Below are 131996 nucleotides of genomic sequence, written 5' to 3'. Positions count from 1 at the left end.
TGTCCTCTCAATCCAGGGATGGCAAAACTACCGTGGAAGTGGCAGTTCTAGTCCACTTTACACTTGATCCACAGAGTAAAGGGTCATCCCCGAATACATATCCAGGGAATATGATGTGACTTCACATGAGATATATTGATTTAGAGGCTCATTTTTCTTGAGCTTTAGTTTGTTTCTCACTTGTTTTGCAACTCAAAATCACTTAACGCAATCTCACTTTAGGACCCTGTGCATTAAACTGACTGCATGGGCTTCAAAAAGATCACGATCAGAATTTCTTCTATATAATTGTTCATGGGTTTACGTTAAAGCAACTGTGAAAAAAATGCAAAAGAGAGTCAAAAGATAATGCGACTTTTTTAAACTTGAATTTGGCTTTTTTTTGTGTGCACTTTCCCAAGAAGTTAAGAAATGGTTCTCCTTATGCAAACTCCCCTCCTGGTAACTTGGAAGCTGGTAGCACCAGTGACCACAAAAAGCACTAAGGTTTCACATATATCCTCATACTCAGTGAAAAAGAAAATTACACCTATAGAGAGAAAAGAGCTGCTACTAATGTTCATTAGAGGAAAAACAGAATGAATAAAATGGAAACATTTCTATCCTATTTAACAGAATTGTTTGGCTGGGTTACTTACACTGGCCAGCCAGCACAGATGTAACTGAGCTAGCCATACCATAAAGGCAGCAGGTAGAATTAAAGTAGATTTAGGATATGCTGAGTGCTGGGCTATTTGGGTTTTTTTGCAAGTTGTGGTGGACATTGGAGACACTGTTAGGGATGAGGCCAATAAAGCTCTTGGAGAAGATCAGAGTTCTGCAGTGGGTGCGTTATTTGGACCTATGGCAACATGGGATTATTGCAAGTGTTCATGGCTACATCATAAATCACATAAAACCAAACTTTAATGTTAATTTTCAGTTTTTAAGACAACTTATTCTGCTCCTTAAGATTTATAACTAGCCTTTAAAAATACATTTTTAACTTAAAATTACCATAAACATTAAGTTTTGTTATTCTGGGTCTTATACGAAGAGATTACAGGAGCTTCCACCATTTTATTTTGAAATCTCATACCTTAACTGAAGTAGGAAGAAACTGTATCTTTAATAAGATAACTTTTCTCCATTGTGTGTTTTGATTGTAATACATAAGTAAGTACATATTGAGTTATAAAACAGTTTGGCTATAAATAAATTTTTATGATTGAACTATGGAATGCATCCACAGATATTTAAAATTTTAAATTAGACTCTAGTTTTTCTATCATGCTCTTTTCTTGTCTTCCATGCTCATTTCTATAGCAAAATATTTTAGAAATACCAACATTCCCCAAAAGTTACATTAAAAAGATCCATAAAAGATCATAAACTCCAGAAAATCTTCCAAATTCTTGCTACGAATATGCACCATTACATGAAAAAGCTACTGATGTTTGCCTATAAAACAATAGCTTCATGCATGGATGATGATTACTTTCCCAAACGTCCTCCATAATTACTTTAAAAGAGGTAAATAGTTGTCATTATATTTCTTAGTATTTTAGAACTTGGAAAATCTATTGCAAAATGAAATTTCCATCAATTCAAGTAAGTATACGAATAAATCAATCTCTTTCTCTCCTAATTTCTATATTAAACACAGTTGCATATAGAAGAAGGCTTTAGTACTTCATCAAGCATTTTGAATATATTTGCATACAGAATAACCAGAAAAGACCAAATTACAACATAGAACACATTTTTATAGTAGTTATAGCCTATGCCAAATGGAGAGCATCTTTTCTATGCAAACAAAAAAAAAGTCTAAAAGTAGTATGTGACTGTAGTACTGCTGTTGCTATGGATGTTCTGAATGTCCTCCTTAACATCTTTATCTCGTTAGGATACATTATTAATATACAAGGACAATATAAGGACATACAAATTCCTTAATCAAAATTTAAAAACTCCTAAATTATTTTTATAAATGTGAAGTTGTAGGCCTTTTTCTTTTTTGATCTACTTTTATGCTATTACATTATTTCTTAAAGCTTTCTCTTTGACCACTAACAACGAAACTTTATATGAGTGTGGGGTTTTCAAGAAAATCAAGATAATATAAGTCCCAGAAGTCTGACAAAAGTACCATAGCCAGATGTGATATTAATGAGCAACTTTTATTCTGCCATACAGTATTTGAATATTGGAAGCATCAGAAAAATAGGGAGAAAACCCAACAACAAAACAGCTGTAAAGTATCAAAGGGGGCAGAGTTTCTTGCACTTTCGATTCCTTAAAAAATTAAATCTGATGCTCTGCAGACCTTTGCAGGTGGCTGGCAGCACTGAGTCTCAGCTAGTCCGCGGAGATTGGCCTGTGACTTCAGAGCTGAAAAAGAGCTGAGAAGCTTCTGCAAATCTATCTTTAGATATTTCAGTTAATTATCTGGCTGCCATGCACTACAGAGCATCCCAGAGGGTTGTGAACAGGGCAGCAGGGCTGGATGTGTGCTCCTGAAGGACACAGGTGCCGCTACCAGCAGACAGCAAACACCTACACAGGCAATAGGTACCCTTTAAAATTCTTCAAGTAATTTCATGGAGCTGGGAATTCCAGGGGCTTAACAGCTGTAACATCAAAGGCTGCACATGAATGAAAGACTTGGAAACACTCCCAAAGCTGGTAAAGAAAGACGACATAAAATCAGACAGCTATGCATCTTGAACACATCTTAACGTGCATCACCCAGTTTAGGTATCAGGCAAGAAGTCCCTCAGCTGAGATAATTATACAGGGTGTCCTCAAGGTAGCTTCTCTAGTGTCTAATCATGTGTGCACTTGCACAACAACTTTTCCTTTAAGAAGAACACTGATAAGATTTCCTTATTTCTCTTGGCCATTTTCCAAGCCTTGTAGGAACATATTTATTTTTAGAACTATGGTCCTAAGTTAATTTGGTTGGAATTAAACAAAGGGCTCACCGGCATTAATGGAAAACAGAGAGGTAAAGAGGCATGTGTGCATACATTCAACACACACACGCATACATTTGAGCCCACACAGGCATTTTTGTTATCTTATAAAAAACCAATTTGAAAATACAATTTAAAACACACCCTTCAGCAGTAATCTACATGTTTTACAACAACAAATACATTAAGAACAGCTGACATTTTGTTTGGTTAGGAAAATTTCCCTATTGCTCATAAAAACCAAAATTGAACTATAGAATTAAGCTTATATAGGAAAAAAGATTATTTTTATAGTCCCAGCAAGATACTTTAACTATATGTAAGTCCCGGCATAATGAAAGATTTCCTATTTGTCAAGCAACAGCATGGTGATCTGTAATAAATACTAATATAACGTAGCAAGTCAGAGATCAAAGCCTCAGTCCTAAAAGATACAGAATAACTTATGAAATCATAATTACTGTTTTGATTTAATCCAGGCAGTTTGCTTAAAGCATTTTTAAAGACATGCAAGCATTTCAAAGAAAACAAGTGTCTAAAGGCAAAACAGGAAATAATCTGGTTCTCTGTCCTTCCTCATTTTATTTTGTGGCACACCTATTTTTGATATTATATAAAAAGCCCATATCCAACCTACTAATTCCCTCATCACAGTTTTCCTTCAGTAGTGCTGTCACCTGCACCCAATTGAAGTGGAAATAGATTTCCTCAGCACAGGTCTCCAGCTTTGTGCTTAGCATCATATAAGCTGTAACATGATTAAGATGTGCAGTCGTTTAAGATGCAAAACTCAAACTCACAGTTTTGCAGAATCAGGTCATGATTATACAGTCTGTTTAATGTGATTAAATCCTGCTGATTACATGCAAAAATGGGTGCATGTGCTCTTTAACTTGCCTGACTGTGCCTGCTCAAAAGCCTCCCTGCCTGTGGCAGCGCTAAGGAAGATGCTGGGAGTGAGCAGCTGGGCATGTGAGGAGACAGAGTCAATTGGTGTCAGGTTAATGGGAGTGTGAGCCATCACTGCAGCTTCTTATTTGCAAGCTACCAGCATAGATGTAGTTTTGCTTATTTCTATGAAGCCTCTCATACAGTTGGGGTACTTTTAAAAAGTGAATTTTCCTTGTAAATGTTGCCATTTTTAGATAATCAACTTTAAAATGTCTATTATTAAGAAAGGACATTATTAGTTATTTATTAGTTCAACCATAGGATTTTAATGTGAAAACTGTCAAATCAGTCCTAATGCCTACACACCTCAAAACTGACCTTCTGACAGTTTGTGGTCTGCATGACAAGCTTTATTTTACCTTGTTGTTGAAGAGAAGGGTATACCACCAATATTGACCACCAATATTGGTGAAGTCAGTAAAGATCTTAAACCTACTGATTCCTTAATAATCTAGAAACATACATAGTACATAAAAACTGGAAGCAAAAATAAATTTGGGGTTGTGTCATTCACAACAGTAAGTCTAGCCCTACACATTAAAACTGAGACTAGTGGAAAAAGGTGTAAGGGACCATGTATCTGTGCCTAGAACCCTGGGAGTTCCAATCAGTAATCACACTAGTTGGCACATGCACCTGAGCCAATAAAATGCTATCTTAAACACAGCTCAACTCTTAAAATTAAATGTCATTCCTAATTGGAAAACACATCACAAAATGCCACTCAAACTATTTCATTCTGTATGTTTAAAAAGATTTTTTTTGCATCTCTCTTGCAATCTTTTAATCAGCAGCTGTGTACTTTACATACATGATGAGTGTGTTAACGTCAAAGAAAAAAAAAGGAAAATGTTCCATGGAAATAAATGTAGTTTTGCTTTCTCTAGCTTGAATGCAGGACTCCAATTCACTCTAGATTCATTCCAATTCATTGTAATTCATTCCACAATTGAACTTTCTCTCTATATAACACAAAAATTTAAGAAACTGTTTACAAAGGCTCTGCAAAGTTCTGTGCAGCCAGCCTAGGCCCAGCTATGTGGACCTGGATGAATAAATGGAATTCTATTCACATCTCTCACCTAAGGTAAGGAAAGTATTTTTCCTCATCCTCACAGAAATAAATGTCCTTGTGGAACAGAGCTCCATCTCTTTACAGTTATTTTTGGATAAAGACTGCTAAAGAGGTCTTCTGTGTCCTGGAAATCTCCAAATTTTGGAGAAGAAGACTGATCACATATTTTTAAATATTAATCTGCTTGTGGAACACTGTTTGGAATACAGTTACCTCTGTCAGTAGCAGGTGGCAGAAGATGCCTAAATGTTCTTTGGTTACAGTCCTATAGACAGTTTAACATATTTGTGTTAAAGTATAAATATAAGTTCTGTGCATTGAGTGATTATAAAAGTTATTCCAGTAGTAATGTTAACACATGCAAAAGTTTTTGAAGATTTAAAGCATTATGAGTACCCAAAATGTAGGGTTTTGAATTCAGTGGTACCCCTATCACAAACTAGAAATGCATTTTTTTTCTACTTACCCAGTTTTCTAAGACTTTAGGATCCCCGTAGGCATTTCTTTTCCAAGAGGAAGGACAAAAACTTGCTTGCCTACAGCAGAATCTTTCATCATCACATGGCTCAAGCACATGTCTTCACAGATGGCAGCTTTAGGTCAAGCAACAAAAGCAACCCCAGAACCTGCTATAGTGATGAGCTCTATTTGATTTTTCCATTTAAAGCTGTTTCACATTTACTGAAAAGCTATACAGTTTAAAGTTACAGAGCAAACATATCCTTTCCCCATTAGTGAGAACATTCTATCCAGAAATGCTTTTGGTAGCTACCATCAGGCTTATCCCAGAGCACATTTCTTCTCAGAGGTAGAAGCTCTTTGGTTTGAGGGAGGGGCAGAAGACAGATGAATCCTGGCAGCTTGCTCACTCCCCTGGGACGGCACTTTGCCCAGGTGGCAAGCAAAAGACACATTCATGCTGAGCTGTGAGAAAGAGGGGCATTTCTGAAAGGAATATGGAGTTGTTGCCGCACCAGGGGCCTAGGAACTGAAAGGAAGCATATTTCCCTGTGAAAATGGAGGAATAGAATTAAGAAAGTATTACAACCAGATATTGCAGGGTGAAGAACAAAAGAAAAAATAAAAATGGCACTGAGCGAGCAGAGATGTTACAGATGGATAGACTTTGCAAGGACCACTAGACTTTGCAAGGAAGATGTTCATTTTCCATGGCTGGATGTAAATGGGATGGTAATTCTATTTTTATTTTTTTAAATCTTTTTTTTTTTAACAAGTATTTTATTCTAACTTAGTTTTGTTTCTTTCTCCTGATATACTTTCTACTGTGTGTTCATTGCACTGCTCCAGAAAGAAGCAAGAAAAGATCTAGTGCAGCTGATTTCTGTTTTGTAACTGGAAAATATTTGTTCCAGTCCTATTCTTTGTCACTTCTGTCAGATAATTTGCAACTTAAATTAGAGGTGCTGTTTCGTTTTTAACTCTGGCAACACCTGAAGGCATTACATAAGTTTTTAATTGCATCATGTATTGAGGAAGAACTTGATGCACCTAATTGTTTCTAATTGCCAAGTTTTTAATAGGTGGATAAAAATTCAAAATAACAATGTTCAGATCAGTCATGTATTAGGCTTGGACAGAACACATCTTTTCTCTTTTCTCACCTCCAAAGCACTGGTGAGTTTGGTGTAAATCAGGCTTTTTCTGGCAGTTATCTGTGTAAATCCAAAATCTTCATCACTATGATGACTAAGCAGATCTAAATTTCAGCTGAAAAATACATTGCAGACTCCTGTGCATAGTTGTTACACAGGTTTTAGCTTAGTTTTTTACTTTGCAATCTCAACTTTCACTCCAGAGTAGTCTGGGTCAATTGATGTTTATATTCAGTGTTTTCAAACAAAATCCCTGTGATTGTACTTTTGCTTGAGACTATGTTTGGACTGCAGCATCTGTACTGCTTGTAATATGGGACATAAGTAAGCCTGAAGTAGTGTATTCTCAGCCTGAAGAAAAAGTGATATCCTTTGTTAAACCCACTGACATCAAGGAGAAAGGGAAAGACTAAACATGCATTTTAAGCTTACAAATCCTCTTCAAGTTGGCATTTCCAGAGGAACTATTTTAAGAAAGAACAGGAATTATCAGGAAATTATGGGATTTATCATGGAAAATTTCACCGTCCTACTTTAGGGTATGTCTTTGCTGCAAGGATTAATACTCAGACGTGTGAGTCACTCTGCAAAATCCTATCTAAGATGACGCCCTTGCTGATCCTTTGTGACCTTAGATGTACTGCTGATGTCCTCATGTCAGCAGTAGTGGCACACATGGTTCCAATTCTTTCACAATAAACTGTGGAGAAAGGGTCTGTCTTTCTGGGAACTGGATGTTAATTATGAGAAAGGACTAGTGGCATTTAGTCCTCCTGGAAAAGTGAAGGAAGTACATACACAATCAGAGATTTTTTTTTCTCTTTTATCAAACTATAACATTAGGGAAAAAACTCCAAAACCAGAAAACCAAACTTGTAAAAAACTTAAGGAGAAAAACATATTGTCAAAATTAAAGCAAACAAACCATGGAAACAGTTAGAGGATCAAATCTTTACTCAGGGACATATCTTGTATATAAAATCCGCCCAAATTAAATTCTTTGTAATGGCCTCTGACTATGCGTGCAAAAATGAGGAAGAGGAGTGCCTGAGGAACAGGTTTTTCTGGTGAAGGAAGAACTTGGTAGTCCTTCTAATACATGAAAACCAATTTGGCATTGACATAGGAGCAGTTTTTAATGCTCCTTCAGGGGAGCAGACACAGATTTCTGTTGTAAAGTCCACAGGGGAGAGTACTGTGAGCGTCCAAGATAACCAGAGGAAATGTTGGTACTCAAACAAGCAAAAAGCAAAGACTGTTGCACTCCTCTGTGCTGCCTCTTCCTAATGCACTACAAGCAGCATATTTGTTTCAGGTGTTTGAACATACTGTAGCTGTTTCCAGTGGTTAAATCAAATCTCTACATTTTGTAGTTGCATCAGTGTTTGCTAAGAACAAAACTGCTGTAAGTGTGCAGCAAAACAAACGAGCAGAAGAATTCAGACAATCCCCAAAGTGGCTTCAAAGGTCTAAAGCTTCTGTTCTGGGAGCACATACAGCACTAATAGTCCTTCACACACAGACAAGATGCAAACATCAGTGATGCACAGTGGGAAGAAAGTATAATAAGCTCTCCAGTATTCTCACAGTTTTTGCCAAATCCTAAAAGTTTACTATAACTTAAAATATTTAGCTTCTTTCTTACAGTTTTTGGAGCCAAGTAATTTATTGCCAGAGGAAATAGACTTTTAAAAGATTTTGCAGTGTTTATGACTGCAAAGCAAGGCCTAATGAAAATATGACTTGAAAATTTCTTACAGGTTCAGGAGACAAAGAAAATGTAAACAACCTCCAGCTCCAATGTCATGATTCTTAGGGCCTGGCTAACGGCTCTGAACACCTGAGGTTGCTGATACTGCAGACACAATATTTATTTTACTCATAGCTATTAGATTCTTCTCTTTTTCTCCCTCACATCCCTCCCCTATAAGCAGACCAACTGTCCTAGAAATTTTTATTGATTATGGATTAGGCTTTTACGACTCAGAGGAAAACACTGCTTAAAAAAAAAATAAAAAGAAGTTTTAGAATAATTTCTAATGCCCCTCTGCTCAGATATTTTTTTTAAATACATTTCCTTACCAAGAACCTTTTGTACCATGTGTTAACTGCAGTACAGTAAGTCAGGCTTCTTAGATTTCTCTGGATGATATCTTCATCTGGATTTATGTAAGAGGACACAATAGACACCATTTTGTAGAATACAAATATGGTAAATGATGCTAATTTTTTTAATGCATAATGAATAACTTTGCTTCCTATTTGTCTTTTTTTTTTAATTGTTGTTAATCTTATTAAGTGGACATTTGCTCCCAAAATGTTTTAAATATAACTTATTTTGTGTTCTCTGTGCCGTTGGACATACTAATCTTGTTCTTAAGACGCTGGCAAAATTCTGCATAATTGTAACAATTACAGCACTGGTATCACTGTAATCATTACTGTAGCAATTTGTAACCTGAAAATGCATACCCAAACTCCTGCTTGGGACCTACACCTAAGGCCTGGAAGGATAATTATGATGGAATAATACAAACAAATTCTTCTTACCAGAAAAGTAAACTGAGTGCACTGTGACACCATCACCGAACAAAACTAAAATCTATGTACAAAAAGTGTTTGCAGTACATTCTAAAATTGTGCATATGCATGCTTGAGAGAATACCAAAAGTATCCTTTTGAAGGATCCTTTTGATACCTTTTATACAGTCACATAGGCTGATGTACCTGCCAGATACACTCATGGGTTCAGATCTCTGAAGAGAAACCATCCAAACCCTTTTGCAATGGGCAGTTGTTGATTCCAGGTCTAGCTTGGGCAAATAGTCTGAAGAGCAATAGAAATATCTTTAAATCACAAATATGCTTTCATGGCTCTTGAGCCACTTGAAAGAAGTGAGATCATTTACCATAACATAGAATAAAAATTCCATGTAACCGTTTAATCTACAAATTATCATGTCAGTCAGATAAAGAATTGCACTGATTGTTTCCAAAGGAATTCTAAGAATTAAGGTGACTTTTCTAAACACTTTGTTGCATTCTACCTTGCTTGCCTTTGTATCAGCAGCGTACAAATAGCATAGGAAGCCTTCTGTTTGTGTGCAAAAAAATCCCCAGCCAGAAGCTATGCAGCTGATGACTAACATCTATGTTATAATTCTGATGTGATTCTAGTTGTGATAGACTTCTGATAGACTTCTGAAAGAGACACCATAATTTTGAAAGTTCTCTTTGTATTAAAAATATAGCTTATCTTTATTCTAATACTTACTTAGACAACTAGGATTAAGACGCTAAGGCAAACAATGTCTGTCTAGTCTGTCTAGCTGCAGAAAGCTGCTTGAATACAAAATGTTCACTATAGCAAAGACGTAAGCTGGCAAAAGCTTGAAAAGAAATTTCAGCCTCCCATAAACAATTCTGAGAACATGAACATTGGGGAGATATTGTATCCTTATTGCAAAGGATGAAGCAGGAATTAAAGCTGATGCTTCTTCAGTAATTATTAATCTAATGCTCAACATCATATTGCTTCAAGTGGCCCTTTCACATACACCCTTGCATCTTCTGTCTGTGCTGCATCTCAGGTGAATGATGAAAAAGCTTAAAGTGAAGGAGATATTTAATTGGACATTATGCAGTTGTGATCCTGACCAGAAACAAAACTTCTGATCAGGCCACTCAGATCAAAGAGCTTAGAATTGGCAACATCCTGAAATAACAGAATATTCAAATTTTACACTTAAAAGATACTTTGAGTTCCCCTTTCAATCATGTTGCTATGTAGACTTTCAGGGTCATGTGACCTTATTTGAAATGGAATGGAATGCAATCACAGAGAAATGCACTTAAACAGTTAAGACTTAACACTTGAAATATTTAATGACTACAAATTCTTCAGATCTTCTCCTCCTTCTCCATCTTCTCCACCTCTTCTCCACCTTCTCCTCCAACAAAAAGAGTGAATCCCAAACTGAACAACCCTATGCAAACTAACCATACTGCCAGCCTGAGATACAAGCAACTTAAACAAGAGAACAGAAGCCAAACTTTGATTTGCATCAGTTGTTATGGACAATCAGAATTAATTACAGCATTCAGAAATAATTCTGTAAAAGATCTTTCTAGATTTTAAAAAAAGGTACAGAAGTTCAGGCTTACTGATGTTAGAAACAGTCTTGTAGCCACTTCCATAAAACTGCTTTGCAAAGCAAAATCTGTCTGTTGTTCTCTCAGTCTGTCCCTCCCCCAACCCTGCCTGTAGTTTCCCCTTTCCTTAGTCTTCGCTTGTTTTCTTGTACAGGTCATGACAACATAACCTTTTACTCTCCAAATGCAGGCTACTGCTCTTTCAGAGGTTATCATGATGGCAATTAGGTCACCAATTTAATTTTTCATAAGCTGGTGAGCTAACAGTTATTTAGGTTGTGGAACTGCCCTCCTTTCAGGGCTGGAAAATAATTTGCACTCCTTTGTGCTTTGCTGCAAGTTGGCACAGTTGCTCTTTTATTGCTAAATCCTGCTTATGCCCCTGCTTCTGTGCGTGTCATGTCCTCCCCCTCATGACTATATTTTTGTCTCTTTACTTAGTGCACTTTCCATGCTTTACTTTTCAAAATCTTTATAAACTTCTGGATGTAGAGCCTGAAGGTGCTATCTCTGTATTTCAGATTTTAATGCTGCATTCATCATCATTTCAGTAGACAGCCCCATGGCTCCCAATGTCCCCCGTGGGACTTCAAAATGTGGATCTAGAGCATCAGACCCCTCCTTTAGCTTGTAGTGAAACCTGTAATGAGTGCAAAGAACAGTGACATGTTTGGCAACAGGTCAGAGTTGTTTTATAACTATGAAGGTATTCACAGCCATCAGCTTTCAGGTACTCCTTCTAGATGAGCTAAGCATTTGTCTAGGTCTAAGAGAAAGAAACTCTGTGAGTATTTTAAGGACTGAGTGCAAACACTTTCTGCCAGGTTTGCCTTTGACTGCAGATATAAATACTTGCCCTAACACAGTACTTCACACCATGCTTGTGGGCTTGTGGAAGTGACATGAAAAATAAGGTGTGTACTGCTCTGCCTGGATGAGCGTGGTGCTAACGTGGCTGCCCTGCAGCTGGTAAAATGCTGGCTTGTTGCAGTGCCTGTCCTGAGCTGTGTGTAATAAACACAAAAGGATGACACGGATAAAACTCTCTTACTGATGACTCATCAAGTCTGTTGGGATTATTGGCACTGGAAGATGGGCTCAGGGAAACAAGTGTTCTAGTGCTTCTGGCCTACCACTGATAATTCTTTCCATCTTTGCTGAAGCCTCATTTCTAGACCTGCTCACACTAATTTAGAAACACCCTCTTTCCTAAGGAAAAAAAAGTGTACATTTTTTCAGTTTATTATAAGAATGAGAACTGCCAACAGAACTGCTTGTTTGTTTTCTCTTCCTCCCAGCAGTTTTTCAAGAATTCCCTGATATCATCCTGTTCCCAAGCTGCTGCTCCTTCTCACCTCTCCTTTATAAGGCTGCTTCTTCATCTGCCTTGAGTCTATGTGGTTCAGCCCTTCCTCACAGCCTCACTCCTTGCTGTTCCAATTACACACTGCCTTTCCCTTTTGAAGTTGAGATGTATTGACCAAAAATTAGAACAATGGATTCTAGCATTAGTAACAGTTTGGAACAGTACTAAGGTTGTGCTGATTGCTGTTAAATCAGATAACAGTTTTCAGCAGAAGTACTGGAAGGTTTATTCCAGCAGTTCAAGAACAGAAGGTGCTTCCCAGACTAAGATGCTGTTGGGTGGCCAAATTCCAAGCAGAAGTAGGGGCAAATTCAAGTACAAAGTATTAATTAGGACTTCATCTTGCTGGGAGATTTGTGTAAGATTTGCTTTTCTTCTCCATCAGTGCACTCAGGATATATACATCTTTGCAGTAAGTTTTCAAAAGGGATTATTTATTTTGAAAACCTTAACTGCTATACCTAAAAACACAAGGTAAAGAGATACAGTGCCTAGAAAGTTTGTTTGTCTAGGCTATTACCTTGGTTCAGTCACTATTATTTATATATATTCATCAATATAATGAGATTTTTTACATCCTGCTTAACCCTTACATTTTATGAAATAGGTAATTTATCTTATCAGTTTATGATACTGTGCCTTGCCCAAAGGACATATTTATTGACTCAATGACACATCAAGCAGTAGGAGCTTTACCTATTTTCATTCTATTTCCTGCTACCCAAGTATACACTGAAGTTTTTTCATAGTTACACACTACTCATCATTTACTGATCACCTTGCTATTTAATGGGTACCTTCAGGATCTCCCGTAGCACAGATGTGAGCACAGGGCATTATTTGCTTGACTTGAAGCACAGTAAAAGCCACAAATATGGATCCTAGTTGTATACGTATACATCAGCCAAATAAGCACCTACACAATTTTAGGGGACCAAAGAAATACACTGGAATTTGTATTTCACAACTCCCATTTCTCAATGGTTTTGAACAATTTCTAATTTATCAAGGTGGTGAAATACCATGTGCAAAACCTCTGCATGGTGCTGTTATTGCCAAGCCTATGGTTTAAAGAAGAGTTGTTTGTGCAGCCAGATTTGGATTTTCCCTGAGGGATCAGCTTGGGGGAAAGAGTACTGCTAACATGAAACATTCAAAATTACAGACTCTGAAGTAAAAGGCTTATTAGACACTTAGAAAACTTAGTATTTTTTATTATTTATAAAAGGCAAATAAACACTTATTAGTATCAAGAGTTTGCTCTTTTTGCTTCACATGACTAACAGATGGGTCTCTAACAGGGGAAAAACAGTTGTATGAGTAAAACTGAAACTCAGTAATACTCACAAATAAAACTAAGAAGTGGTCAACCATGAAACATTAAGTATTTAACAATACCTGGGAAAATTACAGAACTTCTGCAAAACCCATCAGCCTTAAGAACTGCTTAATGCCCTTCACATTTCTACAAGAAAACACATTCTGCTTTTATTGCGGGAGAAAAAACCCTGCAATTGAAGAAGGTTGGTTTTCTTCACATTAAAATAGTAGTGTTGTTTTTCCTCCATCTTTCCTGCAAACCATTACTACTTTGGTGTGCATGTTGTTACTGGCAATGCAGGAAAAAAATCCCACTTGCTCCTACTCTCCTAATGCACCTAAGGTTAACTGTGTAACCCAAAGTCTAGTGAAAAAGCAAAGCCCACAGAACTGTGCTTAAAGGAAGAGCAAGTTTCAGACAGGAATATTTCTGTGTATTCAAATACTACACTGATGGGGGCAAATCACCCCAGGGTTCTCTGAGCTGGGGCAGACATGGCTCTGTTTCCGAGGAGATATGTTTCTGTTCCATACTTCATATTGCCATTACTTAGCAATAGAGTAGGTAACAGGCTATATAAATTTCTTTCACAAAATCATTGAGCTTGGAAAAGACCTGAGATCGTCGAGTCCAAACGATCCATGACACTGAGTGCCACATCCAGCCTTTCCTTAAACACCTCAGGGACAGCGACTCCGCCACCTCCCTGGGCGGCCCACTCCAATGCCTAAGCGCACTTTCGTGAATAAATTCTTCCTAATATCCAACCTAAACCTCCTCTGGTGCAGCTTAAGACTGTGTCCTCCCGCCCTGCCGCTGGTTGCCTGGGAGAAGAGACCCCCGGCGGGTTACAGCCTCCTTTCAGGCACTTGTACAGAGTGATAAGGTCACCCCTGACTTTCCTTTTTTCCAGGCTAAGCAACCCCAGCTCCCTCAGCCGCTTCCCAAAGGACTTGTGCTCCAGATAGGACATGCGCTCTTCCTTAGCATCTAGAACAGGGAAAGACGCGCAGCGCCGCACACATCACTGGGGGATGAGAGATGCGCTGCTTGGTCAGAAATTTAACAAAATATTTCGATTAGCGTCCGCAGCACAGTTGCCTGACACTGAAGAGCTCTAAGACAGGTCACATAAAGGGAGAGAGGGGAAAAAAACCCGACCCGCAGTTTCGAGCTCCGTGCCTGGCGGCCGGACCCCGCCAAGGGCCGGTGCCGGTAGCACCGGGAAGGCGCAGCGCGGGCCGGGCCGGGCCGGGCCGGGCGCGGAGCGGAGCGCCGGCCCCAGCAGGGGCGGTCCCGCGGCCCCGCTGGGCGGGCGGGGCGGGGCGGTGGCGCACGTAGCCGTCCCAAGATGGCGGCCGCTCCGGACCGGGCTGCGAGGGCGGCAGCGGGGCCGGGGCCGGCGGGCGGGCGCTGAGCGGGGCGGCGGCGGGGGCTGGCGGCGCTCGCCTCGCCTCCCCTCCCCGCGGGGTGCGGGGTAGCTTTCCGCGCGGCCGCCAGGCTTCACCATGCTGCGGGGCTAGAGCCGCCGAGGCGCCGCCGCAGCGCAGCGGGGTAATAATGTTAACAGAGGTAAGAGCGCTGCCGAGGAGGTGCGGGAGCGCGGGGAGCGGCTCGCTGTCCGCCCGGGCGCTCAGCGCCGTGGCTGAGCCCTCCGACGGGGCCTCCGAGTTGTCTCGGCGGCTGGCAGTTTTCCCCTTGGCCGCGGAGGGCAGAGCCGCTGGCCGGCTCGCCCAGGGCAGCGCCGGGCCCCTCTTATCAGCCTCCGTCCTCTCCCGGCAGGGCGGGACGGGAGCGGGGCGCTCCGGCTCCGCGGCGGAGCCCGGTCCGCCGTGCCCGCTCCGTGCGGCGCCTGGGCCCGGTCCCTGTTCCGACGCGGTCCGCAGACGGCCGGGCTGCGCTGCCCGGAGAGGGCCCGTGGGGCCGCGCCCCCGCGGCGGGCCCGTGTCTGGAGGAGCGCAGCGGAGCGCACTTGGTGAGGAGGAACCCTCCTCGGCCCTGGGCCGCGCCGGGGAGGTGCCCTCGCCTGGGCCCCGCTCCGGCTTCAGCCCCTCTGGCCTCCTTCTCCGCGGTGGCTTGGTAAAGGCTCCGTGTTTGTTTTCTTGGAGGGCTTAAGCGGAGCGGTTCGGCTGTGCTTGCCGGAGTTTGTGTCAGTAGGTAATCCTTAGAAGTTGGCTTCACCTCTGCCTGGTGGAGGGTTTCTGTCCCGAAGCAGCTGGGCGGTGAGGCAGGCAGGTATTTGAGGATCAGCCTGGGCTATAAATGTCTACTGTGTCCAAAGGCATTCTAAAAGGTGGAATCTGGCAGTGCTTTCCAGTTACTGGAAATTAGACTTTACCCGTTTTCTGTTTTGTCTACAAAGAGCAATTGATTTTCTATTTTTAATGCCAGCAAGGTGTCCTGAGTGCAGATACTTCTGCAATACAATGACTGTGATACCCGTGTTTTATAATTTGTCGTATTATTCCACAGTGGAGGTTATTCATCCAAAAGTGAGTTGTCTTAAATCTTGCAGGGTAAAGGCTTACTTTCGAACACCTGAACTTTTCAGCTTTACTTTCCTGAATGGTATTAAACAGTGTCTTCCATGTTTTAATTTGCATCAGTTCAAAGTTTTGGGGTATTCTGAAAGCAGTTCAGTAGAGCCAGATATCCCCAGGTAGGTAAAATTTGCAGAATGAGTTAAACCTGTAAAAATATATGACCTATTTTTGAATTGTGAGTATTTGGTAGGTGGTCAGGTTTAATAAGCTGCATTAAAGAGTTGGTGAGTGTGATGGCTATGACTCTTAGCCATAGTAATTTAGATTATTTTAAGGGCAGCATAGAACGTTCTGGGTCGGTTCCTCCTACTGGACTGTTTGTTCCTTCTGGTGGTGGCTGTGTGTGCCCATCCAAGACATGTTATCTTGGAACTGAATTTTCTTTTTTTTTAACAGTGTTGAAATTCTGTGAATAGCAATGTGGATGACAATCCATTGGCTTTTTGAGATAAAGTTTAATGATTTCATGTGTGATGACCAGTTATGACACTTATCCCTGGTGTTAGGAGGAGAGGGTTCTGACATTCCCTTCTTCTAGTTCCTGTACATATGTTGCTTGTAGGTGCTTCAAGGTGAAGTGTTCCACTGTTGAGATGAAAGTAAATTTTAAGGGAGTCTAGCAAAAGTTCAGGCCTTGCCTGTCTGAAAAGCAGTTGTGGGGAATGCCCACCTAAGGTGGACTGGAGGAGTCCTTTCCCTGTGAGCTTTTCTGGGTGTTCCAAAGATGACTTGGTAGCTAAAACAGCCTGGGGAAGCTGTGCACAGTTGCACCCATGAACCCTTACCACTCTTTGGAGGAATATGGATATTGTTTCAAGTCTACTGATATGTGATTTCTTTTTATATGAAAATTGAGATTGACTGTATGGTGAACTGACATTAGTAGCAAAAACTGCACTGGTTTTTGGTGCTGGATATTTATGGCCTTGTCCAGTCTGTTACTGTCTAGAGTGGCCAGAATCACTGTAATTGTGTTTTTAGATTTAGATCCACTTCCCCTACTATAACTGCTAGTTTTATAACTTACTGATATAGAAAATATTTTTTCTTAAATAAGTTTAAGAATGAAAGAAGGGCAGATCAGGTTTTACACGAATCGTTATCATGCAGTAACAAAGTGTTGAGTTTTTCAAGGTCAGTTTGCTACATCCTTTGGCTGTATTGGTATATGCAGACCCCAGCAAATTTGTTTCAGTTTTGCTGAATGCAGTTAGGATTAGGATTTTGTAATCAGTAATTTCAGGGGAAGATCACACTTCCTGTCAGGAAAAAATACTCTGCCTGTTTTTTATTTGGCCCTTTCTGCCCATCTTATTTTAGTTGCATTCAAAACTCATGCTGTTGGATGCCAAGCACATACATTTATTTACCTAGCTGGCAAATGGCATTTCCAGATTTTTCACCATAAAACTTATTTCTGCAGTAATGTTGAATACATTCTGTTGGCATGTGTTTAGAGTCCTGCTGTGGTTATAATTTCCTTGGTCTGTTGTGTTGGCCATTCCGTGCCTTTTCACTTGTTCCCCTTTTCTTGTTCATCAGATGTCTCCTCTGCTTTCCAGGCCCGTGTGGCCTGTTCCCATGTGACTTACTGCCTCAGCACTTTCTCATCTGGAGAGGCCATGACAGACACAAGTTGCAATGGTCTTTCTCTTGTCTTTTTGGACAAGAAGCTTTTGGGAAGCAGTTGGTGTTTTACAGCTCTGGCTCTTGGTGGTCAGTAGTGTCTTAAATTCTGATGGACCAAACATTCGGTAGGATTTTGACTTAATTTCCAAGAAGTTTTAGATGTTTTTCAAATTGATAGTCTGTGCTGTCTGCATTGGCAGGCTGTGTTGTCTCTAAAGAGGGCACTTTATCTCAGCTGAGAAGTAGGTTCCTTTTTTGTCCTCCCCAGCTACTCATTAAAATACTTTGAGATGCTTAGGGAGGACTTCAGAATTTATCAGCAGCTAAATTTTTGACAACTTAATTCTCAGCTTAGCAAGAGTAACTTGTTGCAGTACTAGTAACAGTTGAGAAGGTTTTTGAAATTTGACTTTTTTTTCAAAGAATGAAGCCATACTTAAGAACAAGCCATACTAAATGAGCTCTGATGTGTTGGTATGTCTTGTTATTCCAACTGATTAAGATAATTCACTAACTACATGCAGTATTTCCTTTCCATTAGACAATCTACATTTTGTTTTTAAGAGAGATTTAACAACCTTTTCTTTTTTTTGGTTAAATTCTGTTAACTACTAGCCATTGAGAACTGTTTCTGAGTAAAACCAAGCAAATTAGCCTGATTTTTAAGAATAAAGGTTGACTCAGCAGCTTAACTTGCTCTAGAATAATAGTGAATTAGCCCTTCTGCAACAGTAGCACATTGAAAAGTATATTAGTACAGCTCTGAAAGAGGCAGAACACAGTTAACTGCTTGATGTACTGTAGCATTAACTTTTTCTGTTCCTTGATACATGTCAGTGGCAGATTGCTCCAGTGCTTTATGTGTCTGAGCTGTGTTCCGCTGGTAGAGCCATTTTCAAATGTGTAGACATTTACCAGGGTGCTGAAATATAAATAAGTTTTCTGTCCTTTTGTGGAACTTGTGTGCTGGGGCTTTCTTTAGTGCCAGTGTTTTGCTAGATGAGATCTAGTTGGAGAATTAGCTGCAAGCCCTTGGGAGGTGGAATGCTTCTTTCTCCTTCAGTGTTTTCTGTCAATGAGGTTTCCCCTACAGCTGGTCTGTGTTGTGTCCCTAATTGTTCCTATTTGAGCTCCTTTAATAACTCTATAATTTGTGAAGTGTCAGTTGAAAGTATGTGAGAAATGATAAAATTAAGAAAACTAACCTTTTGCAAAGAACAGTTATCATATATTCCTAAGTACTTGCTTTTAAATATTTTGCTGGCTACTAGTAAAACAGTGTCTAAACACTCAGGACTATTCTTAGAGTGTACAGTTGGGCCTAAACTGCTGAGACTGAGTGCAGAGTTCTGCAACAACTCTAAAATGTCAGTCTGGACCGTTCCCCAAAAGAGTGTGGAAGAAGAAAAGCATGAAGTTCCTTACTTCAACAAAAATAGTAATAGCTTGTTGGGTTAGATAGCTGAAGGAGCTCCAAGTGATGATTTCCTTTGTCTGGTTGCACTCTAGGGAATTATCTCTCTTTTAAATATGTTTGTGGTCTTCTCCCCACCCTGACAAAGATGACAAAGCATGTTTGCTTTGAGCTAGCATTGGGAGAATTGCTATTATTAGAGAAGAGAACTCATTGATATTATATCTAAGTTATTTGCAATGGTGGAAGGATTAATATTTAGCGGTCTCACTAGCAATTTTCCCCATTGCTTGGTTGAGAATACCAAGGCTGGAATGATAGCGAAATCAATTGCAGTTGGCACTTGCAGTTATGTGAGCAAGAAGCTTCAAGAAGTGCAAGGCATTGTAAGCTTAGGTCTGATATTCTGATTTCTGAATTAATAAAATAAGGCATTATTTTGTGATGTAAACATATTGACTAGTTTGAATAAGAACAGTCAAGCCTTGTTTACATAATTTCTGTGGGATCACACCTCAAAATGATGATGGCATGATGGTGATTTACAAGTTTGAGGTGAAATGTGTGTTTGTTTGTACTGTGAGGAAGCACAGATAGTTGGTTTGTTCAGCCAGGGGGACTCCTTTTATAACTACCATTTGTTTTGGACAAGAAGTCAATTCCTACTCTGTCACAGTTGTAGAGGATCTGTTAAAGATTATTATTGCTCTAAAACAGGAGTGGCTGTAAAATCCTGAGAGAGTAGAGATGGATTTCTGAAGAAGTTGCAATGTTGATTGACTTTGTGTTCTGTGTGGAATGAGATGTGATCTCAGTGTTGCAGTTAAAATAGTGTGAGCCAAATTTATTGCTATATTCTAACATTGACATTTTACAAATATTTAAAAAGTCCCACCAATTTTTAACTATTTTTTTTTCAAGTGGGATGTTATGAAAAATTCGTGATTTCCTAGCATGGAATATGGAATTTGGCCACAGTGGTTAGTACAGTAGTTTATTTTGAAGCTTTTTTACCAGTGACAGTGAAATCTTTTCAGTCCTGCTGTTTTGCCTATTTTCTCAGACAGTGAGCACAAGACTGATTTGATTTGAACCTCACCGGTTTGTCAGTCCACTAGTTGCCAGCAGGAGATGAAAATAAAATCATCTCTGCTGGCTTGGATCCCATTAAATCCCTTCATGCATCAGATGGCTTGTATGATGTCCTTTCTTCAAGTTCACTTGGAAGGATTTTTTGATAATTAGAAATACTAAATTTTAAGAACTTTTTCTTTATTTCAGGTGGAAATGGCACTGTGTTTGTTCATGTGAGGGCTCATATGGCCTAATTAAAAGTTCACAGATACCGCTGATGTCTGAAATGCTTAATTCAGTATCCCATTGTGGTTGGAGTTCTGAGTAGGAGGATGAGCTTTGCATGCATTTTCTTTCCAAGGGCATTCATAAGTTTGGGAACATTCTTTGAAGAGTATTAACTGCTTAAATGCAGTTTGCTTTTGTTAGAATGTTATTTTTTAATCTTTTATGTCTGTTCCTTTGCAGTTCTTCCCTTAATCTCATGCTTTTTAGAGGAAGGGGGTGATCCTGGTTCTATTTTAATCACATGTGTTTGTGTTGGAATGTTTTGATTTCAGAGCTGTCATTATTGTAAGATTCTTGTTCATCAGTATATTTTTGCAATTCTAGGGAATGCCTACTCAGCACTTCTGCTGGTGCCTCTAAGGCAGTACAGGTTAGGCTATCTCTTGTGATATGAGGGAATGAATTTGAGCAGGAAGTTTGAATTGCCACATATCCTGTAGGGCACCCTGTGTTTCCACTCTTCAATCAGCGCTCTTATACAAGGCCAAGTAGAAAATGATCTAGAATAACAAAATTCTTGCAGCAGCTGTCCAGCTAATTATTAAACAGTGCCTCAGACTTGGAATGATTTCTCACATACCTCTTAAGTGATACTAAAAGCAATGGGGAACAAATGTTCGTGGTGTTCCCAGTCACCCCTTATTCAGGATTTGGCATTCCAGTCTGCATGGATGAATTGAAAATCTGGTGATGTACATGCCTTGGGAAACAAGTGTGCAACCTGTGTTACTGCAGAAAGAGTGATTGCTTTGAAGTCTTGCTGATTGTCAGAATGGTCCTGGAGCTGCCTGACTTGGAGAGATCAGGGGGCCTTGCTTGTTGCCCTGCTGCTCTTCTAACAATGGCTGATGCAGGCTGAGATATCTCTGAGTCTTGAGTCTTTTCTCCTTTGTGAGGCCCACTTAAACCTTTACATTCCATGTCCATTATAATAAATAAAAACTTTATTGAGGTTGGGTTTCATACTGTTCTATCAGCTTACTTTTCTGAAGCCTTGTAATGATTTTTGTGATATCTTGAAAATAATGGGATCAGTAAAAAAATGTATATTCCTTATTCACTGAAGGACCTCTGTGCTTCAAATCACATTTCTGTTTATCTGTATTTGATTGCATTTTATTCTGTTTCTAAAAATCTATGCAGGTGGTTGTAGTTCTGTTCCCCTCTCCCTAGTATATCTTGGTATATTTGTTACTGATAGATAGCTTAATTTTTAATGAAACCTATTGGGGATTGAGGTATCCAACCTCTTTTAACATATCTGGAAGAAAAATACTTTTCTTTATAGTTTGTATACTCAAATTAGTATTTTTGAGTGTTAGTATTATAATACTAACAAATGGAAATTTCATTAACTTAGTAAAGCAAAATCATATACTATGGAAGCTTCAATCTTGTAATTTAATGCCTGAATTACAAATTTAATTTGATGGTACATATAATGAAATGGTAATTACTTTTTATGCTTGTTTATTTCTTCTATAAAATTAAAAAAATCTTGTGGAGAACAAATTGGTTTCCGTGAATAATTTTTATTGTTTTGATAATAAGTTATTTACTTATAACATTAGGCTAGGAGAATAATGTTTTATTTAAAATTTTCACATTTACCAAAGGTTTTCTCTTCACAGTCAGCATTTTTTTCCTGAATTTAATAGAGTGTAGTAGGTGTGTTAAAAATAATTTGTCCTTGCTTTGTGTATACAAGCACTTAATACTGGTACCTTGCTTTATGGTCTTTCAACTATGTACTTAATTTCTTCTTTAGTGCTTCATGCTTGACTTGCATGTGTGCTTAAAACTTTGAAATAAATTTTATGTTTATTTCTTGAAGTTGTTTTTAAGGTCTGGGCTTTAGATGGTACTGGTCTGTTTTTCAGTTGGCAGCTGCTCTACTGCAGCTTCTTAAAAATTCTTAAGATTGTGAATTAGCAATAGTGACACCAACAGCAAACAATGTGTCTATGAATGTTTCTAAGCTCTTACATTATTTTATTGGATATTTTCCTTTATTGAATTCTCCAATTAAAGATGATTGACTGTTGCCAAATCGCTGTTTCTTTTAATTGGACTTTATTTTACTGGCACCTTTTTTGTTTGAAATATATTTTCTCTCTTAACAATCTCAATATAACATGATGCTTGCAGTCTTCTTATTTTTCTCTCTAGATTTCTAGAGAATTGCCTAAAACTCTAATTTCCCTTATTTTCTGGTTTTTTTGATGCATTATACCAAATGGTTTTTTGTTTTCCAGTGATAAAAGTAGCTGCATTGTTTCTGTGTAGAGTTGTGTCCCTGGGCTGGTATGTGAATGCTTCCACCTTGCTGGCTGTGTCATTCTTCTTTTGTTTGTTCTTTTGTTTTTCTCATGCATTTCCCTCTTCTTTATTATTATCTTTATATATTTTTTTGTTTTCCTGCTGCTGTCACTGGGATGGCCATATATTTTCCTTTAGATGTTGTCCATGCATAAAGGTATTTAAGATGCTAGGAGTGCCATTTCATGTTTGACTTCACTGGCTCTAGTTTGGCTGCTACTAAAGTGGTTTTCTCCCCTCCACCAGACACAAGCTGGTCTGACAGCTTCTTGTTTCAGGTCTAGCAGCTAAGTAGCAACTGCATGAAGAATTCTTTTGCCTTGGTGAACCAGTCTTGTGGAAGGACATGAGGGTGGGAACACAGAATAAGTTGCCAAATCAACAGCTGCATGCTTTGGTGCTCAGGAAGTGCATAGTATCAGTCTGCATTTCCTTCTGTGTAGATCTAAAATGAGTGAATACCCAAAATAATTCCTGTTCTTTTGAAAACAGGGAATGTCACTATCCCTTCTGTGACTTCTGAGCACATCTCTGCCTCCAGAAAAATTTACAAATAGGGTTTGGTAGTTCCAGCTAGGTTTCTTTTTTTGTTCTTGGCCATGTGACAATGATTGAAGTTTTTAGATATCTTCTCTAAACTTGCCCTGGGAGCTGGATATTCAAATGACTCAATTAGTTTAATCTATAATTAGTTTTAGTCTATAATCTTGAAGTGGCAAGAGTTGATGTGCCATTTCTGTGGTTTCCTTTCCTCTCTGAATTCATTGAAATTTGTTGGAAATATTCCATGCTCTTATGTATGAGAATGAAGTATTCCAGCAAGTTCAAAAAACTGTCCCTTTATATAATGTTATTTGTAGGTATTCACACTTCCCTTCCCCTCTTCTGTGTCTTCGTGGGAGAGGAAGTTTGTGAACCTGGGAGATATCCAGGAAACAGTTGACATGCTGATTCTGGGCCCGGATTTTGCACAAGGAAGAAGATGACTACTTGAGGCTAGAAGATTCATCTAGGATACTCAACAGGCTCTTTGCTTCCACAGAGAGACCAGGTGCACAGAGATCATGGGGCAGAGTCTTGGAAGAAGTTGTAGGAGGCTTCACTCTGCTTACACTCACCTGCAGTGCTGCCAGCAGCGTTCTGTAGCACACCACTGAATAAAACCTGTGGAGTTGCTCAGGGTTGTGCAGGCAGCAAACAGCAGTGTCTCAGTAACGGTGTGAAGGGAAAGGCAAAGGTGCAGAGAGGACTGTCAAAGACATTCATGGAGTGAGCAAGCCTTCCTGAAAGGGATGGGGGGCCAAACATCTTTGGAAAGCAAGCAGGTAAAGCACAAACAATAAAGACTGGATGAGGTATTGGAAAAGGAGGATATTAAATACATGAAGGGGAAAGATTTTATTTGTTTCTGTTACATTCCTATTACATTTATCCCATTAGAAAAAGACAGTAATATTTAAACAATTTCTCCTTTGCTGATTCAAAGCAAAATCGGAGTGCTGATTTTCTGTGTTGGCACTGTCCATTCTGTGAAGAGTTAGGCATCAGCTGCTTATTAAAGAGGTTGTAGAATTTTGTATACTGTGAACTACTGGAAAACTTGCTGACACTGAACTGATCTCTTTCTCTTGCTTTACTTTGTCTAACTGTGTGATATTCTGTCCAAAAAAACAGTTGAGAAGAACAGTAAGTTTTTAGGCTTACTCTAGCTTTGTACAGGTTTGCGTCAATTTGTATAACAGCTGTTTCCATGGTTATTTTGTCTTCATCCAGCAAGCATGCTTCATACAAAATTTGGCCCTGTAGGAGTTCAGATGTACTCTCAGAGAGACCACTGGGAATTTGTAGTGAAATAGTGGTTGTATCAGAGTTTCTGTATTTTATTTATATAACTGGAGAAAACCTGTGGCACTCAGAGAACTGCATGAAATTTAAACTTTTGAAGAAAACAGTAGAGCAACATCACAATATTCAAAGGAAGGTGCTAGTATTCTGTCAGTGGTTTTAAGTTTCTTAAAAATGGACTATATTTACACCTTGGGATTTTACTTGTTATTTGTGTACTGACAACAAATTCTTTGTGGTGCATACTCTGATCTTTGGAGTTCTATTTTTAGTATCCATTTCATTTTCCAGCTTGTAGATTATGATGCTGCTTAAAAAGCACTATATAGTTTTAAGAACTGCTGTGAAACTATCAGTATATTTTTTACAAGAAATCAGTTACAGTGAAGGGGTGATCACTGCAAGCAGGAGTCCAAACTGAAACTAGTTCAGGATGCTGGCACTGACTGAGGTCTTGGAATTTAAAGAACAAAACAAATCTGTCAAAATAGTAAAATCCATGAACACAGTTGTTGGTAGCTGTTTCTTCAGAACCCAGTGTTTAGGCAGTGGATGCCCTTTATTATTTTGGTGGTAAGAGTCCAGAGACGACTTGTTTATGTTTGAAGACAAAGGTGAGCACCAGGGAGAGGAGGGAGGGGGTAATACTTTAAAAATAGTGTTAGTTCTCAGTCACATAAAAGGGGGTCAGAATGTTAATTAGGTGTACCACAAGCTTTCTAAATCTACCCTTCCCTTGGTGGCAAGTGTAGCCAGTGTGTGGCTTCATAATATATTTTATTTTAGCACAAATCCTTTGTGGTGGAATTGGATTTTGTCCATTGGTTTCCAGATGGATTTGTGTTGTAACAGGAAGACCCAAACTGGACCCAGGACTCCAGGGATGGAGATGAATGGTTCCAGATGGAGAGGAAGGTTCACTTTGCTGTCTCTGCTGGTGACACTTGTGCTGACAGAGGATAGAATGCTGTTGCCACCTTTGCTACAATGGCATGCTGCTGACTTGTGTTCACCTTACAGCCCGCCTGTCTTTGTGCAGAGCTGCTTCGCAGAGAGTGGGCCCCAGACTGTATTGTGGCCCGGGGTTAGTCCACCCCTTATGCCAACCTGTGCTCGTTCTTGTTGAACTTGATGAGGTTCCTGTCAGCCCCTTTCTCCAGCCTGTTGACACACCTCAGAACTCTCCAGTGTAGTGAGTGCTCACCCCACTAAGGGATTCTGTGCACCCTTTTACTGAGAGTTCACTGTGTCACATCACCCACGTTGCTCAGGCATCATCAGTCCCCTGTTGATCCGTGAGGGTTCCCACCTGCTCACTGGCTGCACACTGAACTCTGTACTGCTGATCATGTGTTTGCATCTGGCATTTTTCATTCACCTTTAAATGCACTCATCTGGCCTGTCCCTCACCAACTTAGTGATAAGGGAGCTGTGGGATATTGTGCTAAAGGCAAAGTGCACGTCATCTAAGGCCCCACCCTTGTCCTCAGCATCACTTGTTTGAGCAGAGACCAAGTGGTTGGTCAGGCATGATTTGCACTTGGTAGATCTTTTGGTTGTTTGCAACCTTCTTAGGGACTGAGGTGATGCTGCCTGGCATATATTTTTCCTTTTTCCTTGGCCTGGACCTTCTTTCCTGCCGATGGTCTTTGGCTGCCAGTACACTCTGAGAAGTCATTTATGGTGGCTTTCTGTTAAATTTTGGTTTTTTTTTAATACCATGATAGCAATTATAGTACTGTCTTCAGTAAATGTGACATTTTGCATTACAGGTGAGAAACTCAACATGGTTTTCCTTTATGAACACTGCATTAATACTTACAGCTTTTTTCCTCCTTTTTAGTAAATTAAAAAAACCAAACAAAAATACCCAACAAACATTTTTTAGGAGTAGTAAAAAGGATAGGAATGTTTTAACCACAATATTTCATTTCCCAAAATAATTCTGCAACGATAGGTGGTATGACTGTATTTAGAGACAACAGCCTTTATGACTAGAGACACTGGGGAAATAAATTTTCAATCTTGTTGAGTATGTTTGTTATTGGAGGATTCCTAGCAATTATGATAGATAATGTGAATTGGCTTCTTCCACTTGTATTCTTTCAGATTTATAACCTGACCTAATAAGGCAAGTAGAGTCAATCTTTATCTTTAGTACAGTCCTTGATAAAAATATTCTAAAGTTATGTTTTTAGCTTAGTATTTTTAAAGTAACTTTTTCATTTAGATGAGGAATGTTGCGTATTTGGGATGTATTAAATTGTGGTATGTACTGGCAAAGAATACTGTGACCAAAGTAGTTGCACGTTAACTTTAGTGGAATAATGCTGAAAATTTTGCTGCAAATAGCAACATAATATTACCAAATGGGTTAAAGAACTTAACAAAATTCTTTGATGACTAATTTTATAGCCTGATGAAGCCAGAGTACTAAAAGGTTGATCAGAAATTAATTACTAAATCTTTCTGCAGTCAACTTACCACAGTACTGGATTTTGTGTGTGCATATATAATATTTGTGTATATGTGAACTATGTATAAACACATATAAAATGTTTAACTCTCAGTAAAAAAAAAAAATCACACATCCTGCAGATATGTATTGAAATGTATGGTTTATCAGTCTGTTTAGAAGAAACTACTGGTTTTAAGGAATTTACTTGAAAATAATTATTTGTTTATTTCTGCTTTCAAGCAAGTCATCAAGTGATAGAAACAAAAATCTTAGTATTTTTGTCAGTATAAAATTTGAAGGTGTTGTCTGCTGTTTGCATGTGATGAGTTGTTTAGGAAAAAGCAAAACAATAAAGTTCAATGACTGCTGCTGCAATGTGCAGTTCCAGAATGTTCCAAATTTTATATAATTTGTCTTATTTTGTACCTTTATGTCCTTGACACTTCTGTATTTGCAAAAACTGTGTGCTTTTACTTAATTTCTGTTATAGTGGGATTGTTGTTTAAAGGTAGCGAGATTTTCCAAAGCAGAAACTGTATCTTTTTTGCATTTATTCTTTTTTGAGCTGATTCTATCAATTTAAGACTGCACTAACTGTTTTATACACAGCCACTGCTATGAAATTGTGTGGTATCTCTATAGAAAAAAAGAATGAATTTGTTTTAGGAGAAGTAATCATTGTTCATCAGACCTCTTATAGCCCACCTTTTCCACTTTGTTCTCCCTGTAAAGATCATAGACAATAATGCATTGCCTTTGAAAAGAAGACTCTGTGCAAAATAGTGTGCTATATAAGTAATCTTGATATAATTTTTTCAGTAATGGTATAAATTGGGCAAGTGTAACAGAGATCTAAGTTCCAGGAGTAGGCAGATGCTTATTGCTTGGTAGAAGGGATGCTGAGTTGAAATTACCACTACTATGGAAGAACAGCTTAGAACTAAAGAAATTTCTTCTCTGCCTTCCAAAAGCTTAGATCTTAAGGTATGAAGAAACCTTTTTAAAAATGTGTCCCATACAATTGTATCTGTGAGGTCTGCCTGCATGTTTTTATTAGAATCATAACGAGATAACCACTAGATCTGATTCTTGTGGAGAGAGACTCATTTAATGCATACAGATACATTTCCATACAGATAAATATTAGAAGCTGGAGTGGTAGAAATTGTTCTCAAAGCAAAGCTCATGATTTTTAAAGTTCTTTCAGTGGAATCAGGTTTCTTTAGCAGTGGAAAAAAAAGGTGAAAAGAACTTTTAGATAACTCCTTGCTGCAGGAAAGTAGAAAGCTTGAGATGCTGCTTGAGCAGCAGTCACAAATAAAATATGCAATAACATTTTCTTGATTTAGCACATGTGACCTCATTATTTTGAGCCATATAGGAGAACAGGCCTTTGTTTTATGCACCTGCTAAAGATTTTGGAGGCTTCCCCCTCTCTCCCCTTTGCCACTATTTTGCACCAGAAAAACTTGAAGTAGATACAATCTGTTTATCCAGAGGCTGGATGTAGAACAGTCTAGATTATCTCATTGGCTTGCATTCAAGATGGAGTTAGAGGGATTACTTTATTCTCTCACTTTACATCACCTTAGGCAATCCTGTCAAGCCTGGCCCTGTGTCAATCACCTAAGGGGACCCAAAATGCTTTTATCTTTTTTTCTTGCTTTCTGTCCAAATAAATAAATTAGCTTGGATACAAGTCAATATGGATTGTTACAAAGGAAAAGGATCACTTCCTTGGAATTTGTATGAAAGATGAGTTTGTCACTTTCATGTTCAAGAAAGTAGCAGAAATTGGGGCTTGCATCTCTTATTTCCCATTGCTATCCAAGATGCTCAAGTGCTTCTTTTAAATGTGACCAAAATTCCATATCCTTTAACTAGAACATGATTCAGATTGGCTTTTGATGCAAACATGTTATCAGAAAGAGTGTGTATCTGTGAAGGTAGCCTCTTTATTTTTCACAGAAAGTTAAGTACTTGGGCCGCTCAAAAAAAGGTTACATGAACAAAACTTTCTGTCCCTTGCTGATACTTCTGCTACTTAATAAAGTAACTGTTAGCACTGGAAATAAAGGGTAGTAAAATGAAGGTCAGTTCAAATTTAACATTTTGCTTCCGAATTTCATGTAATGATGAGCAATGGTGGCAAAGCCAGGCGTAAGAGAGGAGGAAAAAATAATCTTGACTTTTGACTGTTCACTTGAGAAGAAAATATGACACTGAAAATATTTATCATTTCTTATAGAACTCTAAGTGTTAAACAGAAAATTGGTCTTTTTCTTGCAAAAACCCCAGTTGTATAAAAATATGGAACATAATGTTTTTATTACAAGTTGTATAGTAATATTCTGATTATTGCAAACAGTAAAGTTTTAGTAAGGGAATTTGTTGTTCTCTGGATAAATAGTAAAATTGAAGTAATGTGCACAATAACTTTTAATCTTGCTAGTTACACACTGTAATGTTGCATATTTAACAAAAGTGTTAGCATGTATTTTCATTTAAATGTTTGCATTCCTGAAAATGAGCTTCAGCAATAACTGCAGTAATAGTGAATACAAATGAAAAATTGTCACCTATCCGGGATATTAGAGCCTAATCTGTTGGCTGCCTTGAATAGCCTCGGGGAGAGTAGGGAACCATGATCCCAAAAGCTTTGCTGTTTCATGCAGTGTGAGGAACAGCAGGAAAACCCAAACTCAGAACAGTTAGACATGATTGTGTTTGAATTAATGCAACTGTTAAGTAATTAAGCCATTTGACATCCAAAGTGTGTGTTAGGGGGAGAAGGGGAGGTGAGATAGAGAGGGGACAGATGGCCTCTTGCTTGCAGCAGAGTTTCCAGCCTCTGTAACCATGAGGGACCAGCGGGAATGCTACACTTACCTAGAAAAAACTGCTTTGGCCAAACTTCTTAACTCTTAACATTAGTTAACATTTCCTTTATTTATTTAAACTATTTTAGTGTATATTTATATGCTTTATTTTTAAAGTATATTTTAAGCTTTCTTTGGGAAAAAACCCAAAACAGTCTAAACTTAGAACAATAAAAGCAACATAGACTATGTAAAATCCTTTAAATTTTTTTTTAAATCCCAAGAGTTTCTTTGGGAGTACTGCAGTAAATTATTGTATAGATTCACCACAATTATTTTTCCATAGTATGCAGTAGGAGTGGAGTTTAGGGTGTTTTTTTCCTTTGCGATTTTGGGCTAAGGAAGGAAAAGGGCAAAAGGATAAGAAGAAGAAGGTTAAAAAAAGACCTTTAGTGCTGTTAGGAAATCATTATATGCAAAAGTCAAAACCATGTTGACATATATTTTAGATGATTGCTTTAAGTTTGGCAGATAGGAGAATGTAACTACAAAGTTGTTAATGGTTTATTTCAAAATTGTGAAATATTTCTCTGAGTGGTGTAATGTAACAATTTCATTGCACTGAAATTGGCACTCTGGTTGGTACAGCTTTCCAATTTTACCTGTCATGCTAGTGAAAGAGACAGTAATTTGAAACCTAAAATAATCTTTTTAATCACTTGACAAAAGTGACACTCACCTTAATTATAGGAAGGTTTATATGTGAACATGTTCCATTTGCACTCAAAATGGAAGTCAAATTAAAAGGCAGATGTGTGGAATTAACAAAATTAAACTTGACATCTACTGTAAATGCAATCCCTGACAATTTTTTTAATGTGAGCCCAGAAGAGTCATTAAAAAAAACAAAAACAAAACCCCGAATAATTTAAACTACTGAAACGACAAAAGATAGTTTATCAGTGTCTGTTAGAAACAGGTCAGTTACTGTAACTTTTAAAATATTAATGGAAAAATGTAATTTGATCAACAAGAGTGAAAGAATTGTGAGCAAAGAAACATGTTTTTGTTTTTGAATGTTGCTGTTCTTTCAAAGCTCACATTGTTCTGTTGTGACCATTAAATGTGAAAACAATCACAAATTATAATCTTCCAAGGTGGAATCAGTCTTTTGGATGCCAATGTAAGATTTAAATTGTCTTCTGCCTCAGCTTTAATAAGATTGACAAGCAGATGATTCCAGAGCCCTGCCTTCTTGTATGGCATTCGAACTGTGTCTCCAAACTTGAAGCCACAATTCCCATCCAATGTGTGTGGGAATTGTGAAGAGAGACAAGTGCCTGCAACAGGAGCTTCTCACTGGAGTAGGAGGGTGGTGGCACCCAGAGCTGCATGGGTGGAGATGCTTGTCCTCTGTTCAGTGGCAGAGGAGGCTAGGAAGAACCTGTCATCCGAACTTGTGGAGTAACACTTGTTTTGCCCTAAACCTAAGGTAGCACTGCCACTTGCAAGCTAAAGTTGACGGCGCTAGCTCAAATCCAGACAACAAATTTACATTACCTTGGTGAATCATTTCTAGAGAAAGATGTGTCAAGATCGAAGATCTTGCTTAAAAATGGGTGAGGGGCAAAGGTCTGAAAGATTGTCAGATGGATTAAGCAAATAAAAAACCTGTTGAAGGCACTTTTTAGTAAGACATAGTTTTGTTTGTTTCTGGAATAAATAATTTCTAGAAACTTCTGTTTGAATAGTCATGTTAAGTGATGTAATCAGTCTTAGCTCAGCACTACTAGCCATAATGGCATGCAGCTTTAACCATCAAAATATTGCCTTGATTAGGAAGCAGAAACTAAATAAAGAAAAAGAAAATATGCATAAGAAAGCAAATTCTTTATGTACTACATTAGTACTTGGCTGTATACTGTTGAAAAACCATTCAGTGTGAAAAATGAACAAAACCTAGTTAAAAAAAAACAAAACAACAAGCCGATGTCATTGAGGTGGCTGTTTTTTTAGCTGTAAAAGCTGAATCAAGCACATATGAATTTTCACCTTTTTGTGTTTTCTGATGAGCCTCTGCAGTGTACTGTTGGAGCTTACAGACACCCCTGTACTTCAACTGCAGTTTAGTTTGCTGAAGCAACTCCAACTGTGGAAAGAAAGTTACTGTGTGTGACCACAATGCTGCATTAACCCTATATATATATATATATATATATATATATATATATATATATATATATATATATATATATATGACCTTGGTAATATTGTGCAGAAGTCTTTGCAAATTCTTAAACTTGAAAGCTAGGAAGTGATGATGGTGAGACAAACATAGAGTATCTGTAGTGGTGGTAAGCAAAAGGCAAAAGTGGCTACAACTGATGAAGTTGAGCAGCTGCTGACATGGAATAAACATCCTTTACCCATGTGTATGCACACAGTATATACCCAGCCATGCCTACCACAACACTAAGGCCTGTGTATCTCTTCAGGCTTTAGGTAACTGTCCCTAATTCCTTGAAAGTCAGTGAACAGCACTGTGCCAGGTCAGCTGGGAAATTTGCCCTGCCAATATAGGGCAGGTCAGCTTCTTTTAAAGGGTCTGGATAGCTGTGACTTAAGCACCAGCAGTCACACCATTTCTTCAGAAGACTGGTTTGTTCTTTGGGTCAGGGGTGGTAAGCATTCACCCTGCAACTAACTTTAGTATGACTAACAGAGCTTCACTAAATCTGTAAATCTTCTAAAAATTAACATTATAAATAGAATTTGGAAATAAGCTGTGAGTGAGATTTGAATTTGAATACCTGAACTATTTTCATACTGACCAGCTGTAAAGTCATATCTGTGTACCATTTTATGCAAAAACAGTTGGGTTTTATGTATAAAGAACTTTTAAGTTTTCACTTTTTTTCCCTAGGAGTCTTACTGCTGAAGTCCCTTCAAGAAGTGTGGAGTCAGGGAAAGTTTTGTTTACAGTCAGCAGAAAGGGTACCATCCTGATGATTTAATCCCTTTGAATGTCTCAAAATCCTTAAGACTATAAAGCACTCATTAGAATATACAAGCATTGGGCCAGTATCTGTTGTGCTTCCTGCAGTGTACCAAGTTGTACGATTTTTAAGAAATCCTATTAACATACCAAATGAGATTTGAATCTCTGTACCCATATGCTAAATTGCAAAACTGGAGCATAGGACAAAAGGTCACTGTTTTATTTATTGGAGTTATAGAGCTTTCTTTGTTAATTATGCATTCATCCAACTCTGACTATACATCCATCTAGTTTAATTAAGTCATTTAGAGTGCTTATCCCATATTTAGAACTTAAACTTTTTTGAATGATGTGATTAAGCATAAGGGGTTTTTGAAATAATAAGACCATCATTAAATGCTATCTTCTGTGTGCATATCTTCTTTATCATGCTTGTAATGCTCTGCAGAAGTTTTAAAATGTATTTCTGAGGGTATGAATATGCTGAATCTGCTTTTTGTATTGAATGTAGATGTGCAATGGGAGCTCATCTTCTAGTTAATTCTTGCATTTGCTATGGTTTTTTGTTTCTTTTTTTCAACTAGAAAAAAGTGTGTCCTAGAATGGTTTGGGCTGAGAAGGACCTTAAAGATCATGTAGTTCCAACACCCCCTCCATGTAAGATAAATACTTTCTGCTAGATCAGGTTGCTCAAAGCCCCAAGCAGCCTGGCCTTGAACACTGTCAGGGTTGGGCATCCACAGCTTCTCTGGGCAGCCTCAGCCCAGAGTGCACTCAGCAGTGCTCACCATCGCCTTATATCTAATCTAAACTTAGTCTCTGTTTGAAGCCATTCCCCCTTGTTCTGTCACTACATGCCTTGTGAATAGTTTCTCTCTTTCTTATGGGCTCTCTTAATGAACTGGAAGCCACAATTATCTACTGCACTTACTTAATATGAATCAACAAAACAACAAAATCTACTCAGTTGTGATTTTAGTAGTATGGATTTTGTGGTTTATATTATCTATTGAAGCAATTCCTCAGCTTAAAGAGAATTTAATAACTTGCAATGCATTTTTTTAAATTGCTGCACTTTAATTACACTCATCTACATACTTGTATGTTTAATTTTTCCCAGCCTCAAACACTCAGAACAAAGCCAGTACAACTCGTATCTCCTGCTAAGAAAGTTCAGCTAGGAAGAAAATAGAATTTCATCTTAAGGTTCCATTAAACTTTCAACTAGGAAGAATGAAATAATTCTGATTATTACAGTTTAGATCTGTGAAAGTCTCCTCAGAGCTGTGCTTTTGCTTTTTGATCTTGCTCTCAAAAAGTAATCAAAGCTGCTTTATATAGGAGCCTTAATTTATATTCTTTTTTATTTTCTATAGGATTTTAAAAACTTTTTCAAAAAAAGTTGATTTTTTTTTTAATCCTACGCCTAAAATTAAAAGATGAAATCTAAATAGTTCCTTGAGAGAAATGAGTTGTAGCTCCTTCATATTAAAAGCTAAAAAAGGGCTCTCTGCAAATCTGGTGTTCAAACTCTGTTTGTTTTCTAAATGTCAAACTGCAAGACGAGTTTATTTAAATACTTTCTTAGTGTTACTTGTTGACACAGTTTTCTGAGTACCCATCAGGGTGTCATTTGATCACTGTTAGGAAAGGTGTAAATTAGACAACAGCAGCAACCAAGAAAAAAATATTGAGAACCTTAGAGCTGGAACAGTTTGGGTGGCCTATGAATACTTGTCATCGTTGTGTTTCACACTCTTGGGTCTTGGCTGAAGCATGCTTTCCATATTGAATAGAGACTAGATTGAATTAAATTTATATAAGCTTTGTTGACTGCATTGCAGTATTGTGATGGTCTAAAAACTGTTGTCACTCAGATCAGTCAGGTTTTCACTGCCTTGGATTTTTAGATGACCATGCATGTGTGTACAGGTATGTACAGGCACACATCTGTCTGTATAGATAGGTAGATCAAGTATGTGTGTATACGTGGGTATATGTAAATGCACTCACACTATAACCTGTAACTGGAATCTTGCTGCTTTTTTGTATTCCTGGTGGCTGCCAGTGCAGGTGGAGTTTTGCCTGCTGCATTTATGCCAGACATCAACCCCCAAAATCCCACCAGTCCCACATGTGCTCTGAGCTTAACTTCTTCATGAGCTTTTCAAACAACCCTTGCCTCCCTTCCACTGCCCAGGTATCAGTTGCTGAAGTTTCCCTCCCTTTGATTTATGTGGAAAAGTATACTTGTGCCAGTTATTTGGTGCACTCATTGACCCGCCTGTGGCTTGACTGGCGAAAGGGATGCCTTTTTAGTCTTGCACCTTGTTTGATCTAGGGAGGAAACAATATTGCTTGGTTGTAGAAAATAACATGTTTAGATGTATAAAACAAAGCTGTATTGTCTCTTCCTGTTCTGTCACAAAGTCTGCTTTTTCCTAGGAGATGGTGGAGAACTTTTCTCACGGTGGGGATAGGGGAAGAAGTGAGGAGGAAGGGATCTCAAGAAAAAAAATGCACTAAAGGAGAATAGAAAAAGGTGGCACCTTAAAGGATGATAGTTTTATCTGAAATAAGAGATAAGGAACAGTATTTGAAAGAAAAATGCTCTAATGTTGGCTAAGCTGGATTAGTGGCCCACAATATAATGGGGGACATATTTGATAGCAATATCCTCTTAAAAACAAGGGTAATTTTTTATTTCATTAAACAAAGCTTGTATCTGGTTAAAATGTATCAAACATTATAGAAACGACAAGTATTGCTCTGGAGGCTTAAAGTTGTATGAATATAATATTAATTATTGCTTTTCTGTATGTTCTTGTTTACAGACCAGTCTTTACACATGGGGATGGGGAAGTCTTGGCCTTGTGCTTTTTCTAGTAACTTTTGGACCCTTCGCTATATTTTACTTTGCATTTTATATCCTCTGCTTTGTGGGTGGGTAAGTATATTGCTTAGTGTTTTGTTTAATTTGCTATGAAAGTAAAATTTTAATGGGTGTGTTAGCAAAGAGCTTGCTCTGTACATCTGAAGTGGCTTTATGTAATTAATGTTTCCCCATTTGAGCACCTCTTTATGAGCGAAATTTTTGTAATTGAAATCCCAATTTAGCCATTTTTAGTGGATGTTAGAGGACAAATGCTCACATAAAAACAGTGGTAAATTCAGTTCATACTTTTTATTAGTGTCAGTTCTTTTCCCAGGTACTTCTATGTACTTACGTTTCCTTTTCTATCACAGTCTCATTTTCCTATCTAAGGCACTTGGTTAATGGGAATGGATGTTGTCCTCTGTGTGTGGAAATAATGCTACACTTTGAACAAGTCGATCAGTTCATCAGCTGTAGACTTTTCTTATGTTATCTATATAGGCAGGAAGGGAGCAAATGTGAAGTTTAGCACCATTATTACATTGTATATTATGATGTTTGCCTTGTGACCATTAAAACATTTTTAATGGCAAGTTAGAATGGCTTAGTGGGATATTCTTTTTACCTTCTTGTTTGATGCCATACAGAATGTGTGTATTTTCCTGTATATCTCATAAAAATGTAATAGAGTGTAGTAGCTAGAATGAGACCTGCTACACTTGGTTTTCAACTGTATTAGGCTTGGTATTTCATCTCTGAGAAATCAGAATAGTCAGTCTGTTAGAAAAAGGATTTAATTAAGGTAAAATTAACTTGAAGGAAATACTTTTATCTTGTTAAGTCTTGATACAGGTAAGGTTTGCATATTTTGTACCTGTTTGTCCAGGGCAAAAGTCAGAGTTTATCCAAAGGGCAAGAGTGCATCTGCTTGCTGTTTTGTCTTTCCACTTCTTTAGTACTTGCAGTATGGAAAATGACATGGCGCATAATAATTTCTTAAGACATTATCCTTCATTCTTACACAGTTTCAGTTGTTTGGTTTTTCAAAGCTAACAGTCAAAGCAGGGTCTCAGAGCATGTCTGAAGTCAGCCACAGTTTGGCACCATTAAACTGCATGTGGTGCCTGAGCCCTTTCATTCTCAAGTCAGGTCCCATATCTCTGCTGTGGTTATTGGGCTGCTTTGATTCATTTTTGTAGCTAGTCAGTAAACATTGATCTTGTTAAGGATAAATTCATCTAGTGGTAGTGTATCTGTTGGAGCAGAGTGTTTACTTACATATATAGATGTGAAGTCTAAGCCCTTGCAGTAGAATGTCATCACTTCATTACTTCATTATATACATCTTGGCTGTGGCTGTGATCTGGCCCTTTTTTACACTGTTAATCTTTTTCAGAGTGACACACTTACTTTAACATTCAGCACACAGAACTGTGAGTGCTAACTAGGCCAAATGGGTTTATATCTAAATTATTCTTGCCTGCTTTTTTTGTTTGTTTGTTTGTTTTTGGGGTTTTTTCTGTTTAATTAATTTTTCTGAAGTTTCACAAAATGCTTGGTCATTCTTCTGTTAGAAACAAACAGAAATTGTTCCTTCATAATTTTTGTACTTATAATTAGCAATTATATGTCATCATATATTTACATTTAGAAAACAAAACTTTAGTTTTCGTTTATGATTATAGTGGTTTGTTCTTTGTGTCAGGGGTGGTAAGCATTCACCCTGCAACTAATTTTAGTATGACTAACATACTAAAGTTATGGGTTTAATATATAAATACATAATTTATATATTATTATTTATATAATAATATATAAATTATGTATTTATATATTATTATAAATACATAATATTTACTGTACACTTCTCTGGAGTAAAATAGCTATTTTGGATATGGATTTTTTGTGATTGAAATTTTTAATTGAAACTTGAATTTCACACAGTCTTCTAGGTCTTTATATTTTATTCAAAAAAGAAGTGGCCCGTGTCAAAGATTTCTGACTCCCAGTAGCTAGAAGTCCAGCTTCTGTCTCATTTTGCAGTTTCAACAGAAGAAAATGCTGAATCACAGCTGGTCACAGTCTTAGTATTGGCCTAAGCACTTAAATAATATATCAGTGAGCTGTGCAGGAAGACAATGGTGATGCTGTATCTGTGTCAATGTAATCAGTCTGTTTGTACTGTTAAACTCCTATAATATGCTGGTTATTTCTTTTTGATATGCACTCAACTCTGTGATTGCACAGATGACTTGTAGTAAATGTACTATTGTTTTTGGTGTAGATGGAAGAATACTGAAACATTTGTATATATGAATAAAAGTTCAAAATCACAATTTCTCTATATTTCATTTTGTTTTGTTTCAAGACTGATTTATAAAATGTTAGCCTTTTTCCATTCAGTGATCATTCACTTAGGGAACTGAGCTCAAAAGCAGGAGGCTAAAGATAGATACTCTTTACTTAACCTGTGTAGAGTATTACAGAGTGGTATTTGTTTTTCTTCTCATTCAAGTTCTGGTGTAGACCCCTTTAACTGAGTGCTGAGCCTGTCTGTTACCATCTGCCTTTCCTACTAAGAGTGTTTACTATCTTTTTCCTTCCCTCTTTCAGCCCTAAGGAGGTGAAATAAAAATGATGTGAATTGTGGTTTTGCCAAATATAAAAATTCAAATTTCTTGGAAATTTCAATTGACATTTCTTGAAATCAATTGCTTTGCAATTTAAAAATATTTGCTCTGTCATCAAATCCCATCATTATTGATACTCAGTTACATCCATGTATATGTGACTGTCTGGCTCCATTAATGATTATAACTGCTGACCAAATCAGGAATGGTTCTGTAGCTGCTTTTTGACTTTCACAAAGCATTCAGCTGAGACTGTTACTTTTCAGACTTGAGGGGAAAGTGATAAATCTGTAGTCTTCATTTTTTAAATCTTTTTCCTTTGTTCTGTTGTTAATCTACCCTTGAAAAAGCTGGCCATCCAGTAATCTTTGGAAAAAAAAATTAAATGAAGCAAAATTCAATCTTTTCCTTTTTCTGGTCTATTCATTTACAAAAGACTATGGAAGATTTCTCATTCATGTATTGAAAATCCTCTTGATGAATTAAATAAGCATTTACACTAGAAGATTCAGGTTAGCTAACAGATGCCCTGTATGTTTAGGCTATGTATCCTTCTCTAATGCTCACAAGATTATACATTAGAGAATAAAGTGTGTTAGTTTCTGCCAGAAAAGAAGCAGCTCCTAGCATTTCAAGCATAAAACTGATAATACTTCAAGGCATCTAAGAAGATTAGCCTTTTATAAACCATATTGGTGGTATTAGTATTTTTGAATGAGTCATTAACTTTAAAAGTGTCAAAATATTTGAGAGAAAACAGAGATATAATCTATAGGTAGTTTTTTCCAAGGCATCATTCTTTTTGAATAAAAGAAGAGAAGTAAGTGGCTGATAGATGTTTGAAGTTAAAGTTGATTTTAGGCCAAACTTGAGTATACCGTTTTCTTTAAAATACTACTGAAGTTTCTAATAGCAGTCACAGATAATCAAAAGAATATCCAAACTTAAATATTTAAAAACAAACCAAAACATTAGTGAAACTAATACTGTGATTTTTCTAAGCAAGTTCTTGTCTGTGAACTCTGATAGGTGTTATGAATTTAAAGTTGCAGGGAGCAGGAGGGCAATTCAACCTGCTTTTATTTCTTACTGTCATATGGCAGGTAAGGATGGCTGTAATGGAATTAGAGTGTCCAGTGAACTCCTTTTATACATTGTCAAGTTACTGATAATAATTTGAATAGCTTTTTTTGTCTTTCCCTCTTTCATGGAATTATTGACACAGCTTCTGAATTACTGGGCTTCTGGGAGACTTAAAAAGAATTTTTTTAAATTTTGGGAATTAAAACCTTTAAATTGCATATTTTAGCTTGGATAGGATTTTTTCTGTAATCTTCTAAGTGATAGTATCATATATCAACAGCAATCTATATTAAAAGAACTTTTACTTCAGCACATTTCTGGCCTGGAATAGCTTTGTAAGTTCCCGTGGTCACAAATACTGGTCAGCTGGCCTTTAAATGGAATGCTTTGAAATTTGTGTAAAAAACTGTGTGTGTTTAGCCATCTCAAGATAAATCTATTTCCTTTTTTTCTTTGCTTGATATTTCAAAGGTGCTTATGCTAGAATTGGCACAGACACTACATTTTCGTCTATTTCTTAATAAAGCCAGCTTGATGTTCATGTGTTCTTGTGCCCTAGTGTCATAAGCTGTAAATAAATTCTTGCTGTTCTAGAAGGGTAAGCACAATGTCTAAACATGTGCAGTGGTTAGTTGTGCTTGCTGCATCAGTTTATTCCTGGACTGTGGTTTTGTGGCTTACGCTACAGTGGAGCAACCTACAGAGTTTATTTCTCCATAGTGTTGGAGACTCTTCATATAAAAGCAACCAAAGCAACTTCTGTATGTACCACTTTTCCCAAGTGCTGATATTTGTGAGCACAGGCAGTGTGCCATCACAGCAGGCACACTGTAGCATAGACAATGCTACTTAGATCTCCTGTGTGGGAAATATATCAAGACAGACAGTACAAGACTGGGAAATTTCATACCTAGCGTTGTGTCAGTTATTTTGAGCAACATGTTAGAGTGTGAAAAAGCACAAGAGTAAACAGTGACGATTATCATGTTTTGTCATTTTATAACTTTCTGTTAAATATTTTCTAGAGGTGAGAAAATGTGGCTATTGTTGTACCTGGTCTTTGTTTTTCCATTTTAGGGGTTTTGTGGTTACTCTTTTATTTGGAAAAAGCAATTCAGAAAAATACCTTGAGCAGTGTGAACATTCATTTCTCCCTTGTACATCGGTTGGGATCCCTAAGGTAAGGAAGGTTTTCTGGTCTTAACTTACAGATGAGATTTTATAACTTGGTTAGAAATAATCAGTTTTAATGTAAGAATTATGCCCATTTCTCAAGGTAAAAGAGACTGCTTTTATCTTTTGAGTCAGCTGCAATGTGTAAATTAAATGACATATTTTTCCTTTATGAAATACAAGTTTTTAATAAGTTATGGAAAGTTTGGTGAGTGGCCTTTTCGCTTAAGTCTTTTAATATTTTAAAATAAATCTGAAAGTATACTCTAAACTTTAAAGTAAGGCCACTGCTCCAGATGAAAAGTACAAAGGTTAAGGCTGAAAAAAGAAAAGTCAGCAGTCAGTTAATGTTTCTGTTCTGTTAATGAAACCTCATTTTGGATGGCTAAGATTCTTGGTGCTGTATAGACTTTAGTGCTTGTGTTATATAGGTTGTTACTTAATGTCCTGTGTTTTGAGAGCAGATTTAGAGAAGTTTTTCTGTTTTTTAAATTTCCTCTATATGCTGAAACTTTTTTTTATGTTAATGTTGTATTTTGGGTTCAGTATGTATGTACTGGTTGCTTTATCAAAAAATGAAATCTTGTGGAGTTTTTTGTGTACTTTTTGCAAATTCAGTAGTTTGACATCTGATTTGAGTAGGGACTATTGACACAGCACTTTCCTCAACTGACCTGTCTCAGCTAATCTCTGGATTTAAGTTTTGTAATACAAAGGTATTTGTTTTTAGCTGGCTTATGAAATGCTATTAGAATTTGTTCACCAAATAAAATCTGTTTGTCTTCTACAATCGTGTTTTCTCTTTTGCCACTGCACTAAAGTAGCATTCACAAGGGTAGGTAAGCTTTGCAGTAGCAGTGCTAGTAGAGATGAGTCCCAGCCAAAACCAAACATGTTGTTTTGTGATTCCTATTTGCTATTTCTGTATTAAATTGCTGCTGACTTGTATGGAAAATAATATTTTAACTTCAATTTTTTTTCATGTTTAAAGTCATTTGGGACCTAAGTGGTCTTGAAGAATGAATATTCTTTCTAGTGGCTGGTGTGTATAGATTATACTTTTTCCATGAGCCAAGTACAAGATGAATTCACCTGAACATGAATTTGTTTTCTGGTAGTAATAATCTGGTGATTTTGGTTCTTTATAAGATGCTCTTTTCATCAGAGTTTTGTTGATAGTTTTGGAGCATTTTTGGTCCTTAGAGATTTTCTTTAGGCTAGGATAAATGTTCAAATGCCTGATTTTACAGAAATTAGTAATAATACAGAGCATCAAAGTTGAGGCTGGATGTAATGTGTAGAATGTACCATACATTGCAACACCAGATCTGGTGCTGATAGGTTTCCTTGATTGCTGCAGGTTATACTTACTAGCAAATATATAGTGAATACCTCACATTAAGGAGAATACTTAAGGTACATTTGATGGAAGATTGTATACCTTTCTACAATTTGTTTGTTTATTTGCTTACATACAAACAGGGAGGCTTAAAAATTAGGCTTAGACTTGCTTTTCATTTTGCAAGTCACATCTAACTTCTGTGTCATGAACCTACAGGATGATGCAATAATGAACTGGCTCTGCATGATATACAGTTGTCTGTAGGCTTGTATTAAAACAATGTTGAGTGAAAGGTAAATTTATAGCCTTCTGAACTGTTTACTTGAATGCTACTTTCAGTTGAAATTACAGTTTCACCCCAACTTCAACAGAAGTATGAAATGTTTGGTTATGGTAGTTGATGTCTCTAAGCTTTACCCAAAAGACCAAGAGTAGGCTTGGTACAATGTTGCCAAAGTACAGTAAGAAAATAGTGATAACAACTCACAAGCAGTAGTTGTATGTTGGATCCCTACATAGTCTTGGGGTCTCTTTGAGTCAGTCAGTCATATCCTATGTCACAGATTTGAGGCAGATGTGTAAATGCCCTGTGTCTTGTTCTCTCATGAAACCCTGCAATTGAGGAAACAGTAGGGCAGTCTAAATGAGGCATATGTCATATTTGACAGTTAGCTAACAGTGTCAAAGAGGACTTCAAAAATACCCATTAGTGCAGTGAAACAAAAGTCTGAAATAACTCAGTCAGTGCAGTTAGATGCTGTGGAGCCTGGATTTGTTTGTGCTGCATCTCTTTTTGTGGAGTCTGTGTCTTGCGTTCCACCCAGGTGATTCCTCCCTGCTTAAAATGAAGCGAGGTGTCAAATGTAATAATAAGTGATGCCCATTTTTCCTAACCAATGATTTAATACTGGTAGAGTGCATCAGACTAATTGTGAGTGAAGTGACAGTTGTCATGTGAGTTGGGTCCTTCCTTTAAGTCTGTCTTTGGTGTCAGCATCTGCAAGGCAGAAGTAAAGCCAAAAGTGCTTTCCAAGTGAGACTAGAGTCAGCTGTTGTACCTATAATGGAATAAAAGCACATACTCTAAAATCTAGATATTTTCAGACATATCAAAAGCAAATTAAATTATATTGCAGGCACTTAAAGTTTTCACTGGAAATAAAGAATATGAAAAACGGTCTAATCTTGTACTTGGCTCTGCTTTGAACAGAAGGTAGGACAAGATGAATTCCTGAAATCCAGGTCAAAACCTGGATCCTGTGAGCATATGAACATTCAAATTTTTTACCAAGTAATCTTGAATATTCTCTGTGTCCCTCTCTTTCTTGTGCCTGCTGCTGTTTTTACTGCTGTGTTTTCCTCTCTGTTTTCCAAATGTGGTTTTATGCATGCAGTCCTTCAAGATTATTTATTAACAGTTTTGTCTGGTAATTTGTACTATGCTGTGCATAGTAAAGATGTTTAATTATTTGGCTCTGTATAATTTTGGTGGTTTTGACACAACACAAAAATACTTTGCAAATTCATTAGTGGATTAGTGCAAATTCATTGGTGGAATATGCTAATTGTTTGAATGTGACCCATTCTTATTTGTATTAAAGTAGCATTGAAGGTTCGCTTGCCTTGAAAGTTAAAAAATATACAGAACTTTGCAACAAAGTATTTCTGTATTGTGATACAGAGTTGCTTTTATAGGAGGATGATTTTTTTTCTGGCCTCCGGTATTTCACTGCCATTCACTGTTAACTGATTGGAATGAGAGATACTTAGGGCGAGTTTTATTCACATAGAATAAAAACCTTGGATATATGGTTTATAATTCCTTCATTTTTGGTTTTGGCAGTTCTTCTTTTTTTTTCCCAATATAGTCATAACTTTCTCTCTAGATCAAAGAAATTACTGGTTTATTTGAACTATAGTGTAAGTTGTTGGGTTGTTATTTCTGTGAAAATAGAGGAGTTTATTGCTGATTGCATTGAAATTTTGTAGAAAGACACTGCATTAGTCCACTTGAGAGAAGCACTGATAAAGGGAGTTCTTCTTCAGTATGTCACTTGCCAAAAGTCAGCTCTGATGAGGTCATTCTTGGCCTTAACTGCTTTGAGATGCAAATCCTTCTATAAAGTAATTTCTTTCCCTCCTCATCAATTACTTTCCAAAGGCTCATCTGTTGAGTAGCAATGGTACCAATAAAGTAATTTCTCTTCTGGCATATAGAATAAACTGAGGTGGGTAAAGAAACCAAAAACCCAACTGAAAATTATCTGTCTGAGATTGTACAGTCAAGTTCACAAGCAGGAGGGGAACTGGAGCCTTGCACAAAAACTACCTTGTGCTGTTGTTGTGTCTCCCCAGTCCCTCCTTTCCTGACCATTTGAGTTTTATTTCCTTCTGATTTAGTAATTTAGCAAACACTTGCTAAATTTAGCAAGAAGTAGGTTTTCAGGAGTTTGTTGTCATTATGTACTATATAGAGAAAAATACAGAAAATATTGCTGCCAGGAGAGGTGGTGGCCCCGTCCCTGGAAACATTCCAGGTCAGGTTGAACAGGGCTCTGAGCAACCTGATGTCGCTCAAGGTGTCCCTGATCATTGCAGGGGGGGTTGAACTGGACCTTCCAACCCAAATAATTGTTTGATTCTATGATTATATCTTCCCTATAAATTATAATAATATAGAAAATATATAAAGTCGTTACTGGGTGTATACATATATATCATAAGTAGTAGAGCTGTTTTTTAATTAGAGCTAAACCCTACAAAGTTACATTTCCCAATCTCTTTCAAGTGCATAGAAGAAATGAAACGTGAAGCCAGACCTATTAAGATTGACAGAAGACTGACAGGTGCAAATATAATTGATGAGCCTTTACAACAGGTAAGTTCTAACCAGGACTATTTATTTTTTACTTTATTACTTTGAAAGTATTGACTGTGTAATACAGAAGTAGTTGAGTGACAAATAGAATTTCAAAATTTTACCATATATGAGAGTGATAAATGAAAAACCCATGAGAGATGGGCCAGGATATTGGGCAATATTTGAGTATGTTTTTGCTATATTTTATTTTCACAATGTAGTGGTGATAAAAACAATGTTTGCAAACAAGTCTGAAAAGAAGTTTCAGTGTGTGAATTTTATGGTTTCACTCCCAGTTTCATAATGGAAAAGGAGTATTGTTCACTCTGGTAACCCTTTAGAAAAACTGCTATTGTGCTATCAGGCACAAAACTGTTGTTTTTTGTCATATTTCTTTTGTCCTTTTTCATTAGTTCTTTTGTTTTTTTTTAATTTTTCAGGTAATCCAGTTTTCCCTGAGAGACTATGTGCAGTATTGGTATTACACTCTAAGTGATGATGAATCCTTTCTTCTGGAGATTAGGCAGGCTCTTCAGTATGCACTTGTTCAGTTTTCTGCCAGGTAAGATTTGTTTTTACTTACATCAGTATACTGTGGGTTGTATGGCAGTAGGTAAGTGGTTAGGTTTATCTACTAGAATAGGTCACTGCATTTTACAGAAAGAACATATAAAAATTTAAGATTTTAATGTAAAAATACAATCTTTTGTTGATCCTCTAGGGAAATAATGGAGTTGGCAGCGTTTTAAGTAATAATTTTTTGCAAAATGGCCATTTCAGCATTCAGATTGTCTAAAATCACTGAACTGCTATTTTTTTTCCTTTTTTACAACTTAAGCATTAAGTTTGTGAATCATTACTTCTTTGTATTCTTCATGTAAACAGTAGGACCACTCCCAAGGTAAGTAAGAATTCAGTGCAAAAGTCTGAATTCAACATATGTGTCACCTCAGATAATTTATAGAAGCAGTATGGCTCTTCCATATGTAAAAACAATGGATATTTTAGAAAGAATGGTAGTCTGGGAAGTGAAATAGAATGTCACATGTGCAAACTTTTTTTTTTAAACAGGATTGATTGAGGACAAATGGATAGTTTGTTTTTTACCCCTTATTTCTGCTGCTGTTCCCTGATTTCCTGCTACTTGATTAGCAGCTTGTCTTGGAAATTCACTTCTTGAGTATGGCTGATTTCTTAGTCCAGATGCCCTGTGCCTTTATATCCATATACTTGTTTGTTAAGTTTTTATTTCTGGTGTTAATCCCACTGTGCTTATTGTTACTTGCTTTCTCTGCAAAAGAGTTTGTGGGTCACCTAAATATAAGTAACTTCCTTGCAATTTTAAGGTGTTGAACCTTCTTCTGTTGTCTTGTAGGTTAGTGTGCTTTTCTGACAGTGAGATGGAGAGCTGGGTTTAATACTAGGAAAAATAATTATAATATATGATATAGTAAAATAATAAAAATCCTAGAAAACAGTATTGAAATGGTGAAAACTATGCTAAATAAACTGTTACAGCAACCAAACTTATGCATGACATGGACCTGACTACCCAGCTTCAGTGTTTTTGTCTGTTTGGCACTGTCCATTTCATTGGACAGTGTTGAGCACTGAGTTTGTGTCAAAGTAGGTCAAATTCTTGCAGGTTTATTTTTCTTTCCTACAGTACTATAGCTCTTCAAAAATAGGCACATTTCCTGTGCAGTTGTGTTCTGCTGTAGAAAGCAAATCAATTTCACAGGCCTGCAGCAGTTCTTCTGCAGAAAAAATGATGTAGTGTATTTATAATGCCTGTAGTTGGATATAGCTGAAGCAGTTTAGGTTAGTACCATCACCTGTAGTTTCATACAGCCTGTCAGCTTCTGGGGAGAATGAATTCAGTGGGAATTTATTATTCCCTGAGAGCTGCAGCTTTGGGAGCCTGTGGTGAGGCTGCCATCCAGAGGTTTTGTGTGGTTCTGTCTTGTGCAGGTGGGGGATCTGGATTGTTTGATCAATGGCCTTTTGAGACAGCTCTGCTTCCTATTTACATGTCTAGATTTTGCAGTAGTCTTCCCTTTCTTCCAGGAAGGAATGAGAGGTAGGAATTTATTATTGTTCTTTGTGTTCACAATAAAATAATTACTTTCCGTGGATCTCCTTTACTAATAGGTCAAAGGAAACAGACTGGCAGCCTTATTTCACTACACGACTTGTTGATGACTTTGGCACTCATCTTCGAGTTTTCAGAAAAGCTCAGCAAAGGATAGCAGAGAAAGGCAATCAGATGAAAGGTAATCCGAAGTATTTTTTTATTTGAGTCTAAGTAGGCTGGTATGTGTGAAATATAGTTAGCTTTATTTTATAATTTAAGCTCTCTCTCAAGTTTCTAGTCTTGACAAAAACATGCTTTTTAAATTTTCTTTTGCATAGATCAAGCTGAGGAACTTGTAGATACATTCTTTGAGGTTGAAGTTGAAATGGAAAAAGAAGTCTGTCGTGATCTAGTCTGCACTTCTCCCAAAGATGAAGAAGGTCTCTCAATATTATCTTCTGAGTAAATCTTTTAGTATGGGAAACTAAATTAAAATACTAACAATTGTGTTCACAATATGAAATGCATTAAAATCTTGGCATATGACTTTCAAAGTGTGGTGATCTACCATACATGTATATTTCCTCTGATTTGTACATATTAATGCGATAACTAAAATGAAGCATGTACCTATGTAAGTCTTCCTCCTTTCACTGGAAAAATTTTAAGATAAAAATATTTTTTCTTGGGAGGGAGGGGATGATTTTGCAGATTCTTACTGCTTTTTGGTAGATGTGCCTTCCATATCTCTATTTTGTAGTCTTCCTGCAAAAAGCACTTTATTTTTAGGGAAAGTGTTGAAGAAGAGGAAAAAAACCAGAGGAAGTAAAGAAAACCATTAAGTAAGGAAAATGCATTTGAGTTAGGTTGTTGGGGTTCTTTTTAGTCTTGCAATTTGGCTTTTGTTGTCTTGGGTTTGAGGTAGATCTTTTTCATCAGTGCTGCTTATATTCCATCTCAAAGGTGTTACTGTAATGCTTGGAATGTAAGAGATACATGATTGTATGTTTGAACTCAGAATTAAGGATTTATCTATGGCATTTGGTGATATCAGGTAAGATGTGAAGTAACATAATGTAAAATTGTGCTGAAGGGTTTTTGTTTTCCTTCTCTAGGATTCCTAAGGGATCTGTGTGAGGTTTTACTGTATATATTGCTACCTCCTGGAGACTTCCAGAATAAGATCATGCGATACTTTGTCAGGGTAAGTACAGACTCTAAAAGCCATTCCAATTCTTTGGTTTAATGTCATAAAAAAAATTCAACTGCTGGTCTTATTTTCTAAAATTGATCTAATTTAATATTAGGGTATTTAAAAGCAGTAGAGTCTTGATAAGTATTTAATAGCAGAGAACAGTTTGTCTGAGATGTTTTTGAAGGTGATTTTAGCTCCATCATGACAAAAGCATGAGAAAGTGGATGTTGTTTATTTTGAGGTTGTTTTTTCTTGAGGAGGCTTTTCTTGTTATTTCTTGCAGTTGCAAATTACATTTGTAGTGTTAATTGGAGGAAAATATAGTAGTGCCTATTAAATGTTTTCTGTAATTACACTTTTGTGTTTTAAGCTCTACTCAGTGGTGTTTAAATTGTTACAGTTATACTAGCTTTATGAATAAATGTATAAAATGATGATATAAAAATCCTTTGTTTTTTAGGAAATCCTCTCCCGAGGAATTCTTCTTCCATTAATAAACCAGCTCAGTGATCCTGATTATATTAATCAGTATGTCATATGGATGGTAAGACACAAAATTATTTAAATAATTTCTATTTCCAGAACGTTTTCATATAAAGCTTTAATTGTATTCCCTATAATCATGATGGATAGGTGTCTGGTATAAACATTACCAATGGATATGTTGGCAGAGATAATGAACTTAGGGCTACTATATTTAATTTTATACATACATACACATGAAGTCTATATAGCTGAACTCTTCATTTTGATTGTTCAGCAAAAGTTGCCTGACTGAGGACTAATGTATCACAAAATGTAAAGTTCAATCCTCTGACTGTTCTGCTTGGCTGTTTGGGAAGCATGGCAGTACCCATGGAGGTGTTTTCCCGTGACTGTTTACAGTTTGGCCTTTCAAGCTTAAGATGCCTCAAGAATGAAAACTAAGAAAAATTTATTTTCTGCTAAGGAATTTCAGGGCAGTTATTCTAGAACTGTTTGTGTTAACCCTAAATAATTCAATGGAATGGGCAGAAACAATTTTTTAATCTTGATAACTCTCTAATGCACTTGTGAGAAAAGCCCCCAAACTTTTTGAAGTAGTAGTGTATAGTAAAGCTAACATAAATAGAATATTTGTGCTTTAATTAACAATCTTGATTCTTTGCAAAGCAAGTTAAAACTTATTCTTATACATTATTATCCTGCAAAGTTCATGGATCAAGTTTAAATTTTTTCCCCCCAAGTTCTCTCTTTTTATTCATATATTTTAGTCTTATAGTGTACATTCAAGTTCTATGAAAACACCCTTGCATTTCAAAGTTCTTCTTATGTATGGAATTATGGAATGGCTTTAAGGGTATATGTACAGTGTTTCCTTCACTCCAGCCTCCTTCATTTCATGTAAAAGTTTGCACACATTCTATAGGAACCTAGCTTTAGTAAGGAAAAAATAGTGCTCATCTGGACCAGAATTTTCAATTTTCAATTCCCCTTTCCTCCTACGTGTGTTCTTTATTTGTAACTTGGCCTCGTTCTTTATTTACTGCACACTGCCCCCGGCTGTGTCCAGAGATAGGATTCTGAGCTTTTTATAAAGCTTGCTGTTATGATAGTGATGTCCCAAATAACTAATTTTCAAAATTGCTTTCTGAGATGAAGAAGCAAATGTGCTGGGCAAAAGATAAGGAAAAAGTTTAATACAAGTCATGTGAAATGGAGATTGTTGCAGAAATTAAAGTCAGAAGTAGAGATGACTGAAATAAATCCTGGCTCCTTTTGGAACCTTGGACATAAAGTCACACTTGAATGAAAAGATCAGTTTATGGAAAAGAGAAGTTCAATTCCAGGTGCACCACAGTCCAATACTAGTTCTGTTGCAATAAAATACAAAGATTCAATACAAAATCAGAAGTTAATTCAAACTTCTCTCTTCACAAATTTACAAAATGTTTTAAGTTCAAGCCCTGCTTGTACGATTACTTTTAAAAGCAGATTTTTAGGGAGATTTTCCCATTTACTTTGATCAATGATATGCAGTCTTCATTCTTTCTGCTTCGTGCAGCTCATGTCAATGCACTTCTTCAGTACAGACCAAGTATTACATTTCCATATCAAAGTGAGCATTTATAAGAGATGTGGGTGAAGTGACTTTTTAAGCTTCATCTGGTTGAGTTCTAATGCTGTTTTTACCCTCAGCACCTGTGTGCGCATGTTGTAAAGCTGCCAACCTTTCCTTGATCTCCATGCTGCATTCACAGCACAGTTTCCAGTGGTCTTGGCACCACAGCAGGCTTCTTTCACTTGCACAAATTCCTTTGAGTCCCTAGAGCAGGTTCATTCTATGCCAATACAGGTTCATTCTATGCCAATACTGGTAAAATTGTATGTATTTAAATAGCTTAATAGTATTTGCCAGGGTATCTGAATTAGGGCTCCAGAGGGGAGTCGTGTCGATTTGTTTTTCCCTCAGTAGGTTATGATTACATGGTAGAATGTTTTAATTCCTTTTGTAATTCTATATCTTAAGAAGCCATACTCTGGGGGCATGTGTACTTGCAGGGGATCTTGGTAAAGCTGAACCCTTTCAGTGGGTTCACCATTTTCTGCCTACTTAGCTAAGAAGATAATAGCAGAAGATGGTGGATTGGATTTTGGAGATCTTCATTAAGGAGGTTGATGGACTTCCCACGTGTCTGTGTTGTACTTCCTGAAAACAGAAAGTGATGGTGTGAAATAGTTTTTGACTATGCATGCTTTTTCTGTTTTAGTCCATGTAAAATTCCAGTACCAAAAGGAAAATTTAGAAGTATCAAAGAACTTTCAAAATGTCACTTTGCAGTGCTGTATGAAACTAATTCATTTGAAGAAGAATCATGTCTTGTACTTATAGCTGTTTTGTGTTACTTACACTGTAAAACTTTGTGTTTCAGATTCGTGATTCCAACTGTAACTATGAGGCCTTTATGAATATTATTAAATTAAGTGATAATATAGGCGAGTTGGAAGCTGTGAAAGATAAAGCAAGTGAAGAATTGCAATATCTTCGATCTCTAGATACAGCAGGAGATGGTTAGTGCTGCATTGTTTTGCAAAATATGAAGGGCATTTAGAAGCATAATCTCTGTAGAATATTGCGACAATTAAAAAATAAAAGCTCTGATGCAACACAGTACAAAGTATTTTATTAAAAAAAAATGCATAAAAAGTGATAAAACTGGAGTTTTCATTTTCATAATTGTTTTACTGGTTGGTGTGTGTTTAATGCCTTTTTGTAAGGACAGAGAATTTGGTTAGCTAAGTGTGTTTCTGTTAAATCAAAACTGCCTGACTGGTGGTTCTGAATTTCAGTAATATTTAAAGTATTAATGGTAGTCAGTTAACCATTAATCTTAAAAAGGGAAAAGAAAGATATTTCTTGTTCACTTTCATTAGCAAGTTATTTAAACTGAAAAAAAAAAACAACGACCTAGACTTTATTTAGTCATCTGCATTGCTTAATTGTCTTTGTTTTTGCTTGCAGATATCAACACTATAAAAAATCAAATAAACAGTTTATTATATGTTATTAAAGTATGTGATTCAAGAATTCAGAGGTTGCAGTCAGGAAAAGTAAGTGTTTTAAATTTTTTTTAATTTCAAAAGAGTCAGGTTACAAATGACTGACGACTTGTTACTTTTGCTTGTTTTGTAATTAAGGGTTGATAGAGTTGGTATGTTTGACTTTACTTAGTTTCTTGACTCTCTTAATTTGACCTAGATGTGGTTCCAAGATAGTGTAATATTCTGCATGTATTAACTGTTAAAATAATTAAGCATTCTCTAGCTGGACCTGAAGGTATTGCTGTAATACAAGAAGTGTCTTATGGGCAGAAGAAAATGTGACAGATGAATTTAAGTTGTAGTGACCTGCAGCCCATCAGATGCTGACATTAATTCTTGTTAATTAATTTTCTGCTACTGTCACTGCTGATGAGGTATTTGGGGTTAATTTGACCTGTAGAGTATTACATGAACAGCAGTACTAAAATCCAGCTTATCATATAGCAGAACAGCTGCAGCTATTTTTGAAGGCAAAAAATTAAGAAAACATGACCTTCTAATCTAGACCTTCACTTACTAGTGATCATGAAAATAGCTAATCACTGAGCTGCTACTTTATTGTATGCAATTTTTTTTAACCTATATGCTTTGTAGTAAGTAGAAGTTTTAAAAGTTAGTTTAAAAAAGGCCTGTGAACACACTGAACTGTGTCTTACAGGAAATAGATACTGTGAAACTGGCAGCAAACTTTGGAAAACTTTGCACAGTCCCTCTGGACCATATTCTGGTAGACAATGTTGCACTACAGTTTTTTATGGGTAAGTGTTAATTTGTCTGATCTGTTTTATTTATAAAGAATATGCTAACTTACAGGACTGTGTACTTGGATTGGCTAAATGTCAGTACTAAGAATATCCATCAGTTTTCTTGGTGGCTATAATCCTTTTAATGCTGTAAATGGAAACAGTCCAGGAAGTTCCTGGAGTGCGTGTGAGGTACTTCCTGACACAGTTAGTGAGGCAGCCAGTCTAGAAAGGCACCTGTCTGAACCTGTTGTTTGCAGACAGGGTGATGTGATAATCTTGGGCATAAAATGAACACCCTCAGTCAGTTTGCAGATGACGCCTAAGTTGGGCAGGAGTGTTCATCTGCTGGAGGGCAGGAAGGCTCTCTAGTGGGAAGAATGCTGAATTTATGGTCCGAGATCATTTGTATGAGATTCAATAAAGCCAAGTGCCAAGTCCTGCACTTGTGTCAACCCCAGGCAGTGCTGCAGGCTGGCAGCAGAGTGGCTGGAAAATTGCCTGGCAGAAAAGCACCTGGGGGTGCTGGTTGACAGCAGCTGAACATGAACCAGGAGTGAGTCCAGGTGACCAAGAAGGCCAGTGGTATCCTTGTTTGGATCAGCAGTAGTCTGGCCAGCAGAATGAGGGCGGTGATTGCTCCCCTGTACTCAGCACTGGTGAGGTCACACCTCAAATCCTGACCTTCACTACAAGAAAGACATTAAGGTGCTGGAGCATGTCCAGGGAAGGGCAACGAAGCTGGGGAAGGCTCTGGAGCATAAGTCTTGTGTGAAGTGTCCCAGGAAACTGGGGTTTCTTAGGTTGGAGAAAAGGACGCTCAGGGAGGACCTTATCACTCGCTACGACTACCTGAAAGGAGGCTGTAGTGAGGAGAGGGCTGCTCTCCTCCTAGGCAGCTAGCAGCAGGGAGAGAGGAAACTGCCTCAAGATGTGTCAGGTGAGGTTTAGATTGGGTATTAGGAAATAGTTCTTCACCAAAAGGGTGAAGCATTGGCTTGACAGGCTGTCCAGGAAAGCGGCTGAGTCACCATCCCTGGAGGTATTTCAAAGACAGGTAAATGTGGTGTTTAGAAACATGGTTTAGTGATGGACTTGAAAGTATTAGATTGGCACTCTTGAACATCTTTTCCAGTATAAATGATCCCATGATTCTATGAACGTGTTTTTTTAGAAATTCAGTTTGAACTTTGTCTCCATTTGTATCATGCTGTACAAGCCTTACATTCACACGGTAAAAATGGATTCACTTTTTACATGTGCATTTGAGGATTCAGTGCTTAGTTCCTAGACTTTGCTCTCAGGTTCTTTTTTACTGATTATCACAAATATGTATATATGTATACATATACACACATACTTATCACCAATATGTATATTTATTTTTTTAATTGACTCTATATGGCAAGTATTCCAGATGAATAATCAGATTCTGGTATTCCATATGTAGTCAACATCATAGAGAATTGCTATTCCAAGATGCACAACAGTAACTAAGGTCATGTGGTGTCTGTTTTCTGTAGATTACATGCAGCAAACTGGTGGCCAAGCACATCTGTTTTTCTGGATGACAGTGGAAGGATACAGGGTTACAGCACAGCAGCAACTGGAGGTACTTCAAAGTCGGCAGAAAGATGGAAAACATCAGACTAATCAGACCAAGGGTCTATTAAGAGCAGCTGCCTTTGGAGTTTATGAGCAATATTTATCAGAAAAGGTAGGAATAACTTCATCCTGCAGCTTGTTTATTCTTTGTCCTGATACTTCTTTGATATAGTTATGGCTAAGTTAATATAAAACAGTTGTTACGTAGTACAAGTTGCTTGCATGTTGACATTTAAGCTATTGTGTGTGTATCTTCTCTCTCTCATGTCAAGCAGTAAGGAAGTCTTCCTCTTTTGTGCTCCCCCTCATTTATAAGGGCTTATATTGCCACTGACTGCCTTGTCAGATGCACTGTGCTCCTCAAAAGTTGGCTTTCTAGAATACACAAACTAGACAATGTAAAGACAGAATATAAAAGTCTCTCTACATATGCTGTCCTTTTCCTTCCTTTTATTCTGCCATCCACCCTTGCCTGCCCCCTTAAGAAGTGTTATTTAAAAAATGGAACTGTGTGTTTATCCAAACGTGGATTAAATTGGGTTATCAAATGAAGTAGCTTTCTGTGCCTCTCTACAATTTTCTGTGTAAATTGCTCAAATATCACCATTGGGTAACTTTCAATAGGCAGTAAGGATTCCTCTGTGGAAGAAACCACTTATCAGCTTGTATTGACAAAGCACCTTGTTTTGAATTTGTGTGTGCATAAAAATCACTGCTCACTCAGAAATGGGCAGTTGACAAACTGTTAGCCTTTGCTCAGATATTTCAGAACTTCATCCTATTACTTTTTTGTTGGCTTGTTCTTGATTTCTGGATCTTAATCTTTTTCATGAATAAATAAAACCTGTTTATAAGTCTGAGTAAATCTGATTTAGGTACTGCCTCACAGTGTATGTATAAATTGTTTTGGAGGCTATTCCTAGTGCTTAATAGTGAAACTTCCAGGTTTTAATACAAACTCTGAACTTAATTTTGGGGGTGGATGGGATCTGACTCCTGTCATATGTTCTAGACAGTTACAGAGATACTTGTGCAAAAGAAATATAGTTTACTTAGAGAGTTGCAGCATTGTATTGGATTTTATTTGATAAAGTAGAACTTTCTTATTTTTATGCTGCAAAAGTTGATTTAGATCTCTATGACAGGCATCTCCAAGAGTTAATATTGATGACAACTTAGTAGCAAAACTTGCAGAAACACTGAACCATGAGGATCCAACACCCGAAATCTTTGATGACATTCAGAGAAAGGTATACTCTATTCGTCCTTTATTTCATAAGACCTGTAAATGCTATAGAGTATAAAACATAACTCTAGATCCTAGAAAAAAAGTAAAATATCTAAACTCTAAAACCTGTGTAACCATTTTTCTGTCCTATGAAAATCATGCTCTTTTAAAATTATCAACTTTTGCTTTTCCATTCATTAGCCCATGGTTTTCAAAGCAGTTGACAGAAGGGGTAGGTGTCCTTCCTGTGTAAATCTAAGTATGAAACACAGTTTAGATTTTTCATGTTTTTATTTGTGTTAATGCACCAATTTAAGAAATATGTCATGACTAGACTAAGACATACAGTTTTTGTTCAGTTTTACTTCTATTTTTCAACGATGAATGTAATGGTCCCATCTTAAATCCTATAGCTGTTCTCAGAAATTATTTTGACTTGTCTTTTTCTGCAAACTTGCACCGTGAAGCACTCAGAAGTAACAAGTATTGAAGAAAAAAACAGTATATTTACTACCTGTAGACTTTTATTATTCAAGTCTAGTATATGTATTTTAAAAGGAAAAGTGAATGATTAATATTCTGGCAATAACTTACATACCCAGTCTGAAATGTTTTTATTTTAGATTGTTACTTTGATATTCTCATTCATGCTACAAATTAGTGATATGAGCTGTTGAATTTAGAATCACACTATCATACATGGGACTTTCCTTTAAGACTAGTTAAAGCACCTTGGGAAATCTGGGCCTTTCTTGGGAATTCTGCTGAAGAGCATAAATTTCCCATATGTTACAAAATAAACGAACTTCCTCAAACCTGGATGGATTGAGTTTTTTTCTATTCTTACTAGATGAAAGTACTTGAACAGTGGTCCATGAAAAAAAAAAAAATTAAAATATTCTGCAATTGACATGAGTATCCAAACATTATGAATTAATTCCTACTATGTATAGATACTTGTGTATATGCTGTGAAGGTAAATTGTTTAAGGTGGTGTGCTTAAATCTTTGTGAGGTGTGGCTATATCGTATTGGCTAAACTAGAAATGGTCAGAAGGGTCACATATGGTGTCTTCCCTCCTTCTTTCCCTCTTCTCACCTCTTGCCCTAAGTGTTTGCAGGTCTACATTTATAGTTTATCCACAAGGAGGTACTGAGATAACTTTTTATAAAATGGATAAAGACCAAATAGGTTTATACTGCAATTGGAAGGGCTCAGAGCAGAGGACAGAAGCGTTTGCATCTATTGTGCCACTTCCCTTCCTAGATGTGCATGTCTGATTAGTTAGTTATTTTCTGATAACCTTTCCATTAAGAGTAAGTCAGAGACACATATGCACAGGTACTTCTTGTTCAAGTAGAATTTATGAAAACTAGTCTGATTAATTAAAAAATGCAGTAAGTATTTCTGAAGTTGGCACTTTTGTTTCAATAAGGTGTATGAGTTGATGCTGCGAGATGAGAGGTTCTACCCTTCGTTCAAGCAGAACGTGTTGTATGTGCGTATGTTAGCTGAGCTGGACATGCTGAAGGATCCCAGTTTCAGAGGATCAGATGATGGTGAAGGAGGTGAGCTCTGTATCTCTAAGGGGTATTTCCTGGGACCATTCTTTTCTCTGTTTTAAAATGAAAATAAAAAAAATTATCCACACTGTTTTTAGGAAGTTAAATACTTCTGTGGTGTCTTAAATTTATTTTCCTCCTCATGCTTTTGTGTGTAAACTCACATAGGGATTTCACTGCAGTAAGTTTATTAATCTTACATAAATTCTTGTCAGATCTTGGTAACTAGTTTGTCACTAAAAAAATATGCAGTTCTTCCATTCTACTTTTTTCATGAAAATATTTAAAACTCTTCGATATATTGGGTTCTTTTAATACATAACTATACTCCTCTCTGAAAATAGAAATTGAAAGTACATAGGAAATGTGGCTTTTTAAAGCAAATAAAATCATTGTTCTTGTTAACTGAAGTACAAATCCAGTGGAAATTGTTTTCGCTGTTTAACTAGTTCCTTAACTCCTTCAGGAGTACTGTGTGGGGATATAAATTTAAAAAAATGTTGAAGTATTGATGTAGAATCTTTATAAACTTACATTTCTTTAAGTGTCTTTGCTGGAAATTTGAAACACTTGCATGTTGCAGCATTTTGCCCAGTGCCACAGTTCTCTTTCATTTTCCATAATGTTTTGTGGATGCATTTTTATTTATGTGCGGCCCTACAATGGGGGAAAATCTTCTAACCTGGTTTTTCCTTTCATTTTCCTCCCTGCTCCCAGAATCTTTTAATGGCTCTCCTACTAGCAGCATAAATCTGGTAAGTGCTTGTATTTTTTTTTGTCCTCAACAGTAGAGAAAGTGTGATAAAGTAGTTGAACATGTTCATTACAGGTTTCACTTCACTGCAGTTGAATTTCTAAAAAAGTTTTTGAATCAAATTGAAACACACAAATTATTAATTACTCTGTAAGATAAAACTTCTCCTTTTTCTGTGTTTATTGACATTTTGCATTGTTTCTCACAGAAACAGTTAACTTATGGAAAGCATAATTTCTTACTCCTACTTGCTTTTCATAAATAGATAGAAATTTGGAGTTACATAATAATAGGTGAAAACAAATCCTTTGAAACAGAAATCTCCAGGGATTAAATTAAAATAGATTGTAAAGTGAGGCATTTAATTATATTTTTGTTGGTTGATATTTTTTTCATTAGGACTGGATTTGGAAACATTTAAGTATCTGGAATTTATTTCAGCCATGATTCTTTGTTTTTTTTATCTGTCCAATTTCAAGTTCAATTTTATTTTTTTTATTCTTGACCTGTGTCAGTTTGTCAAGACCTTTTCTTTGTTAAATTAGTGTACCTAAACCAAAAATGCAAATATATTTATTTAAAAAGGAGAAATCATGTGAAGTTTGGTATATATCCTCCCCATGTTTCTGCAGACAGTGTGTAGCTGAGGCACAAGGTACATAAAATTCAGTTTGGCATATGAGAGTATGTTTCCAAACCTTTTAGTTTCATGAAGGTTTACGTAGAGATTTACAGTCTGCATGCAATTTCCTGGATTATGTGATGCCTGGGCCCTTCTAGTTTGTTCTTGGAAGGTGCTGCAGCTCCTTAGCAGCTCCATTGCATTGGTAAGGTCATGCTTGCATCAAAAAGAATGAGTGTTTTCTAAAGAAATACACATACCATTAATGTCTGTGTGTTTTGTTGTTTATGGGTTTGGGTTTTTGTAGGTTTTGGATGTTTTTTTAATTTAAATTGGGATTTTCTTTCCTGTTATTTCCTATTGTTGGCATTTTGAAATGTAAAGAAAAGGGGAGATATTTAGCTGATACAATTAATGCAAACTCCTGGTAGATGCAGAAGAAAAACTTAATTTAGCCATATTTTTTCACAAGAGCCTTTTAACTGACTGATTTCTTTAAATTATGTTTCAAATGTCTTTTAAGTACTCTTTCTACCAATGTTGTGACATACCAGAGTTATGTTTTATGAATTAGGATTTGTCATTGTGGTGGCTTATCTGGGTAGTGGTTATCTCCTGCTTCATTTCAAGTGACTTTCCAAGCTAAGTCAGAAAGTCCTAAAGTCTTTACCAAGCACTGTTGCAGTGCAAATAGGTATTTGCATGGGATTCTTCAAAGACTTGATTTTTGTTTTTGTTGTGACAAAGGTATTTATAGAATACTACATTTATTATAAAGAGTTAGGAACATTCTAGGAGAAATACATAAGTAAATTTCTCTTTATGCAGAACTACTTTTGCTTTTCTGTAGTCCGTATTGTTCAGGGTGTTCAGTGCTTTTACAGGTGTTTGGATACTGGTAGATTAGTTTTTGCTGGCTGAATTCCATGTCAAGAGTAAATTTCTGTACACATAGTTTAGCTCCCTTGTGTTAGTCTGTTACATAAGAAAAATAGACCTTGGAAAGGTTACTTCAAAGGTCAGGGAATTTCTGTTCTTGCAGCTAATGACAATGTATTAAATAAGATTTGGTTGTGGAATTTTTATGTTTTTAATTAACTTGTGTTCCTGTGAATGTATCTAATGGTAGAGATATTAGCTCATATTAAATGTCTGTCTGTTGTGTTATCTGTTCAGGTTTCAACCTTTTAATTTACTTGTATTAATAGTTGCTGTATAGTGCCTTGCCACAGTAGTTGAGTGTTTCCTAAAGTTACTATTATAAAATATATTGTCTGCAATTCCAACTTACACTGTAAGAATTTGGAAGAGGGGCTCAAAACTGTTTTGAAGAAAAGTTGTTTTACAAAAATATCATAATTGCTGCCTTTTGTTTTGATACATTAATCTACTACATTAAAACAGTGGGTCACATTTTGGGAGTATAAAATTATTGTAAATATGTATAGACTCTTGCAGATTTCCTCTGAAGGATCCCTAATGGGAACTTTGCATTGAGTAAATAGAAGGATTTACACAGGTGTTCCAAGACCTTGAAGGGCAGCAGAAGTGGCTGGGTTGAACTTTTGGCAGTCATTAGCATATGTTAGCTTGAACCCCACTCAGTAATCACAAAGAAATCTGAACTTGAGTGACAGTGAAGGGAAGCAGGAAAACAAGAAATAATTATGCCTTTAACAATACAACAGTACCTTAATGCCAGTATTTTGTAGCAAACAAAATATTAGAGTTGACAGTTACTTGTCTTCTCTTATAACATCACATCACTTCCATCTTATTGATAATCAAATCCTAGAGCTTTCAGAATATCAAGCATTTTATCCAGGCTTCCACAAATGTCTTCTGTTAGCCAGTCTCAGGTGATACTCTGCTCCTGAATTGAACACTGCAGTGTAGAGCAGCACACCTGACAGGGTCGTGGCTGTCCAAGGCACTTGCTCAAGAATGGACCAAGTCACAGTGTTGTGTCCAGCAATGACTAAAAGCAAGCATAAAGATTAAAGGAGCAGCCCACTTATGGTGATACTTAACCAGAATAACTCTCCAGCATCCAGTAACTTATAGATTCTTGAGGTAAAGATGATGTCTGCTGTCAAAATATTTTTGCATAAATTCATCTGTTCTACCATTCGACAGACATAAACTTCTAGCACTATAGCATGTTGTGGCAAAACAGATTTCCCCAGAAGGGTTTTTCTTTCTTCTGCCTTTTCTCAGTCTGGGACCTTGGTACTACAAGTCTACAAGCATATTGTTCAGGAGACTCCCTACTGCAACACATGTTATTCAGCCACTCAACACATGTTATTCAGCCACTTTTAAGCTGCCTTTTATTCAGTGTCTAGACTTTATAACAGAAAAACTACCTTCAGTAGTAGACATTTAGGCAGAGACTGATTGAGGTCATTGAGGCAGACAAGAGCCATTCCTTGAAGAGAACTAGAGGGGGAAAGGAGTATTATGTTGGGATATTGTGGAGTTGATAAAGATTCAGATGAAGAAGGGGCAAGAGCAGTCTTTAAATAGTGAAGTCCAGCCTGTCTTTTGATTGTAATCTTGTATATTGTTTTATGTTTAAGGAAACAGAGATTTGGAAACTGAATTGATGTAGGTAGAGGTTTTAATTTGATATGGGCATGGCACTGCTAACCAATAAGTCCTATTGTAGGTAACTTTTCATGATAAGTCACTATTAAACTGGCTTGATTAAATTATAAAAGATAGCAAGTAGCTATATTCATTCTGAATATGTTTCTTTGGAGAATTTTACAATTATGGGGTAAAAGACATAAAGTAACTGGGATCCGAGGGTCTACGAAGGCTACTTCGGTGGCTCCAACTCTTTTTTTTTTTTTTTTTTAATCTGTTAATTTAAGATTACAATGCATAGTGGCCAACCTCTATTTCTGTCAGTTGCATAAGCAAGTCTTTCAGCAGTCTTGAAGAACTTTATTATGTTAAATCTTAGTAATCAGATGTATTAATTTTAAAAACAAAGCCTTCTCTAAAAGACCCATTAGGCTTCTTTTGATCCCAGTAATTATTAAATATTCAGACAGAGCATTAACCAGTTGAGGATGTACCTGTTCATTTTTTATGACAGAAAATATTCCTGAAAAGAATGTTGGCTGGCTTTTTTTTTTTACATACAGCAGAAAAACTTTCACTTTCTACTGCTGTGTAACGTTTGTGTGGGGCATAAAGATATTTGAAAGAAAGCAGAATGCTATGAAGGTAAAAGCCAGAAGACCTGTTACACAACATCTGCATCTCCCCAGTTGTTTGGGAGATTTTCTGGTTTTGTTTTGGTTTTTTTGTTCTGGTTTTGTTTTTTCCCCAATGCTCAGTAAAAGACCATACTTCCATTAGGATTGAGATCAAACTGAAGTGGCAAATATGTTTGATCAAATATGAGTGGTCACAAAACTATGTGTGAAAATGATAGGGGAAATGAAATGCTCTATACTGTGCAAAAGAATGGCTTTGGTAACCAAGTAGTACAAACATCTGAGTTGTTACAGTGCACTAAACTTTTAGTATAGTGAACTGAAAGTTTGAAAATTAAATAGATAAATCAAAACACATCTCGAATACGATGTATTTCTGATCTTATTCTTTTTTTCACATTTTTTCTTCCTACATTATCTGCCCACCCTGCAGTCCTTAGATGACCTTTCAAATGTCCCCACTGATGAGACTGTTCAGCTCCATGCATACATCTCAGATACTGGTAAGTGAATCTGTTAGGATGTGTGCTGACTTTTTTTGCCACCCTTTGTTTTGAGTTTTGTAATATTACAGGCCCTTGAAATCCTGATTGTCTCATTTTTTGGCCTCATAAAACATTTGAATTAATATTTTCCATTAAGTCTTTTTTGGAAATCTTTCTAGTATTTGTTCTGTAGGTCACAGACTATATATCTGTACTTAAAAAGTGATTTAATTTTATTTCATATGGTATTATTATTATTATTACTACTTTTATCTCTGGAGAATCATTCATTAAACTTGCTATTGAATAGGATTTATTTTAGCAATTTCTTAAAGAAATTCTGAAAGACATCTCTCTTTCTAGTCAAAGAATTATAATTCTTGACTGTTTCATTCTCTTAGTATAATATTTTTCCCTTATTCTTTGTGCTTCCTTACTGACTTAGCTTAGTTTCAGGAAGCAACTTCTGTTGTTATTGTGGTGGCATTTTTGGTTATCTTTTAAAAAACTTTGCCTAGAAAGAAATTATTTTTCTTTATTACATGAGAGTAAATAACAAAAAAATCTCATCTGTTATTTGCAAATTCTCTGTTTAAATGAGATTACATTGGGCAATTAAATTGTGATTTTCAGATATTTTTTGGTCGATTTTACTATGCAATATGCTCTTAAATCTCTGCATTTATGTAGTGGACACATGCTGTCAGCAAGCATTCAGCTACTTTAGTTTTTAATTAAACCTATTCCAACTCAGTGTGAGGGCAGTATGCAATCGAAGTGTAATGGTAGTCAGTCCTCAGGGAAAGCGGAAAATGAGTTGAAAGTTGAGAACCAAATACTGCTTTTTAATTAAAATGGCATGTGGTACTTTTTTCTGAATTAAACTTAGAAGTTTCATCATTCTAACCTAAGAAAAAAAGGTATACTTAGAACCACATAAATTGTAACATTTATAATCTTGAGGGCAGCATGTATTGATAACTGCCGGTCTGACTTTGAATACATAATGCTCCAGTTGTAGCAGGAGATCTGTACAGGTTTGTATTGCAAGATGATATTAAATTGCATCTGTGAGCAGGTCCTTTTCCTCACCCAGTTACTGGCCTTGCCTGTGTGTGAGGGTTATATACAGACAGGATTATCTCTGTGTGTTTCAGGCTTCACACTGTCTTGGGTTGCAAAATAAATACCAATTAAGTGGCTGTGACATAAGGGGCAGCAGGACAACTTCTTTCTTTTTCTGCCTGAAGTGGTTCTGAAGGTGCTACTTGGCAGTGCCCCTGGGATGTGGTCTGGTGGCTGCAGGGCCAAGTGGTCAATGTGCATGTAGAGGACAGGGCTTGTGCAGAGTCTGTGGTGCTGGGGGTTCCTGGCTCTGCTCTCTGGGCAGTCTTTTGGCTCCATGCTGATTGCTGCTCATTCCCCTAGGGATTCAGCACTCAACATGCTTCTTTTAGAGGCTGGATGGCAAAGACAAGATGCTCTGTGCCCACTCTTCACCTTGCTAGTGTGTAATTTTTGCATTGGCAGCAGCTGCCACTATCCTACAGGTGCTCTCTGGGTGCTTAGAGAAAAGTATTGTACTTCAGAGAAATCAAGACTGAAAGTACTACAGAGGATGGAATGAATGGTTTCTCAGAAGGATTGTATTTTATGCAGTGTGGGTGCATAGAAAAGTTCAGAGGCCTTGATTAAAAAATGTTTTCATTTAGCCACTGGAAAACTGTACATACTGGGTATTGGCTCAATAATTGGAAATTTAAATTTATGCATGCCAATTTAAATGGTATGCAGTGTAAACAGTAGTGGTTCTAGGTTATTCTCTAAATGAAATGGAAGGTTTTGCAACACTGTACTGGGAAAATTTCTGTGAGGGAGGAATGTCCTAGAAAACTTTAATACTTAATGGAGATCAAAAAGATGTTTGCTTCTATTTCAGAGAGCTATATGTGTTCTTTTTATTTATGAATTGACTTTTCCATACCGTGTGTGTGTGCGCACAGAGAGAATGCATTACATATATACGTACACACATCTGTATATATAATTGACTAAAATAGCATGGGGAGTGTTTTTTATCCTAGAGTTAATAACTGAGTTAATAACAAACTCCTGATGCCAATAACAAAACTGAAGGCTTGCAGCTTGCAATCATTGTCTTGTATTTATAGGCTTTTCTGATGGGCAGACTCTTGCAATGTGATTAGACTACTTTGCAGACTGGAATTTCTTCTGGTTTCACAGTTGTCTTTCACTCTCATCTTGAGTTCTTTAAGTTAAAATATCTTTTATTAAAGTTCTATTTACTATTTAAAAGTTGAAAATTTTTCTTTTTATGTTTTGCATGTCATTGAAACCTGCCTAGCTTTAAAGCTGCTTAATCTCTATTTAAGTTTACATAGTAAGTTTTGGAGGGTGCTGTCCAATGTTTAAGTTAAAGGGATAGTTTAATCTTCTGCTTGCATGTCCATTTTTGTCTTTTAAGTCTGTCATTCCAGACATTTTTTCACTTCACATTTGTGTCCTTTCGTCTTCCTTCTTTCTGTTTGTTCCCTTTTTATTTTTGTTTTTAAAACTGCTAGTCTATGCTGACTCTGACCCATATGCTGTGGCAGGAGTGTGCAATGACCACGGCAAGACGTACGCCCTGTACGCCATCACCGTCCACCGGCGAAACGCAAACAGCGAGGAGATGTGGAAGACATACCGGCGCTACAGCGACTTCCACGACTTCCACATGAGGATCACTGAGCAGGTAAGCCATCTCATGAAAACCTTTACAGGTGCACTTTTCTGTAGTTTTGTAATTGGTGACTGTATGATTGCTCTTTGAAAACGAAATGGAACTTAAAAAGTCTCCCCCTCTTCCCACACGGCCTAATTTTACTTTAAATCTTCATATGGAAGTGCTGTTGGTCTCCAAGAGAGTTAGTTGTATTTGTCAGACATTAAGAAATAAAAGCTGAGGTTGGGAAATAGGTATTTAGGTTTTAGGTGAATGTTAAGAATTGGTGGGGTTGCAAAAGGAAGAGCTGGTAGCACTTCACTATACTACTAGCAATCTGCCTTTTACTGCTGTACTTGTATTCTCAGACTCTTAACCCTCCTAAAATGAAAGAAGGAAGAAATAGAGAGTTGTAATTCACCAGCTGGTACAAAGTAGAACCTACTGACATGAAAAAAGGATGAAAACATGATGCTTTTAAACGGAGGCTGAAGTGCTTTTAAACCAAGCCTTTGGAGAAGTCAGATTTGACTGCATAACCTTTGAACTAGTCAGAAGTGTCAGATTATATCCCTTTACTCTGTTAGTAATTGAGAGTCATAGAAAACAAATTCTGTGCAGGTAAGTTAGCATTTTAAAGTTACAGCAGTAATAAAAATTGAAAAGGCTTTATTAAAAAAGCAAAGGTTTAATACTTGGATTAATTAGAAATGAAGTCTGACTTTCCTTCGAATTTCTGATAGTCTTAGTGTGCTGTCAATAAATTTGAAATACCAATTTTTGTACTCCTTCAGATTGATTTTCTTAAATTAATTCAGTGTTTTGAAGACTTCTGGATCTTAGAGTGAATGAACATTCTGCTGATACAGGACAATCATTTAAAACTAACATAATTTCAAATGAATAGAAATAAATAGCAAAAGCCAAGTTGTTCAAAATATGAAAGCTCAACATTTCTGGTTGCTATGTCTGATTGAATTTACAGAGATAGAAATGTTAATGATAGAAATGTTAGAGCACTAAGATTGCAAAAAGTAAACAGATTTCTGTGATTCACTGTGGTATCTCAGATGTTCCCAACAGTTTTGCTTAGTCTTGACAAGAAAATAGACATTCTTATTGTCTTGCGTGCTTGTCTAAAACATTCTTATTGACATGTTAAGGGTAAAAGTTAGAATCATTGATTTCAAATTAGTAAGAAGATCAGGAACTTTTTTTCAGAGAAAATAGATAGTTGATATAAAATGAAATTGAAGTTAGCAGTTCAAAGTATCTAAGGGTTTTTCTTAGAGCACTGAATAGATTCACACCAGTTCCTTTAGTGAGTCTTGTAGTAAATACCATTTGAAGTAGATACCTGTGTTTAAAATAGAGGCTGTCAGTTGCTTATATTGCTTCTGGTTAGATCTAAGAGTCCAAATGAAAACTAGACCATCTTCTGTTCAGTTATTTTCCCATATGACCTACTTGCAAGGGAATGGGATTTCTAAAGTTGTAGAGTGCTATTCTTTGGTGCTTCCTGCAGACTATAAATTTTATATGAGCTTTGTGGCCTTCCAAAGTTTAATGATGCAAGAAGAGATCTTGCAAGGACTGAATGGAATCCATATCTTTAAATCTGTAATGTTGTGGTGTTTTCTAAAGAGGAAAAGGATGCAACCTGTTTCCAGATTGTTTCTTAAAGCCTAGAATACTGTATGTTTCTCTCTTTACCACCTTAAGGGTATTATTTATAGGAAGTCTGCATTCTGTATGGAGATAGTCCTGGTTCTTCAAATTTTATTCTTGTAATTTTTTAATTTTTTTGTGCATTTTACCAAATATATTCAGCCTCATTACATGTTAGGGCCTTTTCTTTCCCTTCTTCTTCCCTCAGACTGCCATTCTTCCTGCAAAACTAGATCAGGATGCATGTCAACCATGTAGTGTCAAAGATTACAGTGGCAATCACTGTCATTATCTGGAGAAAAGGCGCAGGTCATGACATAGAGAGCAAGTTGTGATAACCTGTGTGTAAACTGGGTGCTGCTATCTCTCCAAGGAGAAAAGCTTAATTATTTACTTGATAGGCTTGATCTGGATAGGAAAGGAGGGAGATTTTAGAAAGATTTACATGTTCTCTTGAAAATCTTTACTTTTTATGTAGTCTTATAGTCGTAGTAACTTCATTCCAAATAATAATAATGGTAAATTTTGGGCCTAAGCCTTTTGCACACTCTATTGGTTTGTATTTCAAAAGTGTACTTCAAAAGAGAGTTTCACAAAAAATTAAATTTTACCCTTGATAGTCTCATGGGAATTTTCATGCATTTTTTATTGACAGCATACCTCTCTCTTTGACTTCTCCAAGAATTCTCAGTTCCAGGCATGATGCAGAATTCTTTTTGTCAGGTGTTAGATGATATATAAGAGTAGGTGAATAGAATGTCCTTACATGAAGACTTGAAACTCTTGAAAACAGAAAAAAAAAGAACTTCTCTTTTTTTCTAGTTTGAAAACCTTGCAAATATACTAAAACTTCCTGGCAAAAAAACATTTAACAATATGGACAGAGAGTTTTTGGAAAAGAGGAAAAAAGACTTAAATGCTTATTTGCAGGTAAGCTGTTACTGGAGTTTTTCTAGCTCTGTGCTTGGAATGATTTTTTCAGAGGTGGCTTGTCTCTGTGTTTTTTTCTTTTGTAAAAAAAAATGTTGTGTTGTAGTTGGTACACAAAACTAAATAATATACTATAAGAACTTGATACTCTCTCATAAGTTTGCATTTTCTTTGGTGTTTTGGTTTATTCTCAGCCAGTTCCGTCACAGCTTTTCTGAGCTGATGAGGTTCTAGATATTTTGGTTTCGAGCTTTATGCCAATGACCTTCTCCTGATGACATGTTTATGATGACTTTTTCTTGTGCTGCTGTGTAAGGATTTCAGTGGCACCCACTCCAGGGGTGTAGCAAATCACACAGTTGCTCTGTTCAGATAAGGCCTGTATCAGCCCAAACTAATTCAGCTGTCTTCCTTCATAGGGACTTTCTGGTCATGTAGCACTAAAATTTGTTGGCCAAGTCAATGAACATGTTAACACTAAATAAATGAAGATGAGTAAAACACTGTAAAATAACTGTTTGATGATATTTTTCTGTGAGTTGCTATAATTACCATAGTGGTTAAAATTATGGTAATTATTAAGAAGCCCATTGTTTCCATCTTGAGACTACTTTAATGTTGGAATAAAATTTAGGAATGAAAAAATATATTGCTACATGTGATGTCTTTGATTGTCTCTTGTTCGTTAGGTATTAAAATAACTTTTAAAAATTATTTCAGCTCTTGTTAAATCCTGAAATGATGAAAGCTTCTCCAGCTTTAGCCCATTATGTGTATGACTTCCTGGAGAATAAAGCCTACAGCAAAGGGAAGGGAGATTTTGCACGGAAGGTAAGAACGTTTTGTACAGTCAAGGAAACTTTAGAGCATTAATTCATGCAGTGATTGCATTAAATAGACACATTGAACTGATATTAAAGAAATATACAGCACTTTGAAAATCTTGCAAATGATGCTTGTTTTAAAACTTTCAGTGGCAAAGTATCTAAGGACATACAGAACCAAAAAATTACCATTTTTATAATAGGTAAATCTGTTTGTATGACAATAAAATAAACTTTTGAAATTGGACACAGTAAATTGCACTGAGACTTCTCTACTAGTCTAAAAGTGTGTTTGTTGCAAGTTGCTTTCTATCAAACATCTGTGATTTTTTTTTTTATGGTCTTCTTCCTTCTGATCTCTTTTTTCAGTTCTTTACTCTGTATTTGCTGCTATTACCATTTGCTGCTTTCCACTCTTCAGCCCAAAACACAATATGCATTTCCCTTCAAAAGCACTTGTTATGCATTTAGGTGTAACCATCCAGAGTCATTGGTCAAATTCAGAGCTTTGGACTCAACATCCTTTTTGTTAAGCCACAGAATGTCTTCAGACAAGTGGTTCTTTGTTCCGTTGACCAGTTTGTGTGAGCATCTGCTTTGCAAATGTAGCCATTTCTAAAGTTTTAGCAATTTAGATATAAAAAGCATCTGCAACTCTATTGTCACCTCAAGTTACTGTCCTGCCTATATTCCTTAAATAATGAACAGTGAAATAGTTAAATATTTATCAAGGTTTCTATAATGACTAAGATGTGTTTTCCAGCTTACAAGATTCTTTATACGCATAACTTTTTAAAGGGCATCACTCTGGTATTTGTGCTTTTGTTTGGACTGAATTCAGAGTATATACCCAAAGAAAAATTGTAACAGTTTCTGTGAATCTACTTTATGTTTTTAATTATACTTGCCATGATACATACTACTGCAGTGCTGTTTAGAAGAGGCATGTTGCAAAGATGAAGAGTTGAAAGCAGAATTGAAACATCTGGAAGTAGAAAGCTTGGAAGGGAGAAATGGTATTGAATGGAGAAGAAAAGGAAAATAAATTTAAGCTAAGAAAAGCCAAGGGATGGGAAATGAAAATGACTCAGGAAAACACATCTGTTGAAAGATGTAAATAGCTGCAGTAGGGCTGCAACAAATGAGAAATATAAATGGAAGTAAAATTAGAGCTGTAATCTGCATTCTGTAATGAAGCTAAGTAATTTGAGTTGTAAGAACAACTATTATGTTATTGCTCTCTGTGCCATGTTTCTCATAGTTTATTAATATGCTGGTGTCCTCATAGATGATACAATTCTGGTTAAACATCTTCCCCTTCAGATGGACACGTTTGTAAATCCACTGCGTAACTCTATGAGAAACGTATCAAATGCAGTCAAGTCCATCCCTGACAGCCTGGCAGAGGGAATGACTAAAATGTCAGACAACATGGGTAAAATGTCAGAGAGATTGGGACAAGACATAAAGCAATCATTTTTCAAGGTAAGAAAATACTGGTGGTTAATACATACTAGTCAATTAACAGAAGAGTCACTATTGGCTTGCTGAAACTAATGTTACATAGAATCAAGTCATTAAACAGAAGACCAATCTGTTTTGTACCTGCACCTTTTAATAAGGTTAAGCAGTGATTTTACTGCAAAAATGGAGTCTTTGCAATTAAGTAACATGTTTTAAGATGGCATCTACAGACTGCTGCAGTTCTCCACTTAGTTCAGTGAAGTAACTTGAGAAGAACATGAGATTCATGGCTTATTTTTTAACTAACTGTTCTAATTGCCTGCATCTGCTGTTTTTGTTAGGGAAAAAAACCCCTATATTTTAAAACTTAGAATAAGGAGATAGCCTCTTTTCTGCTTATTCCATGCTGAATTCTGGTTTGAATTAAATTTTTTCCCCTGTCTTTACTGCCATCTTCCCTTATTTCTTACATTTATAAAATATAATACTTTATGGGTTAGGAGTACCTTGATATGCAGTTTGGAAGTCCTATGAAAATAGTTAAATAGTTATGTTCAGAACATGTTCATCTTCCCTTCGTTTCTCTGGTGTTCCTCTTTCTGTGTGTAGCTGTAAGGTCTGTGGTCAGGGGTTGTTCCATCTTGTGCTATATAGGGCAGATGTAGAACAGCAACTGAGATGGGTGAATTAATCCTTAAATCATGAAAGGGAATAATAAATTGGGGCCTGGGGAGATATGTGAGGTTTCTTAATTACTTGCAGGGCAAAATGACTGTCTCTGGACTTGATCATTGCTAGTAACTTCCCTGGTGTGTGACTAGCAATAGAGTTGCAGCTGTACTTGCTGGGAAGCCTGTGACTAGGCAGGAGTTAAGATCAGGAAGAAATATCAAAAGAAATATCAGTCTCTTATAAGAGTTTTCCGGTGTTTTTCAGGTGAAGCACTAGGCACTGGATAAATTAGATGTGAAAGTCTTAAAGATGTTGATAATTTTGGTAGCTATACAGAAATATATGCAGACTTGATTTTTGGTTTTGGAAGGTGAAAGAGCTGCTGTTATTTATCCACAGTTGTGTATATATTAGTTTGCAGTTACTTTTGAGCAAATGTTGTTGTTTTATATTTTCATAATCAGACTGCTTATGAATTTTTTTCTGATTTGTTCATACTCAAAAGTATTTTTTTCTTTCATTAACATAGCATTTTTTATTGTAGGTGCCACCTCTGATGCAGAAAACCTATTCAGACCCTGACCATTGCCGTGTTGCAGCACCAATTGATGACAATGTGAGTCTGACATTTGTCCTTTCAGAGTTGACACCTCTAAAACCAAACAAATGAGTTATTTATTCTGCATTGAGTTACACTTCTGTTCTTTTCTGACACTATACCAGGCACCTCAAAACATTTCTAAGCTTTTTAAAAAGAAATTTGCATACTTCCTTTTAAAATTACCATTTTTGCTAGCAATGTAATGGTTTGCACAACATTGGAATAACTCTGAAGAGTGCATGTGCTGTTGTTTCTGTGTTTTATGGCTGGGGGTTTCATTTTTTTGGGCGTTTTTGTCTTCTCCCTCCAACATATTTTTTGTAAGCCAATCTGTGTAACATAATCTACTAAAGAAGTAAAATTATGATCCTTTTCTTAATCTTCAAGCATAAAAGCACAGGATAGTCATGCAGGTTACAATGGTGTCTAAATAAAAAGCAATTCATTGCAGTGAAATGTCAGTTTTTAGCATCCATAAAAAAATGGTGCCCAAGAAAATCTCCTTCCTGAGTTTTTGTGTAAGGCAGCTGGAAGCACAGCAACCAGGAAGAGATCAGGGATGAGGTCTCTCTTTAGGACATACTTACATGTATTAATTTTATTCAACTTCTGTAATAACTGTTGACTTTTGAAATAGCTGCTTCTTGTAATATTGTAAAAATTCAGTTATGTGGTTTTATATTTAATGTTCAGTCCTTTGCTACTATGATGTTACAGAAGATTTAGGGAAGATTTCATATTACAGTAAAATACAGAGTAAAGTGTTGGTCATTGTTGTGCTTATACTGAAGTGTTTGACAGCTAAAAACTAAAACTGTAGCTTTCTTGAACTGAAATAAAAGTTTACTGTTTATTCTTTTACTTGGTGATCAGGTGGATGACAATATTCCGCTGAGAGTAATGCTCCTGCTTATGGATGAAGTCTTTGATTTAAAGGAGAGAAATCAGTGGTTAAGAAGAAATATAAAAAATCTGCTTCAGCAACTTATTAGAGCAACATATGGTGACACAATTAATAGGTACTGCTTTTCTTCTATAGAGCAATCATGTATGTGAGACTGTACAGTATCTGTCTATACATCCTTCTTGGTAATACTGAATTATTGTGCTTTAAATCATTCATTAAATCATATTGTGCTACATACATTCCTCCTCGGAGAAAATCAGTTGACAGATGCATATATCATTTCTGTGAGCATCCTAGATTTGAATATAGAACTGTATGTATGGGTTGGTGACTGAAGGCCTGATGAATTATCAGTCTGTATTTCCTGTTAAGTATTGTGAAGTAGCAGTACATATTGCAGCAAGTATTTTGAGATTCTGATTTTGCTTACAGAAGCAGAACCTAAAAGTACTCCATGAAAAACGTGGAGTGCTCTCCAAGCAAACCAGTTATCTTATGCTGATGGGTGATGCAACAGCAGCTTTGCAGCCAACTTCATTATTGTATATTCACCAAAAAAGAAAAAAGTTATAGCTTTAGGGAGTGATCAGTGAGCTTAGATTTTTATCTTGAGAATCAGTGTTTGCCTTCCTATTGTGCAGTATTATAGAACCTACTTACAGAGTTGGAGAAAGTTAAAATTATACTTTGTTTTCCCTAGAATGCTCATTAAAATGCTTCACTTATGGGTTGTCTGCTTTAAAAATTAAACAAGAGACTTGTTGCTTTTGTTTTAGAAAAATAGTTGATCACGTTGATTGGATGACATCTCCCGAGCAAGTAGCAGATGCAGTGAAACGCTTCAGGTATGTCTTTTATCACAGATGCTAAATACAAAGCACTCACCAATTGATGTCTAATATCTGTATGTCTTCCTTCTTGTCTTACATGAGGAAATTATTATTCTTCAGAATGCAGTTGGATCATACGCTGCTTTTTACATGTTAAGTGAGAGAAAGCAGTTGTCACATGGAAAAGACATTTCTTAAAAACTATTTTAAAGTTTTCTCCTCTACCTCAAAAACTTATTTGTCAACCCATCTAGAAGAGCTTAGAAATTTCATAATTTATCACTGTAGTGATGTAATGTCTTGTTTGCCTTGGTGAAGGCATGTACGCGCCTTGCTTTTAAAGGCAAACAATTAGTGCTAAAAGAGTCCTGGCTCAAAGATGATGTTTCACTTTGGATAGATACAATGGAACTAAAGTCTGAATTTGAAACTATCAATTTCCTAAAAGTTTTAATGGCTTCTAAATTGCTGTTGAGAAAGTGTTGCACACTTTTTTTTCTTTCAATATAGTTTGGGGTTTTTTTTGTTGGGGTGAAAGTCAAAGTAGGTTAATTTATTCTCCAAAGGGTCATACTTTACAAATGTACTGTTATTCTTTGATTAAACTGTAATGCATACTTTTTATTCAGAAAAGAAAACGTCTTTCACTGAGGCAGAATAGCTTATTAGAGGCATGTCTTTTGCATTGGACTTTTGACTACACTGAAACTATTTCTTCTCAGCTTTAGCTTGTTGAAAAGCTAACTGCTGGTGTCAAAATTTTGATGAAGCAATTAATAGACCTGGAGTCTCAGTAGCAATAAAGCCTGGTAAAAGCAAGGCTTAGGTTTATTTTATGTAAGAACTATGTGGTTTTGAATGATTTTGATTTGCATTGTTTTATTAAAATGTCATTTCTTCTGACCCCTATACTAAAAAAGTATATGGTAGCTCCTGATAGGTTGAGTATATCGTACTACTTGCTTTTGATTTCTTGATTGTCTTCATCACTCTTCATTTTCTTTTTCTCTTCTGATATTTGAAGTGTGTGTTAGGTTGTGCAAATTTCTTTCTTATATTTATTTTATGAGATAGCCTTGAGAGATTTTAAAGAGCTTTTCGCTTGATAAAATGTTAATGTATTTTGACAGATTTGCTTTTATTACAGAGACGCTTTTTGGCCCAACGGCATTTTAGCAGAAACTGTTCCACGAAGGGACAAAGCTATTAGAATGAGAACAAGAGTGGCAGGGAAAACCAAATTGCTGGAGGTAATGCCAGGTAAGTGACTCTGGGATTAAAGCCTAATGATCCATACAATATATTGTTACTGAAATTAATGTCAGTATTCTTGTTGGTTGTTTTAAGTACTGTAAAGAAACCTTGATATATGAACTGTATTTAAATAAAAAGGTTTCTAATTATTAAAGCATTGGACATTTTCACGTGTACTGTCAATAATTCTCTTAGAGCTGCCCCGATATTAAGTTTTGAGAGGATTAAGTTGTGCCTGAAGTGGATATATTCCAAACCAGTACGATTTCTTGCAAACATGGTTTCCACATGTATAGGGTAAGAGTGAAGTCATTTTCAGAAATGCTCTCTTCTGTAAGAGAGCTTTTCATTTAGTCATGTTGTGTAGAGGTACTGTTACCTCAAATTTCAGGCTACATGGTTTGAAAGACTGAATATTCAGTTCAAGTTTGTTGTTAACATGGAAGCAGAATTTAGCTTAAACTTCTGTGTGACTTCTGTTTTTGTAGATGAACTGAAGCACATCATAGGCGCTGAGACTACACGGAAGGGCATTCTTCGGGTCTTCGAAATGTTCCAGCATAGTCAGCTGAATAAGAGGATGGTGTATGTGTTTCTGGAGAGATTCCTAGAAACCTTATTTCCACAAAATAAGTTCCCTGAGCTGTTCCACAAACTGCATTCAAGGTCAAAGCAAATGCAGAGATATAAGCAGAGACTACACTCTACTCAAGCGCCTTCTTTACAGAAAAGGTGACACTTCAAATCCATTACGCTGGTGTTTGTTTGTCCAGGATTAATTACTTGGGCAGATTCTCTGGGGCTTCAAACTCACATGCCGTCATTTCTGCACCAGTCTTCTAGTGTCACATATTAGATTATTAATGCATCTGTAAGACCTGTGGATCTTCTCATCTTCACTTGTAGTTCAACCACGACCAGAATGGTTTGTGTGTCTTAAATGATTTGGTGCGTCTTCATGCAACATTGGGAAGAAAACTGGCCCAGTATATCAGAATGCTGATCCCTTCCGTTCCTGAGTCGATGTTTTGCCAGCAATGCAAAGTGCCAGACTGTTCAAGTAAAGCACAACTATGGTGATACAATTGAAGAAAAGGGTGTTTTGGCACTGGGAGATGGTGCAATGTCTGAGAGTCAGGTGGAATTGTTCGGCGTTACAAGTGTTGAGGCTCTGTAGGGCTATCTTAACATTCCTGTAAAGGCTGAATTAACCAGGAAAGCAGTCTGTGGAATAACAGGTTGGTAGGAGCAGGGAGAATAGCTATAGCCCCATCGTAAAAGTACATTTATTGAATAAAAGTGGAGGTAAGGTGGCTTTTATGCCACATTTGCATCACCTTTCATATTTTGAAAATTAAACTAACCTTATACCTAATGGGAGTTTTAGTAAAAGCAGAGGTGCAGTAGAAACAAACTCTTTATTCTGATTATTCTGTAGCGTTTAAAGGCCATATGCTGCTCTTACAGCACCTGGCATACATTTTGCATGTAACTTCAGTGGAGAAGGAGCATCATATTTATGTTCAATTGGTCTATTGGAACATAAGTCAAGTTGGTAGTTGTAGAAGGAAAGGAGTATATGTTTCGAAGAGGAGGAAGTTGCACTAAGACACAGTTTACACACAACTCCCCACTAAAATCTGGAGCATTTTTGGGATGTGAAAGAACTATGTCCTACTTAATTGAAAGATTCCTTACCTTTTAGTGTGTAAGCCTCATATGGAAAAATGTTAAGAATTACTTGGTTCCTCACAGGTAAAAGATTTCATTAGTCATATGCAAACACTTGGAAATCTCTGAATGCATCTCAGTGTATATATGAAAATAAAAAGGAAATAAAACTACAATATTTTTTTAAATAATTTTTTTATTTTTTGCATAGTGTAAAATTTTAATAAAAATTTGACATCAAGGCCCCACATCCATCTGTTTAGTTTCATGGAAGAAGTTCTGTCCGATTAAAAATACAGTAACATTTGAATAATCCTGTTTGGCCACAGCATATCTCAGTTTGTGTTTACTTTTTCATAGTCCCCGACTGTTTGAGCACTATCTTGAGTGAATAGAAGGTAATCTCTTAGAGTCCCTTTTTTTTCTGAACACTAAACACAGGGTAAAATACAGTTATGGATCAAGGATCCCAAGGATCCTTGTTGTAATTTGTGTCTTAATGGGAGCAAATGGTCCTTTTATGCAAGAGAGAAACATAGACCTTTGATGAAAGCATTCTGAGACAAGATAGAAGGCTCTCAAAGGACCTCGTTAAATTGACTGACACTTCTATATAGATAATTTTTCTCATGGACTCTATTAATGAAATGTAGCCTTTTATCCTACTACTTAATGATGATCATATTGTACTGTTAACATTCTCATACAGTATGCATGGGCTCAAGTGCACTTGTTTTTTTCTTTATTGCAGAACTAAATGCTGTAAATTAAATCCCTTTCTTTTGTAATCCCTAGGAAGACAACTTGGTAAATATAGAAGAACCCCTCTCCCTTCCTCTCTGCAGGTTCTGTGGAAGTGTGATGGTTAAATGCTTTTGAATTTAACAAAATTCTTGAGTTCAGTGTGAAGTAATCAACATAGCCAGCTCCTATTGTTTACATGCCTGTATCTTCCTCTGTCAGGGTGCTCATGCATAACTGATATCTGACTGATGAAAGATCATTCAGCAGTTGTTCTTGGTGATACAGTAAATATCTCATTAATCCTACCAAATCTAATTTCTTTCTTTTAAGTCACTGAATTTGTTAAGCAGTATGAAAGTGGGAGGTTCAAATACTGTTTTGTCAAATCTGTGGAACCTTTTATCTAACTGTAGGTACCATGAAAAATTTCATCAGGATAGTGATAATATACAAATTTGGCTTTTTTTTTTTATTATTTAGTTATCTGGTACATCTCTGTACAAAAATAAAATAATATCTCTAGGAATGTGAACTTAACATAATACACCATACTTACTAGAGGTTTTACTTAATGAATTTATTACATATACCTATACACACATTTATATAGGCATGTGTGCATACGTATATATGTATTGAAGTTTTGTCTTCTGTATTTAATTACAGAATGTGGCTTCCTAATTCAGTGGTGCCTGTTGGCTGGCAAGAACCATCAGAAATGAGCACTTTTTATTAAAGCAAGTTTGTATGTATCTTTCTTTAAAAGGTTTTCCTGTCGACAATTTGAAGTACCCACGCTGTCAACCCATGCAGCCTATTATCCTAGGAAGTCTCCAAAACTGAATGTTAATAAACAGCACTTAAGTGTCTGGGTGTATCTTCTGGCCTTTAGGTGCTGTGACTGGCTGCTGAAAATAGTGCCACTGTCAACAAATGCACTTGTTTTAGCCTTAATTATTTTTAAGAGAAAATAAGCAATTGAATTTTTCATTTGGTTCATCCTCAAGCTTGTGCTGCTGGTGTTTGCTAGAACTAAAACAGTTAATTTTAAGTGCTACCAGAATGTGTACCAAAATGAAACTATATAAATTCCACAATCTAAATTTTAATTTTGTGCAATATTTTCATTTAATGCATGTGTATTTGAATAGCTGTAAAATAAATGAATTTTTAATGTTCTGAAGTCTAGGTTAAAAATGTCTTCTCAGGTGAACAATTCTGCATTCTGTTGTTACTTTAGTTTATTTAAGGACTTGTTTTAAAAGTCTTACTTGTTACTCCTTTGTTAATTCCTTTGTTCTCAATGATCCTTGCTCTCCCGAGCAAAGCTCATGTATTACAAGGGAAGAATCTGAAGAACACATCTCATAAACTCATAGAGCTGTTATAAATTTCTTGTGCATATCATTGTACAGTAAGTGTCAGCTGTGTGCCTAATTGTTCTATTGATGCTTTTCCCCTCCCCTCCCCCTCCTCTCGTTTCTGTAACAAAGAATGAACATGAAATGGACTGCCATGGTCACTTCTACTGAATGGCAGAGGACTCTGAATTTTTTTTGGAGTTTGCATTTATGTTCTGTCCAATAGAAAGCTAAAAAATTACACTAATAAAGTATTAACAGGAATAATATGAGTCTCCATTTATTTTTGAAATAACTTTCTCATAGCAGGTACGAAAGGTCGCTAAAGATAAAACTATTACTGTTTAAATAAAACAACCATTCTTTGAATTTTTTTAATGTTTTATAAACTGGGTTTGCTTCTAACAAAATAATCTCTACATTCATTTTTGACCAGTGTTTGCAGAGAGTCCTGTGTTCTAAAAAGAAGCAGAAACAATGGCATTGTATGATGTAAGAGGGGTTTATATTGCAGGTTTTTTAAATCTTTGGCTCTTTCCCCCTGGGTTTGTTTTTGCAGCAGCTGGGTCTACCATGGGATCACAATTGTTACCCTTCATCTGTTTATTCCAGCTGCTTCACATTCATCAAAAATATGTCCTGAGCTACAGAGATGTTAGTTCATTGACCTTTGAGTGAAGTGTTTACCACTTTTGCTACAGGATATTATCACATATCAGGAATTTTACTAGCTGATTGAAAGTTCTTATTTGTTGAACCTGTTATCCTAGGGTAATTTCATGGCAAAAATACACTCCATAATAAGCTTATTTTTAAAAAACATCTTAAAACTATCTGGACTTTGCTAACTGAGCCTTATATGTCTCTGTGGTTTATTTAAATCTTCAGTCTATCAGATTATTTAATTTTTGGTTTTGATGTCTAATGCAGTGTGATTGCTACAGTTTTTTTGGAGTTCAGTAGTCAGCGTCAATTTTCCTTAACACAACTACAAATTCCATAATTCTGAATTCTTCCTTGGAAGAAGGAAAATTATGTCACGAAAACAATTATTCCACTTTTGTTATGTGTTTGAAAAGAAACTAAGCTTTAGTAAACACTTGAAACATGTACACCACTACATATGTGTCCCTCCCCAAAATATGTTTGACTACTTTTGTATTCAGATGTCTCAAATAACTGTTTCCCAGTTATTTGAGATATTTGCCATGTCTCTGAATTATTATGGCATGTTGGGCTTGGGATAATCTGCATGGGTCAGTTAAATAATTTGATACCTGGTTCAGCAAGGGCTAACTGGAATTCTCATTTGGCATGTTAAAATTGGACTAGTCTGCAAATTAATTCTGAGGTTGAGTTTAATTAAAGAACAAGATTATATTGAATTTTTTGGCAATCAAGACATATTAAATGGAAACAAGGAATGTAGATTTCAAAAACTGTATTTTTGTTTCTAACCATAACACTTTTAAACACAGGTCCAAAGTAGTCTAGAGGTTTTTGTGCTGAAATTTTCTCAGCTTGAGCTCTGAAAAACATGTTACTTCTGAATTAAATTGAGAGATAATGATGAAATTTTTTTGTTACCAACTTTTGGGGGTTTTAGTTAAGTGATTGTAAAAATTATTTGAATTGGGAACATTCTTGTTCATTTGGAGCATGTGGAATATGATTCTGCAAGTTACCTGGTAATTCCCTGCACAGAATAGCCAGAACTTTCACTTTTTCTGTTCTTTTTCTTAAAATAGCCAGCCTGTGTTAGGGTAAATACAAAACTTTGCAGATGTCATCTCCCATACAGGTTTGTTATTTTTTCAGTGTGTCAGTGAAGTTGGAATTTGATTATCAAAGGCAATGTTTTTGTTATCAAGAACTTCATACAAAGCATTCCCTTATAGTCTGTTTAAAAAATTGGCTTCACATCTTACTCAATTTTATGTTATCTATGTTGATTTAAAACACTGGCTTCCCATTAATCCCAAACATCATATCTGCAAGCAAACAATACCTGCTTATGTCTAATGTAAAAACACAGGTATCTGGGGGGAAAAAGGGGATAGGACCTCCATGAAATGTTCTTCTGTCTTGTATCAGTGCAAAAGTGAAAGTGGGATGTCATGCATTTGGAAATTCACCAGTTTTGCTGACTTTACAGTGCCATGTAAAGAAAACATGGACTCATGGTTCTCCTGTGGATGTCAAGGAAAAGTATTTTAGTTTTATTCTTGTTGCATGTGGGTTCTAAGTGTTGCTGAGGCTAGTGGTGAGGTAAGTGCCTCTGAATGTGTCGGAGCCTCACTGTTCTGCTCATGAGGGAAGTGCAGCGTGTAGAAATCTGTAGAACTGACTGGAGTTCTGTAGAACCAGCACATGGGGCTGTCAGCACTGAGAGAACTCGCTGAAGCACCTGAGTGATACTGAGTGATTCCACACAGAAACATCTGTGCTGTTCTACTTGCTACAAAATCCATAATTTTTAACTTTCTGTCAGTGGTATTGCTGTTGCCAAGAATATTGTGGTCTCTAGAGGGTGTTTCATCATGAGCCTAAGGAGTGTACTAATACTGGATAGAGGACTCTTTGGGTAGGTGGACTCTTGGTTTGACAGTCATAATACTTTTCTCCTAGTATTGTGGACTACAGCTGAAAAGAATCCATAAGAAGCAGTAATAAGAATTAAATAAATTTAAAATTATAATTACAATTAATTATTAGGAATAATAACTTAAAATTATTTTAACTGGAAACTTTTTTACTGATTATTTATTTATTCAATGCCACGTCAAGTGATCACTTACCTAGCTGAGAAAGATGTGGCTCTTATAGTGTGTCTACTAACCCATTTCCTAGAAAGCAAACAGTAAAATTTTGTACTCATTTAGCAACAGTACAATATTCTCATTTAATTAACTTGAGAGAGAATTGAATAATCTGAGAAGAGAGCACTGCAGAAGAAAGATTGGTAGGTCAGAAATATCTCTCAACTTCAGATTTATTTTGAAAACTTAAACAAAACCTCTATTGACATCTCATTCCAATACTTTAGGCTTTTACACTGTTAATACAAATTAGACAGAAATTGATTGAAGTTTGCAGCATAATTGGGGTTTTGTGCATCTCTAATATTGTGTGCATTTGTGCTTCTGAGACTTACACATTTTGTATTGAGCATTTCACATCAGAAAAATATTAGTACACCTGCAATACTTGTTTTCTTACCCATTAGCTGCTTGTAGGTTTTTAACACAGATGAAGGGAAGAACTCTCCAAATAAACTGCCTAGTCTTTGCAAATTGCTTTGGTAGATCCATCAAAATCTTTTCAGCTAGAAAATATTTCTCTTTTTTTAAAAGACAAAAAATACTAAGTGCCACCACTAGGAATTGCCAGAGATAATGTTTGTTTCTTCTGAATATTTTTTATCAATCAGCAAATCTCATGTTCTTTTTTACAAGGAAACCTAAATCAAGGAAGTCTAGCATGTAGTCTAAAATTAGGTTATTTATATATACATAAGTGTATCTTTTGTGTTGCAAAGCATAGAACTAAGTACCACCCTCCCGACCATTTTGGAGGAACTGTGAAGTTTTAAAATCAAATATGGGAATGGAAAATGATGCTTTTTATTTTATTCAAATATAAAATATGCCAATCTTAATGCCTTTTTTTTTTGTATGATTCATTAATTGCTGTATGAGCAATGTTTTGACCAATGCTTTTGCCTTCTATATGGTGGCCTTTCCTCTGAGTTAAATAATAGAGAAACCACAATTAGAATTTCTGGTTTGGTGCCTTTTTTTTATGGGCCTGGAATAATTGAATTTAAATTAATCTTCTCTCTCCTATTAACAATTCCACATGTAAGCCAAATTCCATTCTTAACAGCCTGCTGCATCTTTTAGGTAATTTCAATTTACAAGTCCTAGTAAAAAACTGTGCAAGGATAATTACCTGAGATTTTCCATACTAACACATCAAATTAAAAATATTCTACTCTGGATTTTTTAATTTAATTAGGTTTGAAGTAAACCAGACAATTCTAATATTGTTCATGCTCAGTAAGTTTTACATCAACAACTGTTTACTCAGCATAGATTAAGTTTGAAAGACTGTTTTTTGTTAAACAAATGTAAACTTACAAAAATTGGAAAATATTTCCAAATACAATTAAACCTGCTAGAACACTTTTTAAAATTTGCTCTTTTTCAACTCTGTAGTCAAAAATCACCATTTTTGTTGTTGTTCCTCAACAGCTTGTTCCTCAAGCTGTTTTGTTGTAAAGTACAAGCACAGGATAGTATGTTTCTAAAAGCACATGTATTTTGAAGGAGATGGCACAGTGCTTATGTAGAGCTGAATGATGCATGTGACAAGGTACTTTTGGGCAGGCAGCAAAGTTACTGAGCTCAGTTAAAAGAAGTGGAGTAGAGGAGATGAAACTCTCTTGAACTGTAGAGGTTAAAAAGAGGTCAGGCACTGAAGTTCTTGGATCTATATTCCTTCCTCTTGTCCACCCTTCCCACTCCCTGCAGTGTTTTGGTTATGCTTTATGGCTTCAAAATTCAAGAAGTTTGTCTCCTGGCCTGATTTACTGCTGACATTTCATGAGAATAATTGGTTGTATGCGATGAAAATAAATACTTCAGAAATATTTATGAATTTTCATCCAAAGCTTCATGGCAGCTCATTCCAGGCCTCTGTTCTCATTTATTCTAACTGTGAGCCATGCTCCTGGTCTACATTCCTCTTTCTTCACAAAGAGTTTTATTTCTGTTTTTACCAGTGTGTGATAGTCCAATAGTGCCGGAGATCTTCTTGGTATAAAGAAAATGGTTATGTATGTCAGTATGATCAGTGCATGCAGTAAGGGAGCTCCACTGGGGGAAAACTGACACACAGCAGGTGTGCAAGGAGTAAGCAAAAACATTTTACTATGATAAAGATCATGAAACTGAAGGCCAGAGAATGTCAACTATTTCTAAGACCCCTGACATTTTCATAAAGTGTTCTTATGGTACACGCTTGCCATCATCTGTTCAGCTGTGGAGGGTTTTAGAAAAAAATGTTAATTCAGTACTGCTCTCCTTAATAGAGTCCCAAAACTTCATGTTATTGCACAAAAGTCTCTAGTCTTAAAAATTAGTGGAAGGTATAATTTGAAGTATTTTCTTCCAAAGCACTTGGTCTTTGTGCATTGTAGCACATTTGGGGTTGTTTGTGAGTGCGATCATGCTTTGATTTGAGGAGTGCAGGAATTTGTGTTTCTGAGCCACACAGGATAGGACTGAATATTTGCTACAGCCAGGTGTGGTGCCAGATGGGCACAGCCTCACACAGACAGAGGTAAGCTCCACTGAAGGCTTTTGTTCTGATAATTCTGGTGCTTTTGGGAAGAGGGAAAGGTCTGCTTTGAAAGCTGCACTTCTGAAGTTCTCTGTTCCCACAGACCTGCTGATCTTTTTGTGTCAGAAGAGGCTTTTCTGAAATTATATGGGCTGTGGATGTACAAGGAGGTTGTCCTGGATTTAGCAGTTGGATATAGCATATCTTCTATATAACCTTGCCTAGCCAAAAGTCAGGGATCTCCTTAGCATCTAAGTCATGTGCTTGCAGGTCCATTTGATGAAAATCTGCCATAGTTTCCTTCCTAGGAAAGAAACTTTGAGTTGAGGAAGATGCTGTGTGGAGCCTGCGCTGAGCAGAAGCCTTGAGGAACATCTGGAGAGTCCCCCAGCTGAGAGTGGGCCAGGCTCAGCACTGAGCCCATGGGAGCCTCCATGTCTGAACAGGAGAGACTACCCAGGCAGTGGAAGAAGAGTTTTGCACCCCAAAATGTGGTGTGACCAGAGGAATGTCATTCAGGTATAGTGGCATTGGGGTGATATCCTGCACCCTCACAGGTAAAGCCTTTCTTTCATGGAGCCCCAGATTGAGCCTATACAAAATTATCTGCTTTCAGGGGCACAGAAAGAACACAGGGCTCTGCAGGGAACAATTGCGTCCATTGCTTTTCATTTTAGTCCTTCCCAGGAGCTTCAGGGTGGTGCTCATGGGTTTCAGCTTATTCTCTGAATGATAACTAGTAGGATAGCCTTGAATGATGCAGAAGAATAAATCCATGAATTTTCCAGCCTGGTGCTTCTGATGCCTTGAGAGGCATCATGCCTAGAACACAGGCTAGACAGTGTTAAAGGAATAGATTAGTTACTAATTAAAAAGGCCTTCAAAGGATACACCTGGGCAGTACAAGACCCTGGCCATGGTTACACCCAAGATAGACAATGGATCACGAGTTTTCACATTTTTATAAGTTTTGATCCATTTACATATGGGGGTTAATTGTCCTATTACAGCTTGAGGTTATGAAGTCCCATCCTTCCAGATTGCTCTCCTCAATTTGCTGTTGTTTACCCTTTTTGATCCTGAAGCTGCAACAATGTCCTTGGTTCTCAGGCTGGAAAAGGATTTGTCTGACTAAACTGTGAAGAGAACTTGCCAACACTTTATATGAAGTTCAGAGTTGTATCCTAATTCAGTACAGAATCTGGAAAATATGAAAGCTAAAACTAAAGGCATCAATACTTTAAAGCCCTGTCTTTAATGCTCTTTTATTTAAAAATAGAATTTAACTGGTTGCACCACTATATTTTTGCTTTGGTGTATTGGTCTTGGCCAGCCCAGCTTCACAGTAGTTGGCACTTTTACCCTCGAGGAAAAAAAAACTTGCTTGCTACAGGTGTTTTTCTTTTTCTGTAAGGGGGTTCTAGAAGGTCACAGAAGCATGAAATGTATCCTAATTCAGCTTAGCTGCTAATCACAGAGAGAGAAAGGAAAGTGTGACTGAGTATTGAGTAAATGTCAGTTGGCACCTGTTTTCACAATCTCAATTTGTTTTTCTTCTCACACCATATTACACCTCTTAATTTAATTTGTGACTAGCCTTTTCTCCTTCCAGCTGTCCAGGGCTGCAGGGCACACGTTCCAGCTGGTGTTATGGGGGGCTTTGCTCAGCCTGAGGACTGAGCTGAGCAAATCACCCAAGTCCCGCAGCCATCCAGGACCTGGGTGCTCTCTTGCTGCCTTATCTCACTTACAGGCTGGTAACTTGATTCCCTGGACCTGAAATGGAATACGCATATTTCAAATACCTTTAAAAAGTCTTTCCCATCCTAACTATGTTGTTTTGGGATTAAAATGGACTTTAGGTAACAGAGTGGCCCATTCATCAGCTTTGCAATAATTGTGGTGCTAATGTTGATTTAAGTTTGTTTTTTTGAAGAGGAAGGTTCCTAATGGCATTTGCAGAACGTAGGCTGCCTGGCAGTTGCACGCTGAGTGTGTCACGTGTCAGGGCTGCATTCTCCTTCTCTCCCGTGTGAAAGCACATGAAAAACAGCAGGGCTGGAGAAATCCAACATCCCACCCCCGAGCCCCAGAAAAGTTTAAGGCAGTCCCAGAGTGACGTTCAGAGAAGTAGCAAATTTAAATTCTTGGACCTCAGGCTATGATAGCTTAATCCTTCCTCTCCAGAACAGCTATCTTCAAAAATAAGATGCATGACTGTCTGCAAAATTAACAGACAGACTGAGAGATGTTGAATTTGTAAGATACAGAAGCCAGAGCTCTCTCCAGAACTTCTCTTTGTGTGGATCTTGGCATTCTAGGTCAAGAAAGAAGGAAATTGCCCAGCCCTGTTCTCCCTGAGCAAATGTTTCTTGTCTTTTGTCAACTCTGAATTTCTAAAAATTATGGTGTGTGTATGTTGTAGTGCATGTTTTAAATAGGCTGTTAATTTGCTGTACAGATGCTAATCTGTTACCAGCTCTGACTACCACTGAAATCTGCTAGCTAAGGATACTTCCACCCTGATAAGCTCATTTTTTTAAAAACATCATTGTCACAATTTCTTTGACTACTGGTAGCAATTTCTCCCATTTTAATTTGGGAAAATCCTGTACAGTAGTATGGTCCTTATATCACATTAAACTGCTTCTTTTCCTCTCCACAAGTTGTTCCAGAGTGAATATGTTAGCAGTTGTCTTTGAATAAGTAGTCAGATTGAAAATGTATTTCTGAAAATGGATTTTAAATAGAAGAGCTGTGTGAAGGGGTTTTTGTTGACAGTTTTTGTTTGTTTGTTTAGTTTGTCAGCTGTTGATTTCTTTGGGGGGGTTGGTGGATTTGGATGGGAAAAAAATTGGAAAATCTTTTATCTAGATGCAGTTTTGGTCAGCACAGGCTGTGGTTACAGGTGGTATTGGCAGGGCAGGCATCAGACACGTGGTCTTGGAGGTGGAAAGAGCAAAGACCTCTGTGGGAGTGGCTGTCAGCCCTGCCAGCTCACAGAGGCTATTTAATGAGATTCTAGAGAGTATTTTCAATTTTCTCAAACCCCAAATAATTGCAATGCTTGTATTATGGATGACCCAATATTGAATTGCATTTCAGCAGGTCATTCTCTGTTGCCTTTCTCTATCATTTTCTTAGCTTTGTGTAAAAGCTCCTGGTGGGCAAAGGATCTGACATCTATTAAAATGTTACCCCCATTCTGCATGTATTTCATGGATGTGGGATGGATATTTGAGAAGAAACAATCTTTCAGTCTACAGGTTTTGATGTTTAGTAAGTCGCTGCTTGCACATGATGACTAAAGAGGAATTTTTGGAAAAGTCACTCTTGTCACAGCTGGTGACTGCTTGAAGCTTGAAACTTAACACATGTTGAGGCTATCATCATATAGGTTATTGCAGCTTGCTTTGTCCGCCAGCCTTGACAAGGGCAATCTTACCTCTCCAGATGACTGCCACAAAGACTGTATTTTTAACAGGAGCTATTATAATTTTCTGCTTTTCCTGCTGTAGCTGTTTTCAGAGTACATGATCTTTTAGTGCCCCAGAACCTGTAGGAGCAGCAACAGGAAAAATTAAGCTGCAGAGAGATCCCATAACAAGGTCAGAATAGTACACGTTGGCAGTTTTTGGCAAATGATATTTTTATAAACCTCCACATGCTCATTTTGATTTGCAATAGTCCTTTTTTTTCCCTCCCCAAGAAACTGTCCCAGCTGTACTACTTTATAGTTCTCATAGACCTGCTTCCTGTGCACAGCAAATAACTTTGAGCATATGTGAAGGGTCTGGTGCCCAGGTCCAGTGTGGTGGCTGCTTCTGCAACTGGTAGGAGACCTGGGTCACCTTCCCAATCACCCTGGTGCAATACATGAGATAGAGACTTCCACTGACTGCTAGAGATTAATTTTTCTTGATTTTTCTGATGTTTGCTCTCCTTGTTGTGCCTGATATTCAGCAAAATTGTGCCGTAGAAATTGGAAGTGTCTCTGTTTTGAATTTCCATATTTCTTTTTCATCTCTCCCAGTCTGCAGGTTTGCCATAATAAAATTATTAGGCTCTCCTTTTTTTGCCTATATTTACTTATATTTTGTGCTGATGCCACTGCTTTGAGTAAAAAATGTGCAGATGGCAATACCTGATTTTCACAGATTTCCAGATAAACTCAGAAAGTAGAAGGTTTTTATAAAATGTTGGAAGAGATTTCTGACTTGCTGGCAGTCTTCCCTCTCTCTTGCCTCACTTTTCCATCTTTATTTTAACCCTTACATTGAACCCTGGCCTTTCAAGAAGGTGTCATAGGGCTGATATGGCAAACAATTTTGCTTGTGTGCCTATTGCTGATGCAGAAATGTCAGGTTAAACTTGAGCATTTTCAGGTTAATCTGTGGAAGCTGCTGAATTTCTGTTCCATTCTCTCTAAGGAAGGATTACTGCTGCCTAAAACTGTCAAACTGAGATAGGGAAAAAGTGAAGCTTGGAAGAGAAGTAAACACTGAAAATTTTTATTTGCCTAATTATGCCTTGTGGGAACAGGTTGGATTGAACTTCCTAAGATCCTTCTGGGTTCTGGTAAACTTCTATTTTTCTAAGTGCAGAGAAATTCTCTAACAATAAAACAAAGGCTAAGGCACTTGGCTTTAAAGTAGGACCACTTAAAAATAAATATTCCACTTTTCCTGCAGTAAAAGTTGTTATTCTGAGTATTTCAGGCCCAGCACATATTGAAAAGTGATGAGGAGCAACATCCAAACAAAGTCTGTAAGGAGAAGTGCTACATTCTTTTCCTGCAAGGAAGAAGAGGCTTCTCTTGAGAGGAGCTGATGTTCAGTCAAGAGAAGGTTTCCTGGCTAAAAGTGCAGCAAGATTCTCTACAGAAGAAAAGAGAGTGATTTATTTTATCAGCTCTGAATAATTGATTCAAATTGATGAAATTAGACTTTTAAAATTATTACCTGTTTTAGAAGGTCCCTGTTTTATGGATACTGTAGTGTTTATATGACTTTTCTGTCAGACCTGAACAGCTCTTGTCCTGTGTCTCTTAAATTGCTCACACACAGCTCCACTCCCAGCCCTACACAGTGGGGGAAGGAGGCAGTAAACCTGCTCCTGAGTGGCAAAAGAAGAGCTACAGAGCTGGGGAAGGGTCTGCAGCACAAGTCTTACGAGGAGGGATCTGGGATTGCTGACCCTGGAGAAAAGGAGGCTCAGGGGAGAGAGACCTTATGGTTCATAACAAATGCCTGAAAGGAGCTTGCAGTGAGGTGAGGGTCAGCCTTTTGTTTCAAGTGACAGAACAAGAAGAAATGACCTCAAGTTGCACCAGAGGAGGTTTGTGGGATCTCAGCACCTCAGGATGGAGGTGCAGAGAGGCCGAGACCACCCTTAGGGGGCTCGGGAATCCTGGAATGTTGCCAGAAGTGTCTGGTGGCAGGATTTTGATCCTACACAGGAGATGAGACCTGTATGAAGGCTGGGAGGAATTCACTGGGTGAATGGTGAAGGGATAAGTTAGTTAAAGTGTAAAACACAGGGTTTAGGATTTTGGTACAGGGGGGTCTAAAGAAGTAAGATGGAGGAATTGGGGCGTGTCCTGTCCTTCTTCTTCTTCTTCTTGGCCTCCATCTTCTGTGGTGGTGGTGGCACTTTGGGATTGGTCATTACTAAAAGTGCACCGGTTAATAAGGGTAGAAGGTATTGGGGAGAAATGATAAATATTGTATACGTAACTTCGGGTATAAAGATAAGTGACCGCCCCGGGGGCTCGCAGTGTGCCCATGGCTGACTTGCTGTGCAGACCTCTGTCGGGCTGAAAGAAAATCTTTTAGATAAACAATTAATAAACACCAAGACCGAGACAAGATCAGAAGTCTCTCCTCGTCCTTTGAAGCGTCGGCTCTCCAAGGCCATCCCTGGGCCTTTCCAGGCCACCAGAACAGCAACACAGAAAACCTTACAGAGGTTCAGATGGATATTAGGAAAAATGTGTTATCCAAGCATGTTGTCAAGCAGTGACACAGGCTGCCCAGGGAAGTGGTGGAGCTGCCTTTCCTGTGGGTATTTAAAGGAAGTGTAGATGTGGCACTTAGGGACATGGTTTAGTGGTGAACTTGGTTAATGTTTGAACTCTGTGATGTTAAAGATCTTTTTCTATCTAAATGATTCCATGATTCTCTGCTAAATCTGTCTGAAGCCTCTGCTGCTGGAGGGACATGGCCTGGGCATTCCCTCATTGGTCTCTGCCTGAGGGACTCCAGTCCTGCAATATTTCACTGATTCAGCCATCTGTGTTCACCTGCATCCTTTTGCATTAAAATTGGTGTTTAAGGTCTTTTGGTGGCAGTACCTAATAACTGAGAGCTGCTGTTTGTTCAAGCTACCTTTGTTGATTGTGCCCCCCTGCCTCTTTCTGTTTGGGTTTTGTAAGCACACATTTTTAGGTTAGACGTGCTTCACTATCAAATTTACTCATTAAAGGAAACTTTCCTGCCTCTGGTTTTTATGGCTGACCAGCCTGACATGAACACAGATGCAGGTTTCCCTGAAAGAACATCTTTTCCTGGGTAATTGTGACTTTGCTTTTGGCTGCTGACTCCTGTGCCAGTATCATGGTGTATAACTAAGACAGGAAATACATGACTGTCGTTGTTGCCTGTCTTGTACTTCCCTTGTTACTGGAAAGCTCTCAGACAAATGAAATGTTCAGAGCAGTGTGTTTCTCCCAATGTTCATTGGCAAATCAGCGTTTAATAACTGGTAACTGGGTGCCTTAGACAGAAATCTGTTGAGCTAAAAGTGCAATTAATAACTGTAACTGCACCTGTTTAAAAAGTTAATGTTTTATGTAAAAAAAAAATCTTAAGTAATACTCAAACTGATGGATATCAAGAATTTATTGAAAGGTGACCTAGATTTTTCATATGCAACTATGCCTAATCAAAGCACACTGAAATATAACAATATTATCTAAATTCAAGGGGAGAAATTATATTTGGTTTTTTACAAGGTTTAGCACAGTGGTGGTGTGCTCCCAACATTTCCCCTCCCAGAGGAATGGCTGCAGGGCTTTCTGGCAATGCAGAAAGAAGTATGCTGCTGCTTTTTTCTTTTCTTATATTTACCAAGAAGGAGGAGCACTGTCAGCAACCATAACAAACTTGAGCAGAGAGAATTTCCCAATGACCTGATGACTGACTGGTTTTAATGACCCTCAGCTTTTCTGTGGGTCATTAACTCTCCTAGGTAGTCATTAATCCCCGGGAAACATCCTGGGTCTCAGTGTTCACTGTTTAAAGACAAGACAGTCTCTTGCAGATATTTTTCCTACAAAGCATCCAAAACACATATTGAACTAAATTTTTTTTTCCAGATGTTCCAGTGTTTTTCAGTCTCCAGGAAGAATCTTCTCTTATCTTAATGATTTATTTTGGTCTGATGTTGCATTGGTATGCAGCTAGTGTACGTCTGTGAATTGAAGGTTTCCACCCCACCCCGGTCTTGGGGCCTTTACTCTCATTTCATTAAATGAACTGCAAATGGCTGTGCACAACATAATGATTGTTGTGCTTTGAAACATATAATTTACTGACCTAATTCTTGCTTTCTGTCCTTTACAGTCACTGTGCTGTGCTGGTGCCCGGAATAGAGAACAGCAGCCTCTTGCAGAGGACAGAGGGGGTGATGCTGTAACAGGCACAGATCCACAAATCCATGAACTATGGGAGCCAGGGATGAGGAGCCCTGGGCCTCTGCAGCCACAGCATGGCTTGAATGGATGGTGGCTCAAAGAACCAGAAATTTTTAATTCCATTCTTGCGTGCTCTTCTAATACAGGACTGATGAGAGTTATCAGGATGGTTCTTTGAAAAAATGTACATGATGATGAAAAAGCATCTGCTGCAAGGCACAGCTGAGTCCAAGAAGAAAGAGCCCATTGGGAGGTGCAGCCATGCCTCAGTACAAAATTCTGAAAACAAAGTGCTACTTTGGAAAACATCTACATTGCCCACCACTGTTTTTTCCAAGAGATAATTTAAAGAGGTCTTTAAATATTTCCCTTTTCTTGTCACCACAGGAATATCTCAGGCACTACTATTATTTTTCCATTTTTAACGCAGAAAAGGCAGCTCTAACTGGTTGGATTCCCACAGCTATAATTATCTAATGCACCAAGCACCTGACCTGGCAGTGGTGGGGATCCTGACATTGAGCATGTCATGGGACTCTGCAGAGAAGCCCCAGCTCCTGGTGCTCTCTGTGAACAAGCTCTTCCCTTAGTGTTGGATGTTTTGGAATCTGCAACATCTGAAATGAAATGGTTTTTTGCTAATGGTAGACTTCTGTAAAGGCTGTGTAAGACACAGCTTGCAAGATGAAGTTCTTTTCTCCAAACACAGAACTTCTTGAAACATTTCTGGGGTGAAAAATACCAGGTTATGTTGCCTGTGTTACAGCAATCCCTCTGGAGAGCAGAAGCCCAGCTCTGATGCCTGTGCAAGTTCCCAGCAAAATTGTTCTCTATGTTTCATCTCTGTCTCTTGATGTGTCTCTGTCTACACCCAGGACCTTGAAAAGCCAGAATGGCCAAACTTTCCCAAAATGCCAGAAATGCTATGGCAGAAGGCTAGAGCACAGGGAGTGAAAAATCATCCCAGACTTGTTTTTCTTCCTGCTCAATAGTGATCACAGAGTTTGTTGAGGTAAATCTTCCATTTCCTTCACTGCGCAAGGTGTTGGTGGGTGAGATCAGGTCCTGTGTAAGAAGTAGCTCCTTCACCTTTATCATCTTTATTTATAGGAAATTGTTTTAATTTTTTTCTGCAGACCAGGGCTGAATTACTTTACAGTGTATGCAATTTTTTTTTTTTTTTTGGGGGGGGGGGGTATCTATTCAAATAATGGTTTTGTGTGTTCGGTCACCTATTAATTTTTTATTTTACTCCAGGTTCTTCCAGGAAGCAAAATGAATGGCATCCTTCCAATGCCAAGGTCCTCTGTTGTCATTTTGTGAGGAAGGCAAATCCCACCTCCTGTAACGAAAGACCTTTCCATTGAATCTACTTCCACTTTAAAAGTCCTGCCTATGAAATAAGTCCATGATCACTTTCTCCACCCTAAATGCAATTATAAACAAGAGACCTGTTGCAAAATAATTCAGCCTACCAAGACCAACTTTTAAAAATTGTTATTTCCAGTTAGAATGCTCAACTTTAATATATCTTTATTTCTAGAGATGAGGTTTTTTCTCTTTTGATGTTGTGCCTGTAATAAGATGTAGCTGCCAATTTAAAACTGAGTTGGCTTTCATTATTTATTCTGCAGGCACACACAGGTCCAAGTCCTGTTGCTGGAGTCCGGCTGAAAACAGCACAAGTATGAAACAAGATTGCCACCTCCTGGCTGGAAACTGAGCTGAATTGGATGGATTGCAACAAATTTAAACAGATTTAATGCCACAATATTAATGCCTGCTTTTCTGGCTAGCTAACTGCATGCCTGGTCAAGGACTGTGATGAGTCAGGATCCCTGGGAGAGGGTGTCACACAGGGAAACCACCACACTCATGTTTATGACTGTGGTGGTTTCCCTGTTTAGGCTTAGCCTGTTTAAGATTTCCCATGTTTAAGCTCACCTTTAGTCAGCTCTGTGGCCCCTTTTAAAGCCCAGAATCCAGGGGGGAATACATAATGAAAAATTTAGAGATATTAGGTAATTATAGCTGTGGGAATCCAACCAGTTAGAGCTGTCTTTTCTGCATTAAAAATGGAAAAATAATTGCAGTGCCTGAGACATTGCTGTGGTGACAAGACAAGGCAAATATTTAAATACTAGACCTCTTTAAATTATCTCTTGGAAACAATAGTGGTGGGCAATGTAGATGTTTTCCAAAGTAGCACTTTGTTTTCAGAATTTTGTACTAATTCCCCAATTTGATGTCTGGAAATGAAGCTAACAAATATTGTTTTAATCACTGTTAAATATCTCCATATTTAATGTACAATGGTATGGATAACCATTTGCAGGCTTATTGAGCTCCAAACCAAGAGTGACTTCCTTAACAAGCAGGAACTGCAATATCAAAACTGAATCACTTCACTGATCTGGTATTTTTCTAGTGAACAAGTAACCTTACATTTACATTCCTACTCCACATACTATTTTTAAAGACATATATTTAACTGTTGGGATAAGTCAGTCTAAAGAAACAGAAGCTCTGGACCGTAAGACACAATATTTTGTAAGCAAACTATATCCCTAATGATTTCAAAGGGAGTGCTTTTTCAGGACTGTCTGGCTGGGGTCACTGTGGGTGGAGAGCCCTGCTGTGGGTCCCCTCCCCTGGCAGGCGCCTTTGCTTGTCCCCGTGCAGCGATGGCAATGGCCAGTGCTCTCCCCAGCTGCCCAGTGATGTGTGTGCTGGCTCCTGGCTACTGTTCTCCCTGTCACTGAGGTCTCCTTCTGGACAATAATAACAGAGACAGGCAGCACTCTTGGTTCTTTGCACCATTTTCATTAAGATAGAACTTGTCTTGCCCTGTCCTCTCAATGGGCCACACTTACTGTCAGCTGTTTTCTGCCACACAAATGGCATCTGAAATGGCACATTTCCTAGAACACCCTAATTTAAAATTATTTATGGAGGCTGAAGTAATTTCCTTGACATTTTCTCAACTGTGAAGGAAGAGTGTATGGAAGTTGTATAGACATACATCCAAACTAAGGATAAATCCACTTATCCAAAGTGTATGAACAGTGGTTAAATGCTTTATCATCCAAACAAAACTAGGTAAACTCCATTTACCTTTACCTCCCTCTAAATATGTTAAATATATTGTGCTCTACTTTAACTTCATGTATTTAATTTGAGTAAATACAAATATTGATATATGGCAGTAGATTACAATACCTCTTTCCAGGCTAACTGAGCTTGTCTCTAGTCCCTACAGCCTACTGAAATTATCTTACATTGCTACCTAAGGAAAAGCTGCAGAAGAAAACTTACCCATGAGAGAAACTTTTTCAGTGTGCACTTTTTTAAATGGGAACCAGACAATGGATGTCGAAATAATACTGAGGGTGCTAATTATTTATTATTGCTTATTGCTGAAATAGAGGAGAAAAGAATTCCCAAGCTTTTGAAAACTGGGCCCTTCCAGTGCTCAGAGGTGAATCTGATTTGTCCAGGACTTTTTTCTGGAAATTGAAATATCCTCCTGCAATGTGTGAGGTGCCAGGTAATGCGCTATCTGACAGAACCCTTGGTGCTGAGGAACTGAGCACAATACTCTAAAATGTGTTTAATCTGGGTGTTGGAGGCTGCTGATGCTCCTGGGTGGTTTGTGTGGCAGGAACACCCAGTCCCAGAGCGGCTGCAAGGTCCCAGTTGCAGGGTGAACCTCACAGCTGGTTGTGTGCAGCCACAGCAGCACAGGGCTCACATGCCCTGCTCCCTCCCCAGGCCTGGGGAAATAGCTGAAGGGAGATAGGTCGTGTCATTTGCCTGCTGCGAGCTGGGCTGAGCTGAGTCCCTTAGCAGAGGTCACCACTTGGAGATTTGCAGCTGTCTCAGTCACATTGCTGGGAGGAAGACTTTAGACTCTCAGCCATGAAGCACTTGCAAAGTAATGCATTAACTCCTATTAAATTCAGCACTTGTTCTTCCTTTTTCAGGGTTTGCTTGGTGAAACAGCAAAATGAAAGTGTGTGCTTGGAGACGGAGCTACAGCACTGAGCATTGCTGCTGAAAATTGAGGAGAGCTGCCAGCTAATTAACACATCCAAGCCCCTGAGCTTTCCTGCTGAGTTACAGCTGCCAAGGGACTATTCAGGGAGCTGCTTGGGAGCACAGTGGTGCTCTGTGCCTTTTCTGAACTTTTGATATGCGAGCAAGTGACAAACTGGAAGAAGAAAACCATTCAAATAAATACTTTTAAAGGACCCCAGGAATTACTCATAAGCCCATGCTCCTGTGAATGGTAATATATGAGATTTTTAAAAAATATCCTGCCTTGGGAACATTAAAGATATACTCAATACAGAAGGGTTGATTTAGGAGGAAGGGATTTTCTTCTTTCCTATTTATGGTTTTGACACCTTCTAAGAGTCAGATTTGCCCCATCTCCTTATTTCATCACCTGAGATCCAGATTTTCAGAAGTAGTCAAACTGGTAAGTGTATTTGAAAACATAATTCTAAAGGGCTCTTGGTCATTTGGAAACCCAGTGTATGATTTACCCTCTGAGCAAGGCTGGAATTTGTCCTGTAGGAAGGCTGGGACACACACGTGAATGGGCCTTTCTTTTCTGTGGCACACTAGTGAGATAGGAACTGTGGCCTTGAGACAGGAGCTGTGGCCTTGCAAGAGGCTGTGCACCTCTGCCCTGTGTCCTGGGCACCTGCCAGACCTGCCCTGGCATCCTGGCTGCCATTAGCTCTGTTCTGTAGCTAGACCACAGACCGCTTGAAAGTGCTGCTCTGATGGACATGACCTTTACACCAGGGAGAGGAGCCCAAGGGGAGTGGGCTCTGGCCTTCCATGGGCAACCACTGGCTCTTCACTTTGACAGAGCAGTGCCACAGCTGTTCCTTATTTAGGCTTTACTTTGCTTTTTCTTTGCTTTTCCTCCCCTTGGGCTGGTGCTGGGTACAGACCATGGCAGCTCCTGGCTGCACCCACTGCATCCACAGCCCATGGACAGACAGGCTGGGTGGGTGTTCAGGAAAAGAAACCCAGCAAGAGCACTGGAGAAACAGCACAGGCACACAGCAGGGCCTGCTGCTTTCCTTTGCTATCACAACAAAATTGGCTGTTCTTTCCCCCTTTGCCTTGTTAACCAGCCTAGTGAATCATTGGCCTGCTGGCCAAACCAGTGTTGGGGATCAGAGCAGGTTTCAGTGTGCTTTCCTGTGCCATCAGTGTGCTGCAGGCTTTTGTGACAAACCCTTGGACTGGCACATCCACCCTCCCTGAAAGTGTGTCCCTTTCACTGGAAAGCACTGGATGTTGTGTCCCAAGTTATTAGCCCTTCAGGTTAAGAAAAGTCAGGCTCTAACTTCAATTCCCATAATTTTCACTTTTTTTTTTTCCTCAATAAAAATCAGCAAACCTACTATATGTAGTTTAAACTATATATAGTTTGTTTTAGTAATCAGTAAGTAAATAAATACCAACAAAATAAGTACCATCTATTATTACTATTATTGCAGCTCAAATTCTCTATCTAAACATTTAGAAATGTCAAGCCTAAGGCATAAATTTTTGGTTTCTTCCTCCCCCCTTGCTGGATCTTTCAGTTTATGAAGTTTGAGCACCATTCAGAACAATATAAATAGAAAGTGATTTACATGGTGCATTTTGTGGCCTTAATATCTTATGGAAAAATTTCTTTCCTGCTTAACAGGACAAAGCATGTCAAGTTAACCCCCAGAAGAGCTCTTAAAGAAGGCTTAAAAAGATAATATTGCTTTTTCAGACAGACATTTGCACAACTGTAATAGAAAATAATGATGAACTTTAAATTCACTGGTGGACTCATAGTGCCACCTAGTGAATAAGGAAGAATTAGCCACCTTATACAACCCTCTGCTAAATGATTCATTTTTTACAAATACGTCATGAAGTTTGAAAGAGCAGCTTTGAGAGTAAATACACTTTCATTGGATTCCAAGCTAGAAATGTTGGGACATTAAATACACGTTGTATTTAGCCTTGTGAAAAGGCTTGTCTACTTGATAAAGTATTGCCCATGGGTGATATTTATCATGTAATGGACTTTTCCCAGATATGTGATTTCCCAGAAAGCCTGGGCTAGTTTGGCTTTTTTTTTTTTTTTTTTTTTTTTTTTTGTGGCCTCTTGAAAGTTTTCCCATGCTGTGTCTGTGTAAACTTGCTTTATGCTCAATCCTGGTCACAGGGGTAGCTTGAGCATTTAATATTGCTCCTAAGTGACATTTTAACTGGGATTTAAGGATATGACATCAGGAAATCAAGAGCAGATGAACTATTTTTCTCTTTTATTAATTGGGAGGGTTTGGTTTTTGTTTTCAGGTTGCTTGTTTATTTGTTTTTTGTGCTGCAGATTTGGTTGTTTCTTTGGATTTTTATTTGAAAGGGGAACTCTCAGATGTTAGATTTTGATTTGCAATATTAATCCATATTTTCATGCCTGTCAATTCCATGGTGATTGCTTTCTACTTTGTGGAATTTTTACTGAGATATGTGCTGTAAATATTTGGTCTTACACACAGAGAAGTCATATAGGAAGGATACTTAGGATACTTAGTGTTTTGCCTTTCTTGTATATCGCTACTTGGGTGAATACAAACAGGTTTTAAAAGGTGTTTGCTTCAAAATGTATAAAGAAAAAAAGGAAGCAATTCAAGTAACAGGGAAAGAAAAGCAAGAAAAAAGATGGCCTCTTTGTATTTGGCAGAAGTATTTTCTGGAATTTTTAAATTCCATTTAAGCCATCTGAAACACACTAAATTCTTACTGGAAACAAGAACATTTACCATCAATAACCTTGATGTGTCACAGTGTTTGTTTCCTGCTTTGAGCTATTTGTCTTTTGAAAGAAGAGAGATTCTTAAAGAAGAAATTCTTTTTTGTAGTTTTCATCCACTGTTTGAATTATTTGGGAAGAAATAAGTCTGCATTTCATTCCTGCATTTTTTGTTTATTTTAGTAACATTTTCTATCATTTCCCTCATACTGTTGTCCATATGCCAGGAGCTCCCTGCCTGCAGCTGATTGCAAATTAAAGGTCCCTTGTGGCTTCCTTGTATCTCACTGTTGTGGGATAGCTCTGATTTAGTTGTATATTATTTTTGGTTTTTCCCTCTCCCCTGCTCTGAATAGAACCCTTTGGTTAACTTTACAAGGATGTAAAGGTTTGTGATTGCTCTGCTTGGAAATGATGGAGGAGACCCTGTCCTCAGGTGCCTCAAAAAGCACTTCCAGGCTGGATGAACCCCTTTGTGAATGGGGCCATGGCAAATTGTTGTGGAAAGGAAATGCAATTAGGGAAACATCAGCCCCAGCTCTTAGATATGAGTCTTCAGGAAAACCAACCAACAACAGATGCACAGTCTTTTGCTGACCTCCAAGGTCAAAAACTGGCACATTTAAGAGAAAAATGCTTTGGTGACTAATGGAACCCTTGCAGTAACATCCTTTCCCAGCCCTGGAGAGTGGGCATTTCAGCTTTGTCAGAAAACTGCCTCTGAATTGTATCACAGCCCGGATAACTGATTCTTTCAGAGTAGAAACAAATTCTAAAACATTCAAAAGCACATCTGATCTTTTATCTTTATCCATATTGTGGTGAAAAGAGTGTGTGCACTCTGGGCATGCTATGAATAGGGATGCAATGAGTGTGCTGGCAGGGACATTTTTTCAAGGAAGCCATTCTATTTAATGCACTGAATCAAACTCCTATGAGGTTATATTTGAGATATAAAACTAAAAAGTGGGAATTTGGAGGCTTGTTGTTTCTTGAATAACTCCCTTGTGAATAATGTGCATTTTTTTAACATCAGAATATTTCATGGCATAATCATGTAACACTGACTAGCCTCACCTATTAATATATTTGGTGATACTGATCACCATGTAAACTCTCTTCTTCAACATGTGTATTTTTAGGGTGTAATAGGAAGACAGTGGGTTCAAGCTCTTAAGGTTTTTTTGAGAGTTTCAAAATGAATGCAACATTTTTCTTAAATATTTAAGCAATGCTTTACTGAAATCTGAGATTCTAGTCCCTAGACAATGCCAGAAAAAAGCAAAGTAGAAAATAGTGAGGATCTCAGGCTGGGGAAAGATGCTGGCACTCAATGTTTATACACACAGCATGGAACACACAGCTCCAATGGGATGGAGACAGATTCTTTCAAGCCTGTTCTTACTAGGAGCCAGCACAGGCCTTGGTGTGGGATTACACAGCTCAGATTCTCAGTGAGACTGTATTTGTTTGGCTGCATAGTCAGAAAAGGGACATTTGCTTGTCCATTGATGAGCCAAACCCATGGTTTTCCAGGTGTTGTTGAATTAATGACAATTTCCCAGAGCTAGGAAGAGATTCTTGTGTTACATCCCTGTTCCCAAACACCTCTTGCATGGTCCCACATCTACCCTGTCAACCATCAAGAAAAATGGTGTTTGAGCAACTTCTAATCGAGGCTGCATAGAGACATCACTGGGCAAGTACAAGTTCTTTCATGATTCCCCCACCCAAAGTGGTGGCCCATTTTTCTTTCCCTGATTGCTGCTCTGAGTCCATCCTGGAGAAGCAGGTCCACTCACCAGAGCAGCAGCTTGGCTTTTAACATTGGCCCTGCAATAAGTCCACTTCACACCAAAATCACTATATCAATCAATTACTAAATGAAGTAAATTAATATGTTTGAGGTGCTCTCTGTATTTTACTAGTTTTGCTACTTTTGGTGCTAGCAGTAGTTTCAGAGGCACCTCAGCTTTCTGTGTACTTTGTCAGCTTCTGTTTGGTTAGCTGTGTAAGGGCTGTCTTTTTGGAAGAAAAAGAAGGAGACTGTCAATAAAATCTCAAGGCCATTTAATTTTTTTCATTGCCAGCTGAGATAGCTCTCTTTAGTCCTTAACAACTGTAGTCAAATGGCAACTAGGGACTGAAATAATTTTTACTATGAAAAATATATTGAAGATCATGTATATTCACCACTGGTTTCAGGCTACTGTAGGCAGTTTGCTTCAGACTCTCAGAGGGTCAAAATCAGAAGCCAAGACTTTCAAATGCAATGCAGATGGATACAGATATTAACTATGCCTAGCCACAAACAATCACCAGTGCTGATGGGACTCCAGGGAACATTAGTCTTGCTTCCTTAACTTTGACTTGTATGCCAGCTAGAGCCAAGATTTCTGTGTGTCTTTCTTGTTTATATGCACTCTGTGTTTCTATTCTTAGTGAAGGAACAGAATTATTATTTTTGTACTACTGCATTTTGCAGTACAGTTCGCCCTGCTGAAGCTGGTGCTAATGGTGGAAGCATGTAAAGATTAGCCTGATTTTCCTGAGCTGCTCTTATCAAGCAATGCTTCCGCTTTGGCATCCAGTAAGTGCCTTGATATGCACTTCATGGTAATTGTCAGTGACTCTTGCTGAGAGGCTCTCAAGAGCTATTACTGGACCAGGATTTGCAGAGAGGTGCTGGGAACATCAGCCACTGGCTGCTACCATTATCCTGTGGATGCCTGTCTGTGCATGCCTACACTGCTGGTGGCTGAAAGATGATAACTCCTTTTCCCCTGCTAGATAGCCTTGTGTCTTAGGGCAGAAAACTCTGCACAACTCTATGCTTAGTTTTATCAGCACATCTTTTCACTTTGTTTTAGCAGCTGGTTTTGTGGTTGTTGTTGGTTTGGGGTTTTTTCCAAACTGGAACATGTTTTTGTATTCTGATGCAAAATACCTATTCAGTTAAATATGTGTTATTGCTATGGTTCACAATATGGGAGAAACCATATCTCAGATGATTTATTTATAATCACTTTCTAAAGGTAACTTGCAGCCTTAGGTTTGAAATGTGGCTAACTAACAGTGTGCTGATGGGCAGAGTTGTGCTTTTGGAAAGCTTTCATTCTGTTGCAGAACAATTCAAAAAGAATGACTGTTTGAGAAGTTTACTGGGTGGAAAAGATGGCTTGGGTACTTGAACATGTACCTTCAAATTGAAGTCATCCATTCACACATCTCATATGATTTGGCAAGCTAACATAGAAATGTATCTAGCTCAAAACTAACCTTGCCTCATTGAGGGCTGGGGTGGGGAGAGAAAGGAAAAGTTACACAAGGAGTAAAGCAGAAAATTTATGGCTTCAGCTGACAGAGGTTTGGCACAACAGGCTGACTTCAAAGTGTACTAATACTCTGCAGAGATCAGTAAACAGGATTAATATATAGTCTGTGGGATATTATTTTCTCTGTGTGTGAAGTTATATAAAAACAAAACCAGCTTTTATACTTAATGTCTAATATGTTCCATATGAGGGAGTGTGTATCAATATGTCCCCACTAAGGGACAGACTGGGGACAAAATGCCAATGCTGAGTAGTAACTTAGTCTGCAAATAGTGCAACAGCACTCTTCTAATGAGAAAATAATTAGCATATGAGTTTAAATCTCTCATATCAATATGTTTGGAAAACCAGCAACATGTTACTCCAAGTTTTCTCCTCTGTAGTCTCCTATTGGTCTCCTATGCTGGTTTTCTGTGAATTTTCTCCCTGGGGTCTCCTACTGGTCCTCTTTAACAGGCAGCCTGGGGAAATATGTAGCTCTGACATTAATTTTTATTCTGTGGTGGGTCTGCTGTGTTTGACTATGTGGTCTGTGCTACTCATGCAGGGGTGGCTTTACTGGAAATTCTTTCCCAGAAGCCACTCTTCCTTTGTGCATCTTTTTTTAGCTTAGTGGGTGATGCATCTTCTCATCAGCGGATGTTATGAGCTTGGAGCAGTGCACTGGTGTCCCTTGTGTCTCACATGGTAATCATGCTCTGATTCAGGTGTCCTGAGTCGTCTCTTCACCTTCCTTAGCTTTCTTTAAATGTCAAAATTTGTGCTTTTTGTGAATTTGTATTTTGTAGACTTAGAAGGGTCTCCTTTAGATATTTGTAGAGCAGTTGAACTCCAGCCTTTCTCCTATCTAGCTAAGGGCATAATCTGTTCTGTTCTGTTATCATTGATCTCTCAGCTGGTACAGAAATTTGGTGTCTGTAAATGGTCATGTAATTTCCCTGTCATTTCCCTGCAATTCTCTTACTTCCTTTTAAAATGGTGGGGGCAAGGGGGAGAATGTATGTTTAATGTGTTTGCTTTTTTCTTCTATTTCTCCTTGAAATTATTTGTACCAAAGCTATATGCTGTTAAACTGTAAAATTTCCCTGTTTCTCCTCCTTTCCTCTGCAGCTGCTAAACAGTTGGCAGCCAGCTGCAGCTTAAAAGGAGAATTTTGATGGCGTTTGTGATTTTCTGCTGGCATCAAGGTCAGCTCTGCCTGCAGCCCCACTTGGGTTTGCTGGGCTTTGTGCAGCATATGTGTGCTCCCTGTGCCCTAACTGCTGGAATTCCTGTGAGCCTGCAGAGCACAGCCTTTTCCCACTGTTATATAAACTTCCTTGGCCAGCCTGTGTCAGCTGCCCTTTCATCTATCCACAGGCATTGCTTGCCATGGCCAGCCAGTAAATGTAGTGAAAGGTGCTATATTTGTCTTCATTCAACTTCGGTAAAAAGCTGCTATCAAAGGTAAGACATTAAATTATGAAAACTAAATACTGAAATACTGTAGATCCCAAACTGAAATCTAAAAAATGCTTGTATGCAATGTGCAAAGAATTGCCCAGTTGTGCAGTATGGATTACCCCCTTTTTAAAAGGGTAGGTGAATTTCCATTCTTTCAAATAGGAATGTGACACAAATGATGTTTATAACAGCAATAAACAAAAGATCCTTTCCTTTTTGGGACTATTATTTAAAACAAAGAATTTTGAGGTGTAAATCTGCAGGTGTCCAAGAGAAGCCAAGCAGGTGGGTTTTTTGATGACTTCAGTCCTTTCTTCACCTGTACACCACTGACAGGCCAGCTGGCAAGGGTAGCAAGAATGGGATGTGTCCGTTTGTTGTGATATCCTGCCACTGCAGAAGAGATTCCACTCTCTGACCTTCACCCATCCATTTAGAGATGGGCCCTGGATCTTGGAGCTCTCCCAGTCTGACTTTCATACTAATCCTGACAAGGGAAGACATCCAGGGCTGAGTTTCTGGAGAAAGACCCTTTTTTTGGGGGGCTGAAGGCTGGGATTGCTGTGGAGCATGGCTTTCTTACAAGATGGAGAGAAATGACTTAGGGTGTTTCCAATGCTGCAGATCTTCCAGGAATTGTGAGTTTTTAAGCAATGCTGGTGAGGCATTCTGTAAGGACTTTAATTTCTAATCCATGACATGAAGTTAGAATGACAAAAACAGTAAGCACTTGCAAGAATTTGGGTTTGCTAGAGTTGTTTTGATTTTTTTGTCAATTACTGAAGTTTGTTAACTAATTTTAATGGATTTTTATTGTCCTGTAATTTGACCATGGATCAAAAGAATTATACCTATTATACCATGTGCTTGACAGCATGTTTGGACTGGAAATCTGTTTAAGATCCATTCAGTATGCTAAATTCTTATATCAGGTCCTCTACTCCATAGCAACAGTCAATTAACCAAGAAACTTAATAAATGCAACTTTTTCAATGGGGTTTCCTTACTTGTGCAAGCAGCAGCATGCTTCATGCTTTGACAAAACACACTGTGTAACCAAGGGCAGCAGAAAGTGAATATATGAGGTTTCTGCTGAGGACAGTGAGCTCTGGAAGGGAAATATTAACCATAGTCCATCAAAACCAAAGTGATTAGACATACAGTATTAGTGTGAGAAATATCTGCTTGCTCAATGGAGTAGTTATTTCTTCAATGGAATTCTTCTTTTGAAGGTGGAATTAAAGGTTCACAGCATTGGATGGAGAGAGATCAGGCAATGAAGTTTCCCACAATCTGCAGGATCTTAAAGATTGAAATCCATTCCTCTCTGTCACTTGTTATACTAACCTTGATTTGAAAAGACTTAAATGATCCCAGGTTGCAAAGAGTTAAATATTACGATGTTTTCATTAAGGATTTCAATGCTCTGGATTTCATAGTACTCTATCAAAGAGAAATGCCACAATGAACAAAATATTTTGGAAGAGATTTCTCCTCTGGGAGAGAGACATCTACAGAAATTCCGTACATGAAAATGTCAAATGTTACTCATCCTCTCTGCAGCTTTTTTCCCCCTTTTTGAAGTATATTTACTTCCACTTTCTAGCTGAGGGTGTCACTGCTTGTTATTTGAAATGTGGAACTGGGGCACACAAAAGGATGACTAATCCCATTTACTGGAATTTTACAGTTTTCATCAAGGCCACAGTTTCCATTTCAAGCTTTATAGTAAAAGCAAAATTTCAACTGCTAAACTGACTTCTGGTTATTGTTGCAGTAAATTAACATGGATTACTGTTAAAGTAAAAGTGCTCCTTTTGAAGGTTTTTTCTTGAATTGAAAAGAAATTTACATTTAAATATTTTCTCAGGATCAGTTTATAGTAGCTACATTGACAGCACAGAAGGTTCCCTGTCTGGTTACCTGGCAGCATATTGTGTCCTTTTGTAAAAACACAGGCTTTTTCTTTCTCTGTCTCAGTCTCCTGTCTTTCTCTCCTTCATTTCATGATTGAAATTTCAAGACTAGTGGTTTGCATCCAGGCTGAAATAAACTCCTTGTTATAGCTATGTGACTGTCATAGTTATCAATGAAAAATGCATGCACACCTTGTAATAATTTTTTTTATAATTCAGCAGATCTTGAGGAAAAAGACCTCATCATCACTGTCTTAAGCTGTTCCTTGCAAAAGCCTTTTCTTCTCATGCTTCTGTTGCAGTGGTGATTCTAGACCCTCAGCTGGGGCAGCTATTGCAAGCTGTTCTGAGCTTATTGTGACAAATTTGGCTCCCCTTTTTTAAAAAAGAAATCAAATTTTAAGAGCCACCAGTTTGCATTCCAGTACTAAGCCCCTTTAAATTATGTTGCTGTGGTGAAGTCTCTTCACTGGGCATAGATCATACCTGCGGATTATCCTCCTTTCCCTTTCTGCTCCCATGAGTTCCAGTGAGTCTGGCTTTTGTTTCCTTCCATCTTGCTCTCTCCATATTACACCTATTGTGCACCACTTTCTGGCCTCCTTTGTTGTGGGTTACTACAAAACAGCACAGCCTTTGGAATAACAAGATGGACAAAAAGAGATTACATTTATATAGAAATACAATTGGGGTTTACTCATTCTTTGCTTTATTGAAAATCCTACAGTACGTGGTATGTTCTAAGCCCCAGCTGCTGCAGGTTTGAATACCTAAAGAACTCACCTGGTTGAAGCTGGAGGATTTAACTAAATAAATTCTAGGGCTTGGTAGACACAAATTTGGAAACTTCATGGATTTTAAACAAAATCTGTTTGGATTGATCAGTCCTGAATATATGATAACTTTTTTTATTGCTCAGTGGATTTTTCTCCTCTTCTCCTCTGGAAACTGTGTCTCCATAGCAAAGTCCCCTTTTTGTGATGTTAAATACAATATTTTTATTTGGGAATCATTAACTGCCCTTTCTGATGCAATCAAATAAAGAAACTACCAGTACACAAAGGATAACAGAAATCTTTAGAAATAAATGAAAAATTGAGCTAATCTGCATTGGAAAGATCTTTGTTGTAAAGTCCTCCAACTCCTGAAGTCTGAAGTCCTCTTTGCTGGCAGCAATGGGAAAATTTTCAGTTTCCTGAGACTGAATGCAGGTTTGGTCCACATGCTGGTATCCTGTTGGGTCCTGGCAGAGGAATTGTGCAGGCTGAGTTGCTTTGGAGGTGGGAAATGTGGGATGTGCCCCTGTCAGGTACCTCAGGTACAGCCTGTCTGCTGGGTGGCCGGTCCCACCACACTCCCAGCTGCTCCATCCCTCAGAGGAGAGCTTGGCCACGTGCAGCACCCAGGTGTGCTTTGCTCTGGGCTGGGCCAGTTCCAGCCAGCCCTGGTGGCTTTGGGCACAAGGGTCTGTCTCCTGTGAGGACAGACAAGATCACCTGTTTCCTCACAAGATAATTATTTTGGTAATTGTGATGACTCTTAGCCATGTAATACAGTTTCCTCTCCCACACGGTCCTCTGTCCATACTAAAGGTCAACCCTCATCTGGTTTAAATCATCATGGCTGTGCTGATTTCATGCTTGCATATATAAGTAATGAGCTGGAAATTTACAGCGAGCACTGTTATACAAAGGGATGGAGACTCATGGCACAAGGGTCATCAGAGACAATGTGAGTAAGGATGTTGGGACATTTTGGAGTTGGTTCTTGTGATGTCAAGAGTTGCAAATTTGGAAAATCACCCTGCCATACTTTTTGTGGGGGCCTAGCAGCTCTGTTTTCAGTTATATTTCAGCTTTTTATAATAAACTGTCTATACTCCTACACCATTCTTGCACAAGCTGTTCATCGGTGTAACTCTGCTAATGAACCAAACGTGGCCATCCCCAGATCCCAGATCTTCCTTGTAAAACTTTCATTTGCTTAAATGACACCCAGCCTCAAAGCCTTCCTTTCCTCTAAGTCTGGTGAGACACAACAGAGCCACTCTTTTGACACTGTACTGCGAGTGGTCTCAGAAACTACTGCTGATGCCAGTGTAACTCCTTTGTGTGTTAAACATTGAGGGAGCTTCCCAGAAACTGGAAGCTCTGCCATGACAGTAGTTGTCAGTAGCTGAACTGCTCTCTAGAAGTGGAAACTGTGTTTTCACATCTTCTGCTAGTCTTCTCTAGTGAATTTTGAGGGGGTTTTCCCCTGCTTTGCTTGCCTGATCAAGCAAGTTGCCTAATCAGCTGAACCTCTGTACTGCAGCTATTGTTGTCCCTTAAAGACTTGGTATTAACACAAATGTCTCTCTTAGCATATAGAAATGTTTTAGACAATATTGCAAACAGAATAAATGTTAATCCAGCAAAAATAAATACTTCTAGTTTTATTTTTTTAAATCTCTGTGAGATGCTAAGAAGAATGATACTATGACTACCCTACACTTTAACACCATTTTATGGAAGAAAACAAACATGACCAGATTAAAGATACAGCAATAGGTTTGTTTTCTTAGAGAGAGCTGAACTGTAGGGTGTCTGTAACAGCACTATACATGTATTTGAACATCCAAAGTCTGTCAGGAATAAGTGCTCCAAGGCTGATCTGCATTGATTCACATCTGTCCCCTACACACTCTCTCTTTATGGAGCAGTTTTTCCTCTCCTCCAAGATTTTCCAGAAGGTGTCACTGTAAGGCAGTGATGGTCAAAAGTCTGTATATTTAAAATTAAATGAGTGAGAAGTACTTAATGGCTCTAATTTTCTTGCAATGATTATTATTTAACTCCTAATAAATCAACAAGAATAGTTTAAAACATTAGAATAAGAACAGGAATTGGGAGTGTCAAGCTTTCCATAGTTTGAATTTACAACCTGTCTCTTTTATCATCCCAAACAAAATTCAGCTGCTCAGGCTGTTAGTTCAATAGCTGAGAGTGCAAAAGTACCAAAATGACTGAGCAGTTTTAAAGCCTGTTCTTTTAATGTTCATATTATGTGTGCACACAGGGGTACATCTGAGAAGCACATGTGCACACCAGTGAATATAACTTCATAAAAAAAAGCTGGAAACAAAAATATCTATTTTCCAGGTATTCAGTGATGTGGTTTGCCTGCTGGTTTCAGCTTCCACTGATCTTGGGGGCTCAGAACAACACACTGGGGCTCAGAACAACACACATACAGATCTGGAAGGATGCTGCTCTGGGTAGAAGAAGTGGAGGGTAGCACTACAAGAGTAGATGAACCTGAGGTCTCCAGCCATCTGAAGGTGATACACATATTAAAATGGAATGCAAAGGCTCAGACTTAGGAAGAACAAGCCAAAAGTTTGTCTGCAGGCTACAAGTGAAGAGATGAGAAGAAGGCTCAAGTCACACTGGAATATCTGTATCTATAGTCCAGGTGTAGAATCAAGGGGAAGAGTTTCCAGTGAAGCTGGAGGAGCTTTAACATCTCTGACCTGAGGCTGGCTGAGCGCTCACCTAGAATGCTGCACCCAGCACTAGTCCCTGGCCTTGGGAGGTGGTGAGTGAGGGCTGGAATGCAAAGAGCACTGCCATGCCTGGGGGCCAACAGCAGCAGCCAGAAACACAACCCAGGGTGTGGGAACGTGGCAGCACAGACTGGTTGGGGGATAATGCCCTTTTGAGCCGTAAAGTAGACAAGTAAATAGATTTTGTCGACAGTACCCCTTAATTACTGTAAAATTGACTATAGATTGGTGTCCATAATTATAACTCAAGACTAAAGGTAACAGTTCTGGAGTTGCCTGTGTTGTCCTTCCTGTTTCTTCACAAGACAATAATATGCAAATGATGGATCATTTATTCCTCTTCCTCCCGGCAGGGGGTGGGTGCAGCCCCAGATGTGATGCTCTGTGACCTATCATCTGTTTCACACTGTCCCAAACATAAACCTTTGTGGGCTGCTCTTGGGGAGGAGGAAGAGGGGGGCAGCCTTTCCATGCACACCCCGCACAGATATCGGTGCTGCGCTGGTTTACCAGCATGGATATGAGCCCTCCTCCCAGTCTCCTTCACCAGTTGTTTATTCAAAATGGAATCCATGAGACAGGACAGCCATTTTGTTCTGGTCTTGGCAGTTTTCCTGGAGGATCTCTGTCCTGTGAAAAAACCCTGTAGCAGGAACATTTTTGGGGCAGGGGAGGATTGGTGAACTCCTGGGGCTTCATTGAGTGGGAAGGGGATCTCTGCAAAAAAATCCCAGTGGATACCACAACAGTCCTGGTTGCACTTTGTGCAGACTTGGTTTGTGGGTCCTTTGGACTGACCTGAGAGGTGGGCATAAAGCTCATGATGTTCCTGTGATTTCTGCTTCCCCAGGACAGTCATCAGAGTGGAGAGAGGAAGGGAGAGCAGGAGACAGCTGGAGGGGAGGCAAGGCAAATATTGGAGTTATGTCCCTGAAGGACCCCACTGGGGCAGACTTTCAAGCATTCATTTTTACAGCACATTCTTTAGCAACAAATTTTCTATTTAACCAATGTGTTGACAAATAAATCCTGATTTGAATTTGTACACTGCTTTGATTCTTCAGGCAACTCTTGGATACGTAGCCAGATTCTTAATATAGAAGCAACTGGAAGTAGGTCATTTCCGCCCTTCAAATACCATTAAAAAGTTCCTCTCTGTTATGGAAGAGACGGAAAAGTTTTCCTTGTCTTTTTATCTTCCTAGGTTTCTGCTGTGCAAAGCAGCCTATGAAAATAAATTGGCATCAAATAAAAGTTGTTGTTTCCTTTTTCCTTCGATTTTGCTCTTCATCAGGACAGTTTTAATGAAATCCATCTATTTAGTTTGTGGGATTCTAGTAACGTACCTTCTCATTATACCATAAATAATGGCAAAGTAAGAATCTTATGACTCTTACTTTTAAATCAAAGTTATGGGTTTCCTAATGGATTCCATAATACAGATTTCAAAGTTTACAGTAGTTTAACCATACACAAACATTGTATCCTCCCCTCCTTTGTAATTCAGCTGCTCTTTATTTTCTTCTGCAGCTTCATATGGTTTAAACATCTGGGCTTTGGGAGCCGTTCCATGCCTGCTCGCCTTGTTAGAGGGTTTGGTGCTGAATGCCAGAATCCTTCCCTTTGTGCTCCTCAGTGACGTACACAAGAACTTTGAGGTGGTGTAAGAACAGAAGGATTCGTGGCTAATAAATACTTCATCTAAATGGGTGAGTGTTTGAGCTGGGCTGTTAGCTTAATTCCAACCATAAGGAGAAATAACCACAGCATACTTAGGGTGGGAGAAGATATCAATCACTGTCACTTTTCAGCAGAGGAAAATGAGCAGGGAGAGAAGGAGCTGGTGTAGATTTTAGCTTTTGGAAACCAGGATGTAAGCTTCTCATCCAGAATAATTCTCCTCTGGGTTATTGGTGTTTCTAATGTTTCATTTCATTAGTAATATTTCTCCTGTTTCTCGATAAAAAAAGATGATTAATACATGTATTATGACCAAGGCTGGCTACAGTCACATTATTCAATTGTGTTGGATCTTAGGAAGATCATGTTGGTGCCTGGGTGTGTACAGAGGTTTTCAAAGTAACTCCCTTGATATACCAGAACTGACATACCTCTGCTGTGCTCTGAAGTTTATTAAAGTTTTTCAGCCTTGGGAGAAGTATTGTGAACTTGTCTCAACTTAACATGCTGGTGTATCAAGCATACAATAATTTTAGAAGTTTCTTTCTCGTGGTCATTTTAAGCTTAATTTATAACACCATTTGTAGACAATGTAAAGATTTGCTTTTAAACCATCATGGTATGTTCATCATGTTAGAGGGAGTGAATCCCTAACAGAACCTTTCTGAGGTGGAAATGATTTATTCCCTTTAGAAAGTTTTGCATTCACTGTTCTACACACAGAGGATGAGCTTCTGGCCCTGTAGATGCCAGGAGAAATTTTGCCTTTCACTCTAAAATTTCAAGACATCACCTTCAGTTTTCAGTGCAGTCTTTCTCCTCATAACCCTCATTTCCCTGACAATCTCCTCAGCATTCCTATGATTAATAAAAAAACTCATTGACACTGTCTCTTCCTATTTGTTTTCAGACACTGTGTGCACCCAGGGAAATCTCATTTTCATCAGTGCTGTCACTGGCATGGGAGAGGGGCAGCTGTGACGCTGCGCTGCTGTCTGTGCCCATTACCAGCTGAGGAAAGACATCTCCCATACATCTCATCCATTTAGAAGGGAGCCTTTTTCAACTGCAAAACTTCAGTCTCCTATCCATAATCACCATAAATGTTTTTTTCTTGCAGACATATTCTGCCACTTTGAAGCGGCTGAGTCTTTTTGCAAAGAAAATGCATTTTCCTCTTTCTTCTGGAAAACTGCTGGCATTCAGATGAGTTGCTGCTTCTCTTAAATCTTTCCCTCTGCCCAGCTTGAGAGCCAGCTGAGTAACATAACAATGCATGAATTAGAATTTAGTGAGAAGGGCTTTTGCTTTATATTTCTCCCTAATCATTATTAGTCTATCCATGTCAGCTTCAGATTTACACCAGATTAAATTCTGAATAGAAGGAAAGCTGACACAATCCAGCAGGATCTCCTAATTAAACTCTTTCAAGCAGTCATATTTTTTTCCCTTTTGGTTATAACTTTTCAAGTTTAGTGGCCTGATCAGGTTAGAAATGTTGTGCTTGTATCTTTTGTAAAAGCATGGATACCATTTCTGTACTTAAATTGTCATATACAGTTTTTCTGTTCACTTCAGTGGAGCTAAGAAATTTTTTTAGTGCCAACAGATATACTGTAATACTCATTGATAAAGGTAGAAGGAAAAGAAACACGTATTTCTTTTTAAGTGCAACAAAAATAAAGGTTCATCATGTGATTTTTTTTCCCCAATACAAGCATTTTCTAAACAGAATTTTTAATTGAAAATGTTGGGTTTTTTCACATTTAATTTCAGCCTGGCTGATAAAAATATGGTTGATTGAAGGGGTTTTTTTTGATACTTTGTTGTTTTTTTTCTCTTTTCCACTACAATTTCTTAGAATCCTCCTTCTATTGCAGTTTGTTTTGTCTTCATAGTGGTTTCCATTTTTATTTGCTTATGTATATCTGTATGTGTGTATATTTTTTTTCTTTAGCTCTTTGTAATCTCTCCATTATTGGAAGTCTACATTCCCTTCCCTCCCCTATGAGCTTGTCCATGCTTCTGCTCCTTCATACTGAGGAGGTGACTAGAACCTCAAATCTATGCTTAAGGTCATAATTTTACTTCTCTCATTTGGAAAACTGAGTTCCTTAGTACCTCCACCGATCATGCAGCTGCTAAGGAAGGAAGGTAATTCACCAGACAGTAATACCTTTGGAATGGGAATGGACAGTGTAAAGCACAATTCCTGAGCTGGTGTGAACAATGTGAGTGTCAGAGGATGAGAAGACCACCAAACATTGTACTTGGCCTCAGTTAGAGGGGAGACAGCATAAGGTGGAACTCCAGTGGACACCTGGGGCATGGAAGTCCAGCAGAAGCCTGGGAGGGTATTGAATGGTTTTACTGGGCCACTCTGAACACATCTGTGCATGCAGGGACTGCTGATTTGCTTTGATAACTCCAAAGCTGTAAATAAGTACATGGTGAGCAAGATTTGCAGTAGAAGGAAAGCTGCAATTTTGGTGCATATGTAGAAGATGGAGAACTAGAAATATGATGAAGTTCCCAAGAGCATACCTGATGCAACAGCTCCCAGAAAGGACTGGAGAAGGACAATCTCAGTCTCTTCAGCTGGTGACTGGAGTGTGCACCAGAAGCTCATCTGGTTTGAGTAAATTCCTGTCAGTAGCCTGCCTTCTGCTTAATGAGGTTTGGGGTCAAGAAATTGGACTTCCTCTTGCCTTAGTTCTCAGAAAGTTTTTTTTTCTAGTTGTGTGATTTCTGGGGCTCCTAATACATAGTGATCATAAAGGATTCATCTTAACACATTGTGTGTGTGTTGAGCAGTCTTTTGAATAACAGGCAGAGTGCTTTTTCAGAAAGTGGAAGATTTCTATTTCAACTCAAGAGGTTTTTAACAGCACTGTAGACGTAAAAGAATGCTCTAGCGATCTTGTCTAAGTATCCTGATAAAGCCAGACCCATTTTATCAGTGGAGTTTTGCTTTTTGCAAGTTATTAGAATATTTTTTGGAGCACAGAAAAAATTACTTTCTAGCCTCAAAATTTGATTCATTACCTTGGGACATTGGAAAACAAATTTCAAACCTGTGATTATTTCCAATTATTGTCCTGAGTTTTAATACGAAGTGAGGAAGAGCAATAGGAGTTTGAGGGTACCCTCAAAACCAGTCTATAACCTGTTCAGGAACTAGATTATGTTGATTTAAAACTCCTTAATAAATGGAACTAAAGTCCCTACAGCTTTAAACTTTTTTTGATTTTATTTTTGACTATTCAGAGAAAGCCTTAATCATTTTAAAATGTAGGTTTTGTTTCAAAGACTCTTACTAGAGACACTTTGGGGAATGTACTCTCCAAATCAAAATCTTCTTTCAGTCTATGACGCCTTCTTTGAAAAGTTTTTTTCTTGAAGCCAAAACAGTATTTTTATTTCTAATAATTCTGTTCCATTTTATTCAAATCAGTTACCAAACTTTTCTGATTACCTGCTTAAATCACTCGCTTTGTAGATAGTAAGTGAAGCAAAGACTGACTGCTTTGAATAAATCTGGTCCTTTCTTCTGGTACACAAGTAGAGGTGGCTGACCAAAGTCTGCTCTTATTCTTTAAATAGTTCTCAACTGGGAACATTCAGCACTGTGGTTGATGTGACAATGTGTGTTGCCACTCAGGAATAAATGTCTCTATGTTTACACTGGAAATAAAACTATCCCTGCCCCAACTACCCAGGTACCCTCTGGATCTTCCTTACTGACCAGACACAGAAAAGTCAGCACTGAGAGATGGAGCTGATTATGCCAAAGGGACAAGTCAAACCACATACCTAAAAGTTGTCTGGAGACAGTTTTGATGTATCACTAAACCTCAAGACTGCTTGTATTTGAATCTCTTATAATTGACCACCCCTAATCCCTTCCAACTAAATTTTTAAAAATATTTTGCAGTGTGATCTTGACTGACTTTCAATTCATTAGTTTTGGAAGCATAAGCTCTCTTGCAGTAATAAGGAAATTGATCTTGGCATCCAAATTACTTCTGCCTATTCCACACTGGATCTCTTCAAATGATTACTGCCACTAATGCTCTTGTAATTCATAAGAGTTACTACATATCTTTTAATCCTGTTAAGAAGAGAATAGTGATTATTTAGTTAAGGAGCTCATTGGAAAAAATTATCTGAATTCTGCTCTGAATCATTAAACAATAACTGAATTTTGTAACACTGCAGAAAAACTTCTGTGATTATTTCAGTGGGTCAGCAATGAAGATCCGTTTTATATGTATTAAACTTTGAGTACAAGTATAAAGAAAGATGTTATTCTCTGTCACTGTTTCTCATTTTTGTCCATGTCACTTCTGAATTAATGACACATTTTTGAATTGGATGGGTTCTAAAAAAACTGTCACCCAGTTGTAATTCTTCTGAGCAAATGAAGCATCTGCTAACTTAGAGGGATGACAGTGCAATTATTCACCTGCTCATAGATGTAGTCCAGTTCTTAGTGCATTCAAAACCTCAAAATTTAGTTGCATTTTTTAATCAAATATATAAAGTTCATTGCTTTTTAATATAGAAACTGATGTAATGTTTCTCTCTGAAACCCCATTCCCCCGTCCTCTAGTGGTTTTTCTTCTGGAAAGCCTGTATCACTCCTCACCAAGAATTCAGCAAAAGTCAAGACACTTGAGGACCATTTAAGAGGAATGGTGAAAATCTGAAGTGCAGTAGTGAGTGTGTCTCTTGAGATCTGACCAGTCTTGCAGGAAGAATATTTTTCTATTTACCTAGTACCAAATGATGAATCAAATTCTGCTTTTAACTTTGCTTTTCTAAGAATATTGCAGCACAAAGTAACAGAACAGACCATGACAATGGGTTCTTTAAATAGCTATTATAAACATTAAAAAAGTTATAGGAATTTCTTCTTATGTGTTTCTTGGATCACAAAATGTTTCTGGAATGGTCAGCCCTCTACTGAACCTACCTTGTTAGGTAAAAGGCAATTTCAAACTCAGTGTTAATGCCACTGTTAATGCTTAGCCGTACATCTTCAGCAAAATTATATTAGGCATATCAAAGCAAAAGAGTGTTCAAACAAGCAAAAAATGTCAAAAACAACTTCACATTCCCCCTCTCTTACTGCTTTGAAAGAGCAGTTTCATAAAGCTGAAAACAATTAGGAGCGAAATCTTTGGGGAAAAAGCTTTTAAACAGAAAAATGTGAATGATAATTGGGAGCTGCTTAGGAATATTTTACCAAACGCTTCAAAAACCACAAATGAGAAGAAGGCCATATTGGATTAAAAAAAAATAATACCACCCAAACAAAACAAAACAAAACAAAGCGAAACCCTGGCTCAAAGGGAAAGTGGAAACAGATATGAAACAAACAAACATAATAAACCCAGGAAGAATGAAAATTTATACAAAAATGGAAGAAAGGCAAATTTGATAGTGGTACAGGTCAGAATTACAGAATCATAGAATGGTTTGGGCTGGAAGGGACCTTACAGAAGGTGGGAATTTTTCAAAAGTTGTTAAGGGAAGAAAAAGCCCCACAGAGACAGAACATGTAGAGTGTAAGAGGGAAGTTTTAAAATATGCTAAGAAAAGTTGCAATTATATTGTTCCATTGCTGAAAGAAAGTGCTATTATTGTCTATAATAACCCAGAGAGGCAGAACTACTCTGTAAGTAACCATGTCATCCAGTATTTAAGGACATCAAACACATACCATTCAAGTTAGATTTTTTAAACTTAATTAGTGTGATAAGCCTCCCTGTAAACATTTATTCTAATCTAGAGCTGGGAAAATTAATACTGTACTAATATTTTAAAGGAACAAGACAGTGACTGCAGTAGGTGGAAGATTTGTGGGAAGCTGCTGCAGAACTATACAGAAAATGAAAGTCCTAGTGTCACCATCAATTGACATAGGTTTGCAGCAAACAGCTTTTACTATCTTGTTTTGAATAAATTGAGATGTTTGGTTGTTAAAGACAATTGCAGTGAAGTTTTTTTCATTTGGAATTCTGGTTAAGACATGAAAGGGGCAATTGGTAATATAACATAGACTAAAACCTCATTGTGATAGCTCACATTTTAACCATTTCTGGCAGCTGTCAGAGGACAGGTGATTCCTGTCCTATGATGTGTCAATGCAGAAAGAAAGAGAATAATTTATTTTTGTATGGGAAGGTTATTCATCAAAGTATGAAACATTAGTAGCAATGCAACAGAGGAGATAATAACTGAGGGCAAGAGGTGACAATCCTGTGATTAGGATTAGAGGATGGCTCTCCTGAGACATTTGGTTTCTGCTTTTCTATCTACAAAAATATTCATTAGTATAGCCAGCAAGTATTGTCATAGTTTGTCTACTGCTGCTATTCAAGGCAACTTTTTCTTTTAGGACTTAATTGTGGGAAGTCCTGCAGCCTTTGAGAGGGTCAGGCTAGATGGTCCCTTACAATCTATGAAGTTATAAAGGAAGAAAAGACCATCCAAACCAGGAAACCCATAGAGGGAAGGGGAGAGAACTACCCAGGTTTGAAAATACTGCTGCAGATGTCACAGCTCACAGAACATTTGGAGAGTTTTACACTAATGGAATCCATCTCCTTAAAAATGACACATCTGTTTCCACTTTCTGTTTCTTATATTATCTTTGTAACATCACTGTAGGGTCCATCTGGAACTGAAATTCTCTTTAATTTTTTTTAAAGCAGCGTTCCTGATAAAATCTGGCATTGTAATGACTTGAAGGCAAGGATAAGCTTGGAAAATGGAACATTTTCTGTTTCCTGCCCATGTAACTATGGTCCTTCCCTCTCTGCAGGCACACATGGTAAAGATATACAGAAATATCAATGCATTTACGCTGCATGTATACTGTGAAGGGAAAACCAACCCAATTAGACTAAGACGATAGATCCTTTCTTTTTTTTATTGATAACATTGCACTAATCCTAAAGACGAATTAAAATGTGTATTTGGAGAGCTGTTTTAAATATTAAAAGACATGATTCCTAATTTCTTAGCATTAATATTTGTTGTACTGTTCCTTCTTCTTATTACTCATGTATTAAAATCTCCCTTGGCTTTGTAGTCAGTCCAGTCTGCTGGGGCTTGTTCTTGTCTTGCTGCAGTTTAAAGGAATTTTGTCACTGGCTTCAGTAAGGGCCAGCTCCACTTTTACTTTTGCTTTGCAGCCTCTTTTAATTTCCTTTACTGTGCACATTAGCCCAGAGGTAATATTCCCAATCCTGTTACAGAAAGATCTTTTTAAAATTTCAGCATTTATCTATTTCAGTGGAAGTATGAATACTATTTTTTGTGTGTGTGTGTTTTGATGATTAATACTGAGAGGAACTATTAAACTGTGTCCTCAAGCTGTTTATCTTTGCATTTAACAGTGCAAAATATATTTGGAAGCATAAAAATGTTCTTGTTTAACATGGAGTAACTTTGGGTGTATCTTATTGCATTAGGAAGAATGAATAAATACGATTACTGGAAAACCTGTTTAGTTTCATATTATGTTTCCCCTAGAGGTTTCAGTACAAAGTCTCCTGGAGTCAATGAAGGCTTGGAGAGCAAGCATTCCTCCAGTGCTTTTGATTTAGCAATAACAGTGACTTATTAATTTTCAGTTGCTAGACTAGAGTGGATATCTTTCCAGGAAAAAGTGAACAGTAATACTTTGCTCAGAGAAAAGGAAGAAAAGAAAAGCAATTAAAAAAAAAAGGATTATATTTTTAAGCAAAAAAATATAATTCAATCCCTTTTAAACTGAGAGGGGGATAATCAGGAGGGTTTTCTGCTAACTTAAGGGTCTCTCTGTGTCTTTTTCCTGGTTGACTAGTCAGGCACTTTAAGCATTTTGCTGGGCAGGAAAGGAAAGAATAAGTAATGCCAGTGATGTGACAAAATTTGAACATGGGGAGTGTAAGAGGAGGACTGAAGACCATTTCTTTTCTAGGTTCATAGATCAGTTTAATTTAGATTTTCTTTTTCTTATAGAAGAGAGGAAGTATTTTGCAATGTCACATGTGGTTATAATGGAACTATCTCTGGACTTCTCTTTCTTCTTTTGTTTCCCTGCACTCCCATTTCCTGCTCAGGTTTGGGAAGGAAATGCACTGCAGCCCCAACACAATGCCTTAGTCCTTCACAGCATGCAGGGAAGGTCTGAGAACTTGCTCGTGGTGGTGGCCTGGCAATATCCTTTCTCTCCTGTGAGGGTTGGCACTCCATAACTCATCTTTATGACTTCACTCCTGCTTTTCCCCAGCACCTTATCTATGTGACAACAACACTCAAAAGGCATTTTGCCTCATAAGAATCAAGTAGCATCTTGAAGCTGTGGGCATTCTTCAATTTTCCCATAAAAGACAGAGAGGGTTTTGAAGTGGTTTTTTTTTGTGCCCCAAATAAACTGTTATCCAAAAATATCGTGCACTATATCCATCTAGACTGCTAATTTTACCCTCTCCCTCCCTGTGTCCTAGGCATGTACTTGTCTGATCTGGACAATCACCCATCAGTCCAACCTCGTGTGCGCTTTGATGGATGCAAGTAACCAAGGCCACCACGACCACAGCTGAGGTGCAGAGTAGATTTATTTGTTCCATCACCCTGCTGGCTGGAGGACTCCGAAAACAAGAGGAAATACATGCACTGCTATGCTCAGTCTGTGTTAGCAGGGGCAGAAAGCCGGGAGAACATTCCCACCCTCAGCATTCCCAAGGGCCCGGGGCACGTGCAGTACCTCACAGTGCTGTGCTCTCCACGTGCTTTCCATAAACCCCAGCTCCTCATCTCTGCTCCAAGCCTGCCCGTGAAGAGCGCCCCAAGTCTTTGACAGCTTTCTGTAATCCTCTACAAAAATTCCACCCCTGAAGACAGACAGAAAACCACCCAAAGCAAGCACAATACACAAAATTTTCCACACTGGATATTCTTAGTGTCCCCCAGCTGCAAGGTCATCTTGAAGGAAGATCGCTCTACTTTCCTCTCTTGCCAAATCTTCTGCTTTTAACCCTTTTCCTGCAGCACCTAGATATATAGATTGATATATAGTTATGAAAATGAAGGAGTTATTTTAGCAGTTTTCAAAACATCCCAGACAGCAGTTCATGTTATAGTTCAAGGGGGTATTTAACCTTTAGAATTCTGTCTTTCAATGGAGACTAAGAACAGAAAATAAAGTTCAAAATACTTTACAAAGAAAAAAAGAAATCAAGAAGTAAACCTCCAAAGAGTGGGACGATTTCTCTTGACTGTTGAGGAGACTAGATCAGGTCTCTGGCCACATCATGCAGTCTAGACTGTCAAGTGATACTGATAAATATTCACAATAGTGTTGAAGATCACACAAGGCAAACAGGGCAGAAATGTATGCATGTCTTGTGAAGTTTTTAAAAATCTTGGTTGGAAAAAACTAAATACCCAGCAGTTTAATTTTGTTTACAATTCAAATTAGGCTTAGACTGAAAAGTTCTGAAAGCTGTCAACATTGAATAAAAACCTGAGTTTGAAGTAGTAAGGTAGTTGCAGAGAGGAACTCATCACAAAACCTGCCCTGATAGCCAACAGTTTTCAGCAGCGGAATCTGCTTCTGTTCTTGAGGAGAGAAGAGGCACTGTCATTCCAAATCACAAGGAGTTAGCTCAAGCATTGACATTTTAACTCCCTTTTGGCCAGATGTGAAGCACTAGGTGGTGTCAAAGCTGGAGCCAATAGGGTCTGGCTGAGTGCTCTGAACTCTATCTGCTACAAAACTATCGTTGCCATAATATTGAAAGAAGTTTTAGGTCAGTATAACTTAGATTTACAGTTTATTTTAAGATCCTTTAGAAACTTTCCAGAAGGGACATGGAAAATAAAAGCGAAGATAGATTAGAATGAACTGAGTACACCTTACATTGCTACTTTTTTCCAAGCAGTGAAAAGAGTATTTTCTGCAAGTGGGAATCTGTTTTCTTTAATTAAGACTCAGGAGTATAATTTTTCTGTAAAGCTCCTTGAAATTTCCTCTGTTTAAATGAGAGAAATATTTAAGGAATTGATCAAATTTTCTGGACCCCATTATTCATCTGTAATGAAGCAGTCTGAAAATTTTAATTGATTTTAATGTTTGAGCAAAATTGATCCATGGAAGGAAAGTGTATTATTACTATTTGTAGTCACATGTTGAATTCACTTGTGCAATATATGAAACTGTTTGCCCTCTTTTCACCACAGGAATGGAAGTGACAACTTCACCTAAGATTTTCCCATTTGCAGAAAGTACAAAGAAATAATCCATAAATGTTAAGTTTATTTTTGATTAATTTAACACTTTATGTTAAAAAAATAGCTTCAAAATGAAAATAATTTCTCATCAAAATGCCAAAAATACTTTTCTATTGGAAATGTTTGGTCAGGCTAAACACAAATTTGCAAAAGCCTTGGGTTTCCCAGAAGCTTTCATACAGCTTCTGCAGCTTGTCAAAAAGACTAATCCAGTGTTAGCCTTAATTTGCCCTGATATGAGTGTGAGAGGAGAGTTAGGCCACATGTTTCCATTTGCTCATTCCAAGCCCTTTTATGAAGTGTCCAATTTCAGTGCAATCCTATCAGATTTGAGACAGCCTCAGATCCACTCTGGGATCAGCGAGCTGGAAGAGTTTTGGCAGGTGCTGATAGGTGTGAATGTGTGCACACACACACGCCTTTGGAGGCTTCCTTTGAGGCTACAAATTGGGATTTCATCCAATCCTACACAAGCCACTCAGTTTTAATGGAAGCTTTGATCACTGATAGAAGAAAATAGTTGTCTTTACTCAAATTTAGGATGCAGATGATGACTTAGCACTGAAGTGTGTGCTCAGTGCTCACACCCCTGTTTCAGCCCCAGTGTTTCCCCGTGCTTTTCCTCTCAACCCAAGAACATCTCGTTCTGTTCTAAAGATTGAAGTTAATAAGACATTAGGACATGTCTTTTAGTAGATATTGAAACCAAAAGTTCACTGGTTTTTGTTTCTCAATCCTGCTTTGGAAATTTTCCGAAGTCATCATTCAAGAATTACCAAGGGCCAGGGAACCATGATACAATTTCATAGAAAATGCAAAATGGATTTTTGTTAAATTAATAGTTAGAATAATAATAAATTAAAACATTTTAAAATATCTTGAAATTAAGAATTTTATTATGATGAATCTCATGTTAGTTAAAGCATATAAAATACTAGCAACAGAGTCAAGTAGCAAAGCATTGGCACAAGATAGAAAGAAAATACTAAAACAAAGATCTGGTCTCATTCCCTGCTCTGCTGTTGGACCAGTGGATAATCTCAGCTCTGATAAAATCAATGTGGTTTCATATAAATTCATATTAATTCAGTTGATCCTTGGATTTTTCTTTCTCTATTTTTTTACCCCCAGTGTGTAATCCATGAAGAATTAAATCTGTATTTTCAGACATTCAGTGAAGAAATTATGACAGTAGCAAATCCCTTGATGTTTGTTAGTCAGATGATAATCTGAGAAAAATAACTCAAATATTAAATTAAAACCACCTACAACTGTAGGAGTTTGCTCAATAATGAAAAGAAGGTTTAGATGGATTTACTATCATTAACTTGGTCCACATATTCCTAAATATATAAATATCCCTGTCTTTTCACAGAACTCTTTGAGTATGAGTTGATGCTGGAGTTTCAGCCATAATTCTTGATTTCTAGTGCCTGTATGTATAAAAGAAAGAACACCAACATTGGGTTTTGTAACTTTTCTGTCTTTGACTACGTTTTGTTCAACATGTAGTCAAATACCCAGAGTGTACTCTGATACAAAGACTTCAATTAGATACAAATAGTCAAAACTCAGGATAAAAATAGTCAAAACTCAATCTGAGTCAAGTAGTCAGAGTGTAATGAGATCAGCTTTTCTTCCTTTTTGTTTCATATATGGCATGTGTCAGCAGAATGGACCCAATATGAGAGCCCATGTTTGTCCATGTATCTTCCAAAAAGCACTGCTTCTCCTGTATGTTCTGAAGATAAATCACATACATTTCCAAAGGTTTGTGCTTATTGCTGTGCAGCAGGGGTTAGAAGACACTATTGCATACAATCATTTTCTTCAGAGTGGTCTTTCTGAGCTCCTCAAGGCATTTCCTTGGGAGCCTGCTGCCAACCCAGAGGAAGCCAGGCAGCCAACCAAGAGCTGATTCAGTTCCCTCAACCACCTTGTGCCACCAAGCATTGCTCATTGTGCTTGTGCTACTACACAGTGCCATGAAAATGTCTGAAAAAGAAAAGGAACAGAAAGAGTGCTCACCAGCTCTGAACATTATTTTTTTGTCTGGCTAAAATTTTTTAGCTTTCGTTCTTAAGAAACTTCAAAAAGCTTGTAAAGGTGATGGATAGGAGGGACTTTCAAGGGAGCTTTATCATGTGGTTAAACTATATATCCTCTCACACAGGTGGTTTTGGTTGTAATGGAGAGCTTGTGTTATGCTGTAGCTGCTTGAGTATTCACAGCAGTGGATCTGCTGTGATGTCAGAGCTCCTGGCCAGAAGTCACCCCTCTGATGTGACCCCAGGGGGAGTGATAGGACCTGTCCTTCCAAGGATCATTGCTGGTAATTCCAGTCCATCTCCTTTCTGCTATCTGGGTGCTGATCTCATAACTCATTCACTAGTGAAGCAGAGGAAAACCAGCTGCTGTAAGGCTGCTTCTGAAACAAGTCCCCTGCTACGCCCACATTCTGCAGTTTGTTCACTCCAGGTCAACATTACACTGTTTGACCAAACTGGAGAGCTTTCACTGAGAAGAGATCCAGCTGGCTCCTGGTGTGCTTACACCCTTCTGGCCAATTGGGCCAGACTGGAAATAACCTGCTGTAAAATCTCTCTCCTAAGTGAAGAAGCTGGCTCTTTAGGAACAGCTTTGTCTCTCTAAAGGTCAGCTTCTATTACAATCCATCACCTGCCAAGGCAGACACAGACAGATCCCAGTTTCTTGTTGTGAACATAGATATATATTGGCATCTGCTGTAAACTGATGACAAAGCAGCTTTGCTTGACAGTGTTTTCTGTGCACAACTTTCCTCCAGAGCCTGACCCAGGCACATCCATGATTTGAGCATGGATGCTTCATCCTTGGCTGCTTCTCGTGACTCAAAGCGAAGGCTGCAGCTTCCTTCCTGCCAGGCAGCGCTGACCAGCTGCCACACCTCTCTGCTGATGGATTGAGGTGTTTGCAGACCTGACCTTGCATTCCCTCCAGCTCCTACTATGTATGCAATTTTTACTAGGCAAGAATAAAGGGATTTAAGGGAAGAAGAAATAAAAGTGAATTTTCAAAGGAAATCCTGTTGTTGGTTCCCACTATTTCCTGCTATTGTTGAATGTCGCAGATGCTGAAGTAAATGTCTGCTGAGATGGGAATCCCACATTAACTATTGTCATCCAAGTTTGGTCATGGCCAGCAGTTAAATCATTCTTCCTTCTCATTTGAACAGCTGGAGTCTACAATGGTATTTCAGATATTTTTCTGAGTAAGCATGCATAAATTTTCCCACAGGTCATTGTCCTCTCAAATGGGCCAAAAAGATTTAAATAAAAATGTTGAACCTTCCATAAACTCTCTGGCAGTTTCTATGGAATTGCATAGAGCAGGATGCTTGCCAAAACAAACAACTTATAAGCGCCAAATTTTTTTTCTTCTCTTCCCTACACATTAATTTATATGGGACACAATTGAATCCCTCAGTGATATTGTTGATTTTCTTCCTGATGAGATGGCTAGAAAATTTTTGACGATCCCTTCCAATCCTAAAATGCTCAAATCACTCTCCCTTGAAGGCATAAATTCAGTGTATGGGACAATCTCTGTTTTTACATGCTGTGCTTAAAAGAAAATTTAGAAACCTCATTGTGCATCTCTTCTAATGGGGCTATGAGCTTAAGGGGGTACATGGGCTTCCTCCACTGACCAGGCATGACATTATCCTTGCAGACCTGATTGTGTTTTCTCTCCTTCAACATGAATTCACTTTACTAGGGAATGTGGGTTGCAAGTATTCGCTCTGGTCTGCAGTTCTGCTCACAAAAGACACAAAAATTATCCCCGTGAGAAATCACCCAAAGAAAGAATCCAAGCAATAGAATTGGCTATAATGCTTGTTAAAACTTATAAACTATTAATACTTGTTAATACTGAAGATGCAAAGAGTGGAAGAGTAAAAAGACAAACACCAATCCAACTTGCAAAGTGATATAACAGGCAGTGTATTTAATAACTATTTTACTTGAAAGAGGGTAAGAATTTAAAAACTGTCTGAATATGGCCTGTAGACACTTCCTTCAGGGAACAGCCTCCTAGCTGTGTTAAATATGCTGATTCTCTGCTTCCCACCCCTCCCTCCCCTACAGTAGTCAGCAGCACAGGGACTGAAGTGGGGCCAGCTGTGCCAGGACATGCTGTGAGCACAGGATCCATCTGTGTCAATCTCAGCCCTCTGGCTGAAATTGCTCAAGACTTTGGCATTGCTGGGAAGGTTGGTTTTAGAAGTTTCCAGTCACTCCTTCTGCCCTGGTGCTTTTTATCTCCTTGCTGGTGTTTGCCATACCCTCAGGTCCCACTTCTGTGACAAATTAAACAAAGCTGAGTCAGCACAACCCTGGTCCCATCTTCACACTTTGCTCTGTGTCCCTCCCCTCCTCTCTTGCACTGCTCCTGGCAGCAGAGTGCCAGCCCACAGAAGTTTCTGTAGCTTTCTGTGAAGCCCTTTGATCCGGCTCTGAGCCACTGGGAGCTGCCAGTGCCAGCAGCAGAGGGATGGAGATGGCAAGGGAGAGACAGGGGTGTTGGTGGCAAAGTTGGTTTAAGCTGTTGAGAAAACTCATCCCCATTGCACAAGAATAGCAGCATATGGGGCTACTCAGTGAGCTGAATTACTGACATGAGAAAAACAAAACAAACAACCCCCAGAAAAACCCAAATCAAAATCCCCCTTCCCGTAAAGGGCTGTTCCGGTGTGGCTGAAGGGGTAGTGAACTACTGCAGAGTTCCTTTGGGGTCACTGAGGCTCTCATTGCATCCCATAAATTGCCCCCAGAACTAAGAAGATCATAAAAAAAAAAAGTTAGAAAGCCTTTTTAAAACTGAAAGTAGTATGGTTTAATTTGAATTGGAGTTGCTTAATTAGAATACTGAATTTTAACAGCCCGTTCAAAGTTATTGAATTTATGTGTTGATATTCTGCACCACAGTTGAGTCAACGAAAACCTGTTGTGCCTTTCAGAAAAGATAATTAACTCTCCTAAATGTGTTTGCCAGAAATATTGGGATATAAATCATCCCAACAGAGTGGTTTGAACAAATTAAAACCAGTCTGTTAGAGTGACAACATGCTTACTTAACTCAAGATACAGTAATAAGCTCTTTGATGTCTTTCTAACTGAACCAGATTCCCAAAATTATTTTCTACATTTAATTTTAATGTCTTTAATAATGTTTCTATGTCTCATTGAAATAAAATCCCATGTGTTTTGTATTTTTGGATGCAACATCACCCGTTTTGAAATACTTTTGGATAAAATATTTAAAATTTTGACAGAATTTTAGGTGGCGGATTGTAATGCTTATTTATTTATTTAGTTATTTAGTTATTTATTTACATGAAGGATAGAAGATCTTTCTTCCTTATCAAGTACTCAGATCATCTGAGTGTCTGAACAAATGTTTCCTTCATCTTTGTTTTTGGACATCTCTGTGTAAGGATAACAATTTGTGTTAAGAAGGTGTGTAATAGTTAAGTGAACTTTTAACACTGTACATTTCCACTTCCCTGGACAGGCAACCCAGCAGGACTGTCCTTAGTAACATGCTGCAAATTTTTCCTTTGCTGTTTATTAAAGAAGGACATTATGACATATCACCTGCCTTGCTGGGCGCCTAATTATGGATTTTACCCTGCTTGTTCAAGGGTCTGTGCATCTCTCCAAATCTCATTCATCCTGTTCCATTAGTACCCATATCATGAGATGTTTTAGTTTCCAGAGGAACTTTCAAGTGAATTTCCAGAAGATGAAAATGCTCCATGGTACCTGTTGTTTAACTGTGTTGCTTTGATTTGACGTGGGACATTATTTCTTTTGTGTAGCCATGCTTTTGTGTTCCTGTATGTTTCTATTAAAGCAGAGCTGCCTGTCTTTTGTAGAACAGTGGTTAAAAAAGCTGTATTTCCATTGGAGATGGCAGCAGCACTGTATAATAGGCATGGGCATCAAAATTCAGATAATTTCATGCCTTGCACCTTTTTCTTAAGGAAAAATAAGAGATGGTCAAATGTTAGTAGCATCTTTAAAAGAAATAGCATCATCTGAAATGAAGAGAAGAGGGCTGTGCCTGGTTCTCACACTCAGCAAGGAAACCTTCAGAGGTCTAAAGAAACGGGATACATCAGAGGGCACAGCTATATCCAAATCCCTTCCCTGCTCAGATGATTTCAAAGAAACAAATGAAATTCAAAAATCAGTCTTGTGGCACAGTGAGATGGAAGAGATGTGTTCTACTGAGATTTATGCTTATATCTGGGTAAAAAGTCTTTCTGTTCTCTGTCCTAAAAGAAACAGCAACTACATCTACAGGCAGGCTGTGGATGCTGGCTCCAGAGTATTTCTTTCTTGAGTGAGGGAAAAAACAAAAAAGAAACCCTTAGTGGAGGTGAGAGAGGATGTGAGCATTTTTAATGCTTTGTATTATATTCTTCTGCTAATTTTCAAACAATTCTCATTCTTGTTCTATTCATAGACTGCTTAGCAGAAAGCAAACTGTAATAGCATCTGAGAAATCCATAGGCAAAATAGGCTCTAAAGCTCTTTTGATCCAAACCACACAACATATAATTTATTATGATAATTTGAATTAATGCACTTTGACAACAAGATTCAGAGTTGCAACACTTTAGGTGGAATAAATAACAGAGGCTTGTTTTCACTGTTTCCAAACTTCTGCTGTTCCCAGTAAATGCAGCAAGAAAACAGAGCACCAGAGAAGAAAAGATTTTTCCCACACCCATTCTCAGCTCACACTTCAGAGCAAAAAATCTCCCCAAGATAACTCATAATCTGTGCTTCAACTAAATATATAATAAAAATCACACTGGATAAGCTAATTGCCAAAGTCTCAGGACAAGAGTTTAGGTGCTGTTGGCAGATCCCAAACCAAGCAATTTGTCTTGCATGTGTCAGAGCATGGCAGCTATGCTATCCCATGTCCCATTGAGGCAGTTTGTCACATGAAAAAATGTTTTTATGTAGAATTATGCTACAGAAAGAGAGTGTCTGTCCAGAAGCAATGGAGAGTCACTGATTTACTTTATCTTCTCTTATTATTGTAATATTGAAGAGGTTCTTCATCAATTCTTTAATGTGTGTTTTCTGTGGCAAGTAGGGCATCTCTAGAGCTACTGCAGAGGCGCCAGTTACTACAGTTGTCCTCAAATGCATATGCATCCTAGGAATTATCCTTCTCCTATTTGACTCAAAATTGTCCTTTTTAATGTTTATTTGTAAGATTTTTAAAATTACAGTCATGAATTTTTAAGATTAAAAATAACATATTTTTCAGAAGTTTCTGCCAACCTAAAACATAGAAGAATATTAAAAAACTACTGATGGAAATTACCGTAAAGCACAGAAAAATATACTTCATTTCCTTTTATATCATTGCTTTTATACATTTTGTTTTTATATTGTACTTCCTGTCAGTTTTTGAGATTTCTTCTGGGAATTTTTTGATTTGAAGCAACCAAGACAAGATGCCCAAGAACTCACCTTACAGTGCAGAGCCAAAACTGTGCCAGGCACAGCTTCACGAGCCTTTCTGAATTTAATTTTTAAAGGACTTGAGAATAGGCAGAGGAGAATGTAGCTGCTGAAGTTCAGTAAAACAGACAGCTGCCTGAATCAAGCCTTTATGCTGTTTGTGAAATCTGAGGTTATGGTGCTGTTCTCTAATCTGCCAGAAGTGTCAGTAAGGCTCTTTGTTCCTTAAGTAATTTCTCTTTGATTTGACTGAACTGAAATCTGAAAAACAAATAATACAGGTGTTCTTGTAGATAGAAGGAGATTTTCAGGAGGACCCTTTGAGTCTGTGCTGTGTTTCACTGCACACGGGCATGTAGCTGTGTATGAGCCAATGCCTGCCTGTGCTATGAAATGGAGAAGAGTTTGGAAATAATCCTCAGGTGTAGCACTTTTTATGATGCTTAAATATTAATTTAAAGTGAGGTTGACTGTGCTTTCTACCTGCAGTTATAACACAGCAAAGGGTAAAAAGCACGATAGCTGCCTATTTTCCGTGGTGTTTTGACTCACAGGCCTCTGTTGGCTGCTGCAGCTTTCACCAATACTGAATAAACCTCACTGAAAATTCTGATTTTTAGCTTGAATAAAGGGGTCAGAATCCCACCCCTAAAGGCTAAAACATAAAATCTGTAGACTGGACTGCTCAGTTCTTTATTGAGCTTGAACTGTGGTGACATTTTTCTATTAAAATCTTTGCCAGAGTATGCATATATATGAAAATGTATGCATACATATTTCACATCCTGAATATTGCTCTCCAAAGAATGGCATACTTTTGCTCTAACAGCAGAGGAAAGTAATTGATGAGATTTAGATGTTTAGAAGATTAGCTGCCAAAGTTTGTTTTTAGTTAAAACTTTAATAAAGAAAATAGTTCTATATTTTCCATGCAAGAGTTTTGGTGGGGGTGCCCAGAAGGTATTGTGATGTCTTTTTCTTTCCTTTTTTTTTTCAAATAAACAGTCTTCTTCCCTTGAAACTGAAAAACCTGACAGCTGCTATTGAAAGATAGTATAAAACAATACTTAACATTCAGTGAAATACTCTTAGCACCAAAATGACTATTGTTAACATTAGCACTGACTATGTAAAAGATCAAGAGAGCAGGGACATTCCACTTATTAAAAAAATCACTGCCACTCAAAAACCAGGTATGTGAAACTTATGAATGCTCATGTCATGAATGCTCATCTCAAATTTGTGGAAAAAATATGCATTAAGATATGGTGTTGAGAAGCTTTATTTTTAACTGAAAATTATAATTAGTTTGATGACTGAGTCCTGAATATAATGTCTTTCTTTTCAACATATGATTTTTTGCATTTTATTGGGCAATCGCCTGCTTTTTACACATGGCCTAATACTCTATCCCTTATTTCAGGGAGTGGTGTTTAGCCATGTAAATAGCTGGGATTAAGTGCATGCCTAAATACTGAAGGGGAACTACTTGCATAAGGAGCTACCACTCAGTGGGAATAAAACAGAATTGGGTGTAGAATTATTTGTTTATTACTCATCAGACAGAATTACTTGACCACCCAAATGCAGTCCCTGAGGCTGTATCTGAAAGCCAGTAGTTAAAAAAACCCAACCAGATTACTCTCTTGTAAGTGGTCTGTATAGCAGATTTTTAATTTACTTTTGTTCTGGAGATATTTTTTACAATTTATTAATGACAGTGCTAAGAAAAGAATATTTGAACTTAATTAGTGATGTAAGATAATACATATAATTACAGTATGAATGGAAGCTAAAATATCTTGGTACATACAGTGGCTGTATCTATTCCCACAGTAATTAGGCCACATATAAAAGGACTTTTCAGACCAAATTCTTGAAGTTAGTGACAAATTTGGATAGCTTTCTAAAACTATGAGAACCTCACTGGTGCCATCCAACTTCCTCTGAAGTCAATGGAAATGTTGCCTGTAATTTTACTGGAAGTAAACAACGAGAGTTTGGAAAACGAGATGAAAGCGTTGCCATTAGTGAGTCATGAAATCTGGAATCAAGCTCCTGCAGTCCCACATCCTCCAGCCTCCATGTAAGTGTACAAAGCAGAACTTCTGAATTCTTTTCTTTCCAGCAGTGCTGAGATGCAGAGCAGTTGTGTAGTACGCTCACATATGTGAACCCTTAAGCGAAGGCCCATGCTGTTGTACCCAAAACTCTGATTCTGCATTCCTGCCTTTTTGAGCCTGACGTTTCTCCTGTATGGTCAGAGATGTGGATGTTCAAAGCCTAGAATTGTGCAGAGGTCTGGCAAAACTACGATTGCCTCCATTGATTTCTCTTGTATTAAAAGATCTAGAAACAAAACTCATAGTTTTTATACTCTAAATGTTTCCTAAGTAGCTTTTCAGTAATTTGAACAAAGAAAAACTATGGTCCATAAAATTTTGAGAGAATTCCTTGGAATAAGCATACACACAGAACATGGGATTAACGCAATTAACAACATAATTTTTTGGAGTGAAAGGACTTTTCTTTGTAAGGTATAAAGGGAAAACATTTTCCCACACAAGATCCCTTGTTACTCAGAGAGTGAAAAATGCTCACGTCAGGATAGGAGACAGGAGAAAACATGACTGGCATGGAGTTAAACCCCCTGTGAAAGTACTTTGGGAAAGGCCACTTCAATAAGTGCACAATTGTGCAAATAAGGATTTCATCCACTAGTCTGCCATGGTTCTCTGAATACAACAGGGGTTCAGTTTGGATGTATTGTGCATATACTGCAAACTGGATGTCAAGGCTCTCTCTTCAGACAAAGCCTTATTGTTTATTAAAATGTTTCATAAGTCCTTATTGTGGGAGCAGCAACAAACCTCTCCTCCCCACCAAAGCCAGATCCCCTTCAGAGCATGACTTGGAATGCATGTCCTTTTTAATTTAAAGTACAGAATAGCCTCTCTGTGGTCTGTGCTAAAAATCCATCTGAATGCAGTATCTTTCCCTAAGCTTAAACGGACCAAGATGTTTTGTGTCAAAATAAAAGCACACACCAACCCCCGATGGTTTGCTCTGGCCAAACCATTTTCTGTCTAAAAGTGGAAGAGGATTTAGAAAGAAAGAATATTCTTGTCTACTTAATCCACCTTATTTTGCCCATAGTATAGGTAAGTACATCTTTATTCAGGACTCTGCTAAAATTTTGCTTCACTGTGTTTTTCTCCAGAAGATGTTGAAGCAGAAGAATCTCCCCATACATTGGATCTTCCATAAGCATCATCATTGCAGGCCTTCTATACTGGGTCTCTAGAGTGGGCAGCACTGAGGTATTGTGCTCCTCCTTCTTTGTCCGGGATTTTGTTCCTTTGCAGCACCAGAAATGCTACAGAAGCTGTAGTATAGCAGATTTAACCCTCACATTTTCTCAGTTTTAATCTTTTAAGTAGAAATGTGAAGTATTTGGTACAGATGTTATTTCATCATAAGTCTGCTGTAATTACTTAGATTCTTAAGACTATTTTCATTGTTCAGGTAGCCTTTACATACAGTAGTTAGATATATTAATTCATGAGTATTAGAGTTAAATTTTTATTTCCATTAGTAAATGGAATTTATATATGGATAAAATGATTTCATAGGGAATCAGAAGCTGTAGAGTGGCTAAAAAATCTTCTACTTATTGCTGATATACAATATCATACATTTCTATTGAATCACAGCCCACTGATTCTATGACTATTTACTAAGAGAGCTACACTTAGCACTGCAGCCCGTGGGTTAAACAGCTCCCTTACTGCTGGAGAAGTGGGATGTATAAACTCTTGGGTAAATGGCATTACAACTTTAAAGGTTACAAACATTTTCATGGAATTTAAAATAACTTCACCGAATAAACTTGTTTGGATTCTTGATTTCACTGTTTTCCAAAGTATTTCGATCCAAACAAATTCTGTAGGTGGCTGGGGCTTTATCATACTATCTTATCGTTTCCTTGAGATTAGGAACTTTGCTCAAGACAAAATAACTTCTCTGTTATTTATTTGACAGGGGGAAAAAGGGCAGCAGAAGGTGAGGTAGGAAAAGGACAAATAGAATATTTCAGTGGCTCGGACCTCATGTTTCAGGTCAAAGACTTCAACAAAAAGATACAGGACAGCAGGATAAGGAACTAAAAATTTAACTATAAAGTGCATCTTGGATAAATGTATGAAACAAAGGATTCTGTCTTTTCTTCCTTGGAAGTATATTTTAAACATAAATATAAACCAGCATTTTTCTTCTGAAAAACCTCAAACCCCAGTGCAAACACATTCCAAAATAACTCCTGGAGAGAACAGCCCAGCATGAACAACAATGGCTCACAGAAAGCATTTCTGGGCCATTGATGACCTTTCCCTTTTTCTTCAAAATGACAGCTCAGGAGAGCTTCCAGTTGTGTTGGTGTGTGCCGCTTATCAGCCAGAGAAGGAACTCTGTCATGTATCCCATCCAAATGAGAATGCATCCACCTCAGCTCCCCAAAGTCACTCATGGACCGACTGCTGCATGGAAAATGTCCATCCCTGAAAGCTTTCACATTTCAGCACAGATTTCTGCCCCTCTGGCAGCACTGTGTGACCTCCCAGTACAGCAAATGTGGGAGGGACTGCTTGCTACTGTGGGAAAGCAATGTGTTGTGCTCCCTTTTTTAAATTTCCCATATGTCAACTTTAGAATCAGTGTCTAATGTTTGTTTTTAATCCCAAGAATTACATAGGTTTTGATTGAAATTAATAGTTTTCACCAAGACCTTTTCCTTGCGCCTTGCAGGAGGCTGTTTATATCACCTGTTTTGCTTTGATGGCTTAATCACCTGAGCATTAAACACTTGCTTGCTAAACTGGGATTTGTCTGGCTGTCTGGTTTTATTCA

At 37.7% G+C, this 131996-nt stretch overlaps 1 protein-coding gene across 4 annotated transcripts; it reads left to right on the top strand.

The window, feature by feature from the left end:
- Positions 1-14785: 14785 nt before the first annotated feature.
- SNX13 (sorting nexin 13) lies at positions 14786-77766 on the top strand. Of its 4 annotated transcripts, none has more exons than XM_058804590.1 (26): positions 14786-15004; positions 35654-35766; positions 40485-40587; positions 44711-44800; positions 45223-45344; positions 46934-47055; positions 47195-47296; positions 47972-48060; positions 48512-48595; positions 50964-51102; positions 51554-51642; positions 52292-52391; positions 53900-54093; positions 55127-55231; positions 56645-56777; positions 57489-57526; positions 61808-61877; positions 64475-64614; positions 67075-67182; positions 67903-68013; positions 69330-69491; positions 70687-70758; positions 71617-71762; positions 72427-72495; positions 73628-73740; positions 74223-77766. In XM_058804590.1, the coding sequence occupies exons 1-26, from the start codon at positions 14993-14995 to the stop codon at positions 74468-74470; spliced, it is 2874 nt and encodes a 957-aa protein (XP_058660573.1). In that variant the 5' UTR covers positions 14786-14992; the 3' UTR covers positions 74471-77766. The 4 variants fall into 4 exon arrangements, 3 of the variants coding, with proteins under 3 accessions (XP_058660573.1, XP_058660554.1, XP_058660564.1); XM_058804571.1 differs by having other exon boundaries at positions 64442-64614; XM_058804581.1 differs by having other exon boundaries at positions 14973-15004; positions 35654-35762; positions 64442-64614.
- Positions 77767-131996: the final 54230 nt, after the last annotated feature.

Source organism: Ammospiza caudacuta, chromosome 1, assembly GCF_027887145.1.
Source record: "Ammospiza caudacuta isolate bAmmCau1 chromosome 1, bAmmCau1.pri, whole genome shotgun sequence".
NCBI lineage: Eukaryota > Metazoa > Chordata > Aves > Passeriformes > Passerellidae > Ammospiza > Ammospiza caudacuta.
This window is presented reverse-complemented; position numbering and strand designations above follow the sequence as displayed.

Bases quoted from the DNA above. Each gene is read 5' to 3' on its own strand.
- SNX13 (XM_058804571.1), top strand. The intron at 35,767-40,484 runs GTAAGTATATTG...TTTCCATTTTAG, and splicing joins ATCCTCTGCTTTGTGGGTGG to GGGTTTTGTGGTTACTCTTT. The intron at 52,392-53,899 runs GTAAGTGTTAAT...TGTTTTCTGTAG, and splicing joins TGCACTACAGTTTTTTATGG to ATTACATGCAGCAAACTGGT.